General features: G+C 43.1%; 5 protein-coding genes and 1 long non-coding RNA gene across 8 annotated transcripts in view; 2 read left to right on the top strand and 4 right to left on the bottom strand.

Annotated features, from left to right (window-relative positions):
• Positions 1–15,767, bottom strand: part of Adam11 (ADAM metallopeptidase domain 11) — an 18,460-nt gene extending 2,693 nt beyond the window's left edge. For both annotated transcript variants that reach the window (XM_058578765.1, XM_058578764.1), the window contains exons 1-20: positions 15,659–15,767; positions 15,031–15,206; positions 6,500–6,576; positions 6,248–6,314; positions 5,064–5,149; positions 4,906–4,981; positions 4,443–4,509; positions 4,308–4,375; positions 3,902–3,976; positions 3,748–3,819; positions 3,429–3,595; positions 2,829–2,913; positions 2,627–2,717; positions 2,438–2,489; positions 1,891–1,990; positions 1,737–1,808; positions 1,524–1,616; positions 989–1,069; positions 319–369; positions 145–208 (exon numbers count right to left, since the gene is read on the bottom strand). In XM_058578765.1, the coding sequence (XP_058434748.1) occupies positions 145–208; positions 319–369; positions 989–1,069; positions 1,524–1,616; positions 1,737–1,808; positions 1,891–1,990; positions 2,438–2,489; positions 2,627–2,717; positions 2,829–2,913; positions 3,429–3,595; positions 3,748–3,819; positions 3,902–3,976; positions 4,308–4,375; positions 4,443–4,509; positions 4,906–4,981; positions 5,064–5,149; positions 6,248–6,314; positions 6,500–6,576; positions 15,031–15,206; positions 15,659–15,725 (1,687 nt within the window). In that variant the 5' untranslated portion in view covers positions 15,726–15,767. The remainder of the gene's footprint in view (positions 1–144; positions 209–318; positions 370–988; positions 1,070–1,523; positions 1,617–1,736; positions 1,809–1,890; positions 1,991–2,437; positions 2,490–2,626; positions 2,718–2,828; positions 2,914–3,428; positions 3,596–3,747; positions 3,820–3,901; positions 3,977–4,307; positions 4,376–4,442; positions 4,510–4,905; positions 4,982–5,063; positions 5,150–6,247; positions 6,315–6,499; positions 6,577–15,030; positions 15,207–15,658) is intronic.
• Positions 15,768–21,313: 5,546 nt separating this feature from the next.
• Positions 21,314–45,991, bottom strand: Dbf4b (DBF4 zinc finger B). Of its 2 annotated transcripts, none has more exons than XM_046442782.2 (13): positions 45,794–45,991; positions 45,228–45,290; positions 39,600–39,754; positions 34,694–34,879; positions 33,768–33,818; positions 33,028–33,115; positions 31,967–32,040; positions 30,076–30,112; positions 28,613–28,658; positions 26,231–26,347; positions 24,320–24,428; positions 24,046–24,170; positions 21,314–23,342 (listed from the first exon to the last, which is right to left on the bottom strand). In XM_046442782.2, exons 1-13 carry the CDS (start codon positions 45,852–45,854, stop codon positions 22,421–22,423), a joined length of 2,034 nt encoding a protein of 677 aa, XP_046298738.1. In that variant the 5' UTR covers positions 45,855–45,991; the 3' UTR covers positions 21,314–22,420. The 2 variants fall into 2 exon arrangements, with proteins under 2 accessions (XP_046298738.1, XP_046298737.1); XM_046442781.2 differs by having other exon boundaries at positions 45,779–45,991.
• A 15,699-nt stretch (positions 45,992–61,690) lies between these two features.
• LOC124091643 (uncharacterized) lies at positions 61,691–62,304 on the bottom strand. The gene is made up of 2 exons (XR_006851403.2): positions 62,185–62,304; positions 61,691–62,066 (listed from the first exon to the last, which is right to left on the bottom strand). It is a non-coding gene; the product is annotated as an uncharacterized LOC124091643 (long non-coding RNA).
• Positions 62,305–62,313: 9 nt separating this feature from the next.
• On the top strand, positions 62,314–77,424 carry Ccdc43 (coiled-coil domain containing 43). Its single transcript, XM_046442783.2, has 5 exons — positions 62,314–62,517; positions 70,052–70,139; positions 71,377–71,512; positions 72,634–72,692; positions 75,503–77,424. Exons 1-5 carry the CDS (start codon positions 62,314–62,316, stop codon positions 75,688–75,690), a joined length of 675 nt encoding a protein of 224 aa, XP_046298739.1. The 3' UTR covers positions 75,691–77,424.
• Positions 77,425–84,580: 7,156 nt separating this feature from the next.
• Meioc (meiosis specific with coiled-coil domain) lies at positions 84,581–97,938 on the bottom strand. Its single transcript, XM_046442882.1, has 3 exons — positions 97,933–97,938; positions 97,162–97,292; positions 84,581–86,486 (listed from the first exon to the last, which is right to left on the bottom strand). The coding sequence occupies exons 1-3, from the start codon at positions 97,936–97,938 to the stop codon at positions 84,581–84,583; spliced, it is 2,043 nt and encodes a 680-aa protein (XP_046298838.1).
• Positions 97,939–98,359: 421 nt separating this feature from the next.
• LOC124091696 (small nuclear ribonucleoprotein G-like) lies at positions 98,360–102,227 on the top strand. Its single transcript, XM_046442883.1, has 2 exons — positions 98,360–98,426; positions 102,052–102,227. Exons 1-2 carry the CDS (start codon positions 98,360–98,362, stop codon positions 102,225–102,227), a joined length of 243 nt encoding a protein of 80 aa, XP_046298839.1.
• The last annotated feature ends 40,751 nt before the right edge of the window (positions 102,228–142,978 follow it).

A 142,978-nucleotide genomic window follows, 5' to 3' on the forward strand; every position in this document is an offset into this window, starting at 1 on the left:
GGTGTCACCCCACCCACCCCAGGACCTCAGGCCCATACCTCCCGACTGTGGTTTGATTTCCAGGCCAGTTGGCTCTCTGAGATCCTGGGAGTGTCTCAATTCTGGGTCCCTCAGAGTCCCCTCTCCACACTCAGCCAGACTCACCATGGCCCCAAAGGGCCTGGCACTGTCGGTCCCGAGTTTTGCAGCGACCTCCATAGCAACGACCCTGAAGGAGCAGCAAACAAGAGTCAGGAGATGGAGAGAGATACTGGGGGATCAGGTGGAGACAAGAGATTGCATTGAGCCATGAATGGAAGGAGCCCCCTCCCCTCATACCTGCTCATGATCACAGTAGTAACCATCCAGCTTGTGCAAGTTAGGGGGACACTGTGGAGAGAGGGCTGACTGAGCAGACACCCCAGGGAGGCATACAGGCTTGCCAAATGCCTGGGGGCTGAAGATATAGCTCAACTGGTACAGTGCTTGCCTTGCATGCACAAAGCCCTGGGTTCAATCCTCAGTTTAAAAAAAAAGCCTCCCCTGGGAATAAGACTCATGTTACAGGGTTCTTGAACCTTAAGGACAAAAGGAGTGTGTCTGGTTCTGGATTTAACCATGTAGATTCAAAAGTCCTTTGGCCTCTCCAGCTTTCCTCAGTCTCCTACATCCACCCATCTCTGAGGACAGGGAGAAAAAAATGCCTAGCACATAATTACCACTTAATTGATGTTAACCAATATTATTATCCACTCTGATCCCTAGCATACACTAGGTGCTGTGCCAGGCGCTGGAAATACCAGCCAGACTGTAAATGCTGGTTTAATGATTGAAGGAACAAAGCCAGGAGGCATGAAGAACCCCTTCCTCAGATAAGGAAATGAGATGATGAGCGGCTAGTGTCGCCAGCTGCGAAGCGCAGGGGCTCAGAGAGCTGTCACAGAACCAAACCGATAGGGGTAGGGGCTGCCTTGCCCGGGGCTCCGTAGGACGACTTGGCCGGGCGGACCTGGCTTGAGTCTCCAGTGCAGGTCTCCGCGATGTCGCATTCGTTCACCGCCTCTCGGCAGGAGACACCTCGCGGCTCGTACTAAGGAAGGGATGCATTTCGGGGCTATAGATACCTTGGCGCCGTCCTCTCCGGGACAACACCCTCTTCCCCACGGGTTCTCATTTCCCTGTCCCCCCCATTTAGGGGCTGCTCACCCCTCACCCCCATCCCACCCCTCAGAGCCAGGCTTTCAACAGTCCAAGGTGGCCGAACGCCCCGCCCCAATCGCTCATTGGTGCTTCTTTCGAGCCAGGTCCCGCCCATATATGTGCTCCGCCCTTAACAGCTCCGCCTCCCGTGTGTGTGTGTGTGTGTGTGTGTGTGTGTACACGCGCACGCACGAGATCGAACCCAGAACCTCATGCTTACCAGGCAAGAGCGCTGTACCACTGAACTACACCCTGAACCACATCCCCAGCCCCTGCCGCCTCTTATCTGAAGTCGTCCCACGGTCCCTCCGTGGTCCCGGCCCCGCCCGATCGCTCTTCCTCACCTTGCAGCGGCGACAGCAGAGCCCGTCGCTGCACATAGCATCGTGAGTCAGAGTGCACTTCTTGCAGCAGTTGCCACCCGCTCGGCTGCATTCCTGAGGGTCGCCAAGAGTAGCGGAGGGAAGCGGGCAAGTCCTAATTCTCCCCACTCCGACCCTCCCCCGCGCCCACCTCCGCCTCCCCGGTCCCATCTGGCGCACGCATAGGCCGCTCACCTGCACCGAGCCGCAGTCACATTCCTCCCCCGCCTCCACGAAGCCGTTTCCGCACTCGGGGGGGTCCAGAAGCTGGACCGGGAGGGGGTGTCGGGAGTCTGGCTGGGACCTTGCCCAAGCCCGCCTCCCCTGTTCCCCGCCCCGGGGCTGGTACCTTGAGGGGCTTGTTGAAGAGGCAGCTCCCGCCGCCCTCCTGCAGAAACTGGTTGTACTCATCGATGCTGCAGCGCGAGAACTTGCGGGGCAGGTAGAACCTGGGCGATGGTGAGGGGATGGATGATCCCCCCCCAGCCCGCCCTCTCGCCCCTTGTTAACTCTGGGGAGCGGGCACACCAGTGTCTCGGTCACCATCGAAAGGCGGCTGAATGCACTACAATCCTCCCGCCTGCCCATCAAGGAATGAGCGGAGGACGTAGCTCCCGCCAGCTCTGCGGAATCTCAGGATTCCGAGCGCTCAGAAGGGACCGCGCCTCCACACGACGCTCGGGCGGCGCCCAGTGGCGAACGCGTGCACTACAGTCTGGCCAAGTTTCGTGTCCCAGCAGGGGAATCTGGGCCTTCTGAGTAGTGTTCGAAGAGAACTGGGCTTCTTGGAATCCCGTGTGGTCCCATGAGCTGGGCTTTTGGGGCGCAGATTAATCCAGTGCCTTCTCTGGGATTCCCCTCAAGACCCTCTCCCCAGTTCGTGCCCAAGAACTCACCCAGTATCCTCCATGATGCAGCCCAGCCAGATGTCTGGACACTTGCAGTCCCCTGAGAGGTGAGCCAGGAGGATATGAGGGAGGGTGGAGGACCACTCCCTCCCACTTACACCCTCTTTACTTCTAGAGTTGCTGGGTGTGGGTCGAGGCTGGCTGTGGGATCACTTGGTGTTCTCTAAGGGTTGATACCTGCTGAGCTCCTGTGTTTGTTCCACATCATGCCCAGGTTCTGCCCCAGCGTCTGGGCCAGGGTCACTGCCATGGCCCCCATGTTGCCATACTAGAGGTGGGGAAGATGGAGCACAAAGATGTCTCCATCCTCCCAACAGGCATCTTGTGCTTGGTATCCCCTCTCCCTCAGCCCCACCCCAGCCAGGCCTTCCCTACTCACCTCGTTGACACCCCCACCCCTGGACAGGGAGCAGATGCCCCCCACGTAGGCTGCACCACTGCTGGTGCTCTGGAAGGTCCTGCCCCTGGAAGGAAAGAGTTGTCAGGGTGATCTCCTGCCTTCCCTATGTGACTCCCTGGGGTGTTAGGAGGTGGGGGCAGGGGACCCTGACACTAGAGTCCTTCCTTAGGGAAGCAGGCAAGCCCCCCCACCTTGGGCCTCATTTGCCTGAAAGTCAAGTAAGAGATTCCTATTAGATCATCTCTAGTTGCAAGGCCCTGTAATTAGATCCCCCCCACTCCATCAGGGTACTGGGTCTCTGAGGAAGGGATAATGGGACAGTCTGAAGGGGAAAGAGGGGACTGTGGGGAGGTAAGGGTATATGAAGACCCCCCACCCCAGGGCTAAGGCAATGGGACCCAGCCTAAGATGCAGGGGATGCCCAGCCAGTTGCATGTGGCTGGGGCAGGTGTCAAGTGCAAGGTGAGCTTGGCCCTCAGACTCCCCAGGCTCTGAGGAGAGCACCTGCACAGGCAGGTGTTAAGAACCCTAAGCACCACAGAAGGAGCCCAGGTCAGGTGCATGGGTCAAGGGACTCACGAGAAGAGGTGGGTGGCATCACTGGGCTCAGGCAAACCCTCCCGCCGGTAGACCATGAGCCGGGCCAGGGTTTCCAGGAGGTCATCCTGCACCTGGATCTTGTCCCCATCTGCCCATGTTTCCATGGCAACCAGCACAATGCGGGTGTTGAGCTGCTCCTTGTATATCTGGTACCAGAGGGAAGAAGATGAGGAGGGTTGGACGGTGGGAGTGGTTGTGGGGGGACAGGGATGTCCCTCCAGGAAGAGGGGGTCAGAGGCTGAAAGTGACCCCTGGATGTGTGGAAGAGTGTGGAGAAGATGGAGGAAGGGCTGCTCACCACATCTGCCAGGTTCACCACGGACTTGGCAAAGTTGCTGGTGAGGACCACAGACTGTCGCATCTGCTCAAACTGCAAAAGAGAAGAGGGGGAGGGAGGGAGGCTTCTTCCTGGCCCTTCCTCCTGGTGTCACCCCCCAAGTCTGGGAACTTACCAGCTGGTGGTCATTGATTACAATCAGCTCCACGTACTTGGTCTCACTGTGTACAGTGGGGTGGCCCCTGCGGACCTGGGGGGTGGGTGGGCACTTGGAATCAGTCCCTCCATGTTTGGCCTCATGGCCAAGCCATGGAAGACTCGGTGTATGTGGGGTGGTCTGGACTGCAGCGGGGGACAGTGCCAGCCTCCACTGTAGCGTATCCCATCCCTCCCCAGCCTGGGAATGGGCACAGAGGGCCAGCAGCCTTTGCTTGCCTGAGATGGGGACCTGTGTAGACATCAGTGTTAGGGAGGAGTTGGGGGGCTCTTCCCAGAGATGGCTCCCTGGCCATAGGTGGGAGTTCCTGCCTTGGACCACAGCCTGATGTCTCTGAAGCCCGAGGTCTGAGCGGGCCCCGTACCTGCCTTTTCCTTCTCAGCCTCGGCCGGTTTGGAGGAGCAGAATGGGCGGGGTCAGCAAACAGGCAGCCTGTGGGGAGGGGCAGGTGAGGGGGGCACGGCCCACCCCCACCCCAGCCCAACCTTCCCTCCCTTACCTGGTTCCCTGCATCCGAGGGGGGCTGGGAGGAGAGGGGTCCGGTAAATGAGGTGGGGAAGGGGTCCCTGCAATGAGGGGGGATTAGTTCTTGGGGAGCCAACCAGGTCTGCTCTGGGCCCAGTTGAGGGGGTAGCTCCAGCCCTTCTCTCCATGCCAACCTAGGGTGACCCAGAACTGGCCAGAGCTCCCATGTCGGATCTGATCTCCCAGATGCTCAGATTCCGGGGTCAAGACCTGGGGGTGCCCTGAGAGACATGGGGCAAAGGACACTGGAGCCCAATTGGAGGTCACTCAGGGGACAGAGGGGACATTGGAGCTGGGGGCATAGGGCGAGGGAACCAGAGCTGGGATCACTGAGGAGGGCAGTGAGTCTGAGGTTACTGAGGGAGGGGGAGGAGGAGGCAGAGACAGCTGTTGGGACGGTCACAGCATGGCCATCAGAGGGGGTGGTGAGGGCTTACCTGGGGGGCTCCCCAAGGCCCAGCCATCTCTTGGGGCTCCACAATGTAAGTCAAGTTCCCATCAGAGAAGACCCCACTGTGGAGAGAGAGGCACAGATCCCCACCGTCCCAGACTGGGCAGGAGGCTCTCCCTGCCACCCAGCCCTGCCGATACTCACTGCAGCCCCCGGCAGGTGGAGATGGCGGCAAAGGAGTGCGGGCTGTCCCGGAGCTTCCCCTGGTAGTAGCAGTGGTCTCCAGCCCCCTGGGGAGCAGCAGAACAGTAAGCATAAGGCAACCCACCCTGGCACGGAGGCAGGAGGATGGTGGGGGAGCACAGAAAGCTGCCCTGTGTGCAGGTGACTGGAGTCCCAGGTATACCTGGGCCTCTGGAGTGTGGTTCTATGCTGCTGCTGCTCCTCATTGGCTGTTTCCTAACCCTCTCTGTGCCAAGTTTACTTCTCCTATAAAATGAGGAAGTTGGACCATGGCAGGGGTTCTTAGCCATTTGTTGGTCACAGACTTCTTTGAGAATAATAGCTAACAATTATATAGCACCTGCTGTGTGTCAGGCCCTCTTCTAAGCACTTACCATGTATTATCTCATTTAATCGGATGACTGCTATGGACTCACCCTAACCCACGCCATCTCACTTGAACATTGCCTCTTTGGCACACACCTGGACATGTGGTCTGTGGCTGAGGAACTGTAAGCAGCATGGGTCCTCCTGGCCAGGCTCATGGGTCAGGGGACCAGCAGCACCCTCCTCCCCCAACTCTGCTTCCTGCAGAATTACTTGTGCTCCAGTTACTGAACAGGCTGGGAGGGGGCAGGCTATTTATAGATACTCATTCATCTTTGTTCAGGCTCCAGGGCCTCCAGGGCTGGGACCCTGGTGTGGCAGGCAGCCGGGAATCCCAGGGCAAGAAGGGGCACTTCCTCCACTGCCTCCTCCCAGGAGATCCTAGGGAGACAGCCAGCAGGGCACAGTGAGGGCCCCTGTATGCCCCCCACAAGGCAGGAGCTGGCTTGGAGGCGGACTCCCGGGGCTGGGCAGGGGGCTTCAGGTCCCACACTGTGCGACCTGCCTACCCAAATGGCGATTCTCAGGGCTTCCAAGGTGAGGAGAGATAGAAGATCTCCAGGAGTCAGGCCCTCCTGAGTATCTCCCTGACCTCCCTTCCACCAGCCACCTGTCCCTCTATCTTTTGTTCCCCCAGTGCTGGGGATTGAACCCAGGGCCTCATGCATGCCAGGCAAGCACTTAACCTCTGAGCTCCACTGCAAGCCCTGTCCCTATACCTTTGTCCACAGAAACAGCAGCCCTATCCCACCTCCCTGTTCCCTTCCGAAGGCACTCACAGTACTGTGCTGGGTTATCCCCTCCCTGCTGAAGTGGCGCTCTACGTATTTCGAGGAGAGGAGGTGACTGAAACAGCAGACAGAGTGGCAGAAGGAAGGAGAGGGTTGTTGGTGAGGCCTGGTCAGGCTTGGGGCCTGCCCCCAGCTCCAGGATCCCCGCACCCACCCTCCACCTGGCACCAGCAGCCACGCCCAGGCACCTGCTGCCCACCCTCCCGCTGCCCTTCCTCCTGGGCTCAAGGCCACACTCACTGGTTCAGCTCCAGGTCCAAGGTGAAGTTTGAGTTGAAGGCTGGGATGACGAAACTCACCTGGGCCAGATGGACAGGCTGAGGTGGGAAAGGGCAAAGGGGAATCAGTCTGAGGCCCCTGGATGGAAGGAGCCCTAGGGAGGGTGCTGGCCCCAACATCTGAGGGGACCCCTCTTTCAGAAGATGCTTTGCACAAGGTTCCTTTCCTGGGGGGCAGGGCAGGGTGCTCACCCCTGGGCATGGCCGGCCCCACCCCCTGCCTCTGGGTTGAACTCCTGGGACCAGGTTCCTGGAGCAGCTGGGCCAGCGGGGGGAGTCCCTCAGCCTGCTCATGGCCTCATCCAGGTGCTCCCCGCTGCTGGTAGGACCACCCCAACCTCAGGTGGAGTAAAGGAAAGGTCCCCAGAAGTAACAGAGAAAGGGAGAAGAGTCCTGTCCAGGAAAAGGGAAGCAGGCCCTTTGCTTCCTGCCCAGCCCCAGTCCACACAGGAAGCCGTGGACTGTGCAGATATGGGCGGAGTGGGCAGGAGCTGATCACGGTGCCCCAGATGTTGGGCAACAGGCAGGTGCCATCCTCTGAGGAGGTAAGGACTTGGCTCCTCTACTCCCAAATCCATTGCCCTCTGCCTTGCCCAAAGCAGCTCATCTTTAATATTTCAATTCCATGGTTAATTTTTAAACACGGAAGTTTTCCTGATAAATTTTTCAGAGGGGCCTATGCAGTGGGGCTGGGAGGTTCCAGGTTGTCATGGCAACGTAACAGGCCTGAGCAAGATGGCTGCCCTCCCAGGCCTGGGCACCGGTTGCCAGGAGGGGATGGAGACTTCAGATCCTGGAGGGAGAGTCACTCCAAGAGAAGAAGGGCAGGAGAGCCCAGGCTGAGGGAGTGTCAGCTTTCTTGGGCCCTGAGTCACAGTCACCCTAGGGATACCTCTGGGGGCTCCCGCCTCCTCCTCAACTGGAGTATACGGCCTCAGGTCTTAGGAAAGATCTGGAGGCAGAAGGAAGGCTGGAGGGTTCAGGAGTTGGAGCCTCCTTTCTGCCTGTCCATTTAAGAAAACTGAGCTCCAGATACCAAGGTGAGGGTCACAGCACTCTGCCCTGAGGATGGGAAGCTTTTGTTTCCTGCCTGGCTCTCATGGTAGGGGAGCAGGTTGCAGGAAAAAACGGGAGCCTGACATCGATGTCATGAAATTCCATAGCCTGCTGCCTGGTCTAGCTGCTCAACCACCTGACCATGACTAATCCTCACTGAGCACTTCTTAGGCACCAGGCACGGGTCTGTCTTTGATGAGCATTATCATATTCGATCTTCACAACAACCCTATAGGATAGCTGCTACTGTCATTCCCACCTGACAAACAGGGAAATTGAGGCACAGACAGGCTGATAAACTGGCCCAAGGTCACACATCTGAGAAGTGGTGGAGCTGAGAGTCAAACCTAGGGAATCCGTTTCCAGGGCCTTCCCACCCCAAAGGTGAAATAAGATGGAAGTTGGCCTGGGGTCCATGAGAGACCCTGGGAGAGACAGCAAGGTGGGGCGGAGTGCCCGAGCCTGGGTAGCAGATCTTTGAGCCCCAAGGACACTGACTCTTCCCATCCCAGCTGACCAAGGCTCCAAGTCCCATTCTAAGCCCCTAGAACATCGATCAGACTCGAAATAGAAAGTCAAGGACAAGGAGTGACTGCTTTTCTCCCCGCCCCTGCCCAGGGCCTCCTCGCTCGCTCTCCCCTCCCTCCCTCCGAACCAGGACTGGCTCTATCCCTGCCCCTCCCCAGCCCTTCCTGGACCATCTCTGCCTCCCCTTGGACGGATCCTGCTTGTTCTGTCGGTCCCCCATGGACAAGCCCCTACGCCAGCCCAGAGAAGCAGCTTGCCCCACGTCACCTTGCCCTGATTCTCTGTCTCAGGATGTGCATCAGGGACCTAGCAACTTCTCTGAATTTCAGATTTTCGCGCTAAAAATGATGAAGATGAAGGCCACTTTTGAGACTGAGAGGTTGATGTTGTTGTGGGAGGTCGTCCTGGGCCTGGAGGAGTCTGGCACTTTTAGAACCTTCCCTACTTGGGAGGTCAGCAGGCTGACCTCACTGTCCCTCTCTGTCTGTGGAGGCCAGGCTGGCCCGATCTAGGGCATGCCCAAGACAGATGGGGGTGCAGTGCCAGAGACTGCAGAGTCCTTTCTGGTCCCACCTCTATAGGCTGTGAGGCTGAACTGTGGGAGCAGATCCCCGTTCCCCAGCAAGATACGGGGCTCAGGCCAGAGAAGGCAGGACAGCACATGCCCTGAGGCTGGTCCTGACAGAGGCAGATTTGGGAGCTCCCAAAAGGTGGTGGAAGAGAGAGGACAGGAGCAGACATCCACGCATGCTCGGAGGACACAGCTCTGAATGCTGTCTGAAGAAAGAGCTAGATCAGGCAGGGCCCCCTCAGTCCCAGGACCTCTGGGTCTCAGACACCAGAGTCCCCAGAGCTCCCAGCCAAGTTTTTCAGGCCAATGTTCTATCAAAGTCCAACTGTTCTCCTGGCCTACGCCTGTCTCATGCCCCTGACCTGCCCCTGGCCTCATTCCATCGCCTCCCAGGCCCTGGTGGACTTTCCAGTCTTGAGGTCACACCAGTCATCCAGCCACCGCCACCCCCAGTAACCAGCTCTGCATGGCAGGGCCAACTCTGCATCCTGCACTTGCCTCTTGCTGCCCTGGCCACCGGCGCAGTCACGTGCTCCACCTCATTTGATCTCGACCCACCCAGGCCGTCTGGACCTCATTTTACAAATGCTGGACCGAGGCTTAGCGAGGGTCACTTGGAGGTGACAGGCTCAGGGTCAAGGCTGGGGAGCCAGCTGTCGGGCCAAGTCTCACCCTTGAGCTGGAGGTTGCCTCTGCCGTTGCAGCTGGCAGGATGACGATCCACCTCTCCACCTGAGCTTTCCCTGTTCCTCGTCCCTCACTTTCCCAGACACCTGCTTCAGGGGGACCATACCTCATTCTCTCTGAGCTCTGTGTGGGGCACGACCATGTTCAGGGTGCAGAGAGAAGGAGGCAAAGATTCTGCTGGCATCCCCCCTGAATAATCACAAACACAGATGCTGGTCTCAGGCCCAGACCTGCAGGATCCTGTTCTTGAGAAAGAGGAGACCAAAGATCTTTAGGGTTCCTAAGTACCCTAGAAAATCTGAACATGCAGACCCCTGCTTCCTATGACCTGCAGGCTCTGCCCTTCATGCACCGGCCCAGGAACCCCCAACGGCACCTCTACTTCCCCACAGCCCTCCCATCCCACCCTCATCTGCACGGTTGGTGCCCACAACCTTGGCTACCCCCTTGCCCTCTGGTCCTTTAAGCAAACAGCGTATATATACACACACACTCTTTTTTCTTCAGAATCTTACTATGTTGCCCAGGCTGCCCTTGAACTCCTGGGCTCAAGTGATCCATCTTAGCCTTAGCCTCCCGAATACTGGGATTACAGGTTCATACCGCCATGCCTAGCCACACTCATTCTTGGCGTGTTTTTGTTTTGTTTTAATGACTGATTCACCATTTCACGAGGGCCACCTTTAATCCCCTGGAGCAAGGGGCTCAGTATTTAATAGAGTGAAAGCAGCAGGAGTTCTAGGTGAGTGCTTAATCCTCGGCCTCAGTTTCCCCATTGGTAAGATGGGACTGTCAGGAGGAGGAAGAGGAAGCCCTGCTCAGTGTGCTGTTATCATAAAGATGCGTGATAATAAATGAGAAAGGATGTAGAAAACAGTCCAGCTGAACGGGGCTTTGAGTACCTGGATAAAAGACCCCCTTAGGCAGGGACAGGCTCTAGATCTGGGTGACTGATTTATCTGTGAGGTGTCTCTCACCTGCGGGCTTCTTTCCGGAATCCTCTCCAGCCAGCTGGGCTTGGAGACACCACCACCTCCTGGGCTGGGTGGCTGCACATGGGGGAGGAGCTAGGGAGGCAGGGGGCTCCCCACAGGGGCGTGTCCTGGCTGGAAGACCCCTCTTTTCACCCCCCAACTGACTCGCTGCAGGGTCCCCAGCGAGGTGCTAATGCTGTATTTATCAACAGGACCAGGGGATTCCCAGACACTGAGAACAAACAGTTGGACAAATTTCTGATGATGAGATTTGACCTAAATTTTTGAAGACAGAGTCACCTCCTCACAAGGTCATCAGTCCCTCTGGGGGAAGGTGCTGGGCAGCTGGGTTCCTCTAGGCAGCCAGGAGGGTGCTTGGGAGAGGCCAAGCCCACAGGCTGGAGTCTGGCCGGGGAGGACTTGAGGCGCCCGGCCTGCCCTGTGCCTCCTGGAGCCCCACCTGGCGCCTGGCGGGTAACCCCCAAAGCCCCGACTGACTCCTGTTCCTCACGCCCATCCCTCAGGCCAGCATTCGGGTGCCCCACTCAGGGGTGCTGGGAATGGGGAACGTGGTGGCTCTGTCTGGATCCCAGGCTGGACACCTGACACACATCATCTCTAGCTCTTGCAGCAGCCCAAGGAGTGGGACTGTCATCATACCCGTTTTATGGAGGAGGAAGGGGCTTCTCAGAACATAGGAAGACACGTTGGAGCAGGATCTGCACTGAAGTTCGCTCGCCCCAAAGCCACAGCCAACAGCCTTTCAGACCACAGTCTGCGGACCCTCCCTCCTATGGGGCTCAGCACGTGGCCCTTAGGAACAAGCTGGGTCCACGGGTCCTGGCCATGGCTTTTAACCACCATGCGCCTCCCAGGAACCTCTCATTCCCCCACCCCAGGTTAGATCTGCAACTCTGGCCACAGACCACAGCTAGCCTTGGCTCGAGCTGGTGACAGCACTGGGTGATCATTCTGGGCTGCTGCCTCTGACACCCATCTTCCCAGGGCTGGAGGTTGAGCCTCCCTCAGTCGCCCCCACCTCTATGCAGCAGGGAAGCAAGAGGCTCTCTGCGCAGGGCTTCTGGGGCAGCATTTCCAGTAAATGCTGCTATGGGCAGCTCACAAAGGCCCAGCTCAGGGAGGAGGCCCCCTCTCCCTGCTGGCTCACATGAGCACTGTCTCCTGGGCCTGGGACCCCTTCACTCCAGACCCTGTTCGCGTCCCTCCATCCTGCCTCTCCTTGCTTCCCAAGGATTCTGGGTTCCCCATGGCCAGGCCTAACCCACATAGCAGCTTCTTGTGAATCAAAGAAAGGTGACCCTCAGGACACACGCAGCCTCTTGAGCCCATGGATTTCATTCAGCTCTTTTATCCCTTGCTTGGGTGACTTGCACAGTCAACAACCAGTCTGACTGTATCCTGTGGGCCTCTTATCCTCCTGCCTTACCCTTAGCTGTGGGCTGCTTGTGACCAGACATTTCTGCTCTTTCAGAAGCCCCTCACTTCTCTGGGTCACAGGCCCAACCTACTTACATACTGGACAGAAGTTGAGGGTTTGAGGGCAAAGAGAAAGCAAGGGGTCCCTCATGTCCCTCTTCTATACAACCCTGAGTGAGGTGGGCAGTCCACCAGCTAAGTGTGCCACTCTGGATTTCTTTCCCTTTCTCTCTTTCATACTAGGGATCAAACCCAGGGGTGCTCTACCACTGAACTACATCTCCAACACTATTTATTTACTTCTTGGTCCCGGGGGATTGAACCTAGGGTCACTTAACCATGTAGCCAAATCCCCAGCTCTTTTTTTTTTTAATGTTTTTATTTTGAGAGTTTATGGCTAGGTTTTTAAGGTCTTGCTAATTTGCTGAAGCTGGTCTTCAACTTGCCATCCTCATGCCTCGGCTTTGTGAGTTGCTGGGATTACAGGTGTGCACCACCAAGCCCGGCACCCTTTATATTTTTTATCTTAACAGGGTCTCACTAAGTTGCCCAGGCTTGCCTTGAACTTACCATCCTCTTGCCTGGGCCTGCAAAGTCCCTGGGATTATAGGCATGGGTCACTGCACCTGGCTGGATATCAATGTTGACTCAGCTACTGATGTGACTTGGGAGAGTTACTTCCTCTCTCTTTGCCTGTTTTCCTCATCTGTGAAATGGAAATCATGGTCCCATCTCCTGAAGTTGGGATGAGGATTAAATAGACTCATATGTGTAAAGGCACATGTGTGCCTGCCCTAATGGACTGGTAAATTATGATATCTCTCTATCATCTAATTCTTTCCTGGTCACCTTCCCTTTCCCCTGTGCTAGCCCCATGCCCACCCCCACCAAGCCAAGGATCCCCAGCAACCAAGCCCTTTCCCATAGCCACCTCCTGGAGGTAAGAGCGGCTGCTGAGATTTATGATATCTTCATCCAGATGAGGCTCGGAAAGGTGAGCAGATCAGCCCAACACCCAGGCAGGTCAGTGCCCAAGGTTCCCCGCCCCAGCCCTGCGAGGCAACACGTGCCCCAGGCTGCCCACGTGGCCGGAGACCTCAATGCCTGCTCAACTGCTCAATTGGAAGTCCTCACCAGGGAGATAACTTGGGACAGAAACCAAGCAGTGCGGGTGTAGAGAGCTTCCTGCTGGACCAGGGTGGTCAAGGCTGCCCTGACCCCACCATCAGCCCCAGAAGTGCCCCATCCTTCTTGCTCTGGGTTCAGTTGGGGAAGTGCCCCTTGACCCAAATCCAGAGAGCCCTGGAGGCAGAACAGTGCAGTGTAGGAGCCCTGGTCTTGGAGAAAATTACTCCCAGCTCCACTAATTAAGATCTGATTGATTTGGGGTAAGTTACTTAACCTCTCTGAGCCTGAGTTTGTTCATCTGCAAAACGGAGCAGACAGATGTTACCTGCCTCCCAGAGTTGCAAGACTTAAATGATGTGCTCACAAAGCTCAGCAGAATGCCTGGCCCAGAGAAGTTCAAAGGAAACTGAGGCAGGGCCCTAAGTCCCCTGAGGAGGCTACGAGAGAAGTCTCAGTCCCAGAGAGACCCCTACTGCAGATGACTACTGCCCACAGACCCACAGGACTCTCTGCTCCCACCCCTGCCCCCAGGCACCCCTTAGGTGTATTCAGATTTGGTCACTAACATATACGCCACACATGCACACAGGCCACCCACTCACCCAGCAGAACAACACTCAAAGAGACACCCCACCCATCCAGTCCCACTGCACCTCCCTGATCTCCTTCACAGCTACAGGCGCCTCCTCTCCAAAAAGGACTAGGCCCAAGAAACCACTTGGATCCCTGACTTTTCAACCCTACCAGGCTCCTGTGATTCCCCTCATCTCTGCCCCCTGACCCCAAGGTGACATCACTCCTTCCCCAACCTGTCATCCCCTAAAGCACAATCAGAGTCCCAACAGTCAGGCAGGGTCACCAAGGCCCTACCAAGGCAGCCATGGGGTGCACAATTCACAGAAAGCCAGTCTAAGAACCAAACTGCAGCTGGGATACCGCATCCCTGCTGCGAGGACCATCCTTATGCCCACCCACCTGCTCCCAGGGAGCCTGGGCAGGCGCCACCAAAGCTGGTCTCTCCCCCCTGGCTCAGCCACCAGCTCAGGACCATCAGCCCCCTCCTCTCCGGGTCCCCATCACTGCCCTGAGTGATGGTGCATCTATTATGCATGTTCCCTTCCTGCTCCACTACATTTCACAGTACTCCCCACCCCTGCACCACCCCACACCCCCTCCCCCTTAAGGGCTTTTAACCAAGTACATTAGGCAGGGCCAGATGCCAGTCTGACAGATGTCTGTAATGTTAGCCTCCGTTTCCCTCCTTCCTCCCTCTGCCCAGCCCAATTTACCTCCCACCACTCGCAGCTGCCAAAACTTCCCAGCTTTGTTGTGCCCCTCCTGAGTCTCTCCTGACACCCCCTGTTTCTGCTGGGCCTTCATCATCCAGCCCTCTGCGGCCCCCATTGGCCTGGCTAACTTTCAGCATCAAGGTCCTGGAGAACTGAGGCACGCTGAATGGATATTCCATCTGGATGATTATTATTCACATGATATTAATTAATTATTAATTGCAATTAATCTCTTTCATTCCTAACCTTCCTGTGGGAGGCAGGAAGGGCCTGGCAGCTGAAAAGGACAGGGGCAGGTAGAGCTGGTGTTGGTGGGTGAGCTTGGATCCTCCAACCATTTTCCAAGATCCCACCTTCAGCCAGGACAGGAAGGCAGATCAAGTTTGTGCACAGTGGGAAACTGAGGCAGGAGCACATACTAAAGTTGGTCTAAGAAAGCTGAGGGTGGCTTTAGCGCACCTGGAAGTCAGAGTCCCTGGTTGGGCACTGGGCAGCTTCTCCCTGGCCCGCACTGCTCTGCCCAAGCCCCATTTTAAGCAGAACCACTAGATGGGGCAGGGAGGGGGTGCTAGTGGAAGGCTGACCCATGACAGAACTGAGGCCTGGGTGAGCCAGTGTCCCTGAGGGCTGACAGCAGGGGGTCTCCACAATGATGGAAGGGACCAGAATGGGCAGGCCCAGGGCTTCCCACAGCCCATTGTACAGAAGGGGAAGCTGCCCCAGCCAGCTGCTGAGGTGGTGCCCAACCCTTGGCTACCCAGTTGCTTCCCTTGGGTTCTGAGGCCTGCTTCAGCCCCCTTCCCTCACCACCAGCCCCACTCACCGGGCCCCCAGGTGGCTCCTGGCGGACCCTGGTATCCAGCTGCTGCTTTCGGACCTCTCCCCCGGAGCTCTCCCCTACCAGACGGCTGGGCTCTGTGACCTCGGGGGCTTCTACAATACCCACCTGGGGTGAGCCCCTCCAGCGCAGAGCTCCTACAGGATCCCGGGCCCCAAGACCTGAGAAGACAAGGCCATAGCTGCAGGCAGATGCCCTCCACGGGGCAGGAGACTTGGGAAGCGGGTGGGCACACCCCAGCCCCCAATCTGGCGTGGCCCTTGGAGCCTTGGATCTTAATCGGGTGGGAGGATCTGGCTACCCTGCAGGGGAAGAACCCCAAGGGGAGGGGACCAGGAGCTTCGTCCTGCCCAACCGTCACGACTGCCCCCCCAAACCTGCAGAGACCTGCAGAGTCGGCCGGCCAGCGGCAGGGGAATGGCCGCGGTGAGGCCGGCCAGATCGGGACAGGTGGGTGGACGCACCTTGCCTCTTCTCCGGTTCCCCCACCCTCCCGCGCTCTGGATCGGCTGTCACCCGGGGCACTGCAGGAAAATGTGGCTGCAGCAGAAACCGCCGCAAAGCCCGGGGCGGGGGCCGGACGGGGGTACCCGGCAAGGCGGGGGTCACTTACCGGGCGCGGGGAGCAGCGGCAGCAGCAGCAGCAGAGCCGCGATCGCCCGGCGCCGCAGCCGCCTCATGGTTCGCTCATAATCCTCCGGGTCCGGGGGCTGCGGCTGCCAGCGGCGCGGCGGAGAGCAGGAGGCGGGCCGGGGGCGGGAGGCGCCGGCGGCCGGCGGGCGGGGGCGCGAGCGGGCGGCGGGGGTCCGCAGGGCGGGGGCGGCAGGGAGGCGCCGGCTCAGCGCGCTCCGGCCGCGGCCATCCCGGCGGGGCGGCGGGGCCGGGTTAAGAGCGGCGCGGCGAGCACGTGAGCCCAGGGCCCGCCCCCCACCCCCGCCCCCCAGCCCGCTGGCCCGGCCGCCGCGACGGGAGGACAAAAGAGGCGCCGCCCCGGGGGTCGCTTCCGACACCTCCTCTGCCCCCTCGGCAGGTGCACGGCCGGAGTGCACTCCCTCTCCTTCGGTCCCTTCCTCGGCCACCCGTTGCCTGAGGATCCGTGAGGACCCATAGATTCGTAGGGGGAAGGAGGCAGGGTGCAGAGGGGGCCCCCGGGTCTCTGACTCGATGGCCAAAGACAGCCAGTCTGGGCACCTGATGCCGGGGCGTGGCGGCCGGACCCGGTTTCACCCACTGGTGTTGCACACCTGCCATTCCAGCCCCGGATGCTCAGCAAGACTGCCCTGGCCTCAGCCCGAGTGTCCCAGCTGACCTAAGGCTGCGGGAGCCCGGAAGGTGGAGAGATGGACAGAGGTTTTGTTGTTGTTTTGGCGAACGCCCTGCTCATGCCTTCCGGATTTCTTGTCCATCTGCAGCAGAGCAGGTCACTGCAGTCCTCCCACACCTGCGGTTGGGACCCCTTCCCACTTGGCAGGCTACTTCTTCTGGTCAAAGACTCCCCTGCCTCTAGGAGGGTATCAGGGATTGCTGCCATCACAACCACCAGGAAAAGCTGGCTTTCCTCTCTGGGCTCTTAAATCTTTGGCATAGGGAACTTCCCCCTAAATAAAATATAAACCACCCAGGTGTTCCCATGCTGTTAGCATGCCCCATTTCTGCCCCTCTTGTGGTTGTCCAAATCTTTAAGGAGTAGAAGATGCTTTTGCAGACTACCACCTCCCCTCTGGTCAGAATAGGTTGTCTTAAACTTGACCGCCCAACCCACCTTTCCAGCTGCACCCTCAACCCAGTTACTGAGCTCCTGGGTAAGATGGGTTCCAGAACTAGAGGCTGGCATCCCTGACCTCTGTTAGGAGTCCCAAGAGCCCAATGCCTGTGTGCCTGAGGTGTGGTATGGCATGGCATGGGTAGATAAGCAACTGATGAGCTCTCACCTTGACTTTCCCAAGGCCAGAGCATCTTTATACACACCCTGGGGGACCACAGGCCCCTGAGGAGCAAGAGTGGAGGCAGGGAAGTCCTTCCTGGTTGTTCTGCTTCCCCAGGGCCTCTGATGGGAACCTGGGAGGTGTCTCTGGCTTGTGACAACCTCCCCTCTCCCCCAGCTCTATTTTAGGCCCAGGAGAGGTGAGAAGGCAATTTCCCAGGAGGCGCTGACATCAATGCTTGGAACGAGGTGACTATCCCCCCCCAACCACCTGCCATTCCAGCCCCAGATGCTCAGCAAGACTGAGCAAATTCTTTCTTCATTCTGGAGTTATTTTGAAAAACCTCCTCCAGGATGTAGGGAAAAGGAGGTTCTGGGAATGATGGCCTACTATGTGGTATTCCCTAGAAACTCATGACTGGTAACCCAGGATGGAAAGATGATCCTCTCCATTGTATGGATAGGGAAACTGAGGCTCTGGGACTACATGAGCTTCTTCAAGTCACAGGGTCACTCAGTGAAAGATATATTCAAAATGCTAGGGCTCCAGTCCCTTCTGGCCAGTCCAATCCCACCTCCACCTCTACCTCTATTTGGGACTAGAGGGGACTGGTACATCTGGTTCCTTACCCTCCACCTATTTGGCACTCCAGATACCAAAGTGACTGTCCTGCCACTGTGCCATGCCATGTCCCAGGGCCACATCAGTAAGCCCTGACTCTCCAGGGCTGGTGAGGCTTGTTTCATGGTGCTGGGGCTGGAAGAATCCAAGCCTTCCATTTATTCAAGACCACATAGCAAGCCTAGACCTGAGGTCCAGCTCTTTTCAACTACCACCTACCACATCTGTGGTCCTGGTGCCCTTGGCTTCCTGTTGGGGTGAACTTCCCAGCCCTGGGGTGACTTTTGAGGCACCTGGCCAAACAGGAAGCTTGCTTCAATTTCCCTTTCCCATTTTCCCTCCTAAGGTTGGGGGCTGTCTTCCAACTAGCCACCTCCATCACACAGGGACTCACAAGGGTGGGATTGCATTCCTCATCAGACCTGAACAAAAGGGCTGTTTTCGCCTTAGGTTGGGGAAGGCTTGTGACCGGTTCCTTTGGTCCCTGTGGCCATCACTTGAGAATGATGGCCTCTGTTTCTGCCATCCTGATGGCACCCTTGGGGTCACCTTTGCTGTGTGGCTCTGCTCAGGGCTTGGGCTCTGATCTCCACCTCCAGTCTTCCCTCAGGAATGACCGTCATCAGGAGGCCTGGGCCTCAGCCCTGCAGCTCTTCCTGCCCTCTGGCTAATTCTTCCCTCATAAGGTCCAAGCTGGAGTAATTTGGAACTCAGACTTTGTCACAGCAACTGCAAGGTGAGGGAGCCCACTGCAGCGGGATGACAGGGATTCCTGGAAGTGGAGGATGGTGCAGCGGGCAACAGCAGGCCCTGGGCTCCTGGTTGGAGGTCCAGCTTCCCCTAGCTAATGAATGTGACCTTGAGCAGGTCCCCCAGCCAGGTTCCTCACAGTGCTGCCCGAGAGGGAGGTCAGGCAGCTGAGCCTCACGTGCTTCAAGCAGTGCCTGGCACACGGAAGATGCCGTCAACCTGGATCTGGTGTCAAAGGTGCCCAGGAACTAGCTCCCCGACCCTTGTCCAGGACAAAAGGCCCCGTTATGGCTTGGGAGCCTCAGGACCCTTTCTATGCCGTGCACATGCAGACAGTAGGCCTGATGTGATCATGGTGAGGAGTGGGGAGCACAGGGAGTGCCACAGTGCCACCACTCCAAGAGACACCTCATGCTCTTCCTCCCTCTCCTGGAATCTATGGAGCTCTCAGGCTTTGCCCAGGCACCTGGTGCACCAGATCCAAGGCACATCTGTCTTTTCAAAGGCTTGTGGGGCACAAATGCCCCTTCCTCACACAAGAGATCCTCCAAGCTCTGGAGAGCCAGACCTTGGAAGGTGAGTCTGAGGACAGGGTGTCTTCCAGTGCTCCTTCATCCACAAATTTACCCTGGGGGTGAGGATATAGGTCACAGAGGGACATCACAAGATGGAAGATTAGTGAAGTAAGCTCAATTTAGGAGGGAAAATGCACAGGTGTGTAGGGGGTAATAAGTGGGTTTGCTAATGTGCCAAATACTTCACACAGACGCAGTTTGATTCTTTGACTTCCTAGCGAGTAGGAAGTAATGTTACCTCCACTTCACATTAAGAAAACAGTTTCAGGGGCTGGGGATGTGGCTCAAGCAGTAGCGTGCTCGCCTGGCATGCGTGCGGCCCAGGTTCGATCCTTAGCACCACATACAAAGATGTTGTGTCCGCCGAAAACTAAAAAAAATAAATATTAAAAATCTCTCTCTCTTGCTCTCTCTTTAAAAAAAAAAAAAAAAAAAAAACAGTTTCAGGAGTTTGCCAAAGGTCAGAGTTAAGTAGCAGGACCTGGACTTGGACTTAGGCCCTCATGGCTCCACACTATAGGGGAACATGGAACTTGTGCCTTGAACTGTGGGCATTTGAGGGTGGGACCAGGGCAAACTTGGAAGCTGAACTGCCTATGGCGTTCAGACAAGTGGGCTTACCAGGCTGGATGGGGGACTGGGAGGTGGCAGAGACAAAGAGTGGGTGTGTGGAGTAGGACATTCAGGAGGGAGGAAACAGGACTTGGGACTGACTGGATGTGACTTAGAGGTTGCATTTGGAAAAGCTGGGGAAATGGCACAGAGGGGGCCCTGGGTCTTGTTTTGAGTTGTTCTCAGGTCTGTGCATGTGGCGGTAGGACAGGGAAGTGATTTGGTGGGGTCCTGGCATTTTATTATTGAGAGGACCTTTGAAATCATCTCATCCATGCCCCTCATTTCAAGATGAGGAAACTGAGGCCAGAGTAGTGAGTTTGGAGAGCAGCAAGATCCTGCTTTTGCTCAGCAGAACCACCCTCCTGTGAAACTGGAATTCAGAGGGGATGAGAGGAGGGATTACCTATGCAGGTCACACTTGTAGTGAAGTGAAAGGACGGTGAGAAGAGAGAGTGAAGGTCCCGGAGCTAGTGTGGGGAAAGCAGTTAGAGCTGAGGGCTCATCCAGGTCGGGGCTGACTTGAGGGGGACACCTAAGGCCTGGGCTGAATGATGGCCAGGTGGCTGAGTGGGCAGGCAATGGTCAGCAATGGGGCGGGGGTAGACCCAGGCTAGGACTGAGGTTTCAAAAGGAGGAACTTGACTTTAGCAGGCTATCCAATGACCTTGGAATAGACAATCCCAAGGGCAATGCTTCAGTCAGAACCACCAAGGAAGTTCAGAAGGGGAAGAAAGGCAAGATGGAGGCAGCTTCAGGAAGGAGCCAGAGAACAGGAGGAGGAGCCCTCAAGCTGCCAAGTCAACTCAAGTTACCTTCCAGGATGGACAGGCATTGAGTTTTCAGGCAAAGGAGAGGTGGCGAGTTGAGGAAACCAAGGTGGCTGGAGAGCATAGGGTCAGTGTGACTTGGGGAAGGACGACAGAGTTTCCTTTGAAAGAGAAACAATGAGCAAGATAATGTTGAAGGGAATGTCAGCAAGATGACCCAGGGCCGAATGAGTCAGAGTCAAGGTCATCTTCTGAGAAGGGGTGTCTGGGGAAAGTAAACTTGAAGAGCAGCGGTCTGAACAGTCAAGGAACCACTGAAAGGCCTAACTTTGTCAAGCAGCACCCATAGGTCCTGGGTGTCTCAGGTGTTGGCCGTTCCACTCTAAGCCTGGAAGCCGGTCTGGACAAATGACTGGATACTGTAGCCTGGGGGTTATGGCCTTGGCAGAAATGTCTGAGGTCACCGTGATTGAAATGGGTCAGAGATGAGGCGGGAGAAATGGGCCCTGGTGATGGCAAGGAGGGCATCAGAACCCATGTGATAGGTGTTGAGTGAACAGCGCACAAAGGCATCACCAAAGTCTGAAAAAGAAGAGAATCGGGTGCCATGATGGGGAAGGCAGTGGGGAACGGTCATCTCTGTATGTCACAAAAGGAAAGGGACATTCCTAGTAGGGCCCAGAAGTAAGCCATTATCAGGACCCTGAGGAAGGGGAGAGGATTCAGAGCAGGAATGCCCATTGGGGCAGAGGAGTTTTCTTGGTGGCGGGTGATGGGTATGCCCTCTGCTGGGTAGCAGAGCCAAGTGAGTGCCCAGACGGGAGTAGGAAGAGGCTGAACAAGGATGGGTGCTCCTGTTGCCCTCAGCACCCAGGCTAGGCCACAGGAGGATGGTGACACTCACGTTCTCCACTTGCAGGGGGCCCCATTCTGCTATCCAGCTATTTTCTTGGTATCTGCTGGACCCTCACCTCTGCCTTGGGTCACTGAGGACCGAGTCATTGCACTCCATCTCTTTGCTATTTAACAAATTTATTTACATTTCCCAAATCAAGATGAATTGTGAAATTTAACAGGAATGGCATAAAAAGGCCAAACAGGGCCTCTAAGGAGGGCTGCACACAGTTGCTCTATTTCCAAACTAACAACTCAGGTCTTCACCCGCAGCTAGGCCCCCCTTTCTTCCTCTGAAAGGAGACACAGAATAGCACCAGGCTTCAGGGAGCTTCAACATTTAAAGAGACAAACACACAAAGGCAGAAGGGTGAGAAGAACCACAGTACAAATTGTAATAAAAAAAAAAAGTGGCCAAAGAATCGATAGCAAACCCATTTCTGTCTCCAGATTAATGGCTTGGCAGTAAGAAATGGGGGGAGGTCCTTGGGGAAGGAGGGAGGGAAGAGGGAGATGCAGAAGTTGGCAGGTGAGACACTGACCCTGGAACAGCAGAACTCCGGGTGGGCAGCTTGAGCTGAGGCTGCAGAGGAGAGCTGAAGGGTCCCCAAAGAGGGCTATGGCCACATCCTGGGCTCAGGGGAAAGGTCAGTGCTGGGCCCGACTAAGTGCATGGGGGAGGGAGCGCTGCAGTGCTGCAGCCTGGGCCCCTCCTCTGCTTCATATGTTCCTGAGGATCTGTGTGAGCGTGGGGGGCTGGGGGAGGGGACACGCACAGGCAGGAGAGACCACATGCTTGTGGGAAAGGAGGCTGGGTGGGGGTGGGGAACACCAACAACTAACCCTCTGCTCTGTAAGAGACAAGAGCCTGGAGAGAGCCTGGATGCTGGGCCAGCAGGCCTCCTGCCACCCCAGCTTCTTCATGGTTCCTTCCCTATGCCAGTCTTGCCTCCGCCTCTGGGTGTGGGACTGGCCATGGCTGGAGGTAGAGGCAGGAGAGAGCAGCCCCTAGCCTAAGGCTCTCGGTCCTTCCCCCAAACCTGCAGGCAGGAGGTCTGCTCTGTGGGCTCCACAAGACTGGGCATAGCTACTTACTTGTACCTCAAAGACCAGACCTAGGGCTCCACTCCCCTGGTCTTGGCTGGCCCTGGCCAGGTGTATAACACCAAGCAAGGTAGAACTTAGATCTGTGGCTCTGCGGGCTGGAGCTGGCTGGTTGTGTGAAAACCTAGGGACTCACAGAAGCAGCTCTGGGTGAGGGCTGGGCCTGGGAGACAGGGAGACAAGGCACTTGGAAAGATGAAGGGGCCCAGAACCATCTGGAGCAGCTGGCTCCCATGCTGACTGGCCGAGGATGGGGAAGTGAGGTGGCCTGGCTCCCTGCAGGCCCTCCCACGGGGGAGTGCAGGTGGGCCCGCAGCTGGTTGGGGCCTGTGGGACAGCTAGGGGGCTGGTCAGTCTGCTGGGGTATAGGACCAGGGGCTGTACACTCAGAATCCTCAGGTCCCAGGAGCCATTCTCTCCCAGGCCAGGGGGGTTGTGTGGTCCAAAACTCAACTGGTCTGTCTGTGGACTGCCAGGGTAAGGGGTCTGGGAGGGAGCAGCAGGCCTGTGTGTGGCAAAACGGCTGGAGGGAGGCTCGGGGCTTAGATTCACAGCTGGGAAGAGGAAGGGAGAGAAGATGCCTGCTATCAGCTGTCCTGGGGCCACAGGGGCTGGCGGCTCCAGATACAAGAAATGAGGCATTTGGCCTCTTCTCAGTGATGCTGCTGGGGAACTGAATCTTCCGCTTGTGACCAACAGATGCCAGGTCCAGGCCAGAGGAGAGGTCCATAAAATCAGAGCTGGGCAGGAGGTGCTGGTAAGTGGGGATCCTGGAAACTGGTGTTCTTGAAGGGTCCACAAGCACATCAATTGGTCCCCCTAGCTCCTGGCAACTTGCTAGTGGTCCAGGTACCTGGCCGGTCCCTGCAGGCTCAGATGATGCTTCCACGTTGTCCACCATTCCATCCTGCTCTGGGGTACCTGGGGCCTGGCAGTCATCTTCTTTCCTCATCCCAGGAGATGCTACCCTGGGAGGGGAGGGTTGGCTTGGGGACAAAGTGTCAGGATGGAGAGCGTCACATTCAGAAGCTGTGGAATCTGACTGCCTGTGGGGACAGAAATACCCAGTGAGCGCAGGTTCAGCTCCAGAACAGGCAGCAAGATGGGAACCTCTTGGGCTGGGGCTGAGGACAGGGCAAGTGGCCTCTTCTGGGTTTAGTGCTGAAGAGAGCTGCCCCTCTGGGAAAGGCCTCTCTTGGTCTGATACTGTGGAGCAGCCAATGCTGTGTGCTCCTCTTGGCTTTGTGGCCTGTGGTTGGGGCTGGCCAGGGGAACAGGGTAGAGGCTCTTCTACTGAATGACTTCATAGAGGAGGCTGTGCCCTTTGGTAGGTGCAGACAGTAGCAGAACCTGGCTGTCCAAGCTGAACCTGGGTGAGAAGTGAAGCCACAGCTCCAGGTGGGAGACGGTCTACCCTTGGTGGGTAGCTGGAGAAGCTGGGATCAATGAGTCTGGGAATCTCCACCAAACCCCAGGCAATCCTTCTTTCTGAGAGTAACTTCCACAGAGGGAGAAGGACCTTGCTCACTACCCTCCAGAGGGACTCAGGAACTATTTCCACTTCTAGCTAACCAGAACTGCTCACTCTCTACTGTGCCAATGGCCACCCCTAAAACAAATAGGATAGAGGATGGTGGAAAGGTGAGGAAAATATTATAGACTGGTCCTGCCAACCTGAGGGTTCCTTCCCAGCTGGGGAGGGCAACAGAAGAGAGAAAATGCACGTGTGTCTGCAGCTATGGCACTCACCTGGGGAGGCTGGCCTGGGAGGGGACTTCTATAAAGCTGTGGCTGAGCTGGGCGATGATCCGATCAACTTCTGCATATGAATGGGCTTCTAGGGCAAAGGCTTGGTGCTGGGCACTCTGAAGATGCTGTCCAGGGCAAGAGATGGTAGAGGGCATTAGACAAGTTTGGAATGGGACGAGAGGAACTTCCAGCCAGCCTCAGTGGAGGACATGCAAGGTGGAGACTGCAGGCTGGGCTCTCTCAGAACAATGTGGGGAATGGGGAAGCGGCTCACCACATGCAGATCCTCAAAGGCCCCCCGGCAGCACTCGCAGTAGCCCTTCCTCCTCCTGGGCATGGTGCACACAGCTGACTGAACGCTTGGCTCTTGGTCCTTCAGTTCTCTGTGAAAGATATAGGGTGGGGGAAAAGAGGTCACTCCTAGGGTCCCCAGAGGAGGAGCTGCTGCTCAGGGCCTAGAGCTCAGGCGAGGGAGGGGAAGGACCAAGATGGCCAAGGGGCCAAGCAGGCACAATGGGCAGGTTTGTCCTACCCTCGGTGCTAGTTGTCCAAGGGTGGCAGGAGAGGCAACAAGGAAGGTGAAGCCTCTGTGTGGGTAGCCTCTCTCTCTCTCTCCTTTTATTTGGGGGTACTGGGGATTGAACTCGGGCACTCAACCACTGAGCCACATCCCCAGCCCTATTTTGTATTTTATTTAGAAACAGGGTCTCACTGAGTTGCTTACTGCCTCACTTTTGCTGAGGCTGGCTTTGAATTTGCAATCTTCCTGCCTCAGTCTCCCAAGCTCCTGGGATTACAGGCATGTACCACTGCGCCCAGGTGTGCAGCCTCTCTTATCTGTCTTCTCCACACCCACATCTCTGAAACCACAGGTGAGAATAAGTAGGGACAGCAGTGGCCATCACTAGAATAGTTTGTAGGAAAAATGAAAAAAAAAAGAAATTCAAACACACACACACACTGCACCCTGATGTCCTATCTGACCCAATCCTCTGCCCAGGGAGATACCAAAGTTTCAATGCCTCACTGTCTTCCCTTTATGGCCTCCCAGCTCCTCTGCAACCCCCAGGTCATACCAAGCTTAGCTACCCTGCTTTGCCTGGGCCACCTCCTAACTGGCTCTCCTGGTATCCCTTGTACCTTCCAGGAAAAGAATAAAGACATTTGGGACTTACCCTCAGGCCATTCTCTCCCAGTTCCTGCCTCCATCTACTGCCACATCCCCTCCCATTTGCACTATGTCCTGACCCCCGACCTCTGTCTATGAGAAGCTCACAGGCTGTCTATGATCCCAGGAGCTTTTGGGCTGAGAGAGCCCATGAACTGGCCCTTGGCTCAGAAGTTAGAGAGCATCTGAGAAGACAGCTAGTCCACCACATGAGCTGAATTCTTTCTCCACTTTGGTCAGTGAAGTTCAAACTCTCTAATATCTGTGGAGTATGAACATAAACAAGGCTATAAGCCACCATGGCCATACAATGTAGAGAGTCCCTTTGGTCTCATCCCTAGTTATTCCTTGTGTTTAGCCTAACAGGACTCAAACTTTGATGTGCACTGATATCACCTAGAAACTTCTAGGAATGCAGCTTTTGGGGCTCAATGATCAGAGATTTTGATTTTATAGTTGTGGACTTGAGTCTAGAAACCATCTATCTCATATACACATACATATGTGATTAGAGATATTAAAAACACCCATGTTTTTTGTCATATTAGGGGTTAAATCCAGGGGTCATCTACCACTGGGCTACATCCCTAGGCCTTTTTATTTTAAGACAGGGTCTTATAAAATTGCCCAGGCCAATCTCAAACTTGTGATCCTCCTGCCTTAGTCTTTGGAGTCACTGGCAAGTGCCACAGGCATATGCTACCACTCCCAGAGAGAACCCGCACTTTTCAATGGCACCATAGGGGCACTCTCATAATGGTGGTCTACAGATCTGAGTTTGAGAAACCAGTCTATTGCCCTCTGGACACTTAAGTTAAATTCCTTAGTAGAGATGAAGAACACCAAATAAAATGGATGAATACTCCCAGTGCCTCTCTTCTCTGGGCTAAGTTCCCAGAATAGATTTTGCCAAAGGAGCAAACAGATGGCCATTCCCAAATCTGACCAGCAGGGCCCTGAGGGGGAGGACTTTGGCCTGTCACCAGTCCTTGGTACTCAGGAATCAAAAAGACCTACCTGGTACAGTGTGAGCTGCCCGGGGTTGTCAGGGTCTCAAAGGGACTTGCATCTTTGGGTCCCAGAAAAGAAATTTCAGGAAAGGATTTAAACTGATGGTGGAAAGGACGAAACTTCCTGAAACACAAAAAACTTCCACTTTGACTATAGTGGGGGAGGGAGACGATGAGGAAGGGGGCTAGCCTCTCTACAGAATTCTAATCCTGACATTTTCTAAGTTCTAAAATAGAACTCATACCAGCCTTTCTAGGTAAAATTAGTACCATTAACTATGCTGTCCCTGTCTTCCTTTTCTTCTCTTTGTGGTACTGAGGATTGAAATTAGGACCTTGTATATGCTAGGCAAGTGCTCTACCGCTGAGCTGCCTCCCCAGCTGCTTGTACTTTGACAGTGTCTTGCCAAGTTGTCCAGGCTGGCCTCGAACTTAACAATCCTCTTGCCTCCCTCTCTAGAGTAGCTGGGATTGTGTGCAATGCCTGGCATTCCTCTACTTTCCAAATGTGTACATACTCATGCTTGTTTGAATCTTATAAGCACCCTTTGGGCTGAATGGAATAAGTGGTCTTATCCAATTTGACAGAAGAAAGGAAACCCAAAAGGCTCTGTGACTTGCTCAAGGGCTCATGATTAGTAAGTGGCCAAGACCAGACTACAAACATCCACTACAGATTCCTGGGCTGGTTCTTCCCATTCTGCCTCTTGACCCTACAACTTTCACGGACTTTAACCTGGCAGAACCTACATGGAAGAATGTTTAAGTCACAGAAGTGATTTTTCCATTCTGTGAAGGGAAGTGTTTTTTGCACTAGGAGGGTCCTTGGCACCATTTGAGGGCTGGTGTTCTGAACAAAAAAAGAGGTGCAACTGAAGATTCTGGATGGCCAGACCTATACGGAGGGTTCTGGCAGTTTGCCTGAAGTTGAAGACATTTAGGAAACTTACAGAGCCAGAACCGATTTGTGTGTACTCTGCAAACCCTGCTGACTGAGGTCACTGCCGGGCGCGGGCGCGCTGTGCTTGGTTGGAGTAGCCCATGCTCTGGTTGTGGTGGTGGTGGGGAGAGTGCCTGGGCCTCAGAAGGGAATTAACAAATAAGTCTTTTTGGATCCTTAAGCAGAATGGGTGCTTGCAATCCTGGCACCTCTCTTTCTCCTTAACAACACTTTCTGCTTAGGAGAATCACCAGAAACTTCAGTTCTGCTTGAATTTCTTCTCTGGTCTGTGATGCTGGGAACACACAAGCTATGTAACCCCTCTGGTGACAGTGATATGACCTGTGCCTGCCATGTACAGTACCAGTACCAAGGCAGCGGCAGTATCTCAGACACTGCATCTGAGTTCCTTGTGTTTATCTTGTGGTGCAGGGGCTGGGCGCTGAAGAGCACATGCTTCACTCCACTAGAACCGGAGGGAGTGCCTTCTGTGTGCCTTTGGGCCACCAAAGCCAATCCTACTGTCTGCAGACACTAAGAAGGGAATGTAGGCCCATTGAGAAGATGGGCTTGGAGCTCTGGGGGTGCCCTGCTTGAGGCTAAAGGACCCAGAAAGTTCTGGTCTGAGTAGTCCCTGTTGTGCACAAATGGTCTTTTTTCCCTTAAATCTTTTTTAAAAAGGAAATAACTATTGATTCACGTGGACTTTTGACCTACTATCAAAGACACTGATAACCAAGGTGGCTGCCAAGGGCTCATCAGGTTAACATTATCAAGGTGATCCTCCTGCTCTAGGTAAGGAGACATCACAGTGGACAGAGGGCAAAGTAAGGGGGACCAAGTAGGGCAGTCAGGGACCCTGGCTGTACAAGTCCCTGGCTTCTCTGACCTCAGTTTTCCCTCTAGGAAAGAATGGACTTATGCTGTTTCTCACCCAGGGCTGTCATGAGATATGTGCCTGAAAAGGGCCTTTCAAAGCCAAACTGAAAGCGTTTATCATGTACGAGGTGGTCTGACAAGGGAATCCCCAGTGCCACCTCATGCATTTATACTTCAGCCAACATGTCGTGGACTGTACTAGCACTGTGACTGGACCAGAAATGAATTGACATTAAGTGTCAGCACACACCCAGCAAGGAGCAGCAATAATGAGCCAGGATGGGACACAAGGAGCTCATAAAAGGAGAGTATTAAATGAAGGTAATTCACACACAGGATCATTAACCTCTGACTCATCTCCAAGAGGAGTATCAACTGCATAATGCCACCCTCAGAGGCTCCCCTTGGTCTATGTGAGACTTCTCTTCGACAATGGAAGAAAGCAAATTGTGATGATGCAGGGTTGAGGCATTCCATGTCCACATGTCAGCTTGGGTCCCCTGAGTACCTCTCCCTCCTCCTCTCTGCAGGCCTGGGAAGGGGGAAGAGGAGAGAGGAGGTTCTACTTACATGCTCACATCTTCGATTTTGAGGAATGGTGCCTTTAGTCTGGCCACTGGAAGGGGAAGAAGCACACATTAGCTCTCTGCCTGCCTTAGAGCACAGCCCACACCACACACACAGGAAATGCTCCAAGAGGCAAGGCTCTGCCAAAGCCTAAGAGCCTGTGCCTTTCCATTTGGCAGAGGTGAGCACCCCTCCCATCTCTTCCAGCCTCTCTTGGGGAGAGTGAGTTGCACTAGCGGAGGCTGCAGAGTAACTGCAGCACTAGCTGCGTCCTCCCTCGGCAGGACTTCCTGTGTGCACATTCTGGAGGCTGTCACCCACCAAGGGTACCACGACCATTAGAAACATGGCTAGTGGAAGAGACCCAGGCCCTGGTGATTTCTGCTAAATACAGAGTTATGGTCCACAAAGTTCCTAGACCTTGGTTCTTGGCATCTCAGAATCCTAAGGGACCTGAAAACTCCCCAGGCAGCATTCTTCATGAGGATTATGGGAGGGAGAAAGGGGAAGAGGGATAAAGTGTGTTCAGTGATCTCAAGTTCCTGAAAAAAAATAGGGGGAAAGGGGTGCTGATAAGACAAATTCCGAGTCAGGTGACCCACCCCTCTCCTCTGTTATGCTAGTTATTGCACAACTTACAAAATCAGTTGGGCACTATGAACCTCTCTATCTTCCCACCGTGACTAGGAGTCCTGTCGGAGGTGTAGTCTAGGCAGGCTGGAAGCCCAGGAAGACCTAACAGCCAGATTCCCTCGGGAGGCCGGTACCTCAGAATTCCTAACCCCTCTGGAAGCCATCCTAGCACCTAAGCAAAGCAGCCTTTTCTCCTTGGGCTGCAGCTCCCATTAATTACTTTCTGGGGACAATTTCTTGTCTTTCTAATTAACAGACAATGATTAAAACCAATTCCCCCACAGACTTCCTTGATTTTCGAGCATGAGGAAGTGCCAAGTGACTTTTCTTAGCTCCTTCTTGTTCAGGAATAAATGCCACTTAAAGAGCATCTTTGGGAGAAACATCCAGGGGGAGAAACTCTCCTGCTGTCCAAGAGAAGCCAGGAGACACAGTCCATCAATCTGCCTGTTTGTCAGTTTTGGGGAGTTTGGCATTTCTGAAAACGGTAGGCAGCTGTCAAACTGCCCACCCCAAACTGCTACTAAATCAGGAGAAGGATGCTGAACTTCAGTCAATGCCCAGGAACAGCCGGAGGATATAGAAGCCAAAGGGCCTGCATGGGGTCCCAGCTCTCAAGAAGCCCTGGCCCAGTAGCTCTGCATTTGCACCTGGGCATACCTCTTTCGCCCCAGAAATCTGAGGCCCAGGCCCTGGAAACATGAGGGGGCAACACAACCTGGACTTGCTTCCTGCCACAGAGAAGTGAACAGATGCTGCCTCAGAGGGAGTCGTGGGGAAGTGTTTATAGAAGGAGGGATTGCAATTAGATGAGGAAAAGCTACCATACTGACCTTTCCGCGTTCTTGACTCCACTCCTGGACGTGTTCCCTAAACGGAAAGGGAAAATAGGTTAAGGATGTGAGGGAGCCACGGGGGTCGAGGAACTGGGACTGGTACGCTGAGTTACTCAGTCTGTCCCACTTTGCTTCCTGCTGTTGAGAGGCCTGCAGAACCAGACTCCTAGGCTGTGAGCTACAGCAGACAGGGGCACAGTGGCTCCCCCTGCCTCTCAGGGCCATGATGAATGGAGAGTCCTCTCTGTGAATCTCAATGGCGGCTGGCTCTTTGAGGAAAAGATGCAGGACTGTGTAGAGAAAAGAATTTTGGAGTCCCTCAGGCCTGGGTAGGAACTGGAGCTGCACCGCCAGTACTGTGAGGGCCATTTTCCAACCTCACAGGATGTGGCACAGATGAAACTAAAGCAAGTGAAAGAGCCAACTTAGAGGAGATGCTCACTAAAGGGCAGCTTTTATTTTCTAGGCACAGCTGCCATTTCAGGTCACCTAACAGAATGAGGACACTTGGTTTCCAGTGGCCACCTGGTGTACCCTTATTCTGTGGGCCAAAACTAACATTTAAACCGAGGTCAAATAAAACTGATATTAAAAGCTAAATGGAGGGATAGGGTTGTAGCTCACTGGTAGAACAGTGAGGTACAACCCCAGTTGTGATGCCTAGGTAAGGAGACATCACAGTGGACAGAGGGCAAAGTAAGGGGGACCAAGTAGGGCAGTCAGAGACCCTGGCTTCTACATGCCTGGCATGTATAAAGCACTGAGTTTAATCCTCAACACCACATAAAGATAAACAAATAAAGGTATTTTATCCATCTACAACTAAAAAAATTACAATAAAAACAAACAAACAAACAAAAACCCTAAATGGAATAAAATAATCAGCTAAAGAGCTGGGGAAGGGAACCAGAATGAGAGATCCAGTTGGTCCATGACTGCCTGTGCTTCTGAGCCCAGGGTGGTTCCAGATACTCCTCTAGGCCACACTTTGAGGGCAAACACAAGCCAAAGAAGTCCAGCATATTCCCTTGCATATCAGCAGATTATGTAGAAATCTTATTACAAAAAACTCCAAAATATCTACAAAATAGGTTATTAAGTCAAAGCAAAGTTAAAAAGCATTTGTATAAAGGGGGGAATTTTTGATAAACTGGCTTATATGTGCACAGAGTCCTAGAAGGACACAGAAAAACTGCTTCCACTGTTGCCAGGGAGGGAGGTCATCGGCTGGGGAGTAGAAGTAGGAGGACTTCACTGCATTATCTTTTTGAATTTTGAACAAAAATATATCTAGCAAAGGAAAGCCCCCAAATTCCAGCCACTTTGGATGTGGTTTGCTACAACTATTAGTTCTGCTCCTAGACGCCAGGCCATGCAAATAGATCTGCAGGTTTGATCCTTAGATTCAGGCTTGGGTGAAGACATGGCAGCTTTAAATGAGCCTGGGCTCTCTTGATGGGGTACCCAGAGTTCTAACCCTGATAAAGAAAGGAAAAATTAAACACAGAATTGGAAGACAGCTGCTATTTCATGATACAACTCCCTCCCCAGTCCATCCAGTTGTGGGCTCATTCCCAGGCCAAGAACTGTTCCTACAATGACAGCCTTGCCAGGAGGTCAAGAGCATTTGGGAATTTCTATTTAGGTCAGGATGACCAGGTGCAGTCCTTGGCCCAGGGTTGCAGTGAATGCCTTAGTGGTGTAAGTATGACATGGGACAGCCACAGAGAGAAAGGGCAATGTAAAGCTGTGGACATACAGAATAAGGTGACAGAGGAGCTGCACTCCTATTACATTTTTCAGAATGGCCAGGAAACAATGGCTTAGGGGGTCAGGGATTTACCAAGTTGTCAGAGTCCACTGAAAACCACCCGTGGGTTTGACCTACCTCCTGCTGCTTCGGTTCTTGTTTCTTTACACATGAAGGACCATGGGACAGCTGCTGCACGTGCATCATCATTTCTGTAGAGAAGACAAAGGGCCATAGCAGAGGTGTAAACTTCTTAGTTATCCCTCATGGTCCTTTTCTGGGCTGGAGGACTAACTTGGTCACCTGGCCTAGTCAGCTGGATCATGCCATCTTTGTCTGCCACCTTCTGGCTACAAGTTACCTCTGCACCTCCTGACAACAGAGGTAAGGGCTGGGTCCTCTATGGCAGGAACCACCTAAACTGGCTTCATGTTTTTTTGTAGCTTTGCATATAATTCAGTTTTGGACTGCAGTGCCTTATGGCTCAAAGACTGTAAAGAGAGGCATCTGTGGGGAAAACCCAGAACTTTTAGCTATGCAGGTGTATCCTCAGGTAGAAAACCCAGCAGGGGCTAAGGAGGCAGGAGCTTCCCTAGCACCACGAAAGGCAGAAAATGAGATCAAGTCAGGCAAGGATGATATTGCAGTGGGATGGAGTCCCTGCTTCCACCCCAGACCAGGAACATCCCCTGCACAGCCCTTTGATTCCCTTGAAAAATCTTGGTAGCACCTAGTTGGCACCTGGAGACTGTCCTATCTAGATCAACTCCTCTATAATGGATCAGGGAAAATCCCAGACTCAGAGTGGAGCTGAGCAGGAGATCAGACTCCATAAGCCAATTATGGAACACTATTCTATTATAGACTTACCACAAGAGCAAATCGGTCATTTATAGTGTGAGGCAACCATATGGAAAAAAGAACACAGCATTTACTGTCAGACCAAACTAGGTCAGAACATGGGCCACGCTGCTCATTTTGGTGAGACTGTGGACAGCTTGCCTAATCCCTCTGAGGTGCACACTCTGCTGTATGCTATCCTGCTTGCCCCACACCCTCCCACTTTCGTGGAGCAACATAGAAACTGAGTACATCTGGCTTCCAATACTGGAAGCTTATGCAGCCCTGATCCCTCTAAAAGCCGACTTTCCTAAAGTCATCAATGCTTCCCTCCACAGGTGCCCAGTGGGGATCAGTACCGTCCACATGCAGGACCCTTACTCCCCAGGAGCGGGCATTGGTCAGGAGGCTGCTGCTGTTCCCACTGCCTCTTCCGCTGCTGCTCCCCTGAAATGACAGAGTAGAAACACCACAAGGACAAAGCATGATGGGACAGGTTGACATTACTGTGGGAGCCCTGGGTCACCCAAGGGGGGATTTGGAGGGAGGCAGGGGAGAGAGCACAGTGCCTGGAGGGTCCATCCTACCCCCAAGGAAGATACCCTGTCCTCCATTCTGGGTGGCCAATCTAGGAGGACACACACTGAATGTGCCCACATGTTCTGCTCTAGCCACCTCGTGACCATGAAGGAGCATGTGTTTCTAAGAGCCGGAAGCTATGCTGGTTCAGTCTGGTAGCACAGTCTCCCTCATTCTGGCCAAGGTTCCCATCGTTTTTTGTCTTGAGATGAGGTCTCATTTTGTTGCCCAAGCTGGCTGGCATCAAACTGGGTTAAGCAATCCTTCAGCCTCAGTCTCCCAAGTCATTAGACTACAGTCATGTCACCATGCCTACTCGTACCCATCTTTTTTTTCTTTCTTTTCTTTTTGCTATTTGATACTAGGAATGGAACCTAGGGTTGCTTTACCAAGGAGCTATATCCCCAGTCCTATTTATTTGAAACAGAGTCTTGCTAAGTTGCTGAGGTGGAACTCAAACTTGCTATCCTCCCAAGTTGCTGGGATTAAAGGCATGGCCACCATGCCTGGCCCAACTCACCTGCTTTGTGATGGCCTTCTGCAGAAGCTCCTTCCCTCTGCTCATAGGCACCTGACAGAAAGAAAACAAAATATGTAGACCACAAAACATATACACAGATATTTACACATAAGCTGGTGGTAGTGTCTTAAATGTCCCTTGGAAAGTTTGGAGCAGTATCAGCTGAGTACAGGCAGAAATGAGAGTTTAGAGAACCTTTAGGAGGTAAAGATAAACCCATCTGTAAGTTTAGATCACGCAGAGATAGCTACACCATTGGCAGCCTGAACCATAATGGAGAAGGACATTCTGAAAATACGCAAGGTCAAACTGTCATAGATGTTCTCAGACCTTTCTTTAAGAGTCTCTGGACTCTCTAGCAGATAATGTTAGCAAGTGTTTCATTTTATAAAATCTTTTCTTTGCTTCTTGGAAGACTCGTCCCTCATCATGAACATCATGAACAGGGTATATTCATGGACATCTTAATCTTAGCCTAAATAAACAAAAACAAACATGCAAGTCCAGGGGTAAAAAGCCATGGTGCATATATCAAAGAGATGGCATGTGTATTGTCCCAACTGTTGGTGGTTCATACATGAGAACAATGGAAAAGGGAACTGCTGCATCCTGGGTGTACTCCTGCCCAAGCCAGGCCAATTCCAACATGTCTTCTCTGCTTTATAGAGGACTTTCCTCTGGTTTCTGAACTTGCAACTCTGAAGTCCTCATAAAGAATGACATAGAGCACAGAGGGATAGCATGAGGATGGAGCATTGCTGAGGTGTTTAGATTCAGAACGGTGATAAAATATTATCAGTCTCTGAATTCAAATGAAATTAAATTAAACCAGCTAACACTCAAACTAGAGCCTACCTAAAAGGGTTTACCAACGCCTACTTGCTTTGTTTATGGACCACGTCTTCCCTATCCCATGAGGTTCTTACCGAGTGCACAGGTTTCTGTGAAGGCCTGGCATGGTTGCCTTTGGGACTGGCTACAGAGGATGTTTCCACTTTGACTTCGCTGGGGCTGGGGCAGCCTCTGTGGCCTGAGTCACCACTTTCTGCCTTTGCTTCTCTGCGGCTGGACACGATGTAACTTACTTCTTTGCTCAGAAAACCCTCAATTACCTGAAACCAGATCACAGAAGTGGCTGAAAACCAAAAAGCAGATGTAGAATTGTCAATATCAAGAAGCTGGAAAAGGAAATCTTGGCTGCCAGAAGTTCCAGAATCAATGTCTTTAAATAGACTAAATGCACCTCTGCAACGAGTCCCCAAGAAAACATCATTATGAAATAAAATATATATATTATATATCCCTCCAGGAACTGCTGTTCCTGACCCAGGCCACAGGCTTTGAGTTCTTTCACTGGTCTGAGTTTGCACACACACACTGGAGGTGCTGTGCAAGAAAAGAGTAGCTTGGTTTGGCCATGATTTTTCTGTGTAAGACACACTGGGGCATCCAAATGCTGCTGTTTTCTTGACCATAATACAAAAAGGAGCATAAAAAGTGAGACAAAAAAGGGTTTGACTGACACTCAGCTATAATACAGGTGTCTGCTCACTTTAACCAGACTACAAACCTCTTGTGAGCACTGAGAAGTTCTGACTTATCTTGGTATCCCAGGAACTCAGCACAGTACCTGAAGCATACTGACACTTAACTTGCCTTTGTGGGAACACAACAGAAATAAACACTGAACGGGCAGATACTTAGACCAACACTCTGGGGAATAAAGAAACTTGCTCTGTATATTTGTTGATTTCTGGGCTAATCACTATGGCAAATTTCGAGCTATCAACAAAACACCTACAAATGAGGAGCTGGGAAGAGATAAAGTTTGGAACCACTGTGATGGTTACACAACAGTATAAGGGTAATGATGCCAATGAACTCTATACACTTGAAAATGGCTTAAATGGCGAAGAATGGTGGCATACACCTGTAATCCCAGTGTCATGAGAGGCTGCAGGATCACAAGTTCAAGGCCAATCTTGTCAACTTAAGAGATCCTTTCTCAAAATCAAAACAAGGCGGGGGTGGATGTGGGGGATGAAAGAAATGTAATAGTGGTAGAGTGCTTCTGGTTATAATCCCCAGTAAAAACAAAACAAAACCAAAACGGTTAAAAATGACATTTTTAAAAAATTTGTGGGCTGGAGTTGTGGCTCAGTGGTACAGTGCTTGCCTACCATGAGTGAGGCACTGGGTTTGATCCTCAGCACCACATAAATGTACAATAAAGATATTGTGTCCACCTAAAAAAACTTTTTAAAAAAATTGTTTTGTGGTTGTAGCTGGACTGCATGCATTTATTTTTTTAGTTTTTTATGTGGTGCTGAGGATTGACCCCAGTGCCTCACACATGCTAGGGAAGTGCTCTGCCATTGGGCTACAGCCCCAGCCCTAAAATGGCATTTTTAAAAAATACATATTCCACAATTTTAAAATCTTTATAGTTTGAAAGAGTACATCTATCTTCCTCGTTATGGCAAAAAGAAGCATTGGAGGCTAGGAGCACAGCAATGTTTATCTTCCATGAATTCCTCCTACCTCAGCATACACATTACTTTGAATGTGACTTTGTTGTTCCTTCCATTAGGAGGTGGAGGCTACTCTTTTTTTTTTTTTTTTTGGTATGGGGGAATGAGCCCAGGTGTGCTTAACCACTGAACCACATCTCTAGGCTTTTTAATTTTTTATTTACAGACATGATCTCGCCAAGTTGTTTAGGGTCTCATAAGATTGCTGAGGCTGGCTTTGAACTCATGATCCTCCTGCCTCAGCCTCCGGAGCTGCTGGGATTATAGGTATGCACCACTGTGCCCAACTGGAGCCTACTTTTTTATCTCTTAAATCTGACACATTGACCAATAGAATGTGGCTAATGTAATATATAAAAATTTTAGAATGCAGGCTTTGAGAGGCCTTGCAGCCCCCCACTTCACTTTCTGGGAAGGGTGCCATGTATCCACTGTGTAAACCAGCTAGTCTAGCTTTCTATAAATACACACAATGATATAGATGTGTTCAATGTAAGTAAGAAGGTAAGAAGTTTCTCATACATTGTACAAGAAGTTAGAGAGTGCCAGATGTGTGATGGGGGCCACTTTGGTCCTTCCAGCCCAGCTGAACCTCCAGCTGAATGCAGCTACAGGAGTGAGCCCCAATAAAACCATTAAACTACGAAGCCATCCACATAACAATGCAAATACTAACATATTGTTTTTTTGTGTGTGTGTGTGTGTTTGTTTGTTTGTTTTTGTGGTGCTGGAGATTGAACTCAGGGCCTTGTACTTATGAGGCAACTTTACCAACTGAGCTATACCTCCGGCCCCTAAAGTATTGTTTTTAAGCCCAAGTTCTGACGTGGTCTTTTATACAGCAGAAGCTAAATGACAAAAGAGACTAAAGTTCATGCCTTTTTTTTTTTTTTGGTACTGGTGATTGAACCCAGGGCACTTAACACTGAGCCACATCCCCAGCCCTTTTTTGTATTTTATTCAGAGACAGGGTCTCACCGAGTTGCTCAAGGCCTTGCTAAGTTGCCGAGGTTGGCTTTGAACTCGCGATCCTCCTGCCTCAGCCTACCAAACCACTGGGATTGTAGGTGTGTGCCACCATTCCCAGCCTAAAAGTTCAAAATATAATTATGGGCCAGTTTAGGCATAATCCTTATTCTATTATCTGCACTGAGTTTCTGTATTGCTAAGTTACTGGTTTGTTTGATAGCAAAGAGCCTCCGCATTTGAAACATATTCATGCAGTTTCCCCAGTTATCATTTTCTTTTGGGTTGAGCATTATCACACTATTTCCTAGACATAAGAGATATCTAGTGTCAATCTATTACTAAAATTACCATATGATATATACTTTTAAGATATTTTAATAGATTCAACCAAAATCATTCACCAGTGTCATTTCTAAGAGCTCAAAATTAGAAATAATCTAAATGTTTATTAGGCAGCTATTAAATAAATCAGCAATCCACTCAAAAATATTATACTGTAGGCCGTGCACAGTGGTGTAAACCTATAACCCCAATGACTCAGGAGACTGAGGCAGGAGGATTGCGAATTCAAAGCCAGTCTCAGCAATGGTGAGGTGCTAAGCAACTCAGTGAGACCCTGCTTCTAAATAAAATAGAAAATAGGGCTGGGGATGTGACTCATTGGTCAAGTGCCCTGAGTTCAATCCCTGGGAACCCCCGCAAAAAAAAACCCCAAAATTATACTGTATAACATTTCAAATAATGTGTACTTAGGCAATAAAGACAGGAAAATGCCAATGCTTTAAGGTTATGGATAAAAAGTTGGTAATTAAAAATATAATCGGGGCTGGTGTTGTGGCTTAGTGGTGAGCCTAGCACAGGTGAGGCACTGGGTTTGATCCTCAGCACCACATTATATATATATATATATAATCATAGCTGCTAGTACATGCCTATAATCCCAGCAACTTGGGAGGCTGAGGCAGAAGAATCACAAGTTTGAAGTCAGCCTCAGCATCTTAGCAAGGCCATAAGCCACTGAGTGAGACCCTGTCTCAAAAATTAAAAATAAAAAGGGCAGGGGATGTTGCTCACTGGTTAAGTGCCATGGGTTCAATCTCGGTACCCCAAAACAACCAAAACAAATCAAAATACACACACACACACACACACACACAAAATCATGATCACAGCTATATAGAAAATGAGCTTAAGAAAACAAAGGCAGAACAAGGACAGAAAGTAGACGAGTGTTTACCCAGGGCCAGGGACCAGGGGTATGCAGAGAGACTGATAATAAATGTGGGGCTTCTTTTTTATTTTACTTATTTATTTTTTAGTTATAAGTGGACACATATCTTTATTTTATTTTATGAGGATCATACCCATTCCCTTACGCATGCTAGGCGAGTGCTCTACCTCTGAGCCACAACCCCAGCCCCGGGGCTTCTCTTTTGGGGTGATGAAAATGTCCTAAAATTGACTATGGGATCACATGATTTGAACACCCCTGTGAATACAGTTGTCCCCAAGTATCTATGGGGAGTTGGTACCAAGACCCTTGATGTAAAATAGCATAGTCTTTGCATATGACTTACGCAGACACTTCCATATACTTTAAATTATCTCTAGGTTATTTGTAATACCTAATGTATTGTAAATGCCACATAGTTGTCAGTATATTGTTTAGGGAATAATGGCAAAAGAAAGGTTTGCATAGACACAATTTTTAAAAAATATCAATGTGCAGTTGGTTGAATCCATGGATGAGGAGCTCATGAATATGGAGGACTGACATACCAAAAACCACTAAACCAAAGCCGGGCGTGGTGGCACATGCTTGTAATCCCAGCAGATTACAGCCACTCAGTGAGACCCTGTCTCTAAATAAAATACAGAATAGGGCTGGGGATGTGGCTCAGGTTGAGTGCCCCTGAGTTCAATCACGGGTACCAAAAAACAAAACAAAACAAAACCCCCACTAAGCTGTGCCCATTTTTATTTTTATTTTTGGTACCCTGAGGTGCCAAAACCACTGAGCCACATCCCTAATTCTTTTTATTTTTTATTTCGAGACAGAGTTTCACTAAGTTATGTAGGGACTTGCTAAATTGTTCAGGCTGACCTTGAATTTGTAATCCTTCTGCCTCAGGCTCCCGAGTCACTGGGATTATAGGCATGCACCCAGCGAAACTGTGTACTTCAAATGAGTGAATTTTATGGTATGTGAATTATTTCTTAAGAAAGCCTTTAAGGGAGGAAGAGAGAAGGGAAGAATAAGAATCCCTTACCAGCTCCTGACTAGTCACCCACAAAAGATCACGGGATCACCGGAGAGAAATGGCTTACGTACCCCACCCAGCTGCTGGATGGCTCCCGTCAAAAGCTGGAGATTCTTGCCAGCCGGTAGATCCAAGTAAAAGGACTTTCCAGAAAATGGCTGTTTCCTAGCACCTCGTGAGCTTTTCTGGTATTTTCCCAGACAACTGGAGATGCCCAGCCGAGCCCCTAAAAAATCAACAAAGAGGAGCACAGTAAGAAGTTTGGGGTAAGAAAGAGTTCCTCAGTGACAACCCTCAGTGACAGTCCAGTCTGTGCGCTATGCCTTGTGCTGGGCTCTGGGAGCACAGAGACACCTTCAAAGCTAATGTACTTAGCTTCAAGAAACTTAGATGTGGAAAAACCAGAGCTCTTACACTCTGCTGGTGGAAATGCAAAAGAGTGCAGTCACTGTGAAAAAAAGAGTTTGACACTTTCCCAAAATGTTCAACACAGAGTTAACACGTAATGAAGCAATTCTATTCCAAGATATGTACCCAAGAGAAAAACATATCTAGATAAAACTTATGCACAAATGTTCATAACAGTATTATTTATGTGAGCCAAAAAGTGGGAACAATTCAAATATAAATGAATAAATAAACTGTAGTATATCCATACAACGGAATACTACTTAGCAATAAAAAAGAATAAAGTATTGATACATGGTACAAAATGGATGACCCTCAAAAACATGCTAAGTGAGGAAAATTAGACACAAATATTATATGTTGATTCCAATGACATGAAATGTTCAGAAAATGCAAATATATATGGAAAAGGTAGATTAGTGTTTACTCAGGTCTGGGAGTAGGAATAAGGAATGACTGCAAAAGGGCATGATGTTCTTTTGGGGATGATGAAAATGTTCTCAAATTAGATTTTAGTCTTAACTACACGACTCTGAAAATTAAAGAGCCACAGAGAGTATACACTCCATTTGTGTACAATATGAATTTTATTTATACCTCAACATAGCTTTAAAATAAAAACCCAGAGAAATACCCTTAAGAATTGTGCAGTTTGGAGGGCTGGGGATATATCTCAGTTGGTATAGTGCTTGCCTTGCATGCACAAGGCCCTGGGTTAATCCCCAGCACCCCCTGCCCCCCCCCCCAAAAAAAAAAAGAACTGTGAGACTGCAAACTGCTGCAACCACTTTGGAAAGCATTATGGATATGCCTCAGAAAACTTGGAATAGGACCACCATTTGACCCAGCTATCCCACTCCTTGGCAATATCCCCAAAGGACTCAAATCAGCATACTATAGTGACACAGCCACATCACAATGTTTATAGCAGCTCAATTCACAATAGCTAAACTATGGAACCAACCTAGATATCCTTAAACAGATGAATGGATAAAGAAAATGTGGTACACATATACAATAGAATATTACTCAGCCCTAAAGAAAAATGAAATGACGGCATTTGCAGGTAAATGGATGGACTAGAGAATATCATGCTAAATGAAATAAGCTTATCCCAAAAAAACAAAGGCCAAATGTTTTCTCTGATCAGTGGACACTGATCCATAGTTGGGGGTAGTGGATAGGGAAGAATGAAGGAACTTTGGATTGTGCAGAAGGGAGTGAGGGATGGGGTGGGGCTGTGGGGATGGAAGGATGGTAGAATGAGACAGACATTATTACCCTATATACATGTATGATTACACTACTGGTGTGACTCTGCACCATGTACAGTCAGAGGAATGAGAAGTTGTGTATAATGTGTCAAAATGCATTTTACTGTCATGTATGACTAATCAGAACAAATTTTAAAAAATAGAAGAGAGACCAATAGAACAGAAGAAGGGGATCAGGAGAGGGAGGGGAGGGAAAGGGGAGGTACTGGGGGATGAAATTGATCAAATTTTTAAAAATTAGAATTGTACATTTTATTGTATGTAAATTTTCATCAAAAGAAAAAACTATATACAAATATGGAATTCTAATCAATTAAATGCATGCTAAGCCACTTAGAGGAACATGTACTAAGGTCTAAAAGTTACTTGAAATTCATGAGAAAAAAAAAATTGGATAGGAGCTGGGGGCTTACCTCAGTGGCACAGTGCTTGCTAACATGTGTGAGGCCCTGGGTTCCATCCCCAGCCTGCCATCACCAGGTTCAATAAAGGGAAGATAAGATGAATGGGAATGTGATAAAACAAACATATTAAAATGGCAACAAGAAACTTTAAGCTGTGTGCCCACGAGAGCTCCTTTTAAAATTCATTAGATTGCTGCAGGTTTGAAAATTTTCATAATGAAATGTTAAAACTTGAAGAAATCTTAAAACATTCCCTAACTATATAATGCCTTTAATCCTAACTATACAATGCCTTTAATCCTATAGAAGCCTCACATATTAAACCAATTTCCTTAAACTGAAATATTACCCAGTTCTTTATATTCTTTTTTTTTTTTAAAGAGAGAGAGAGAGAGAGAGAGAGAGAGAGAATTTTAATATTTTTTTTTTTAGTTATCGGCGGACACAACATCTTTGTTTGTATGTGGTGCTGGGGATCGAACCCGGGCCGCATGCATGTCAGGAGAGCGCGCTACCGCTTGAGCCACATCCCCAGCCCCCAGTTCTTTATATTCTTAAAATTAACAAGTAGTTATCAACACCACCATTATTAATTCCATTAAAAATTCCAATAATAAAAAAAAATCCTAATAATAAAATCACTCAAATCATTAAACACTCAAGTCTCAGGAAAATCTTCAGTAATAAGATAGTAGTAGTAATAGGGAAATATATTTAAATATATATGGATGGATAGATAGATAGATAGATAGATAGATAGGGCTGGGAATGTAGCTCAGTGGTTAAGGGCTGGGAATGTAGCTCAGTGGTTAAGCACATCTGGGTTTAATCTTCAGTACCAAAAGACAGACAGACACACACACACACACACTTGCTCCAACACTGAGCTATATCTCCAGTACTTTTTTTTTTTAAATCAGGGCCTCACCAAGTTGCCAAAGCTGGCCTCAAACTTTCAATCCTCCCACCTCAGCCTTCTGAGTCACTGGGATTACAGGCATGCACCACTGCATCTGGCAAAAAGCCAAATCTAAAACTACATATTTTCACATACTTGAAAAACTTAACCCAGAATAGCTAACACTAATACACAGTCTAGTAAATTGGAATTTAAAGTGAGGGGTTTTGAATATTTTAAAGTTATTTTATTTATTATTACCATTTGCTGTTTTCGAGATGGGAGTCTTACTATGTTGCCTAGGCTAGTCCTAAACTCCTGGGCTCAAGTGGTCTTCCTGCCTCAGTCTCCTGAGTAGCTGGGAATATATGTGCTTGCCAACACAACCAGGCTTTGACAATTTTTAAAAAGCTACCTGGCTTGGTTTGTTTTTGATGTTATTTTACATTATAGCTTGTAAATAAACAGTATTACTCAAAATAGTCAAATACACCCATCAAGTGATGAATAAATAAAATGCAGTTATATCTGTACAATGGAATGTTATTTAACGTCAAAAGGGAATTACATGGGACTGGAAGTGTTATTTAGTGGTGGAGCACATGCTTAATATACAAATGGCCCTAGGTTGGTCTGATGCCCAGAATTTAAAGAAAAAATGATATAGTGATTCATGATACAATGGATGACTGTGAAAACATATTGCTAAGTGAAAGAAATCAGTCACAAAAGAGTACATATTATGTGATTCCATTTATATGATAATGCCCAGAAGAAGCAAACTTATAGAGACAGAAAGTAGATTAGCAGATATCTAGGCTTGGGAGATTAGGAGAAAATTGGGAATGATTTTAGTAGGTGTGGGCTCCTTTTTGGGGTGATAAAAATGTTCTAAACTTGGACTTTGGTGATGGCTGCACAACTCTATGAATATACTAAAAGCCACAGAGTTGTACACTTTATAGTGGGTAAAATGTGTGACATGTGGGCCATATCTCAATAAAACTATTATGAAAAAATTTAACCCTCCATATCTGCAAAGTCTCAAAGTAACTCTTAAAGTAGTCAACAGTAACTACAGTGGAGAAATCTGGCAGATACCACTTTGATTGTGTGATTAAAGTCATTGTGACCAAAAATGAGACTCATATGCCTCCTGACACATATATCAGAAAGGGCACAATATCAAATACCAAAATGCGTAGCCCAAACTGAGGGTTGTTCAGTTGTGCTTCAAAAGAACTGTGGTCATTAAAGACAAAGAAAGAAGGACAAATTCTTCTCAGGAGACTAAATTTTTATGACAGCCAAAACAACATATGATCTTGGATTGGATCTTAAACCAGAAAAAGGACATTGGGGGACAAGTCGTAAAATATGAATAAGGGGGGTAGAGAGCTTGATTAGAATGCTTGAGGCCCTAGGTTTGATCCTCAATGACATAAACATACAAAAAGAAATACAGAGAATAGGGAAAGAAGTGTCAAGAATAGCAGAGGCATTTGTAAAGGGGGAATAAACAATGTAGGGTGGAAAATACTTAAAGAGGAAATAATGATTCAGACTTCTGAATAAATATATAGGGTGAATAAAGAACTTCTGTTCTCGTCCCAGACCTCACCAAACACACACACAACAACAACAACAAAGAGAGAGAGAGAGAGAGAGAGAAAAGAAAAAGAAAGAAAGAAAAAATCTGTATAAAGACACTAGCAAGGGGCTGGGGTTGTGGCTCAGCGGTAGAGCGCTTGACTCACACGTGTGAGACCCTGGGTTCAATCCTCAGCATCACATAAAAAAATAAATAAATAAGTGAAGGTGTTTGTGATCAACTACAACTAAAAAAAAAAAAAAGACACTGGCAAGAAAAGATGCTATAAAATTTTGGAAATTGATGGGTGAGTAAAACCAGACAGGAAGACCAGCAGGAGCCAGATCCTAAGCCAATAGGAAACAGCTAATTAGGGATGAAAAGTCTTGAAATTAGGGGGACCAATACAGGAGAATGCTAGAATGAAACAGTAAGCTAAAAAGAGAATCATTTGAAAACCTTTAAAAGGAACAGTTACCTTCTCAAAACCTCTCTTAGGCCCAGCAGAAGGCTACAGCCATGATTCTAACAGAGTTAGGGTTAGGGCATCTAGTTTTTGCAAAATGAAAATACTGTGATTACTCAAGGATTTTAATACAAGAGTGATATAAAGATATTCTCAGGCATATAAGCCTCAGAAAGTTTATGACACAGAGTTCCCTTTTGAAAATACTCTTGGAGAAGGATCTCCAGCAAAAAGAGAACGAGATCCAAAAGTAAGTAACATGATATGAGAAGGATGAATAAAGTAACTTATTCAAGTGTATTATTACTTAAAATGTAACAATCAAGAACTAAAAGTAGGAGATGCTGAAAGAAACAGGAGAAAAGGTATGCAGGGGTAATTATGTGTTAAAAAACACTTTATCTAACTGGGTATCTATGTAAAGTTTATTGATAAAATAACCATGAATATGGGCTTAATAAATTACTCCATAAGTTTTACCATCAATTCCTAAATGATCTATGACACCATCACCCCCACCCCCTCCCCCCACACGCACACAAAACCACTAAGTAATTAGAAGACTCCAACAGGGATAAAACTTCTCGGCCTTCCAGGAGGCGCTGAGGCAGGGGTAGTAACTGTGACCCTGCATCCTCATTTTTGACTGGTTACCCACCTGGGTCAGTAACAGGGAGCCTACTCTCAGCCATGGAACTCTCCAGCCCGAGGTACCTGTCGCCTGAGAAAGGACAAAACAGCAGCAGCTCAACTCTCTTCCCCAGGCTTCCATCTTCCATCCCTCCTTCTCCCACCCCGGCCTCCGCCTCCCAAACTCCACACCCTTCGACACCGCGACTTTTTTCGGACCCACATTCCATCTCAACTCCCCCGCCTCCTTAAGGCTGTGGTCCCTCAGTCCCTCCGCCCCCTCCGTCACATTCTGCTCCCCCAATTCCCAAGACCTCTTGGCCATCCCTTGCACATCTCAATTCCCGTCCCTCCCTCTCGGCTTTTTCCCTACAGTCTCTCAGCCCCCTTTCCACCTCTGCTGCCTCAACGCCAGTACCCTGCTCTCCTCCAAACCCCTCCTGGGATCCTCTAGACTCCTCAGCTTCAGCACGGATCCATTCAATACCTAAACCCATTTCCCGATCCCGTACCTTTTCAACTCTTATGACCCCTGCCGCCTTCCTTCTTACCCCTTTCTCCCCTTCCCGGCATCCGTACCCTTTCCCCGCTCACACATCAAATCTCGGCTCCTTATCGGCCTCCGTACACGGGCCTCAAGGTCTCTGTTTTGCATTCGCAGGCCCCTCGGGCTCTTTGAGACTCCTAAATCCCGTTGTTTCAATATTCTCCAAGCGCCCTTCGCCGCGGCTTCGGTTTAAATTTCCTGCGGGCTCCGCCTCCCAGTGCAATAGCCGCAAATTTGCCCTACGGTGTCCCTGGGAGGACAATATTAATCGGGCCTATCCTTCCTTTCCCACTTCTACAACCACTTCGCCTTCTGCTCCAGGCTCTGAAGCTAGCTTTTCTTAGCTCGCGGTTTCATTGGCTGGAGGACTTTGCGCCCTAATGACCGGCAAGCTGGGATCTAATGGAAGCATTTTACTGATTCTTCACACTGCCTGGTTTGAAATTTTTAGGAGTTCGATTAATAAATAACAGAATAATCCTAAGATTTATAGACTTTTGCAGTTTGCCTAAAAGTTTCATATACAGCATTTGGTCTTCTCACCTTTGTTCCCCTTCTTTTCTCCATTCTCTACCTGACAAAAAACCTAACAGGTTATCTCCATTTGTCATTTGTTGTTCAATAATGTAGTACCCACCTCCCCCACCCCCACTCGCCGCACTTTTTGGGAAGGATACTGGGGGTTGAACCCAGGGATGTTCTACCACTAACCTATATCCCCAGCCCTTCAGCCCTCTTTTTAATTTTATTTTTTTGGATAGCATCTCACCAAGTTGCTGAACTTGAACTTGTGATCCTCCTGCCTCAGGCTCCGGAGTTGCTGGGATTATAGGTGTGCGTCACCAGCCATGATTTTTTTTCCAATTTATTTTTTAGTTTTAGGTGGACACAGTATCTTTATTTTATTTTTATGAGGTGCTGAGGATCGAACCCAGTGCCCCAGGCATGCTAGGTGAGCACTCTACCACTGAGTCACAACCCCAGTACACACACCACACCACACCCCCCCCCCCCGATTTTTTAAATTTTTAAAATTACATTTTGATCTTCACCTCTCCACTTAAGCCGTGCATGTTCTGGTCCACTAAATTCCATCTTTCAAAATGCTATGGTCACACTTCTATCTTCATTGTGTCCAACTTCTAGAACATGGACTATTCCCTCCTTGAAATACTTTCTTCTCTTTGTTTTGATGATACAGCACTCCACTGGTTTTCACCTTACTTCAATGGTTTTCACCTTACTTCAATCCTTTTCAAGCTTTCTTTGTTGGATTCAAAGCCACTGATCATCTATACTTGTTGGAGTGCTCTAAAGCTTTGTCCTTTAGTCCTCTTCCTTATCTCCCTAGGAGATCTCCAATTGTATATGCTAATGTCCCCGGAATTTATGCCTCTAACTCTGATCTCGCCTCAGCTCCTTGATATAGAAGGCTCAATTCTTCTCTCCCTTGCCAATGCAGTAACAGGGACAAGGTTTTGAGAAAAAGTAAAATATTTTATTGATTTGTTAGCAAAGAAACATGGGACTCCTGTTCCAAAAGCTCCTGGTCAGGGGGAACACAGGACTTTAGAATAATACAGGGTCCGGTCATAGTGATGCATGCCAGCAGGCTGGGAGGCTGAGGCAGGAGGATCAAAGTCAGCCTCTGCAAAAGTGAGGTACTAAGCAACTCAGTAAGACCCTGTCTCTACATAGAATACAAAATAGGGCTGGGGATGTGGCTCAGTAGTCTAGTGACCCTGAGTTCACTGGTACCCCTAAAAAAAGAATAATACAAGAGCTGGGATCCAACTATTAACAGTATATATGATTAATTTGTGTCCACTGGGTGTCCATGAGATGTTGCTACATTTCCCAGATTCGGATTCTTTATTCTTGTGGGTAGTGACAATCTTCTGTGTTGTGAAGGACACCATAGCTTATCCTGGAACAGGAAGAATGTTAAGCTTGTTTCCCCTGCTGTCAGGAAAGGGATGAAGAAGAAGAAGAAAGAAAAAGAAAAAATGTCAGTTTTAAAATAAGCCACCAGAAGTCAAGCAAAAAGCTTTGTACTCAGGGCATAAAGTGGACCCCTGATACACCAAGATATCCAGATGTACATATTCAGGAGTCTATGAAATAATTTAAAAATTTGGATGTCTAACAGGCACCTCATGCTTAACATGTTCAAAATTAAACACTTGTTTCATTCTCTTTTTCAAAAAGAAAACAAACAAAACAAAAAAAAAAAACAACTAATTTTTTCCCAGTCTTCATCTCAGTAAATGTCATTGTCATTCACCAAGTTGCTCAAACCAAACACCTAGAAGTTATCTTTCAGTACTTTCCTATAAGTTCATCCCTACTCCAGAAACAGATCCTACTAACTCTGACTCCTAAGTATATTTTGAATCAGACCAATGGTGCCACCCTAGTTTAAGGTACATTTCTTGCCTAAAGTACTGTCTAAAGTACTTCCTAACATTGCTTCTACTCTTGAGTAGCTTCCTGCTGTCTCCAGTATAATCCATTTTCCATTCAACAACCAGAATAATATTTTTCAAACATCATTGTAGTGGCAACCCCTCCTCCACAGGAAATCTTAATTAAGCTTCTCCAGAAATCTTCACCATAATTGATCTTAGGACTATCAGCAAAAGAATCTCTACAAAAGAGTTCAATGTAGTTAAAACTTCTTATTTCCTGTTACTCTCTCTTATTTAGCCACCGGTCTGAAAGAGATCAGCACTCCAGGTGCTGAATACCTCTTTATTAATTTTTTCAAAAACATTTATAAATAATATATATATATATAGATAGATAGATAGTAAATGATAGTTCATCAACATTTATATATGTAAAACAATTTGTAAAGGTTTTCAAGGGAAGTGTGTCTGTGAATGCAGAGTGTGATAAGAAAAACAGATTCTTTTAACTAGGCCTCTGGCCTTGGGCCTGAGCTTCACAGATAAGTTTACATTTCAAAGATAGAGAGGAGATTACTAATTGGGCTCCCTGGTAACAGCTGGCAGGGGGAGGAAAGAAAGGGGAGAAGAAGCTCTCCCCTTCTCAGGTGTTTTCCTTGACAGTGAAAGAAAAAGTTGCTTTTGTGTGAACTTCTGCAGACTGTGAACTTCTGGGCCCCCTCCCCTTACATGCTGGGTATAAAGTTCTGAAACAGCCTGAACTTGGGGTTGGGGGCATTAATTGATTACAGCGAAAGCTATACCCTCTGAACCTGGCTGCAGCCAAATAAAAGTGTTTCCTGCTATCTTTGGTGCCCTGCCTCCTCTGTCCCCTACTACACCATGATAAATGTGTTTATAGCACATACACATGGTAGGTATCCCTTCCAGTGGGGTTCCTCCCTTCAGGAAAAGTACACATTCTAGCCCTGACAAACGAAATTGTGGCCAAGTGAATTGCATTGACTCTTGGAAAAAGAAAAAACAAAACAAACAAATGAACAAAAAAAAACACATTTAAAAAAACACAGGTGCTGGGGTTGTGGCTCAGTGGTAGAGTGCTTGCCTAGCATGTGTGAGGCACTGGGTTTGATTCTCAGCACCACATAAAAATAAATAAATAAAACAAAGGTATTGTATAAAAAAATTAAAAACACATTATTTCCCAGTAAATGCTTTAACCAGGCGCGGTGGTGCATGCCTGTTATCCCAGCAGCTCAGGAGGCTGAGACAGAGGATCATGGGTTCAAAGCCAGCCTCAGCAAAAGTGAGGCATTAAGTAACTCAGTGAGACCCTGTCTCTAAACACAATACAAAATAGGGCTGGGGATGTGGCTCAGTGGTTGAGTGCCCCTGAGTTCAATCCCCAGTACCCCAAACAAACAAAAAACAAGTAAATGTTTTAAAAGTTTAAAAGAGCAAGGATGGTTGGCTGTGTTCCCTTTTCTACATTGACATAACTAGAAACATCCCAGCTAGAGGCTGTCAATGTCAAAACTTGTGTTCCTTAGTGAAGATGATATGGAACAGGGGCTGGGGATGTGGCTCAAGCGGTAGCGTGCTCGCCTGCCATTCGTGCGGCCCGAGTTCGATCCTCAGCACCACATACAAAGATGTTGTGTCCACCGAGAACTAAAAAATAAAAAAATATTTAAAAATTCTCTCTCTCTCTCTCTTTAAAAAAAAACAAAAACAAAAACAAAACAAAAAAACAAACTGATTACAAATCCTAGGCCCACAGAAGCCCAGAGAAAAGAAATGATGAGTCCTGTATTAACTCACTGCTATAGTTTGGATTTGGATGTCCCTCCAAAGAACCAGGCCTCAAAGGTTTGGACCTCTGTTTGGCACTATTGGGAGGTGGTGAAACCTTTAAGAGGTGGGGCTTAGCGGGAGGTCTTTAGGTGATTGAGTGCATGCTCTGAAGGGGATTATGAAACCCCAGGCCTTGAAGAGAGCAGTTTTGCTCAGCTACCCCTTCCAATCCTGCCACAACTGGCTCACTACAAGCCTAAAAGCACTGGGGTCAATTATTATGGACTATGACCTCCAAAAACTGTGAGCCAAAATAAAACTTTTCCTGGCTATCTCAGGTATTTGTTATGGTGATAAAATGGCTAACAATCACTAAACTTTGGTGCCCTTCAGCTTTTTTTTTTTTTTTTGTGTGTGTGTGTGTGTAGTGATGCTGGGGATTGAATTCAGGACCTTGTGCATGAAAGGCAAGCACTGTACCAACTAAGCTATACCTCCAGCCCCACATTAAACTTTGGGAGTGGCTTTTTTATAACAATAGAAAAATAAACAAAAAGCTGCTTAGAATCCTCACTTAATTAACATGTAAAAGGGTCTGAAACAAAAATTCTTTAAGATTGGCTAATCTAGCATGTTCTGATACAAATCAAATCAAACAAATCACCCTCCCGTTCAAAGACTCCCAATGCAAGCCTGTAATCCCAGCAGCTCACCTGTAATCCTAATAGTTTGGGAGGCTGAGACGGGAGGATTGCAAGTTCAAAGCCAGTCTCAGCAACAGTAAGGCGCTAAGCAACTCAGTGAGACCCTGTCTCTAAATAAAATACAAAATAGGTATGGGATGTGGCTCAGTGGTTGAGTGCTCCTGAGTTCAATCCCTGTACTTCCCCCATCCAAAAAAGAAAGAAAGGGGAAAAAAAAAAAAGACTCCTAATGGCTTCCTGTGCTTGCCCTTCAGTCACACCTCTCTTTTCTGCCTTGGACAAACCAAGTATCAGATCAAATCTCACTCTTTCAGATGGGCCTTTCCAGACCACCCAGCCCAATAGTAGCCCACCCATTCCATGCCAGGCACACTACCTTTGTTTTCTTTATGGTTTTTACCATTATCAGGTGTGTGAGACCAACCTTACACGTGACTGAGTCACACTCCCCTGCTGGGTGCTGAGGTGCTCAGTCGCAGAAATGTGGCAAAGCTTTCCCCACCCTTCTTGGGTGCGAGGGTGGCTGTCTTGCTGCAGCCCCATGGGTGAAGCTATGCTCACCTGTTCCTTTGTAATATAACCCCTTGCCCTGTTTAGGATAGAATCTTCCATGGAAGTGCCTTGTGTGTGTCCCCTTCTCTTACTGTGCCCTTGGGTGTGGCCTACCCAGGTGTCAGTCAACCTGCTGACAGTGGACATCATGAAGATAGACTCAGCCCCCTGAAACCTGACCCCTTGCCTCATTTGAATAGCTTCTCCTCAATAAAAGGGGTCAGCGCGTGCTCTTGCTCTCTCTCTTTCTGCGGACCCTCTCTGCAGACCCTTAAGGTCAGAGGAGCCGTCACGGCAACCCAAAAAGAAAAAGGCATTTGTGTCTTTTGTGTAGTTATTTTGCACAGCCCAGTTAGCCCAGTTTAACTGGAGTGACCCCTGAGCCTTTTAGTCATGAGAACAGACGCAATCAGGAAGTATCTTATTTTACCAACTTAACTATCTATATCTACATACCCTAGAACGTAAGCCCATAAAAAGGATCCAGTCTGTTTTAGTCACTGTAATATCCCAAAAGTAAAAATCCTGCTTGGAAGAGAGTAGATGCCTAATGAATTCATTTGTTGGATGAATGAATTTGATTTTTAGTTTTTTTTTTTTTAATAAAATGAGAGTATTATCATCTACCAGGCAGTGATATTTTAAAGAGTAAAGATGTGTTTAGTACATAGTGAGTGACTAAACACGGTGCTTTTTACTTGGTAAAAAATTTTGAGATATGTCAGTTGCTTTTTTTTGTGTGTGTGTGTGTGTGTGTGTGATACTGGTGATTGAGCACAGGGACACTCTACTACTGTAAGGCTAGCCTTAGGTCTTAGCTTACACAACTCTATTTTAAAAACCTGCAGCTTCCCCAGGCACAAGCCCACAGAGCCCTCCAATGTTATCAGGCACAGCCTGGTAAAGAAGTCATTTTCCACAAACATGTCACTTGCATTAACCCCAATAAGAGTCAAAGTGTAAAACCAAGGTGGAAGCCACCAAAGTATATGGCTTGGCTCTGAAATGTAAAACTTTACTAAGAAAGCTGGTAACAGCCCATAGGGACCCGAGGGAGCAGAAGCTCCAAAATTTAGTATAAATAATAAAGCAAAAGGACAGACATTCAGCCAGCTGATACTGATGCACACTTGCAGAGAGCCTGATGAGGACCTGGACTGACATCCCAACTCTTCTCATCATCTGCCTGATCCTCTGCATCGTCTTCACCATTCTCAAACTCCACAGCAGCCTCCTGACCCTAGTGAATACAGCAACTTCTCCTTACAACTTCTGTCCCCAACCAGCCATTAACCCACTCCAGGAGGAAGCCTCCACCGGTTGATGATCTGATCACTGTGGTCTGAGTGTGCATCTGCTGGACTTAAGGACTAAGACTTGAGACTCTAGATCTGGCATTTGAGCTTAGCATGCAGAGGGAATGTCTGTAATATGTCTGTCATGATTAAGTGTGTTTGCAGTTCTTAGAATTAACTTAGAATTGTTTGCTTTGAAGTGGTTATGTCTATGGCAGTGCTCAGCATTAAGGATTGTCATTTCTTGATTAAGAACTTATTGAATGAATTGTATTGAATGATTTGAGTGAATAAAACACTGAAAAGGGCTTAAGCACATGGTCATTCTTTATTTTTCCCCTCGACTACATATGTTGTACCTTTGCCTATCATAATAACTACTGAGCTGTGTCCTCTGTCCTTTTTATTTATTTTTATTTATTTATTTTTTGGTAGTGGGGATTGAACCCAAGGATGCTTTCCCTACTGAGCTAAATCCACAGCCCTTTGATTTTTGAGACAGGATCTCATTAAATTGCCAGGGCTAGCTTCAAACTTTGATCCTCCTGCCTCAGCCTCCTAAGCTGAGGTGCGTACCACCACACCTGGCAAAATAATCCAAAATTTTTTCTCACCATTTTCTCAATTTCTTAGAAAGGATTTAAATTTAAAAACAAATAAACATACAGAAAAAGAGAGAAAGAAAAAAAAAAACAGAAAAAACAGATCTAGCCCTACCAGTTCTAGGGTCAATCCCTAGAACTGCCAAAAAAAAAAAGCCATACTATATTGCAGTTCATATCACAGAACAAGAGCTGATTCTTAATCTCTAAAAAGCTTGTATAAGTTAGGTGGGGCGGTTCACACCTGTAATCCCAGTAGCTTGGGGGTTGAGGCAAGAGGATCACAAATTCAAAGTAGCTTCAGCAATTGAGGGAGGCCCTAAGCAATTTAGTGAGAATCTGTCTCAAATTAAAAAGGGCTGAGGATGTGGCTCGGTGGTTAAGTGCCTCTGGATTAAATCTCCAGTACCCACCCACCCCCTTAAAATAAGAGAGAGAGACAAGTAAATTTTACTAATAAACAGATGGACATTGGTGTCCTCTCTGGTCTTCTGGTTCAGACATTCTGGGTTATGTAGGGCAGGTGAGGTGTCCGGGTAAGGAGTAAGGGAGAGTTTGCTACCTGGAGGGACTGTGCTTTTTTTTTTTTTTTTTTGTATCAGAGATAAAACCCAGGAGTGCTTAACCACTTAGTCACATCCCTACTTTTTATTTTGAGAGAGGGTCTTGTCAAGTTGCTTAGGATCTTGCTAAATTGCTGAGGCTGGCCTCCAACTTGTGATCCTCCTGCCTCAGTCTCCCAAGCTGCTGGGATTACAGGCATGCACCACCATGCCCAGCTATTGTGGGTGTTTTTGTTCAGTGTCCTGTGGTATGTCTGCTTCTCAGTGTTCTACAGAGTTTACATTATGTATAGGTAAATGGATTTACATGTTGTGCTATCTATTTAATTTTCCTAATCTCCCAAAGTAGACAAGGGGTTTAAGAAGCAGCAAGATTACAATAGCAAATAATCCTAGTGAATCACGTACAGGTGAGCACTCCATTTTAAAATATTGCAAACAAGTGTTTCAGTGTGTTTTTGTCAAAAATATAAAATGTAATGAATGGATAAAGAAACTGTGGTATCAGTACACAATGGAGTTTTATTCAGCCATGAAGAAAAATGAATTGTAGAAAGATGGATGGAACTCGAGACCATCATAATAAGCAAAGTAAGTCAAACTCAGAAGGTTAAGGATCATATGTTTTCTCTCATATGTGGAAACCACAGAGGAGAAAGGAAAACAAAGGTAGGGGTGGATCTCCTAAAACTCAAAGGGAAATCAGTAGAGCAAAGGGACCAAGGGGTGGGAGGTGGGGATGGAGAGGGGAAGTGCTGGGGAATGATGTTGGCCAAATTATATTGTGTGCATGCACGAATACATAACAACAAATCCTATCAATATGTACAACTACAATGCACCAATAAAAAATGTTGAAAAATTTGCATAAAATGCGCCAGGCATACATGCCTGTAATCCCAGTGATTTGGGAGGCTGGAATAGGAGGATTGCACATTCCAGGGCAGCCTTGGCAATTTATCAAGACCCTCAGCAACTTAGTGAGAGCCTACTTCAAAATAAAAAATAAAAACTGTGGCTAGAGCTCAGTGGTAAAGTGTCCCTAGGCTCAACCCCCATCACTGCAAAAAAAAAAAAAGAAAATGAAAATGCATAAATGCATGGGCTAGGGCTGTAGCTCAGTGGCAGACCACTTGCTTCACATGTGTGAGGCACTAGGTTCGATCCTCAGCACCACATAAATACATAAAAAGATATTGTGTACATTTACATCTAAAAAATATTAAAAATGCAATACCTACTGATTAGTTTGTAACAACCATTGATAAACATCAGGGAAGACAGATTGTCTCCCAATTTCAATAAAAGCCTTGGTAGATAGGACTGAAAAATTACTATCTACTTTTATTAAGTGCAATGATGCAGATTTTGAAAATGGAGAATAAAAAATATTTATAGTAAACCCGTGTATGTCTATCATCCAACCCTATTCACATCTTCATCCACTGAACCATTTGTGGTCATGACTCAGAAACCCAATGACTTAAATAAATATAACTTGAAACCAAGGACTGAATGTTATACAAAAAGTTAAACCAAAAATGTAAAAAGTAATGAATACTTAACACTACTACACTGCATAAAAAATGGTTAGCAATGGTTTTATTGTTACCAAAATTAAAAATATAAATAAATAAACAGGAAGTAAGTAATGAACCACATTTTTTTTATGGTGAAAAAGATGTATATTTAGAATTGGCCAGCTGGGCTCTTTCGATGATCCCAATTTTGTTGGCAACATTCAATGCATCATAATCAGAAAACAGTTGAGCATGCCTCTCTCTCTCTCTCCATCAGGCCTGATTAGGGTGTTGACCTTGACCACATCCATATCACAGCTTCCTCACAGCCTGTTTGATCTGGTGCTTGTTGGCCTTGACACAATGAACACAAGCATGTTGTTGTCATCTTCTCTGTGTGTGTGTGTGTGTGTGTGTGGTACTAGGGATTGAGCACAGGTGTGCTTTACCACTGAGCTACATCCCCTGGCCTTTTAATTTTTTATTTAGAGACAGGGCCTAGCTAAATTGCTGAGACTGGCTTTGAACTTGTGATCCTCCTGTCTCAGCCTCTGGAGCTTCTGGGATTACAAGTATATGCCACCACACGGTGGCTAACACCCATTTAAAAAATTTATTTTGAGAGAGGGCCTCCCAAATGTTAGAGTCTGTAAACAAGTCAAAATAACACCTGGCATTTTGCCAGGGGAATGTTAGAGTTCGTAAACAAGTCTGGATGGTGCCTGGCAAAATGCCAGAGGGAATGGTTTGAGAAGTAACAAAAGCGAGCCATTAAGTGTGGAGATTCCTTATTGGTTGACTACTATATCTGGTTTATGTTAATTAGATAAGCTGTGTGGAATGTAGAAATACCGCTCCTGTCCTACAAACGGCTCCCACTCCTGCTGTATCAATGCACACAAGTTGTTCGTCACCCCCTGGTTATTTTGCTGCAGCCGGACTGCGGCACCCAAAATTGTCCACATTGGCCTCCATCTTGTAATCCTCCTGCCTCAACCCTACTCAAGTAGCTAGATTACAGCTGTGCACCACCATGCCCAGAGAGTCACTCTCTTACAGTTCTTTTTGTTTTGGGGGGTTTATTTTATGATGAACATATTAATTTGGTACAGCAGTTCACCTAAATAATTTCTAAGTAATTACATATTCATTCATTAGGGGTATATGCAGAAAATATTTTTACTGCTGAGGGTATATGGCAAAAATAGTTTTTTTTTTTTTTTAAGAGTGAGAGAGAGAGGAGAGAGAGGGAGAGAGAGAGAGAATTTTAATATTTATTTTTTAGTATTTGGCGGACACAACATCTTTGTCTGTATGTGGTGCTGAGGATGGAACCCGGGCGCACGAATGCCAGGCGAGCGCGCTACCGCTTGAGCCACATCCCCAGCCCCAAGCAAAAATAGTTTTGATGCTCATTCATCTAGAGAAACTTTCCATAGATGGGCAGAGACATATATAAGAATGTGAACTTAACCACTGTTTGGAAAGCTGGGAAATAACCCAAATGTTCATAAAAAGAATGGATAAACTAGGTTATATTCAAACAATAGAATACAGTGGTTTGAGTGGATAAGAGCTACATGTATCAATATGGGTAAATATTTTAAAACAATTTTAAGTGAAGACAGCCAATGCTGAATCAAAAGTACAACATATAAGACAATGTGATATATTGTTTATGGATACACACATATGTATTAATAGTGTACTATGTTTAAAACCTTTCAAGAGGAAGATAAATACCAATTTCAGGAATATTGGAGGGTTTCAAATAGGTGTTTTATTTTATTTTAGTACTGTGGATTGAAACCAGGGGATCTTAACCACTGAACCACATCCCCAGCCCTTTTACTTTTTGAGAAACATCTTGCTAAGTTGCTGAGGCTGGCCTTGAACTTATGTTCCTCCTGCCTCAGTCTCTCAGTCACTGGGATTTACAGGTGTGTGCCACTGAGCCCAGCTCAAACAGGTGTTTTTGTTGCTGGGGACTGAACCCAGGGCCTTGGGTATGCTAAGTACATGCTCTCCTATTGAGCTATATCCCCAACCCTTCAAATGTTTCCCTTAAAGAAAAAAAGAAAAAAAGGTATAACTAAATGTAACTAGTTCAAAACTAGCTCTCCTCAGTGACATCCTTATATCTCTGTGTATCTTCTTACACACTCTATGCACATGCAAGGACAGATAAAGATATGCATCCTCCTATTCCACATTTCTTTTAAACACAAATGGTGGGGCTGGGGATGTGGCTCAAGCGGTAGCGGGCTCGCCTGGCATTCGTGCGGCCCGGGTTCGATCCTCAGCACCACATACAAACAAAGATGTTGTGTCCGCCAAAAACTAAAAAATAAATATTAAAATTCTCTCTCTTAAAAAAAAAACAAAAAACACAAATGGTAGCAACACCATTACACCCTGTTTTGAGCTTCACTTTTATAACACTATATCTTGAATTTTGTTATATGTCAGTACATAAAAAGCTGTTTGTTTTTTGAGACAAGGTGTTGCTGTGCTGCCTAGGATGATCTTCAACCCCTGGATTGAATGATGATCCTCTGACATTAACCTCCACTACACATGGCTACATTAAGTAGTTTTTTGTTATTTTTCTTTTCTGTGGTGCTGGGGATTGAATCCATGACCTCACACACACTCAGCAACCCTATATTACCCAGCTACATCTCCATCCCTCCCTCATTCATCTTTTTAAATTTTATTTTTGTAGTTGTAGATGGTCAGCATGCCTTTATTTTACTTGCTTATTTTTTGTATGTGGTGCTGAGGATCAAATCCAGTGCCTCACTCGTGCTAGGCAAGTGTTCTGCCACTGGGCCACAACCCCAGCCCTCCCCCATTCATTTTATAGCTGCATAATATTTTGCATGGCTGTACCAGGCTTTTATGAACCCATCTCCTATATATAGAATATAGACTATTTTGGTCCTTTTACCACAAGGAGCTTCACTGCAATGAATACCCTTATGTCACTCTGCACATATGTATGTCTTATAATACATTCCTCAAAATAGAAATGCTGGGTCTTTAAAATAACTCCTCAAAAAGAGTACCAATTTATTTCCTGCTCCAACACTTACCAGTGTCTGTTACCCTATCACAGGTCAACACAGTTACAATCAGGCTTTTGTGTGTGTATGTGTGTGTGTGGTACATTGGACCAAAGTCATGTCTTTGTGTATAAGAGGAAAGTGCTCTACCACTGAGCTACATCTCCAGCCCTATTATCAGACTTTTTGATCTGAGCAGAAAAGGTATTTTGTTGCAATTTTAATTTTCATCTTCTTTTTTTTTTTTTTTACCTTGGTTTTGTTTATTTATTTTCATGTGATGCTGAGGATCGAACCCAGTGCCTCACACGTGCAAGGCAAGCACTCTACCCCAGCCCTAATTTTCACCTTCTTAAAAATGAATGTTATTGAGCATATTTAATTTTTCAGAGACAGATTTATTTGGAAAGCAGATACATATTCAAGGGAGAATGAGGATATATAAATGTGGGGGAGGGAATCTTTTGGATGAAGAAAGAAATGCACATTCAAGGGATAATGCTGGCCATCTTGAGGGTGAAAAGTATGGGGATAAAGAAAGGAAAAACATGTTAAAGAAAGAACGCAGGGCCATCTTCAGAGGGAGCTAGCCTGAGCCTGAGCATCTCTCTCTCTCTTTTTTTTTTTTTTTGGTTCTGGGGATTGAACCCAGAGGCTTTACTACTAAGCTATAACACCATCCCTTTTAAATTTTTATTTTGTGGCAGTCTTGCTAAATTGCCCAGGCTGGCCTCCAGCCTATGATTCTCCTGCCTCAGCCTTTTGAGTAGCTGGGATTACAGGTGTAGCTCAAACTCATCCTAGAGCCATGGGGCAGGGGGTCCCAAGTCTGTAAACTGATAAGCAACACCTGCAAGACTGGACTATCTGGAGCTGAGGCTGTAACTCAGTGGTAGAGAATGTACTTCACATGCACAAGGTCCTGGATTCCATGACCAGCCCCCAAATAAATAAATAAATAGGCACATCTGTGAACATGACAAAGAGGCAAGTGTTTGGGGGTTGCTTCTATCCTCTGACTTCATTAGTGTTCCATTCTTATTCAGAGAAACAGAGAAGCCATGGGACTAACATTCGCAACATCCTTTACTGCCAGCTGAACAACTTCATGTCAAGCTCTATCATAATTTTAAAAACTGAATTCTCTCATTCCAATACAACTAATTCTATGAAGCTAGTATCATCACCAAACATAAGTTGTTTTGTGATTTCTCCAGTACACTTTACTTTTTTGGAGGGGTAACCAGGAATTGAACTCGGGGCACTTGACCACTGAGTCACATCCCCACCCCATTTTGTATTTTTTTTTAATGATTTTTTTTTGAGAGAGAGAGAGAGAGAGAGAGAGAGAATTTTTAATATTTATTTTTTTAGTTTTTGGCGGACACAATCTTTGTATGTGGTGCTGAGGATTGAACCTGGGCCGCACGCATGCCAGGCGAGCACGCTACTGCTTGAGCCACATCCCCAGCACCCCCATTTTGTATTTTATTTAGAGTCAGGGTCTCACTGAATTGCTTAGCAACTTGCTTTTGCTGAGGTTGGCTTTGAACTCATGATGCTCCTGCCTCAGCCGCCAGGGCAGCTGCAATTAAAGGTGTGCGCATGGCTCCAGTACATTTTACTGTGTGTTCAGTTTTATAGAATGTAACTATCCTGTATTTCAACACTTGCATTTGTAACATTCATAAATATCAATCCATAAGTAACTATGGTAAAACTGTCACCTGACAGGGGTCCAAGGAAGTCCCTCCAAAGGAAAGGGGATCTCAATTGGGCCTGGGCAGGTTCTTGATGGCTTCTGGAGAAGAATTTCAGGACATTTGAGAAAGTGAAGCACAAGCAAAGATTTTTTTTTTTTAAATATTTTCTTCTTTGTATTTTTATATCTTTTATTTATTTATTTATTTTTATGTGATGCTGAGGATCGAACCCAGCGCCTCGCACGTGTTAGGTGAGTGCTGTACCGCTGAGCCACAGTCCCAGCCCCACAAGCAAAGATTTTTGTTTCTTTTTGGTGGTGCTGGGGATCCAACCAGGACCTCACAGCTACACCAGTTACCTCACAAGCAAAGATTTATTGAAGGCCACAACAAAAGAGTGCACAAAGAGTGTGGGCACTCTATTCTTCTTAGAGAAGACAAGACAGGTGACATGCTCAGGGTTAAGCTCTCTGATTATATACATAGGACTTTTCAGGGAACAAATGTGCAGGTTCTCGGACAAGCTTCTTGAAAATAAAATTCCACGACAATCATTCTGTACTTGGGGTTCAGAATAGTCCTCTTTGATCAACAGTCTACCCATAAATGATTCGTGGACACATTGTGTAAATCTTTGAATCTAATGACATTTAAATAAATACTATATTTTTGTTCTAGTTGATCTGTTACAAGTTGAAGGTTTTGTTCATCTAACTAAAAGGACAAGTCATGCTTCTAGATCTGGCTCCCCACCTACTAACCGTCTGTTTTTCTCTTTTTTTTTTTTTTAAAGAGAGAGAGGATTTTTAATATTTGATTTTTAGTTTTCAGCGGACGCAACATCTTTGTTTGTATGTGGTGCTGAGGATCCAACCTGGGCCCCACGCATGCCAGGCAAGTGCGATACGGCTTGAGCCACATCCCCAGCCCCTCTTTTTCTCTTTCTCCAAGAACCTACTCATCTCAAAACAAGGACCAAGTTGCTTGTCGTCAGAATGACAATCATATTTTTCTCATGGGCTCACACAATATATATGCCATGCTTTTTGTGTCCTAGAGATAAGCAAGTTGGGTAACCACCTACCTGGCTCCAAAAAAGAACAAACTGGAACCAGGCAAGACCAGTTTCTGCCCTCTCACCCCCCAACTCATTCCCATTCTTCTGTAATGCACTACAAAAGGTCTGTCAACACCATTTTGGTCAGAACTGCTTTCTACCCAGACCATAACCAGTCCATATAAAGGAAAAAAAAAAAAGGTGAATCCCCGTTTTCATAAAGTGCCCACCCCCTCTCCAAGAAAAAGTCATAAATAAAATAATCCTCCCTTTTGTTAACGAAGACTTCTTTTTTCACAGGTAAAACGCTAAATCAAGCCCTGACCTTAAGGGATTCATGTATGATATTGCAAACTTGTCTGCCAGCTTCAGCGACTTAGCGAGGCCCTAAGCAATTTAGTGAGACCCTGTGTCAAAACATAAAAGGTCTGGAGATGTGGCTTAGTGGTTAAGCACCCCTGGGTTTTAATCCGTTACCCCCTGCCTCCGAAAGAAATGGGGGAGGAGGGAAACAAACCAAAACCCAAAGTGCAGATAATAAAAGCATTTTCTCACAGAGTTGTAGAGAGGATTACAAGAGATAATGTATGAAAAGATCTTAGCACAATGCCTGGCGGAGGATAAAGTAGCTCTAAAGGTATTCCTGTGTAAACGTGGAACCAATGAATAAAAGAAATAAAATTAAGGTGCCTGTACATTTATTGAGCACATACTATTTGTTGGTCCTGCAATAAGTACAGCACGACGACTGTATTGAAATAAATGCAGCACACTGCAGAGTTCTTAACGCAGACAGAAAGGAATTAAGAAAGGGTTCTGGAGCTTATGTTTTCAGGGAGTGGGGCTTGGCGTGGAGAAGGTGGCAGGAGTCGGTAGCGATGGTGGATATTCCCGGTAGAAGCAGCAGGTCCCTGCTCAAAAGCCATGGGAGAGTGGGTGGCTTGACCTACGAGGGCTCGTGGAAGGGCAGCTCGGTGAGATGGGAGGAAGCGCTGGAATCGACGTTCAGGTCCAGTCCTGTTATTAGCCCCGTGACTTTGGCCAAGTTACTGAACCTCTGTGAACATTCACAGTTGAAAAAGAGTCTGTTAAAGATACTCACCTGCCGGAGTTCCTGTGCGATTGACTGACAGTGTGTAACCGAACACGCGCTTTGCTAGGAAGGTAAGAAATACCGAAGCAGGTCACAAGCCCGGCGCGCGGAGGCGTGGGCTTCCTCTCCGGGCATGCGCGCTGGGCCCGCGGCGCGGCCCGTCAGGCACTGCGGTAGGCACCCTGGGGGCTGGCAGGACCCTGACCCCAAGATGGCGGCGCCCTGCGAAGTGGCCGCGGCAACCTCCGGCGAAAGTGATGGCGGGGGTGGGGGTTTTGGATCCTGGCTGGACGGACGGTTGGAGGCGCTGGGAGTGGACCAAGCCGTTTACGGTTCCTACATCCTTGGTGTCCTGCAGGAGGAGGAGGAAGAAGAGAAGTTGGACGCTCTGCAGGGTATCCTGTCTGCTTTTCTGGTGAGTAGCCCGGACCCATCCTTCAGCCTTAGGCCGGCATCGGAGGATCCCAGTCAGTACTTCGCATCCCGCTACCCCTACCCGGCGTAACAAAGGCTTAGTGGTGTCACCTGGGAGAAGTACATTTCTAGCTCTACGCTACGGATGAAGGAGATTGCTCCTAAACCAGGTTTTGGGAAGCTTGAAGGTTGCAGGTGCTTCGAGAGGAAAGTCTTTCCCTTATTCCTGGGAAAGAGGCCCTCTCGGATGCCTGTGGGTAAGTTGCAGAATGTTCTTAGGAAGGCGCTGGGATGTCTAAAATGAGAGTTTTAGCTAAAACGTCTACAAACCAATTCCATTCCCATCCATTTAGTGTTGAGAGTGGAGAATAAAATGTTCTTGGGATGTTTGTTTACCCTGGGAGCAGTACCTAGGGCTGTCCCATGACAAAAGCCTGCAGGAAATCTCCTCTCAGGTTCTTTCGGAGTAGGAGGCCAAAAAAGGTAACCTCGTGCTAAGGATCTTTTCATGGCAGGTGGAACTGAAGCAAATGTTGTGCTTGAATCTTTACAATATTTAGAAATTAAGTAATCGGGGTGTGTGTGTGTATGTGTGTGGGGGGGGAGTGATTAGAAAAAAATTAAAAAGATAAAAGTTTGTATTTAGACTCTTAGAAGCAAATTGATTCAGAAATGTTTAAACTTTTTACCTGTAGTAAATGATTAAAATGTCCACTTTTCCAATCTGATCATTCTGCCTTATCCCCATTTCTCTCACCTCCAGCACACAATTCTTAGATGACGACTCTAGAGTAGATTGGCTACAAGTGCTGTCTGGCTGTCCATCAGATTTTTTTAAAATACAACAATCTCAAGACTGCGGTTGTAGCTCAGTGGAAGAGGGCTTGCCTAATGTGTGTTTGATCCTCAAGACCACATAAAAACAAGTAAAATTAGTGTATAAAAAGTACAATAACATTTTTTAAAAAATAAAACCGGGATGCTCAATATTCACCTCTTTTAAAAAAATAAGATAAAATACAACAATCTCAAAGATAAAATTTATTTGTGTCATCACTAAATACTATATGTAGAGACTAGAGTTGTCTCTGCATTCATGGTTTAGAAGAGATGTTGGAAATTGGACTACTACTGTGAAAGCTGCCAGTTCATCAAAAGCATTATTTTTTTCTTGGTAAGTGCTCAAGTTTGTACAGGTTTGTAGAATGAATTCATTTGTTATTCTTTTTTTTTTTTTTTTTTAAGATGTTGATGGACCTTTATTTTATTAATTTATTTATATGCGATGCTGAGAATTGAAGCCAGTGCCTCACACATGCTAGGCAAGCACTCTACCACTGAGCCACAACCCCAACCCATTATTTGCTATTCCTTTTTTTTTTTTTATTTTTAAAATATTTTTTTAGTTGTAGATGGACACAATACCTTTATTTTATTTGTTTATTTTTTTGTGGTGCTGGGGATTGAACCCTCACCCATGCTAAGCAAGCACTGTGCTCTGAGCCATAACCCTGGCCCCCCTCATTTGCAATTCTTCAAGCCAATTTTAAACAGGGACTGTTTAAAAAGTGAATAAGGATAAGCATGCTGACACACGCTTGCAATCCCAGCTGCTGAGAGGACTAGGGTGAGAAGATTGTAAAATAGAAAGAGGCCAGGCTCCACAATTTAGTAAGTCACTGTCTTAAAAACAAAAAGGGGGCTGGGTGGCTCAGCCGTAGAGTGCTCGCCTCGCATAAGTGGGACTTGGGTTCGATTCTCAGCACCACATAAAAAGTAAAGACATTGTGTTGTGTCCATCTACACCTAAAAAAAAAAAGGCTAGGAGTGTAGCTCAGTAGTAAATCCCTGGGTTCAATCCCCAGCACTACACACACAGACCAAAAAAACAAAACAAAACAACAACAACAAAAAAACAAACCAGAATCAAAAGATACTATGAAAACATAGATAGAAATATGTATATATGTATTTTATAGAGAAGTATAGAAGGCAGGAAACTTTTTTTCAAATACAAGAGTATTTTTGGAGGTGGCACATGCAAGGAAAAAATGACTTACACTTGATGGAAGTGCAGTTCATTCTTTGGCACATGGTTGAAATATAACAATAGTGTAGGTATCCCAGATCCCTCTGGCAAGAACCTCTTTGAGTCCCAGAACCTGCTCAGGCAAGATTGGCCCATAAAGGGGAAAGCTATAGATAGCATAATTTGTAAGGCAGCTTGGTAGTTCAGTGGAAATTCAATGTAGTGTTTTTTGTTTTGTTTTGTTTTGAGGGGAGGGGGTTCTGGGGATTGAACCTGGGATTGATTTACCACTGAGCTACCTTTTTATTTTTTGATACAGGGTCTCACTAAGTTGCTGATTGTTAGTAAGAACTTGACATAGACAACGCTATTTTGAAACACATCCTCCCTTTCAGAATAAGAGTCACCCCAGGCAATATTCCATCATCATAGAAAGGAACCCCAAACAATATTTCATCATCATACAAAGAAAGGAAATTGTTATCTGGGATTAATATCCTGAAAAATATCAGGTTTGACAGGAACAGTGACCACCTCAAAGATAAGAGTTGAGGACCACAAGGACCCTTCCCTGGAAACCCCCTAGCAACAGCCTAACCCCCAAAATTCCCCCACTCCCTCATACCCCTACATCTATCCAAGGCTATAAATGGAAGATGAGTCTCAGTCTCCACTGGGCCCCCCTCCACAGGTTTGTCCCAAATAAACCTGTTTTACTATTGAGCTGCCTTTCCTTTCTATTTCCTTCATTTAGTTCTTTCTTTATGCTGAGGGCCTCACTAATCTGTTGAGGCTGGTTTTGAACTTGTACTCCTCCTGTCTTCGCCTCCTGAGTCACTGGGATTATTGGTGTGTTCCACCATGCCTGGCTGAATACATTCTTATCTTATACCCTGACATTGCAGATTATAGGGGAAAAAGAACAAAGACAAGGAATTTTTGTTTTTGTGTGTGCTGGGGATTGAACCCACGGCCTTGTGCATGCAAGGAAAGCACTCTACCAACTGAGCTATATTCGCAGTCCAGAATTTTCATTTTTATTTCCAACTGAGAAATTTCTAACGACTCCATGAAAATGTTGTTAAAATAACTTGGGCTGGGCATGGTGGCATATGCCTGTAATCCCAGCAGCTCAGGAGGCAGAGGCAGGAGGATCTCAAGTTCAAAGCCAGCCTCAGCAATTTAACAAGACCCTAAGCAACTTAGTGAGACCCTGTCTCAAAATAAAAAATAAAAAGGGCTGGAGATGTGGCTCAGTGGTTGAGCGCCCCTGGGTTCAATCCCCAGTACAGCCCCCCCTTTTCCCCCAAAACAAAAAACTTTGGTACTTCTTTGCACTAGCTCCTTAACCAGCCCTTTTCATGGTGTTATTATTTGAAGCTATGGCTCTATTGGTAAAGGGAAACGTGTTTGCCTCATACTTTTTGACTTTTTTAGCAGACACTTGATAGAAAAGGCAAAGTAATTTAGAAACAGAGTTGGTTCTTTGTGTTTCTATGTTGTTGCATAAGCTGCGAAAAAAAAAATTTCCCCCCATTTCTTGTTATTGAACCAGCATTGCACACATTAGGCAAACACTCTACCACTAAGCTACATATCCAGCCCAACAAAATCATTTTTAAGGTTGACTTCATTGCCCTGTCCAATTCACATACTAGTTTAATTTTCTTCTATATAGAAACTGACTCTGGGAAGAATAGACCAGGAATCATAAAGTGAGACAAGGTTCTTGTCCATAAAACATGAGGAGCATCTTTACAGAACAAAAAGAGCCAAGAAATATGGTTTGTATTAAGCATATAATTCAAAGTGCTGCTGTCAGTCAGTCAGTCTGGCAGCATATAGTGCCAAAGGTCCCTGACTTTTGTGTTACATTTCTTTCTAGGAAAAACAAAAACCAGGGCCAAACCAAGTTGCCAAATTGGGCTAGGATTCAATATTAGAAATGATGAAATTTGTTAGCAATAATTTGAGGTAAGATTCAAGAATAGTGGGCTGGGGATAGCTCAGTTGGTAGAGTGCTTACCTTGAATGCACAAAGCCCTGGGTTTGATCCCCAGGGCCAGTAAATAAATAAGTAAAAAGTAAATAAATCCAAGAATAATGACAGAGCAAGTAACAATAAATAAAAGCTTTCTATCATCTTTTCTTTTATTCTACCCAGTAGTACTTGCACTGATTGATTGATTGGTTCATCATATTTTTATTGATGGATTACTGTATGCCAGGTACTACCATTACTACAAAAGAGAAATTTCTACCCTTCTGGGGTTATAATCTAGAAGGAAAAAGTTTCCCAGTAAATTATAGTGCAATGTTAGAAAACTGATAAGTGCTAGGGAAAAGGGGGCATTTTAAGAAGATCAGAGGTGCAATAGAGGGTAGGTTACAATTTTATGTAGGATAGTTAGGGGGTTATGTTTTATGGCAACTGTTTATATACCAGCCTCCTAAATTGTGTATGAAATCAGGCGCTATTTTTCATTCATTTCCTGGTTCACATTTTAGTGTGTTGAACAAAGCAGGCACTTTCTGAATGAATAAATTAAAGAATGGATAATTGAACTGCTTTGGTTTAGGTGAGGAAACAGGGAATAAACCAGTTTGTCCTCCAAGAATATCCTTTTTATTTGGCTCTCCACTTCTTTTCTAATCCTTTTTTCTTTCCCTGTTCCTTTGCTTTCCCTGCTAGAAGGTCTATGAATTATGGAAGCTCTGACCCAAAGAAGTTTCTGTGTGTCTAGCTCATGCAGTAATGGTATAGGAAAGAATCCTTTGTTGATACAAAACAAGGATATCACAATTAGTCTTGTTCTAACTTTTTTTCTTTAGGATAGCATAATACAGTGGTGAAGAGTATGGGCTCTTAGCCAGATTCCTTGGGTTCAAGTCCTGTTTATTATTTATATTTTTGGGGGGTGCCAGGGATTGAACTCAGGAACCCTCTACCACTGAGCCACATTCCCAGCCTTATTTTGTATTTTATTTAGAGACAGTCTCACTGAGTTGTTTAGCACCTCGCTTTTTGTTGAGGCTGGCTTCAAACCCAAGATCCTCCTGCTCAGCCTCCTGAGCTGCTGGGATTACAGGCGTGCGCCACCATGCCCAGCTTATTATTATTATTATTATTATCTTTATTTTGGTACTAGGGATTAAACCAGGGGCACTCAACCACTGAGCCACATCTCCAGCCCTTTTTTATGTTTTATTTAGAGACAGATTTTTGCCAAGTTTCTTAGGGCCTCACTAAGTTTCTGAGGCTGGTTTTGAACTTGTGATCCTCTTCCCTCATCCTCCCAAGTCACTGGGATTATAGGCATGTGCATCCACCTTAAGTCCTCTTTAATCCATTATTACTTGTATGACCTTGAGCAAGTTACTTAACCTCTGTACTTTGGTTTCCTCATATATAAATTGAATAACAGTAGTAATACTTTATGTAATTGTTTTTTTTCTTAACATTTATTTTTTACTTGTAGGTGGACACAATACCTTTATTTTATCTTTATGTGGTGCTGAGGATTGAACCCAGTGCCTCACACATGCTAGGCGAGCATTCTTCCTCTGAGCCACAACCCCAGCTCCTACGTAATTGTTTTAAAACTTGAGAATTCTTTTTTTTTTTTTTTAACTTGGAATCTAACTCAGGGGCATTTTACCACTGAGCTACATTCCCAACCTTTTTATTTTTTGAGACAGAATCTCACTAAGTTGCTTAGGTCCTTGCTAAGTTACCGAGAGGCTGTCCTTGAACTTTTGATCCTCCTGTCTCTGCCTCCTAAGCTGCTGGGATTCAGGCATGTGTCACTTTACCCAGGTGCAAATTGAGGTTTTTTGTTTTTGTTTTTGTTTTTTTTTGGGGGGAGGATACTAGAGATTGAACCCAGGGGCCCACAACCACTGAGCCACATCCCCAACCACATTTTTTTTTTCTATTTTGAGACTGTCTTGCTTAGTTGCTTAGGGCCTAAGTTACTGAGTCTGGTCTTGAGCCTGTGATCCTCCTGTTTCAAGACTCCTAAATCTCTTGGATTACAGTTGTGCGCCCCCACAACACCTGGTGAATTGAGAATTTTTATGTAAAGTTTTTAGTACAGTACCTAGCAGATGGGGTAAACACCTAATAAATGTGAACTCTGATACCTTGCCCTGTGAAGTAGAACAGGAAGATGGTGAAGGCAGACACAATGAACATGGAGAGAATGTTTATATATATAAAATTTATTTTTAGTTTTAGATGGATACAATACCTTTACTTTATTTACTTTTATGTGGTGCTAAGGATTAAACCCAGTGCCTCACACATGCTAGGCAAGTGCTTTACCACTGAGCTACAACCACAGTCCCAAGAATGCCCATATTTTTGAATGCCTATGCTTTGCCAAGTAGAGTAGGCTCTGTATGCACATTTTTATTTATCCTCACTAAAATCCTGGGAAGATGTGAAGTTCAGAAAGTTTTGCTCATAAGCCAGGCAGGGTAGTGCAGGCCTGTAATCCCAGCTACTTGGAAGGTTGCAGACAAGTGAATCACAGGTTTTAGGCCTGTGATTTAGCAAATTCGTATCTCAAAAAAAAAAAAAAAAAAAAGGTTTAGGGATGTTCCTCAGTGGTAAAGCATTCCTTAGTTCAGTTTTTTTCTGAACCAGACCTAAAGAAACTTGCTCATAGATCTGGAATTCAATCCCTGGTATCAAAAAAAAATTAATAATAAAAGATAAGGAGAGCCGGGCACGGAGGTGCACATCTGTAATCCCAGCAGCTCTGGAGGCTGAAGCAGGAGGATCTTGAGTTCAAAGCCAGCCTCAGCAACTTCGAGGTGCTAAGCAACTCAGTGAGACCCTGTCTCTAAATAAAATACAAAATAGGGCTGGGGATGTGGTTCAATAATTAAGTGCCCCTGGGTTCAATCCCTGGTACCCCGCCAAAAAAAAAAAAAAAAAAAGTAAGGAGAGAGTGGGGAAGGGAAAAGGGGAGATGCTGATGACAAGTAGAAAATTTCACTGAGACAAGAAATAAGCTTTAATGAGCTATGGCACAGAATGGTGAATAAAATAATAATGTATTTCAGAATTGCTGAGAGTAAATTTTAAATGTTTTCACTATAAGAAACTGACAAATATGTAAGATTATGAACCTGTTAGTTTCATAGTATCATGCCCAATGTAAACATATATCAAAACATCATATTGTATAACATTTTTTAAAATTAATTAATGAATTTATTGTTTTGAGGATGAGGACTGCCCTGAGCTGGTGGGAATCTTTTACCCTGGAGCTTGGCAGGATGGAGTAGGTGCTCTTGTCTAGCAGGTGTGGATTTTTGGGACAAACGCACCGAATTCCTTCTGTGCCCATAGAGACATATTCTGTGGCTCCCAAAACCTTCCCAGGATCTCTTCTCAACTCTGGCAGGGAGAGCTGTGCCCTCTGCATAGGCCTTTTTAAGATTGCTGTTGTTTTTGAGAACTCTCTCAGAAAATTAATCAATCTACTTTTGCAACTAGGAAGAAGATTCGCTCCTTAATATCTGCAAGGAGATTGTGGAACGATGGTCTGAAACTCAGAATGTTGTCACCAAAGTGGAAAAAGAAGGTAGAGTTGGCGTTTCTGTGTGGCATTTTGGTTTGTGACCTCAAGGGTCCTTTCTAAAAGCCTTACTGTACAGCTCTTTGGGAGAGAATGTTTCATTTTCTCCTTTGGATTCTCATTCTTCCTGAGATGATTTATACTGGCGAACACTTGAGAAGCCGGATTTCCTTTTCCTTTTGCATTTGTCCATTTAGCCTGACCACAGTTACCTTCATTGTGGTTTTTGCTTTCCTTTCATCCTCTCTCCACAGCACATATGGGTATATATTTTTCTCACCTCCCATCTTTTTTATGTTCTCTTTTCATAACACAAATTATGGTTGGGATTTTGGTTTATTCAGCTAAATCATTTACCCTTTAAAATGTAAAATAAATGTGCTAATATTTTAATTAGTTGCAGAAAACTCAATTTATAAAAATCAAACTTGAGAAGAATCTAAACTACATCCTTGGGGGCTGGGGTCGTGGCTCAGTAGTAGAGCGATTGCCTAACATGTATGACGCACTGGGTTCGATTCTCAGCGCCACATATAAATAAATGAACAAAATAAAGGTCCATCAATGTCTAAAAAAAAGTGTTTAATAAATAAACAGATAAATAAATAAATAAATACTTCACCCTTGGTTTTCAGTTTTTCCTATACATTAGAATCACTTGATATACTAGGGTTGGACTCCAGGTATTGGTGTTTTTAAAAAACTCCTCTAGAAGGTTCTAATGTACAGCCAGGGGTGAGAGCCCCTACTTTGCACCATTGCTTCCTTTCCTTCAGGATGGAGAACTTAGTAGTTGATCTTATTTTAAAATAAGGCAAAATATTTTTAGTTCAAGCACTGTACTTGGCACAATTATAAAATTGAAAGGGATCAGCCTTAGTTGATTCTGGAGTCTTTCTTAGGTTTCTGGAATAAGAGAAGAGAAAATTGCCTGTTTAGAAGAAGCTTGTCTATGCTTCTAATGCAGTGGTTTTCCACCTTTTTTTTTTAAGCAGCCGAATCAACGTATAAATCAAATAAAATCAGGGCTGCTGTGATTGAAGATGGATGTAAGACCTAAAGCCTGGCCTGCGTGGCCTTTCCTTTCCTGTCTCACATGCCCCTGAGGCATGTTCTTTGAACCCTAGGACCTTTGAGTCAGCAGCTGCCAGTGTCTTTTACAAGCACTGCCCTGGTGAGCTGGTGGTTGGGTGAGCTTGTTTTCTGTCATACAAATGTGTTTTCCCTCTCTTCTGCCTCCCAGATGAGGTACAGGCCATTGCCACCCTCATTGAGAAGCAGGCACAGATTGTGGTGAAGCCCAGGATGGTGTCGGAAGAGGAAAAACAGAGAAAAGCTGCCCTGCTGGCCCAGTATGCTGATGTAACAGATGAAGAGGAATATCCTTTCTGGAATCTCAGCACCATTCCCTGAGGGTGACACCAGAAGTATTGACGGTTTACAGTGCTCTTTAGGAAATTGTTAATCACCCGCCATAGTTTAATTTTCTTCTCTAAAATGGCAAAGATCTATGGCCCTTGATGGATATGAGAAATGAGTTGGAATAGTTGATACTGGAGATAAATATGTACTTTGGTGCTAAGGAATGAACCCAGGACCTCATGCATGTTAAGCATGTACTCTATCACTGAGCTACACTCTCTGCCTAGACTTTTATTTTCAGAAGTACATTTCTGAAAACTCAGTGTAAATAATGCCTTAGTGAACCAGTATGTTGTGCTTTCAGAAAAGAAGATATAGCTGTGATTCCTTATATTTGCATGTACGTGTGTACTGTCACATGTATAACCCATCTTTCTTTTCTTTGGGTTAAATCCCTGGTTCTCTCCACCAAAAAAATAAAAAGAACTTTTAAAGCATTGATTCCCCTGGAGAATGTGTTATCACATGAATTTCTGGGCTTTATACTCCCTCCCCAGAGTTTCTGATTAAGTTGGTTCAGATTGGAGCCCAAGAATTTCTAATAAGTTCCCAGGAGGCCTCTGTAAATAGCCCTTTGAGAACTATTGTTTTAGAGGTCATTTCATTGTCTCCTGGCTTTCAGATAATGTGACAGTCACCCAGATCAACTTAAGTTTCTTTTTCGCCTCCAAGAAAAAGAAGGTGCTGTGGAAGGTGCCATACGCCCGTAATCCCATTAACTCAGGAGGCTGAGACAGGAGGATCTTAAGTCCAAGGTCAGCCTCAGCAATTTGGTAAGAACCTATTTCAAAATAAAATAAAAAGGGATGGAGATGTAGTTCAGTGATTCAGTGTCCCTGGGTTAAATCCCCAGTCAAAAAAAAAAAAAGAATTGTAAGAGAAGCTTAGAACAATCTTCCTCTTCCTAAATTGAGATTTCCAAAGATGAATCTCTGGGGTTTACTATCACATTCCGGACAAAAGTCCTTTTTCCATTCAGACAGCTTTTCCTCTCCACCAATCTACAGAGTATTTTTAAATACTGAGTTGGGATGTGTGAACCTTTGTTTTCCATCCAGTTTTCCTTAACATCACTTACTGAAGCAGATGAGAAGGATGATTCAGGTGCCACCACGATGAACATTGGTTCAGATAAATGTATCCTTCTTTGTGTTTCTCCATGGAATTCTCTTGGGCATCAATTTTTATTTTGTCATTGCTAGTACTTCCCGTTACCTGCAGGAACTCATGCCAGCATTGGGAGTACAGATGGTCAATTTATCAAGCATATTCCTCAAAGAAAAAAGTTAACAAGTACTGTTTTCTTTCTTTTTTTAAAAATTTTATTTTTAGTTGTAGATGGACACAAAACCTTTTATTTTTATGTGGTGCTGAGGATCGAATCCAGTGCCTCACATGTGCTAAGCAAGTGCTTTACCACTGAGCCACAGCCCCAGCAAGAAGAATTTCTAAGGAAAAATGAACATCTGTACTCCCTGTGTGCAGCTCTGGGTTGCCTACCATTATGGAAATAATTAAAATAATATTGAAGTTTTGTGTTTATTCTCAAAAACTTTATAATTTCTTGGAAAGAGAACAGACTGAATACTAATAATATAAACATTGAAACATGTGTTGAGAAAGGTTCTGACCAACAGAATCATTTCCTAGAGAAGATGGGTTTAGAAATATACCTTAAGCCAGGTGGGTGATGCACACTTGTAATCTTAGCAACTCAGGAGGCTGAGACAGGAGGACCGAAAGTTTGAGGCTAGCCTCAGCAACTCAGATAGGCTGGGTGTGCTTATAATCAGTGGCTTGGGAGGCTAAGGCAGGAAGATCACAAGTTCAAAGCCAGCCTTAGTAACTTAGCAGGGCCCTAAGCAACTTAATGAGAGCTTATCCCAAATTATAAAACCAGCTGGGGATGTGGGAATGGTGCCTGCTTTCAATCCCCTGTACCCCCCTGCCTTCCAACCAAAAAAGATAAAAAAGGACTGGAGATGTAGCTGAGAGATAGAGTGCCCTTGGGTTCAATCCCCAATACCCGTCCTCCAAAAAAAAAAAAAAAAAAAAATCTACTTTAAGCTGGGTGTGGTGGTACTTGCCTGTAATTGCAGCTACTCTGGAGATTGAGACAGGAGGATCACAAACTTGAGGCTAGAATGGACAATTTTTAGTGAAACCCTGCCTCAAAATTTTAAAAAAGGGATGGGGAGGCTGGGGATGTAGCTTAGTGGTAGAGTGCAGAGTGGTAGGTAGCACGCAGAAGCCCTGCATTCAGTCTCTAATGCCATAAAAAAGAATGTGACCTCCCCCCCCCCAAAAAAAAAAAGGGGCAGGGGCATGTAATTGGGGATATAATTTGGTGGTAGAATACCACTGCATTCAATTTCCCAATACCACACACACACACAGAAAATTTACTTATTTCGTAGTGGGGATTGAACCCAGGAGCACTTAACCACTGAGCCCCATCCACAGCCCTTTTTTATATTTTACTTTGAGATAGGGTCTCACTGAGTTGCTTAGGGCCACGCTAAATTGCCAAGACTGGCTTTGAACTCGTGATCCTCCTGCCTCAGCCTCCCAAACTGCTGGGATTACAGGCATGCACTAGAGGGCCTGGCTGAAAATTCATGATGAAGATATGATGCCAGGTACCTTGGCGCATGCCTGTAATCCCAGTCACAGGGGAGGCTGAGATGGGAGGATCGCAAATTCTGAGCCAGCCTCGGTAAAAGTGAGGCACTAAGCAACTCAGTAAGACCCTGTCTCTAAATAAAATACAAAAATAGGGCTGGGGATGTGGTTCATTGCTTGAGTGCTGCTTAGTTCAATCTCCAGTACCTCCCCACTCCAAAAAAAATGAAGGGTTTGGTATAGATTGTCAGAGAAGGGGAAGTTAATTCAGAGAGACCCATTTATTTTTGGTGCTGGGGATTAAACCCAGTGATCTATTACTGAGCCGTACTCTCAGCTTGAGACTCATTTGTTTTAAAGCACTAAAGAAAAAAAGTCATATTTTAAGAGTGGAGAGAAGCTTGTCTAATATTAACAGGTTTTGTTTTCAAAGTTAATAAGTAGTATAGTTTTTGGCCAGTTATTTTCTGTTAAACATTTTATATTTCTTGTAATTCAGAGTTGATGGTTATTAGAATATGGATTTCACTTAAGCTTTAGTGGCCTAGGGAAAAAAATCAAATTGATAAAATTTAGTAAGGTTAAACCTTTTAACTCTTTTCAAGCATTTTAAAGTACATAAACATTTTCCAGTTAAATAATGTTCTCCTCACTAACCCTAGATACTCTGCAGTGTTCTGCTATTAAGTACCTATTCCTAGGCTGGGGTTGTGGCTGAGTGGTAAAGCACTTGCCTAGCACGTGTGAGGCACTGGGTTTGAGCCTCAGCACATAAAAATAAAGGTGTTGTGTCCATCTACAACTACCTATTCCTGAATGAGCATTCACTTTTGTGTGTGTGTGTGGTGCTGGGGATTGAACCCATGGCCTTGTGTATAGGCAAGCACTGTAACTGAACCATATCCCCAGCTCTTGAGCTCTGATAAATATTTAAAAATTCAGATACTGAATGAGATTTTTTTTCTGAGGACATTTTAATTTTAGATCTTCTATAATTAATGATAGCTTTAGGATTTCCACTAGACCAAGGATAAACACAAGGATGGTTTTGTTTTGGTACTGGGGATTGAACTCAGAGGCACTGAACCACATCCCCAGCCCTAATTTGTAATTTATTTAGTCCCTCACCATCACTGAGGCTGGCTTTGAACTCACAATCCTGCCGTCTCAGCCTCCCTAATCGATGGGACTACAGGAGTGCATCACCATACGACACACAAGGGTGGCTTTTTAAGACTAGGAATAGATAAAGGCATTCAGGACTCAGCAAGAATGAGGAAAGTTGTAGTTGTGACCTGTACCTTTATCCCTTAACTCACCTGTAGCTCTGTTTCGAAACACCAATGTAGAAGATGTCCTCAATGCTCGGAAATTGGAGAGAGACTCACTTCGGGATGAGTCCCAAAGGAAGAAGGAACAGGACAAGCTGCAGAGGGAGAGAGACAAACTAGCCAAGCAGGAGCGCAAGGAAAAGGAAAAGAAAAGGACACAGAGAGGGGAGCGAAAGCGATAACCCTGGCCTGTTCAATTCTTCCCCTGCTTCAAGAACTTGATGAAAAGGAAAACTGGCTTTGCAAATGTGTATTTAAGAGAAATGAGAAAACATTGCATAGTTCTTTCCCAAGGCATTTCCCTTTTGTTTACATGGTCAAAAGGAAAATCACAATCACTTTTAATTACAAAAATGTGCCATGTTTTGCTGATGTGGATGATCAGATAATTATAGTTAATGTCTGTACCAAAGAGCTGCAATTGGGGCAATCTTTATATTTTAATACTGAAGTTCTGTGCTCCTTTTGGCTCCTTTTTTTATAAAGTGTCTTCCCTCACCTAATTTTCCTTGAATAAATAGTAGGATTCAGAAAGCTAACAGTTAGGGTTTTCATCTGGGAGAAGAAACATGACCGTTCCTCTGAGATGAAAAGTGCAAGTATAAATTACTTCAGAGGTAATATTTACTCCTAAGTGTAGATAGTTTTATGGCTGATATATAAAGCTAATCAGGAAGCTAGGTGGTGTGGTACACACCTGTAATTCCAGCTCCTGGGGAGGCTGAGGCAGGAGGATCACAAGTTTGAGGACAGCTTGGGCAAATTAGACCAGTCTCAAAAAAAAAAAAAAAAAAAAAAAAAAAAAAGACTCACCGCTGGCTTCAATCCCCAGTGCTCTCAAAAAGAAAAACTAATGAAAAACCCTACTTGGATTGGATTTTATGTTACATGACAGAAAACTAAGAAAGTGGGAAGAAATTATTAGGAGTGTTTTTAAGATCTGAGATCTTTTTTAAAGAAAATTTTAACTGATGGGATAAAAAAGTATCTTTAAGATAGTTAAATATTTTTCTTCATATAGGCTGTGACATTAAGAAGGATGGGTCAATATTGAGTTCAACATTATCATTGTTAAGCTAGATTCATTTTTTTTATAATCATGAATTCTCTTGAATGCCAGTAGAAATTTTAACCCCAGTTTTCCCTAAAACATGAATATTAAGACCTGGTAACTCCTGATTAGAGAAACTGGAGGAATTGCCCTTTTAAAGAAACACTGGAAATCTTGCTAATATAAAAAATACTTAAAGAGTGTACATAGTAGGTGCTTAACAAATTTATTGAATGAATGAATGGGAAAATTGCCTGGGAGAGTCAAAAGTGAGCAAGAACTCTCCATTTCTACCTTTTTCACAAGCCACATTCAATTATAAATAAGGCTCTTCTCTACTTGACTTCAGGCAATAGTAGACCGTAGAGAAGCCTAAAGAGCATTTTTCTCTCATAAGACAAAGTAGATATTTTATACCACGAGTCAGCAAACTACCAACTGCAGGGCAAATTTGGCCATCTTTTTTTGTATGGTACAAACTAAAAATGGTTTTTACATTTTCAAGAGGCTATAAGATAAAGAACACATGATAAAACCTGAATTATTTACTGTCTAGCCCTTTCAAGAAAGTTTGCTGACCTTTGTTTTATATCATTAACTATGAGATTAACAAAAACTTTTATCTTTGTGCAGAAGGTTGAAAATAAAAAGCATGGTTAAGGAAAAGGAAATTATGTTACCTCTTCATAAAGTCCTGTGAAGGGTACTTGTTTTAATTTAATAGTTCTTTCTTCTGGGACTCTTATGTATGTTACAGTTAAGTGTACATTCTAATGCTTAAAACCGAAAAAAAAAAAATTAGTTCAGTAGGTTTTGAGAAATGTTATCCACTTAACTTGGGTGCTAATAAATCCTTTACATCTAAGTCTAAAATGATTGATATCACAAAGGGAAAATTTAAACAACCATATCTTTTAGGGTAAAATTGAATTTTAGGTCACATTTGGGATTTTAGTCATTACATTCCTAACCCTCCAAAATGTTATAGTAGCAAATTATTCAAGCAGGAAGAATACTGATACAATAATTGAAGGTAATTTCATATTCCTTTTTTAAAAAAATTCTTTTATATTTTTCTTTGTTGATGGACCTTTATTTTATTCATTCATTTATATGCGGTGCCAAGAATTGAACCCAGTGCCTCACACATGCTAGGCGAGCGCTCTACCACTGAGCCCAATCCCAGCCCCTAATTCCTTTATATAAACTTCTTCCATTAAAAAATAAGTATACCAAATTCCTTTGGCTTATAAATGGTGGGAATATCATCTTTACAGATCACTTCAAATTTTGTAATTGATACTTAGAAATGCAATGAATAAGAACCATCCATTAGAGGGTATACAATTGAAAGGGACAATATAAGAATTACCTACTAGGTGACTTATGATTTAGCAAAATTTCAAAGAAATACTTTTCAAGTGTTTTGTAATGGACCGGGGTATATTTCTCTGACCACTGTCATTTTTATTCTGGTTTGCCTGGATTAATGGGCAGAGTAAAAGTTTATATTTGAAGGGTCAGGTGAGATCCAACTATATGAGTGGGAGTAATCTACCAACATTATTACATACATGTTAAATGAGAACTTAAGTTCTTATCAGTTAAATGAAATTCAGTTGTTTTCTGACATGAATAACTGTGTATGTAGTATTTTAATTGAACCTGGGGCCCTTTACTACTGAGTTACATCCACAGCCCTTAAAATTTTATTTTGAGACAAGAGTCTAAATTGTTAACCTTGTTGTTTTCCTGCTTTGGCCTCCTGGACAGTTGGGATTATAGGTGTGTGCCACTGTGCTCAATTTGGCATGAGTAACTTTTTTTTTTTTTAGTACTGGTAATCGAACTCAGGGTCACTTAACCACTAAGCCACATCCCAAGCCCTTTTTTTGTTTCAAGACAGGGTCTCACTACATCTGTAGGGCCTCCGTAAGTCACTGAGGTTAGTATCAAACTTGCAATCCTCCTGTCTCAGTCTCCTGAGCTGCTGGGAATACAGGAGTGAGCCACAGGGCCTAGCAACATAAGCAACTCTTAAGGTTAATAACTAATACAAATGTAAAAAAAAAGAAACCAAATATTTTCAACAAAGTAATTTATTTCTTCCTGAGAGACTAAATTCAGTACAATATTTGTTTTCAGAACATCCAACATGTCTTAATGTCAAACTTAACCACTTTCTGTGCAGTGACTGTGGTGGGGTGATCTGTTTTATTTTACTGCCTTCAATGTAATTGATTTGGGTAGTTCTAAGGCATATCAGTGATCAAAATGTTTCTCCCTACAGTTACTCCTGCATTCTCAATCAGTTTCTTCCGCACATCATCTAAAGAAAATTTATTTTTTTTTTTAAATATCAGGATTTCTAAAACTAAGGAAAACACCAACATTTAAAACATCAGTATTTCTAGTCAAGGATATAATCAATTAAATTTCATCAGTACATTATATTATAGTTTAACTCATGTAGAAATGTTAAAACCCAAGATCTCCTGAGTCACATAATACCAACAATTCATATTAATGAATAAATTACTTGGGTTCCATATAAAGATATTAAGTGATGAGAAACAGAAAAAGCCAACCTTTCAAGTGCTCTTTTTTAAAAAAATACAGAAGCAAACTAAAGAACACAACCACACAAAATATACACTAACCAATTGCAAACTAAACTAGTTAAAGATTAACCTTAAAAAAATACATTTTAGAACTTCGTGATACCCTCATAAAAGACAGCAAACTAAGGGTATTAAAACAATAGTCATTATTTTAGTTACTGTGCATCAAGTCTAAAAGATCCAGATAAAGGAAATGTTTTGTTTTGATTCAATTTAAATACTTTAAAATTGGAAATATTTAATAATTGATAGTAAAATTAAATTTTAAAGAATATACACAGATGATTTGAACAGGTTTTATATTCAGTAACTTGCATGGTTTTTACACTGGCACTTTTATCACTAATTTAGGAGAATCAGATGCATTTCCCTCCATATAGACACTAAGATTTCAAATTTATAAATATGGTAGTTATTTTAAATTTACATGAATATTGGGTTTGTCCCTGTTTTCCTTTGTTTCCTAGGTATTATCCAGTTTTGTAAGGAAAACACTTTTATATCACAATCAAAACTTGTCTTGGTTACTAGACTGTATCCTTAATTGGGTTACAGTCATTTAAAGATTCATTATTTGGAATTATACTAAGGCAGAACTAAATGAAACTTATCTCCTAGAAGAATTTCATATTTGCATTTACCTGCACTGCAGAATGGGATTAAGCAATATTTTAGCTGTTAGGAAATATTTTACTTAAATAAACTTGTTATCTTTGACTACTCAGAACTCCTAGAGTAGTCAACTTTACCTTTGAATTTTCCTTAAACTGTATTCTCATTCATTCCAAGTAGTTTTTTAAATAGAAGTTAGACTTCATTAAGGTATTAACTTTAAATCTGAAAGAAAATTAACGTACTGAAAATTTGACAAGTTCATTAAAAATTTTAGCATGTCTTGATACATTTACTTATCAGCTTTTTAATTCTTCCTTCTGCTGGCATTTCCTTAATGTTTGTTTGTTTCACCTCTCTGGTTCATTGGATTGCTACTATTTATGCTTTCATGAACTTTTTCTTCACAGTTTACTATATCTTGGAAAGCCTTTTCCACATCTGCTTGACCAGCCATACTTGCTGTTTTTGGCAAGGTCATCTGCAGTGCGCACCATAGAGTAGTGCGTGCTTTCCGAGTAGCCACACACATCTCTTTAATTGCTGAAGCAAGGGCAAAAACATCTGTAAAAGAAAATAGTCATTTCATATTAGATAGCATTTAAATATCCCTTAACTCTTTTTTTTTTTTTTTTTAACGGTACTGGAAATTGAATCCAGGGGCACTCTACCACTGAGATACATCCCCAGCCCTTTTTATTTTTGGAGGACAGGGTCTCACTAAGTTGCTCAGGGCCTTACTAAATTGCTGAGGCTGGTCTTGAGCCTACCATTCTCCTGCCTTAGCCTCCCAGGTCCCTGGGATTACAGGTATGTGCCACTATGCCAGGCTTCAAGCATTACTTTTATAAAAAGAAGGATGGCTATTAATTGTGCTAACTAAAGCACTCCGTTTTTAAAATATTAAAAAGTATTGTTAAATTTCTTTCTGGCTTGTGCTACAATGACTATGCTCTGGGTAAAACAGATTATCTGAAGACAGGTATTACAATTCAATGGATAAAATTATACTAGAAAATACTACTTTTGGAATAAATAAGTGTGGAGGTCATTTACCACTCCCCTTTTCTTTCAGTAATGGAACCCAGGGGCGTTCCACCACTGAATTACATCCTTGGCCCTTTTCATTCCTTTTTTTTGAGATAAGGTTTCACAAAATTGCTGAGCCTGGTCTTGAACTTGCAATCCTCCTGTCTTAGCCTCCCAAGTAGCTGGAATAACAAGTGTGTGCCATTGAGCCCAGCCCCAATTTGCTCTTTAGATAAGTGTTAATTTTAGAAATCCAACCTTTTAATCCCAGAATCTGGTTTTATTAACATTGAAATTATCACATAGCCTTGTAAAAAGAATCTGCATTAATATTTGTACCTCTTTCATCTTGGCATCTAGGCACTCCTTGCCTTTGCCGATTTGAAGCATTAACAATTTCATCCTTTCTACGTGACTGTACAATGTGAATGGATTCCAAGTGTCTAACAAGAGCAGTAGAGATATTGGCATGAAGGGGAGAGCTTTGAAGACGTTCCATTTTGCCTAGTAAAGTCACAACCTGAGGGAGACATTTTAAATTTTGATAAGGCATGTAACCACTTGACCTGACCAACTTAAATAAAAACAAATCTTCATCGGGAGGCTGAGACAGGAGAATCACGAGTTCAAAGCCAGCCTCAGCAACAGCAAGGCACTAAGCAACTCAGTGAGACCCTGGTCTCTAAATAAAATACAAAACAGAGCTGGGGATGTGGCTCAGTGGTTGAGTGACCCCTGAGTTCAATCCCTGGTACCACCCCCCCAAAAAAAAAAAAAAACTTCAGTGAAGCATAATAGAGGTAAGAGCAAAAAAAGTCATTCAATAAATAAATGAATGTTTACTGTATCCTAGGACCATGCTGGGAGAAACAAAAAATGGAAAAGTTATACTTTATGTAAAGGAAAAGAATTTGAATTAGAAGTAGGTAGCAAAAAATACAAAGGGAGTACCAAAAAACAAAGCAAACTCCAGGGAATTAGTAATTATGTATTTCTAAATAAGAGTTCATGGTAAAAGAAAGAAATGGATACTCAATAATAACAGACTTTATTACATTTATTTTCCTAATCCCTAAAAAGGCATTTATTCAGTTATAGTTATGGCATGTTTTTCCCCACAGGTACCTTTTGTCAAATTTTATTTTTAAAAAGAACAAGGTGGAAAAAGGAAAAAAGGATAGCTACTCTAAGTTGCTTAGAAAATTCTGAAATTAAAAATAATAGGAACATTGCTCATTAAATTACAATGTGACTTAACATCAGGATTCTTTTTTTAATATTTAGTATTTTTTTATTTGTAGATGGACACAATATCTTTATTTTATTTATTTATTTTTATGTGGTACTGAGGATCAAACCTAGTACCTCATGTGTGCTAAGCAAGCACTCTGCACAACCCCAGCCCAGGATTCTTTATATTTGTTTGAAGTGACAGTACTCTTCCAAAACAAAGGTACTTTGTAAAATTATCTATACCTACTTATCTAGCTTATCAGTATTTAATACATTGATGGATATACTTTAAAAAATTTTTAAGTTATAGATGGACACAATACCTGTATTTTATTTGTTAGTGATGCCGAGGGTTGAACCCAGTGCCCCACACATACTAAGCAAGCACTCCACCACTGAGCCACAACCCCTACCCCTTAATGGATACAGTTAATGTTTGTTGAATAACTCAAGAATGCAGGATTAAGAAAATGGAATAAAAATTAAAAATTGAAAATGAAAATCAAATATGGTAATTCCCTCTTAACTTATTATCATCACTAAATTAGAAAACAAATATATATGTACATATATATTTATTTTTTTTATTTTTGTGATACCAGGAATTGAACTACTATGCTATATCCCCAGCCCTTTTTATTTTTCATTTTGAGATAGAGTCTTGCTAAGTTGCTTAGGGCCTCCATAAGTTGCTAAGGCTATCCTACAAACCTATAATCCTCCTGCCTCAGTTTCCCAAGATGTTGGGATTACAGGCACGTATCACCATACCAAGCTGGATTTTACTTTTAAAAACATACTTTCTGCTAGTTATGGGGGCACAAGCCTATAATCCCAGCTTCTCTGGAGGCTGAGGCAGGATGATCATAAATTCAAGGCCAGCTTGGAAAATTTAGTGAGACCCTGCCTCAAAATGGAAAATAAGAAGGGCTGGGGATGTAGCTCAGTGGTCGAGTGTCTCTGAGTTCAGTCCCTGGTACCTTGAAAAAATAAAAAATAAAAATTCTGTGAGAGTTAGTTTCATTGCCAAAATAAGGAAAAAAGTGAGTTTGAAGAGGAACCAATTAAATTACTCAAATTACTTTAAAATTTTCCTTTTCCTGAATATTAATCAGAGTTCTTTCTAGAACCAAACAGAAAAGAATATTTCAGAGTTAACATACTAATGTTAATTTAAAATGCTTCAGGGGCTGGGGTTGTAGTTCAGTGGTAGAGTGCTTGCCTAGGATGGGTGAGGCCCTGGGTTTGATCCTCAGTACCACATTAAAATAAATAAATAAATAAACAACAAACAAAAATTAAATTCTAAAAAAAAAATCCTTCAGAACTTTACGTGCTGAAAAGTTTTAAAATTTTAACAAGCAATTTAAAACTCCACTATTGTAAGTTTTTATAGCTTACTCTGGCTTGTTCTCGAAGTTCATTCACAATTAAGCGATCAACTCTAGATGGGTTGGAGGTCAGCCTTGGAAATGGAGTATTGTTAGTACTGGATACTTTTTTCCCTGGATAATTCTTGGCAAGAGCTAATTCAGTCTGTAAAAAAATGTATATAATCATTAGATGCTGAATTTCCTAAATATAATTCAACTGTGAATAATATTTTTCATAGTCCTAAGAAATAAATGGAAAATTACTCCTTTAAATAAAAATTCTGATTTGGTATTAAAAGGCAATAAACATAAACCACAGTACCACAGTATCTTTCTGTTCCAATACATATGAAATAATTGAATACTCCAACAATTTAATATTGATAGAATTCATACAGGCGTGGTAGTACACGCCCGTAATCCCAGCAATTTGGAAGGCTGAAGCACAAGGATCACAAGTTCAAAACCAGCCTCAGCAACTTAGTGAGGCCCTAAATAAAAAACAAAAAGGGCTGGGGATATGGCTCAATAGTTAAGCACCCATGGATTCAACCCCGGTACCAAAAAAAAAAAAAAGAAATAGAATTCAAAGAAACTTAACCCAATAAGAGAAACAAATATACTTCAGAGACAAATTTTTTTTACATATGTACTTTTTAGTTTTAGATGGACACAATACCTTTATTTTATTTATTTTTATGTGGTGCTGAGGATGAACCCGTGCTTCACACATTCCAGGCAAGCACTCTACCACTGAGCCACAACCCCAGCCCCCAGAGACAAATTTTTAAAATTAGAATATGGATAACAGTTATTTTTAAAACTCAATCTTTAGTCTTTAAATAACCTAGATAATTCTTTATAGTTGTGAACCTAAATACTATACATTATAGAAGAATTCAGCTTAAAAAAAAAAGTACTTTTTTCTTGTTACTAGAAAATGAACCCAGGTACTTAACTACTGAGCCATATCCCCAGCTCTTTTTTATTTTGAAACTGGTTCTCACCAAGTTGCTGAGACTGGCCTCATTGAGATCCTCCTGTCTCAACCTTCAGAGTCACTACGATTATAAACATGTGCCATCACACCTGGCAAGGCAAATATTTTTGAACTACACACCAAGGTAAAGTAAAAATTGGCAGAGGAAATATACTAAATTACTCCTAAATGGATAACTGTTACCTTTTTTCTCTCCTTTTCTAATGCTCTCCATTGTTCATAGCACTCTTCTAGACGAATACGAAGTTCACTGGCTGGTCCACTTCGAGTTTTAATTGGTCTTTGAAATCCAAAAGTTGGCACGAAACCAGAAAAGGAATTATCACCATACATCATATCATTAAAATAAGGGTATAAATGGCTTAAGTCATCATAAGAAAACAAATCATAGGAATCCAACAGTGGAACAACTGAATGGCCAAATGGGTGGGTGGATCTTAGGGGAAACCCATTTGAACCAAGTTGTTGAAAACCCTGATTATGCCTTAAATCTCCCATCATATAATTATTAGAAAAGCATGATGCCTGTGTGCGATTCACACGGCTATTAATATTGCTGTCTCCACTTCCTTGTCGGTGGCTATTAAAATGACCCTGTGACTCCAACAGATCTTGATATTTGTTTTGAGATAAGCCATCTAAATGCTTCGGACCTTCCTCAGGATCATAATGTCCACTCTGGGGCTTGGCTTGAAAATTATGTTTGTTTACATTTTCAATGATCCCATACTGCTGAGCTGAATAATTATCACAAAATCCATTTGGCTGCTTTATTTTTTTATCTGTAACCGATTCAAAGAGATTTTCTTCTCCAGTCTTTGTCAGTCCTTCCATGTGATTGACAGATTGAATTCTTTCTGCACCATTGTAACTGAAATCAAAACTAGAAAATGCTGAAGGGTTTTCTTGGCAATACTTCTGAAATAAATTGCTATTTGGGGTTAAATTTGTGGATGATAGTTGGGGGAAATCTGAAGAATGGTTAGAACCTTTTGAAGCTGCACTTAAATGACTATTTAATTTCATCAAGTTACCTTGATTTCTATAAGGAACAGGAGTGTTATTTTTTGTTTGAATATTCATCCAAGTTGGTCTGTTTAAATTGATACCTCCTGAAGATGTTGCTGAGTTTGATAATAAATTCACTGATTTAAAATACTCAGAATTTGGGGGATCAGGCTTATCGAATTGTTGCTTTTCTGTGACATTAGCAAAATCATTATTAGCTGGACAAGCTGTGTGAGGTTTTAGTCCATACTCTGATTTTAAGCCAAAATCAGCTGTGAATGCTGCTGCTTCCTTTGCAAACTGTTTTTCAGTTAAATGTGGTGTGGTTTTTGGAAATGTGAAATTCTGCTGGTCAGGCATTGTCTCCTCCATTTTTTTCTGATTTGCTGGTTTAACCTGAAATAACTTTGTATAGGCATCTGCTTCTACAGTTGGTGTTTCGGGTGTGCCACTGGCTAATTTTTTACCATCCTGGACACTAAAATTTGAACATTTATTAAGCTTAGCCTTGTTAGGATGAGCATATTCTGGGTATCTACAATAATCTGCATTTTCATTGTATCTATTAAATTGGGAAAGAAATATCTCTGCTCTTTTTTGTTGTAATGGTGCTTCAAGACCTTTAGCACATATTTTCTCTCTTCCATAAGGGTAAGTATCAATTCCTGATTCTTTCATGATATCAGACAGACCAGTTTGTGGTGTAAAACAGTTTTTGATAAATGGATATTCTTGGAATGTTGCCTTAGCTGTATCATTTGTCTGAATATTGTAACAGTTAGAATGATCACTTCTTGAGGGGTATATCCATTGTTCTTCAAGGTCTAATCCAGTAAATCCATGATAAAGTTTATCTATTTTTTGTTGTGGTGTGAGATTACTATTATGCAAGTATTGCTTTTCCACTGCTGACACAGATTCACCACTATAAAAGGCTTGCTGAGAGATAGCTATATCTATTGGCCTTTTGGTTTCTGTCAAGAGATCATGGTGATCTACAAATCTGCTTGTGTTCATTGGCCAAACTGACTTTAAATTGGTCGAGCAGGTCCTAGAACAAGTAAATATATTTAATTACAATTTAAGTTTTAAAGACTATTTTCTCAGGGAAAAAGGCAGGAAAAACTCTCATAAACATTTATCTTCCCCCTACCCTCACCATTTTCAAATATTTTCCAACCCTGCCTTAAAAGCTGCCATTAACTCCAAATAATTAACATGTGAAATACGCTATATGCTCTGTAAATATTCGTGCTCCAAATAAAGTTATATCTATCAATGACAGACCACATATGTCAGAGATTAAGATTATAATAGAGCTAAAAAGGTCCTTCTGCTTAGTGACATGTCAGAACCATTATAACATCCCCACAGCACAAGACATTGCTCACATATTTGTGGCATTGCTATAAACAAACCAACTGTACCACCACCAGTCACATAAAAGCACAGTGCATTTAATCATGCACATTATAAAACAAGACAGTGATAGTGTCTTTAACTGGTTTGTGTGTTCATTCTTCTATGCCTTTTATTGTTATTTAGAGTGTTATACCACAAGCAGCCTCTATATCTTGTGGTTACAATGTCTATTGATTGCATAGGCCATGTTGAGTGAGTAACCTATACCATCTAGAGGGTGTGTAGGCACACTCTATGTTTATTTACATGAAGGTGATATAGCAACATATTTCTCAGAACCTGTCCTCATCCTTAAGCAACATGTGACTGTATGCATTTTAATCTTTTGTTGTTGTTGTTTTGGTACTGAGGATTGAATCCAGGGATGCTCAACCACTGAGCCACATCCCCAGCCCTTTTTTCTTATATTTAGAGACAGGGTTTTGCTGAGTTACTAAATGCTTCACTAAGTTGCTAAGGCTGGCTTCAAACTTGCAATCCTCCTGCTTCAGCCTCCTGAGCTGCTCGGATGCATTTTAATCTTTTTTTTTTTTTTGGTACCAGGGATTGAACTCAGGGGGGCAACTCAACTCCTAAGCCACCGCTCCACTCCTATTTTGTATTTTATTTAGAGATAGGGTCTCACTGAGTTGCATAGCACCTCACTTTTTCTGAGGCTGGCTTTGAACTCTCGATTCTCCTATCTCTGCCTCCCAAGTCACTGGGATTACAGATGTGCGCCACCATGCTCAGCACATTTTAACCTTTTTTTCTGGTGCTGGGGATTGAACCCAGGGCCTTGTGCATGCGAGGTAAGCACTCTACCAACTGAGCTATATCCCCAGCCCCACATTTTAATCTTAGTATGTCTTCACTGTACTTTCCCAAGAGGCCTACTGCTGGCAACTTCAATGTCTTAGATGAACTGTTTATCTATGGTAATCTAGTATTTTGTAATGAAAACAGATGTGTTTTGCTGTAATTATTTTGAAATTAAAACAATTTAGTTGGCTGGGATTGTAGCTCAGTGGTAAGAGTGCTTGCCTAGCATGCATGATGCACTGGGTTCGACCCTCAGCACCACATAAAAATAAATAAAGATATTGTGTCCAACTAAAAAAAAAATTAGTTGACCTTGCATGCACAAGGTCCTGGGTTCAATCCCCAGCACCACACAAAAAAATTTTTTTTAGTTGATTACATGTGTGTAGCATATTTCCCTATTTATGAATAAATTGGATAATATGGCTTCCACACTCAAATAAAACAATTATAACATACTTAAAAGGCTTCTACCACATGAATAAAACTCATGTATTTCTTCAATGAGTAATGAGTTTTATTCTTTGTGATATATACATATATTATACACACACACACAAGCAACATGTGACTGTATACATTTTAATCTTAGTATGTCTTCACTGTACACACACACACACACACACACACACACGTCTTTTTTTGGTACTAGGGTTGAGATTGAGGGGCACTTGTTTAACCACTGAGCCACATCCCTAGCCTTTTTGTTACTTTGTTTTTAAAATTTTTTTTCTTTTAATATTTTTTTAATTGTCAATAGACCTTTATTTATTTATATGTGGTGCTGAGAATCGAACCCAGGGCCTCACACATGCTATGCAAGCACTCTACGTCCTAGCTACAACTCCAGCCCTTAATTTGTTATTTTGAGACAAGGTCTCACTAAGTTGCTTAGGGCCTTGCTAAATTGCTGAGACTGGACTTGTGATTCTTCTGCCTCAGACTCCCAAGCCCACTGGGATTACATACCCAGCGGGAATTTATATTCTTTAAGCCAAACTTTTGCTCATGAATTCAAGGGAAATAGCTCTGAATTATATAAGAATAATTTTTTCAAGTGAAAGTTCTTAAGCAAATTGAACCTAAGGCTGAATTTTCAATTGTATGGCAAGTACTTTAGCAAAATCAAGGCTTCTAGAAACAAATATTTGAATTAAGAAGTCAGGGGCTGGAGTTATAGCTCAGTGGTAGAGGGCTTGTCTAGCATGTGTGAGGCACTGGGTTCAATCTCAGCACCACATAAAAATGAATAAATAAAGGCACTGTGTCCATATACAAATTAAAAAATATTTTTAAAAAAGAAGTCTACAGTCAGAGGATTATTAAATAAACATTAAAGTTAATAATAGAGTAACCTAGTATATGTGAATTTTAAAATTATTGTACAATACAAAGGTATATAACATACTAACCCTTCAGCAAAATATGGCTGTGACTTATCTTGTTCTTCCAGAATGTTAGACACAAGTCCATATAAGTCTGTTTCACTGCCATAGTCATTTCTTTCGGTTTGAATCCTAAAAATAAATATCATATATAAACTATTTTATTCATGTTAAAATACAGCATGTTGATTTCTCCTTCCAGACATATTCTATCATAATTTTTATAAGATATTTGGTCTGACTCTATGTATCATTATTTCAAATAAGGGGGAAACAAGAGCTCAAGAATATATTCTACTTTGGCATGGTGTCTATCCTACATAAATATTTCTCCTTCATTTCAAATTCTACATCTAGTTCACAATGTATGCTTACCTCTTATTTCTCCATAAACATACAATTCTCTGACTTACAGTATTGTAGACATAGTACCACAGCTGCTCCTGAAAGCATGTCTAGTCCTCTTATACATCATTCCATCAACATTTGCTTAGTTTCTTAATTTGTGATTTGAAAAATCATATTAACCTGCTGCTCTATTTTTGTGATTCTTTATATTGGACAAAAAAGTGAGATGTGATATGGTCATCCTAGATTCCAGGGTGATTTTGCAGCTGACCCTTATGTATAACAGATTTTAGGATTATCCTTAAATCTTTGCCAAAGTAGTTGGAGTCCTATGTCCTTGAAATCCCACCAGTAATCAATATTCTAATTCAAAATATAAAAACCATAAGGTCATAGAAAACTGGTATATTTAACTTCTTATGGTTTTTGGATAATTCCTTCCTTGAAATAATACTTTGTTTTAAAAGTTACTTCTTGCTTTTTGTGATTTATTTCCAACATTTCAAAGTATTAGGATATTTTAGAAATAAAAACACCTTATTTTTGCCTAACACTCAAATATTTAATTGATCTTCATAACATCAGAAGGGTAGGTAATAGGGCTGGGGCTGTAGGTCAGTGGCAGAGTGCTTGTCTAACGTGTGAGGCACTGGGTTTGATCCTCAGCACCACATTTAAAAAAATAATAATAAAGGCATTCTGTCCATCTACAACTACAAAAAAAAATTTAAAAATAAGAAATGTAGGCATTAGTAATCATTCAATTATTACTGGTTGAATGGATGATCATTAGAAGATATTAGGAAACCTGATTTTTGCAAGGCTCTATTACTTGCCAAACTATACACTTGCTAAACAAACTGCCTGCCATCAAGTCTAATACTTTTTTCCTAGTAAACTGTTATTTCACAAAAATTCAACATAAAAGCTTTTTTGAATAATAATGTATTAGGACATATCTAGGAAAATATTCAATGCTATACGTATCAAACTGTTTAAAAAGTGTTATTGGGGTGAGGATAGGGTTAAGGTGAACTTTCACTTTTCCTGATATATATTTCTGTAAAGTTTGAATTCCTCAATAGCATGTATCAACCTAAAAATATTTTTGGAGCTGGGCATTGTGATGCATACCTGTAATCCCAGCAACTTGGGAGATGAGGCAGAAGTATTACAAGTTCGAGGCCAGCCTCAGCAATTTAGCAAAGCCCTAAGCAAAAATATTTTTGGAGCTGGGCATTGTGATGCACACTTGTAATCCCAGCAACTTGGGAGAATGAGGCAGAAGGATTATAAGAGACACTAAGCAATTTAGCGAGACCCTGTCTCAAAATAAAAAATAAAAAGGGGCACTGGGGTTGTGGCTCAATGGTAGAACGCTTGCCTGGCATGTGTGAGGCCCTGGGTTAGATCCTCAACACCACATAAAAATAAACAAAGTAAAAAATTCATTGGCTGGGCTGGAGATGTGGCTCAAGCGGTAGCGCGCTTGTCTGGCATGCGTGCGGCCCGGGTTCGATCCTCAGCACAACATACAAACAAAGATGTTGTGTCTGCCGAAAACTAAAAAATAAATATTAAAATATTTTAAAAAATTCATTGGCAACAACAAAAAAATTTAAATAGATAAAAATAAAAAGGACTGGGGATGTGGTTCAGAGGTAAAGTATCCCTGGGTTAAAGCCTCAGTACCAAAAAAAAAAAAAGTATATATTATATATCTGTATACATATGGAGAATTAATTATTATATATTATATATGCTTTCTAATAAAATCATTAGAGAATTTACCATAAATTTTAAATTTTTAACATTTTTTAATTAATAAGATTCAAAAGTAACTCTTATTTGTTAAATTATAACAGCTGCCTTATAATTAAATAAAGTTGAATGTCATTCCCTTAAATTTCTCTTTTCAACAGGCTCCCATCCACCCTCTTTTTTTAACCCTCACTATACTAGCAGTGACTAGTATGTCACGTCATTATCATTATGATTGTAATATTATAAACTCAGGTAAAATACTTGCCATATTAATTCTAGTATCCCCAGTAGAAGACTCTGTCACATAGAGTAGTTCCTTATTATTTATACAATATAATCAAAAAACAATCTTAAAATTTTGTTTGGTAAAACCCTGTTTGTTGTACATTAGTGAAGGAGAAAATTACTGAAAATGTAGAAGTGAATAACAAAAATCTAAAAATTTTAACTCTTTATTTTTTTTGGTACTGGGGATTGAACTCAGGGGCACTCAACCACTGAGCCATATCCCTAGCCCTATTTTGTATTTTATTTAGAGTCAGGGTCTCATGAGTTGCTTAGCATCTTGCCATTGCTGAATTTGGTTTAACTCATCTTTAGAAAAAGGAGTTTAAAATTTATTTACTAAAGATTCTCTCTAATAAACTTTACAAGTGATAAACTAAAACATAAATAAATACAAGGCATTTAGACTTTCCTAAAGGTTTGATAAACATAAAAGTATTATGTCTCAACATTAAAATGCTTATTATGTATGGATCAGAAAGCTAATTAGACCTTTGTTCCTGTGTAATAAAAAGAAACAACACATTTAGCTTGAGAAATCTAACTTATTAATTTACCTGTTCTTTACATTGATCTGGGAATTAGAAGATTGTTTAATATCATCTCCATAAGTAGACCATGGTACATAGAAAAGTGAAGAATCTATAGAACTTGCATATTCTGTGGATGAAGAAAGTGGAGTGTAGGTCTGCCTTAGGTCTATATTGTCTTCATTCTGAAATTTTAAAGAAAAGTTTGTATATTAGACACATCAAAACTTTGTTTATAGCATTGTATGATGGTGCATTCTCAGCTACCTGGGATGAGGCAGGATGATTTCAAGTTGGAGATTGGCCTGGGCAATTTAGCAAGACCCCGTCTCAAAAAAAAAAAACGGGTAAAAGGACTGGGAATGTGCTCAGTAGTACAGCATTTGCCTAGCATATATGAGACTATGGGTTTAATCCCTAATCCCAAGTACTACAACAATAACCAAAAAAAAAAAAAAAAAAAGGGAAAGAAAGAAAGAAAAAGCCCAAACATTGTTTATTATAGAATATTATAGAAGAATTTATAATAACACAGGTTAAGAGTCTGGAGAATTACTTTCAAATCTAGACCTAGCTACTTAACCTTACTTTAAAAGTATTTTTTAAAATATTTTAAAATATTTTTTTAGGTGTAGATGGACACAATACAATGCCTTTATTTTTATATTTTTTAATGTGGTGTTGAGGATCGAACCTGGGTCCCACCTGCGCTAGGTGAGCGCTCTACCGCTGAGCCACAATCCCAGCCCTTAACCTTACTTTATACCAGACATTGGTGAACTTTTTCTGTAAAAGGCCAAAAGAGTAATAATTCTGGATTTGCTGGTCAGTAAGATTTCAGTTGAAATTCATTAACTTTGTTATTCTAGCACAGACTATATATTAGCAAATATATAGTTGCAATAAAACTTTATAGAAATGTGTACTGGTCAGATCTGTAGATGATACTGTATTATTTTAAATAAACCATACAAATTTTATCTCAATGCTTCCAATCTGTGAAAGATGTACATTTATAGAGAATTTTTTGAGTTTCAAAGAAATTATACATACACTATTATATTTAGTCAACCTTGTGTATTAGTATTATTTCTATTTCAAAAACAAGGAAACTATGGCAACAAGTTATTCAACCAATATAGGATAAAATTAAACCAAAACTCTAATTCTTCTTACTTTCAGTCAAGGATCTTTTATATAGCTATCTTTACTTTTTTGCTTACTTTTTATATCCAAGAGATATTATAAAAATGAAGTCATAAATAAAATGTCATGATCTCTACAGAAATTTTAATGCTCAATTAGAAGAAAAATTCTCTACAAACTCATTTTTCTTTTTCCAGTCAACTGAGTAAGAAGATAAAAAGTTTGGATTTTAAAAGTTTAATAAATTATTTAAAATTCTGCCTCCTTCCAAAAGGTATTAAGTGCTGTGAAAATAATTTAAAATTCAATGAATTTAACAAGCAACAAGCAAAAAAAAAAAAAAAATGCTTCATTACAAAAGTTTGGCTGGGCAGGCACAGTGGCACATGCCTATAACTCAGTGATTTAAGAGGCTGAGGCAAAAGGATCTTAAGTTTGAGGCCAGCCTCAGCAACTTAGTGAGGCCCTAAAACTTAGACCCTATCCCAAAAATTAAAAAGAAAAAAAAGAATAAAAAAAATTAAAAAGGTCTAAGGATATGGGGCTCAGTGGTTCAATCCCTAGTACAGGGGAGGAAAAGTCTGAAAGTGGACTGGGGATGCAGCCCAGTGTACAGCACTTGCCTACCTACCTAGCATGGGCAAGGTATTGGGTTTAATCTCCAGTGCTGCAAAAAAGGAAAGGAGGAAAAAAAAAAGTCTGAAAGAACAGATTCACAATTTTTTTAAATATTTTTTTTTAGTTGTAGATTGACACAATACTTTTATTTTATGTGGTGCCAGGGATCTAACCCAGTGCCTCACGCATCCTAGGCAAGTGCTTTACTACTGAGCCACAACCTGGCCCCAGATTTACAATTTTTAACTCCTTAAATAAGGGAATAGTAAACCTTGAGATGTAATATCTACATCCTGACATAAACAAAATGGAAACAGTATTTTCTTATACAGAAGTAATATAATTCTGGCTAAAAATGTGTTGATGTGATGCAGGGGTGTTTTGGGTACTAGGGACTGAGGGTGAGCCCTTTGTACACACTTTGCCACTGAGTTCCCAGCCACTAAAAATGTGTATATGTTGCTTTCTTTTTTCTAAGAGGTGTTGTCCAGGTTGGCCTTGAACTCCAGGGCTCATGTGAGCCTCCTTCTCTACCTCTTGAATAGCTAGGATTACAAGAACATACCACTGCATGTGGTTAAAAATATTTTAAGTTGTTTTTAGTCTAATCAAAATTTATACAAGGAGAAAAGACACATTTATTAATCAAGGTATTTTAAATTTTGCGGGGCTGGGGTTCTGGCACAGCAGTAGAGTGCTCACCTATAGCCTGTGCAATGACCTGGGTTTGATTGTCAGCACCACATAAAAAATAAATAAATAAAATACAAAAGGTATTGTAGGGGGCTGGGGATGCGGCTCAAGCATAGCACGCTCGCCTGGCATGTGTGCAGCCCAGGTTCGATCCTCAGCACCACATACAAAGATGTTGTATCCGCCGAAAACTAAAAAAAATAAATAAATATTAAAATTCTCTCTCTCTTTAAAAAAAAAGGTATTGTGGGACTGGGGTTGTGGCTCAGTGGTAAAGCAATTGCCTTGCACATTCGAGACCCTGGGTTCGATCCTCAGCACCATATTAAAAATAAATAAGTGAAATAAAGGTATTGTGTCCAACTACAACTAAAAAATAAATATTTTTTAAAAAAGGTACCGTGTCCAACTACAACTAAGAAATAAATATTAAAAATAAATAAATAAAACTAAAGATATTGTGTCCATCTACAACTAAACTCCTTTATCTCTTTATCATAGGCCTATTTGGAATCTTTTTTAGTGGTTATTTGTCAAAAGTGACAAATACTTGCTTATCATTTTGAAACAGTTACTTAAGTGTTAGGGAAGTAGCTCCCTGGTAGAGTGCTTGCTTAGCCTAGCATGAGCAAGGCCTTGGGTTCTTCTTACATACATCTTTTTAAAAAATGCTTTTTAACTTAAAAATGGGTCAGGTACAGGTGCACACTTGTAATCCCTAGTGATGCTGAGGCAGGAGCCAAAAGTAAGATGCGAGTCTCACCAAGTGAGCAAGAACCTGCATCAAAAAAAAGCGGGGAGGGCCAAGAAGTGGTAGAGTGCTCCCCTGGGTTCAACCTGCAGTTCTGCAAATGAATGAATGAATGAACAACAAAAAAAAGATAAACAAGTAAATATGAATAGTTGTTTAAACAAATGGAGCATCTTCAGTTTGTGTAATAACAAATATATATATTATATATTAGCAGAAATGAAGTTTTGTTAAAGTGGGCTTATAAATATGGCAATGATAACAATAATAATGATAGCTACACTTATGTGTGTTTATCTTGTGATTGGCCTTGAGTTAATTCCTTAACATATTTTAGCTGTATGGAATTAAATATATTTTGTATTATCCTTCAAGTATATTTTATATTGTGAAACATTCTGGGGCTGGGGATTTAGTTCAGTGGTAAAGCGTGTGCTTAACACACACAAGGCTCTAGGTTCGAGCCCAACACCTCCAAAAAAGCAGGGAGGGGAGAGGAGTATATAAGTTCTGAAAGTTAGAAAAGTTAAATCCTTGGGGCTGGGGATGTGGCTCAAGCGGTAGCGCGCTTGCCTGGCATGCGTGCGGCCCCGGTTCGATCCTCAGCACCACATACAAACAAAGATATTGTGTCCGCCGAAAACTAAAATATTAAAAAAAAAAAAAAGAAAGAAAAGTTAAATCCTTTTAAAAGAATATTTAACTTTTGTATTCTTGGATAAAACAAGCAAATAAGATAATGTGGATTTAAACATAATTTTATTTGAAATATCTGAATCCTTTTCAGTTAAAATATTTACTGAAAATATGCAAATATTTGGGGTGGACATATTAGGGTAACTGTAAAATGTATCACTTTATATCACTGATATACTTAAAATAATTCATTGAAATTAAGTCCTAGTAAATTTTAATAGAATTGTAAACTTTACAGAGAGCAGCAGAAGTCTGGAGCTAGGTTCCACTTGGGGTTTGTCATTTAGGACAAAAATCTCTGTGCCTCAGTTTCTCAATCTGTATAGTGGGCATAATACTATATAAGGTTGTAATGTGGGTTAAATAATTTTGATATAGTGTTATAATTCAAAGTATAATACCAACACCAACATTGATGTCCCAGTTAAATAATTTCAAATGAACATGACTTATATTACCCTAAGCCTTATTTAATACATTAACAAAAATAAATGTCATAGGTAGTAGCATGTAACTAAGGACACTGTCAAAACAAAAGAATAAAGAAAAATTCGCCTTTAAATGATTAAAACTATGTTTGAAATGAGAAATATATTTGCAATACATTATTTTTTATTGTTGGTGGACACACAATATCTTTATTTCCTTTTTATATGGTGCTGAGGCTCGAACATAATGCTTGACGCGTGCTAGGCGAGCATTCTATTATAGAGCCACAACCCTAGCCCTGCAATAAATTCTTTGAAATGAAAAATGTATACTTTGGTCTTAATAAGTATTAACTCATTTCTGATGTCATGTTATACTGAAGACAAGATGGAAACAAGAGTCAATAAAAAATCTTATTCCTGACCTTATTTTCAAAGTTAAGTAGGAACTGAGCACGGTGGTGCCTGCCTGAAACCCCAACAGCTTGGGAGGCTGAGGCAGGAGATCGCAAAATCAAAGCCAGCTCAGAGGCCCTAAGCAATTTATTTATTTATTTATTTATTTATTTTTTTTTTTTTGGCCCTAAGCAATTTAGCGAGAAAAAATAAAACTGGCTAGGATGTGTCTCTGTGGCAAAATGCCCTTGGGTTCAATCCCTGCTTAAAAAAGAAAAAAAAAAAAAGAAAGAAAGAAAAAAAAAAAGACACCTAAGTATGTATTCTGCATATTTAAAATGTTGTAACCGGCTTTCTGGTCCTAACTGTGGAGCCATTTAAACACCAATGAATCAGCCTGGGTGCATGAATTTGATTTAGAATGAATTGTCTAACCAAGGGTTGGGGTTATTAATGGACCTGCGATTTGTAGCAATCATAGAAGGAAGTGGAGCCAGTCAACATCACGCTGTTGAATACATCGGATAATCTGCTGCTGGTGTCGACAGTGGGGTTCCAGCAGCGATTCGCACCTCCACGGAACGCTACTTTAGGCTGCAGAAAACAAGGACATGGGAGAAAGTCATCACGCAGCGCAAAGCCAGGACCTAAACGGCCAGATGACTGTTCCATCTGGATTCTTCAACTAACTCAATTCCAAACGCTCTCAAGGGACACGAATTCGGTGCCCCAGCTCTGTCCCCGGGATTCCCCCTCACCCTCCCGCCCCCTGTGTGCCAGCCCCGCTGCGCCGCACCAATAACCCTCACAGGCCCACGACGCCAGCCTGCCCCAGCGTCTGTGCCACCCGACGGGTTCAAGGCGTCAGCGCTAGGTCACCACCAGGGCCCCGCCAGGGCATCCCAGCGACCCCGGACCCAGTCTGCCAATCTACTCAGCCCACGCAGGCACTCCTCGCCCCGGCCAACCCTGTCGCCCGGACCCCCCACCCCGCTAGGCGGCACAGACCCGGCGTCCCGTCGGTGCTCCTCACAAGCGACCCACCCTCTCCCGGTGGTCCCAGCCTCCTTAAAGAACCACACTTGGGGACGCGCCAGCCCGTCAGTTTCTCCTGCCGTCGCCATCCTCCAAGCCTGGCCGCCCCCACGTCCCCGGGAGCCCCGCCCGTCACCACCTCAAATCCCTCCCTCAGGCCTTGGGGGTGAGGGGGAGGGCAGGTGTCTCCGTCTCTCACCTCCATGGGGACCCCCAGCCCCTCCAGGACTAGGTACGGCTCCTGGGGTACCGGGTGAGGGAGGGCGTCGAGGCCCAGCTCCCTCAGCCTGCACCCCACCACTGCCGCCCCGGGCGCTGCCTGGAGCCGGTCTGTGGGGGGTCCGGAGCCGGGAGGGTGGGGCGGGGAAGAGGCCGTTACATTGTCTGCCCCTGGCTCGCGACCCGGCACGCGACCCCGCACCGGCCGGCCGCGCCCCGCCTCCTCCTGTGAGGCCCACTTCTCACCCTGCACCCCTCATTGGCCCGCTGCCCAGCCAATGGGCACCCGCCTCCGGGGGCTGTTACCCGCCGGAGACAGGGCTAAGAAGGGGCGGTTAGCCGACCTCGCTTTCCTTCAGCTTCTGAGCTTTTCCCGCTCAAAGTAAACGTGTTCCGGATTGGCCGGTATGGACAAGCACCAGCCCGATGATTGGCTGACAAGGCAGAGCCGGGCGCGGGCCTACTGTTGGAGAAGTGGTGGTGGTGCTCGGAAGATTTGAGAAGGTGCACAGCAACTGGCTGATAATCCTACAGCTATCCGCTGCACGCCCTATGCCAGCATTTTCGTTTGTGCTCCTTGGTCCCTCCCCTAGTTCCCAGAATCCTTTGGAGCGGCCCAGAGACTTAACAGACCTTGTATCCGTTTCAGAGGTTGAGGAACCCTACTTGTGGAGTTGGGTGTTGGGAGACCTGCTTCTGAGAGCCGCCCTCTGTCCTAGGCCCAGGTTTTAGTGGCGGTGATGATATTTGGGCGTTAATGTGACTTGTGAACAAAATTCACCCTGACCTTTACTTCACCCGAAACAAGAAGCCATTCCTGGCACCGACGAGCGGGTTCACATCGGCAGTGCGATTGGGGGTGTGATGTCTCAGAAATGTGAGGGGTGTTTTTGTTTCTTTTTGGTCCCCCGACAGTGCTGGGGACAGAAAGTTGAAATATTAAAGATGATAGAAGTAAATACAATGAGCACCTTTAGAATATATTTAAAAGCAAAACTTGAGAAACTCTCAAGGGAAAGATATTCTTGGTCACAAACGGAAATAGGGTAGGTCGGCAACTTATTAGCTCTTGATATTTCAAATTGACGCAGCTTTGAATTCAGAAAGCTGGCCGGCTGACCTGGTTGAACAAACTACCCGTCTCTGCCGCACCCTTACATCACCGGTGCATTGCATTGAGAGTGTGTTTTTTGTCCTCTCCCATGCACGCCAGAATTTCTAAAAATTGTGACTCCCTGTATGTATTTTTCTTGGCAAAAATACACATCAGATTCGCCCTTTTAGCCATTTTGAAGTATACGATTCAAAGGCCTTCTGTAAATTCATAAGGTTGTGCAACCATCGCCACTGTTTCTAGAACTTTCTAATTAATCTCCAACAGAAACTACTCAATAAACAATCACTCCATTCCTCACACCTCCAGTCCTTGGCAACCACCATTCTATTTTCTGACTTTGAATTTGACTACTCTAGCTACCTCATATAAGTGGAATCATACAATATTTGTCCTTTAGTGACTGGCTTACTTTACTAAGCAGAATGCTGGCAAAGTTCGTCTACGTTGTGCAGCAGTATGGGAACTTCATTCCTTTTTATAGATGAATAATATTCCATTATATGGCTATACCACATTGTATTTATCCATTCATATGTTACTGTACACTTGGGTTGTTTTCCAACTTTTTACTTTTCAGTGAACATTAGTGTACAAGTATCTGATTAATTTTTTCCAATTTTGTGGGGAATATATAGGCAGGAGTGGAATAGCTGGGTCATTTGGTAATTCTGTTTAATGTTCTGAGCCACTCTATTTTCTGCAGAAACTGCACAATTTTACATTCCCACAAGCAATGCTCAAGGGTTCCAATATCTATATTCTTACCAACATTTATATTCTTTTTTTAAAAGTAGCCATATCCTAGAGAGTATGAAGTGATCTCATTGTGACTTTGATTTATGTTTTTCTAAGACTAATGATGTTGAGCATTATTAGTCATTTGTATTGCATCTTTGAGGACTGTCAATTGAAGTCCTTTGATCATTTCTTTGTGATGATACTACCTTGCTCAGTATTAGTATGTTATGTTTTAGGAATAAAAATCATAGGAAATTTTAACATTCCTTTGAACTCAAGTGAATACATTAGTGAAGGAAACATTTTGGTTATGTAGCAGAGCAAGTATTTAATATGTAGTTTTTTCTTTCAGCTCTTATATTCTTTTTTTTGGAAGGTCTCATTTTGAACATGTGTATTTAGGGGTGAGGTAGGATTGATTCCACAATCAAACCCAGAGATATACACAAAGTTTAGGTTAAAATGAAAGAAATACTCAAAACACTTGTTTTGTATTTTTTTCTGCCTTCATCTGAATTTTAAGTTTTTTGGGCTTTTTTGCGGGGGTGGGGGTGGGGGATGATGACTTCTCTCCATCTATTAAATGTATCTACAAAGGAGCAACAATGAAAGACATTTTATGTAATAAAATTAATTACATTTTAGTAACTTTGATCCAATTCAGAAAGATAGTGCCCCAAGTAACAAACTCATTGTTTACCACTTACTATTTGGGGATACTTAAGGGAATCAGAATTTACAACTGAAAAAAAAAATTTCAAGTACTGGGGATTGGTGCTCTACCAATGAGCTACATCCCCAGCCTTCTTTACTTTTTTCTGAGACAGGGTCTGGCCAAGTTCCAAACCTGATCTCAAATTTGCAGTTCTACTGCCTCAGTCTCCCAAGTTGCAGGGATTACATTGTGCCCTGGTACAATTGAAATTTAAAAAAAAAAATTTAAGTTTATGGACATTTATTTTTATTTATTCATTGATATGCTGTGCTGAGAATCAAACCAGTGCCTCATGCATGCTAGGCAAGTGCTCAACCACTGAGCTACAAACCCAGCCCCCAATTGAATTTTTCAAAAGATATTTAAGAGCATTTTTTGATAGAACTGAGAACAACTTAAACCCATTCCATCTGAAAAGTTAGTGTAGAATGTATATTTCCCCCCTACCTCTGGAAGACAGTGTACAATGTGGTATTCTTTAGATACATTAATGAGACCCATTTAATATTTTTACTAATACTTAAACATTTCCTTTTGTAACAAAATAAATCTGGGGTTTAATTTTTTAAAGAAGTCATTCTACCTCCTAGTAATGTTTTAAATAACATTTCATTAATAAGGTTTTCATTAATAAGTTTTCATTGATAAGTATAACTTTGAGTTCATATATTTAGTTTTGAAAATTAAAGGTGCGTTAGGGTCTGTAAACAAGTCAAGATGGTGCCTGGCATTTTGCCAGAGGGAGTGGTTTGTGAAGTAACGCCAGCAAGCCATTAAGTGTGGAGATTCCTTATTGGTTGACTGCTGTATCTAGTTTATGTTAATTAAGATAAGCTGTGTGGAATGTATATATACCCCTCCTGTCCTACAATAAATGGCTCCCACTCCTGCTGTATCAATCTACACAAGTTGCTCGTCAGCCCCCGGTTAGTTTGCTGCAGCCGGACTGCGGCAAAGGTGTACAGGGGCTGGGGTTGTAGCTCAGTGGTAGAGCACTTGCCTAGCATATGTGAGGCCCTGGGTTCGATCCTCAATACCACATAAAAATTAATTAATTAAATAAAGTTATTTTTTAAAAAAAGAAAATTAAAGGTGTATGTAGGGGCCCAACCTAAATGCCAGGGAGAGGATACTTAATTAATCATCCATGGAAAGAAATCATAGAATTCCAAGTCAGAATATAATTGAATCACTGTGAACATGAAGGAGGCTGCCAATTCAATTTCAAAGTATCTCTGAGCCTCTGAGCCTGCCGGATAGACAACATGAGCTAGGCTTACCCTCCCAAGCTGAAAAAAAATTATGGATGAGAAGTTATCATTGAAATTAAATAGTAATCCAGGCACCATGGCACACACCTGTAATCCCAGTAGCTTGGGAGGCTGAGGCAGGAGGATCACCAAAGCCAGCCTCAGCAAAAGTGAGGCGCTAAGTAACTCAGTGAGACCCTATTTCTAAATAAAATACTAAATAGGGCTGGGGACGTGGCTCAGGGGTCAAGCATCCCTGGTACCAAGAAAATAAAAAAGAAAAGAAATTAAATGGTGGCAGACATGTCCAAGAAATATTGCTGGGATTTGATCCCTTTATGAATCTTGTGATAGATGCATTGTGGAAATGGCAATCAGTGGAACAGAACAATATTGAAATGATGGCAACACAAGGAAATAGTATTGTTGTGTTAGAAGGCTTGGAACAAGTATAAATAATGGCTGTTCAGCAGAGAAATCCATGCCCTCTCTCCTAGGGGCCTGTTTAACTATGACATTAAAATCAGGTCATGTACATTTTCATATTAAACTTTTTGTTAAACTTGTTTTTTTTTTGGGGGGGGGGTACCAGGGATTGAACTCGGGAGCACTTGAACACTGAGCCACACCCCCAGTAACCCCCTTCTTCTTTTTTTTTTTTTTTTTTGTATTTTATGTAGAGACAGGATCTCACTGAGTTGCTTAGCACCTCGCTATTGCTGAGGCTGGCTATGAACTCTGGATCCTCCTGCCTTAGCCTCCAGAGCCAGGTGTGTGCCACCGTGCCCAGCTTGTTTTATTTTATTTTTTATTTTTATTATTATTATTTTTTTAGATATAGTTGGACACAACACTTTTGACTAATCCATTGAACTTCTTCTTCTTTTTTAAAAACTATTTTTAGTTGTAGATGAACACAATACCTTTATTTTATTTTATTTATTTTTATGTGATGCTGAGGATCAAACCCAGCACCTCACATGTGCTAGGCAAGCTCTACCACTGAGCTACATCCCCAGCCTCTAATCAACTGTACTTCATCCCCTCCCCACCCCTTGCTGTGGGTGAGCATCTGCATATCAGAATATTTGACCTTTTTTGGGATTGGCTTGTTTCACTTAGCATGATAGTCTCCAGATCTACCTATTTACTGGTGAATGTCATAAGGTTGTTCTTTATGGCTGATTAATATTAGGTCACTTTTTTTTAGTCTGGAAACTTGCAGTTTTCAACTCAGCTCAGGATGAGACCCTGAAAAACTCATGCATTTACTTTTTTGGGGGTGAGGGGTACTGGAGATTGAACTTAGGGGCACTCAACCACTGAGTTTTATACTTTATTTTATACCCTATTTTATACTTTATTTAGGGACAGGGTCTCACTGAGTTGCTTAGTGCCTCACAGTTGCTGAGGCTGGCTGAGATCCTGCCTCAGGCTCCCAAGCCGCTGGGATTACAGGTCTGCACCACTTTGCTTGGCATGCATTCACTTTGTAAATGTGTCTGCTTGACTTGGGGAGGCAAGGAGATGAGGGGGATACTTAAAGTGATTGGCTTTATCAAAGATAACAATATACTTTTTCCTCAGCAAGCTCTTTTCCTATCCCTTCCTCATCTTTTTTATATTTTGATATTTCTAAATTTAACTTAATAGGAGGTTTTAATGGGAATATGGTAATTTAAACTGATGAATTAGACATTCAACTAGGGTTTCATTACAAAATGAAAAGTTTTGAATATCCCTGTTTCATTAACCTCCAAATCTGAGTTGTTATTTCTCGGTGTAACTGCAGAACAGAAATTAGAACAGGTTCATAAAAGAGCACAACCAAAAAAAGATACCCTAAAAAGATGTTTTTAAATAAAATTTTCCCTACTGACTTTACACCTTTAAATTTCTCCTGAATTTGGGGAACCTCAAGACTTAACATTTGAAGAGTTTTTGACAGAAATGGACTAAAAAACAGCTTCTTTTGAAAAACCATAAAGATCCCAAATTTTAGCCAGGCATGATGACACATGCTGGTAATCCCAATCTGAGGAGGATGAAACAGGAAAATTGCAAATTCAAAGACAGCCTGGGCAATTTAGCAAGATCCTGTCTCAGGGGGAAAAAAAAAGGTGGGGGATGGTATAGCTCAGTAGTAAAGCACCCCTTGTTTCAATCCCTAGTACTGAAAAAAAAAATCCAGAACTTTAACTTTGTCCACACAAAATTGGAGAATTTATGAAGGAACCAATTTTTAAAGGTCTATTAAAGCTTCATATGTCATGACATATGGCTGCTAACAAGCTTCTTTCCAAAGGGTAATCAAATTACAAGGACATACACCAAAGATGGTTTCCAATTTGGATGATTATATAAAACTATAAGGTGAAAAATAGAATCTGGATTTGTAGAATCTTTCTGAAAACACAGATCCCACATAACTGCTATAATCTTTAAATAGCCCAGATTTCTAAATTATTTTTCCTATCTCACTTTCTGTTTGTGCATTCTAGGATCCACCATGCGACCAGCATGCTGGCTTCATACTAGAGGTTCGAAGCATAGAAGTTAACTAGTGAGATCAAAATAAACACACAAAACTCAATTTACCTTTTTCTTTGACCAGGTCTGAGATGGCTCTCCCTCGGGCTCCTGCCTCGAGCCACCCGGTGGGACAGCGAGGTTACACAAAAGGCTATCAGGAGAGAGAGAGAGAGCATGCCAGGGAGTGGCCTTTTATTGGGGAACAAGAAATTCAGGGGAAAATTCCATCCAATGAAGGTCGAGGGGGACAGCATTCCAAGGTCAGGGTCAGTGATTGGTCTCAGGGTCAATAGTCAGTCACACCCCCACACGGATGGGCTCTCGCACCTAGAGAGGGTGGGGATTAGTTCTGACACAGTTTAGCCAGAACGCCTCACACCCAATCAGGGAGGTGCCCAATCACCTGCGAGAATGGCTTCCCACATATTTCCCCTTTTTTTTTCTTAAAAATCAGGCTATGGTTCACTCTTTCGAGTTTCTGCATTCTTGTTCCGAAGACTCGCCATCCTATAATTACAACACAAAAGAGAATTAACAGCAAAGAGAACAATCTAATAATGTACCAGGCCGAGTGTTTAAGAATATTTCCAGGGTTAAATCCATTTAACTCCTTTAATATTTGGTTAGCCAAAGAAGGATCCGAAAAATCAGCTCTATTATTTTGAATGTCTTGGATATGGTGATGAAGTTCCAAAAGATCCAAGATATTATTATTATTTTGCCAAATACCTAACAAATGGTTTTTAACCTTCTCCCAATCCCAGAGAGAATCATTGCACTTGGCAGCTGTTAACACACACATATTTATAATTTGCATGGCATTAAACCTTTCTTTAAACTTTAAAGCTGAAAGTTCATTACCTATGTCTATGACAGTCACCTCTAAGGCATTTAATTTAGTCTCAATCCTTTCATCAATACTGATTACGCAGAGCCTTGGAAGTATTTTGAGCTAAATTATTAAGAAATTTTGCATGTTGAATATTTTGAGACAATGTCAGAGAGGCAGAAACACTGGATGCAATAGAAGAAACTAACGCCAAAACACCAACAATTATAATTCCAATAGCACGTTTAGGTCTTGCTAGCTGGGCATGAACTTGCTGTAAGACTTGTAAACCAGCATCAGCATACCATGGCTCTGAAATATTAGCAGGTAATAAAACAAAAGAGGGCTGATGAAGTATCAGCACTCCTTTTTCCTCCATTATACCTAGTAATACAATTGGTTAGGTTACATTTGTTACATGTAACAACATATCTGTCATCTATCCATTTAACTTTTACATTTCCAATAATTAAAACGTAAGGAGATTGGACACAGGCTTGTAAGCCATAGCAAGATCCCTCCTTACAGTTCTTGCCAACAAATTTTGGTAAAGGCTTGTCTGTAAAATGTAAGAATTCTGAGGCAGCAATTAAGCGCCAAACATCTTTTTGTATACCACCCTCACTGTAAGTCAAAATATTACTAACAAATCCTGCAGGTGTCATAGCAGAATTTTTTCGTAATTGTCTCATCAATTTTTGGAGACCAGTCTAAAATATGCCCACTATCTTTAGACACCTTATGTTGTACGGGAAGGGTATTTACACAATCCATCTAGGAAAGGTGCCAATCTCAATTGTAGAACTATTTGGACAGAGGGGTATTCGTGGAGGTTTTGCAGAAATGACTGGTTTGTTATGGGAAAGTCCCATCTTAATTACTGATCTAGTATAATGTTTTAAGTCTCCATAAATAGAATAATTAGTCAGTCTAGGTCTACCAATCACTGTCTTTTCCTCAAATGATACTTTCAGACAGCCAGCATCGTGGGACCAACACAAAGGTAATTGGGCACTGTAGCCAGAATAATTAAGTCTAGTCACATGATTGGGAGTAATATGAGTATCTGTAAATCTTCCCATCATGAATGAGTCATTAGTAAACACTGGAATAGAGTCTCCAGTCCACACAGCTGGGTATACCAGGGGTGGATCTGGGAAATATGTCCAGTAAATGTCTGTCTGGTTCCCCTTTACCTGACAGCCCAGCAGGGCAATTACTGTCGCTACCATCAAGACTGGGGTCCTGTTTTTTCCTAGGAGTCAAATTATTCGGGAAGCCTGTGTTGTTAGCTTCTTCACGTCTTCCCATGAAATTAGCATTTCGGCTGGGTCAATCTGGTTTCTCTTCGTCTTTTCTGGTTATCTCTTCCTTTTGAATGGGGGCTTCTCCAGGTCAATCTTCAGTCGCTTGAATCTCGGTTCTATCTCTTCCATGTCTGATTGTGCATTCAGGCACCCAGATAGGACGAAAAGCACCTTCTGGAAAAATACAAGCATGACCTCTGCCCCACATAATCACTGGGTCTGGGCCTTTTGTAAATCTTTCCACAAAACTTCTGCCTAAAGGGCCTGTTACTGTGGGAGACATTTGTCTCTCAGCTGCAGTGTGACCTTCTACGTCACAGTTTAAAAAATTTAAAACGAACAAAGCATGATTGAGGCTCTTTTGGGGAGTCATGAACTTATTCTGCCCCTTTAATTTTTGTAATTGAAGCTTAATAGATAAATGAGCTCGTTCTACAATGGCTTGACCTTGGGGATTATAAGGAATTCCTGTTTTATGATTAATTTGAAACTCTTGGCAAAATTGTTGAAAAGAAGAGCTTACATAAGCTGGTGCATTATCTGTTTTGATCTGTATAGGGCACCCTAACACAGCAAAGGCTGCTAGGCAATGAGAAATTACATGTTGAGTATTTTCTTTTGTACGTGCTGTGGCAAAAATAAATCTGGAATATGTATCAACTATTACATGTACATAACATTGCTTACCAAATTGAGGAATATGAGTTACATCCATTTGCCATATTTGATTTGGTTTTAACACATGGGGATTTACCCCTGATGGTGGAGATGGAGTGTGAATAACACACTTAGGGCATTGACTTACAATTTGACGAAATTGTTCTCTGGTAATATTAATTTTTTTACGTAAGCTAGAAGCATTTTGATGATGCAAGGAATGGGAAGCTTGTGCACAGTCATATGAAGACATCTGTTGACAAATAGCTACTAATTTATCAATCTTGTCATTACCTGAAACTAAAGGTCCTGGAAGATTAGTGTGAGCCCGTATGTGTCCTATGAAACATGGGTATTTTTGCATTTGCACTGCCTTTTGTAAATTATGAAATAATTCAAATAACTCTTGTGATGAAGTATACCCAATAACTGAAGTTTCAATATTTTTGGTAACTCCAACTGCATATAAGCTGTCAGAATAAATATTAATAGGCTCATTTGCAAAGTAATTTAAGGCACAAATCAGAGCTTGAAGCGCTGCTCTTTGGGCAGAAGTATATGAAGTTTGCATTACCTCTGTGTGAACACGACTATAAAAACCTGCTTTACCTGAGCTTGAACCATTAGTGAACACTGATAAAGCTTCATCTATAGGGCGTGCATGTACAATCTTTGGAAAAATAAGTGATGTTAATGATGCAAATTGAAAAATTTTATCACGAGGGTAATGACTATCTGGCCAGGAAAATCAGCAAAAGCTATCTGCCATAAGCTAGAAGTTTGAAAAAGCCAATTATTCTGTTGAACAGAAAATGGAATAATTATGATATCAGGCTCAGATCCAATTAATTGTAAAATTCTTGTTCTACCTTTAATGACTAATTGAGCAATAGAGTCATGAAAAGGAATCAATGTTTTTTGAGGGGAGTGGGCTAAATAAATCCACTCAATAATTACCAATCTTTGCCATATGGCTTCTGTTGGGGTATGCTCAGTTGGAAATATTAATAAATACACTATTTCTTTAGGATCAACTCTAGTAAGTTGTGCATTTTTAATCGCACTTTCAACCCTTTTTAAAGCTGCTCTAGGGAGGGGAGGGGGGATAGTAGAGGATAGGAAAGGCAGCAGAACACAACAGACACTAGTATGGCAATATGTAAATCAATGGATGTGTAACTGATGTGATTCTGCAATCTGTATATGGGGTAAAAATGGGAGCTCATAACCCACTTGAATCAAAGTGTGAAATATGATATATCAAGAACTATGTAATGTTTTGAACAGCCAACAATAAAAAATTAAAAAAAAATAAAATAAAGCTGCTCTAGCCTTTAAGGTCAGCTGACGTGGAGAGGTTGGAGAAGGATTTCCTTGTAATATCTGAAATAAAGGACTTAATTCAGAAGTAGTTAGTTTTAAGGATGGTCTCAGCCAATTAACATCTCCTAAAAGTTTTTGAAAATTATTAGGGGTTTGTACGGAAACTGTTCCGCTCCGGTAAAATAAAAAATGACGGCTCCCATGGTCGTCGCAATGACGTCAATTTGCGCCACCATCATCTACTTCCTCATTCTCCACCCGGGGGAGGGCCGACTGGAAGTTTGTGTTCTGGCCAGGCAGAAATGATGACAAGAAGGCGGGCTGATCCGCGCCATGTTGATCAGCCATGCGGGGTTGAGTCCTGCAATATCTATTATCAATAGTAGATGGAGCCTTGAAAATTACGAGTGCGACATTATTTATTTTTAGCTGTAGTTGGACACAGTACCTTTATTTTACTTATTCATTTCCTTTATTTTACTTATTCATTTTTATATGGTGCTGAGGATCGAACCCAGGGCCTTGCACATTGCTAAGCGAGCAATCTACCACTGAGCCACAACCCCAGCCCCTCCCCATCACTTTTTAAAAATTTTGAGTCATGGTCTTGCTAAGTTGCCAGTCTGCCCTCAAACTTGTGATCCTTTTGCCTCAGCCTCCAAAGTAGCTAGGATTACAGACGTGTGCCATCACTCCCAACTAATAGATTTTATTTTTTTAGAGCATTCTGGGTATGTCAATGAGCATGTTTCTAGGAATGATTGACATGTGGGACAGCAAACTGAGGGGGAAACCCACCCTAAAAGTTAACAGCATAGTCCAATAGATTGGAGGCCCTGATGGTGGAGATGGAGTGTGAATAACACACTTAGGGCATTGACTTACACTTTGACGAGATTGTTCTCTGATAATATTAATTTTTTTATGTAAGCTAGAAGCATTTTGATGATGCAAGGAATGGGAAGCTTGGAGGCCTGGATAGAACAAAAACTTGGAACAACAAGGAAGCAGGAGCAGACACAAGTTCAATTCTTGAGCAGGTGCTTATGATTGCTGCTGCCATTGCCTGAGGACATAAGACTCCAGCCCCTTCACTCTTATGAATCAGACTGATCAGCTATTTTCAAGGGAGTTTCCTGGCCTTCTGTCCCAGATTGGAGCTACATCATTGATCCCTCTTGTTCTGCTACTAGTTCTTCCAACTCTCTAGCCTGAAGACCTCTGTGGGACTATCTAGTTTTTGGTATTGTAAATCAATCTAATAAACCCTCTTTTATAATCATATCTGCATATATATCCTGTTGGATCTGTTCTTCTAGAGAACCCTAATAACCCCTGATCCTACACTTATACAGCTTCCCCAATATCCGCATCCTGTGCCAAAGTGGTACATTTGTTACAATTAGTGACGCTACATTGACATATCATCAACCAAAGTCCACAGCTTACATTAGGGTTCACTCTTGGTGTTGTACATTCTACAGTTTTGGATAAATGTATAATGATAGGTGTCCTTCATTAAAGTGTACAGAATAGCTTTACCACCCTAAATGTTAGTTGGGGAGCAGACTGAACAAATGTTAGCTGCAGGGTAGGCTGAACACTTGACCCTCACCCTCACCCATCTGGTTCCTTATTGTTTGTTTGCCTCAAGGCTGAACACTCAACCCCACTCAAGACTGAACACTCAACCCCACTCAAGGATGAACACTCAACTCCACTCAAGGATGAACACTCAACCCCTACCAGACTGGTGCGACGAAAACCCACATCTAGCCCCTGCCCGGTCTGCCTGAAGGCAGAAAATGCCACCTTTAGCAACTACTGTATGATCCAATCACTGTACGCGAACAAGGCAGCTTGCAGACACAGAGACTCCATTAGATTTTGGCTATAAAAACTCTCTCCTACATCCCAATTGTTTCACCTCTTACACTGTCTCTCACATGAGCTTTTGAGGGACACCACATCTAAACCACAACAGCCCCTCACTGGCACTCACCACACCTCCGGTGCTCCGAAGTCCCATGTGGCAGGAGGCCCTGACAGTACAGCATCAGAATGATCTGTCACCTGAGGGGTTGCAGCCACCATGCTCAGGGGATGAAGATTCTTGGCTTACTGAGCTTATTTCCAATAGGACGTGACAGAAAACAACTTCAGAACGTTGGATGGGGATGATGAAGTGGTTCTGCAGTGTACCACAACCATCCACAAAGAACAACAGAAACTATGTTTGGCAGCAGAAGGATTTGGCAACAGACTTTGTTTCCACTTCCAATTCCAAGAATGTGCCCCCGAACCTGTCCATCAGCATCTTTGTGCTGGAGCAGTCCCTCTCAGTGTGGGCCCTGCAGGAGATGCTGGCTAACACAGTGGAGAATTCGGAAGGGAAATTCATGATGAAGAACATCATTTAGGAAAGATATAAGCTTGGAGAAACTCTGGACATGTGCTGGAAAGGTGGCTTTGAAGAAAGAGAAGCAGAGCTCTCCTGTTGGCTGTGGAGTTTCGTAGAAGTCTGTCATTCAGGTTTCTCAGATATCTGGACCTGGTGCATCATGGACTACCCCAAATGGACCTGCTCATCAACAGGGAATTTGAGAGTTGGGGTGAAATGACAGAAGCCTCCTATAGACAAAGACATGGAACATCTTCTAGGATTTCCAATAACCTCTGCTCTTATTTTTCAGTGGAGAATATTATCATTACCTTATAAGGAGGGGGTGTTACCTGCTAAACTAGGTGCATCAAGACCAAGGAATTTGGATGGAAAAAGTATTATAAGCAGCAGCAAATGTGGATAGATCCTCTCCTTGTAAATATTAATCATGAAATCGGGTCTGAAAAAAAAAGGGGGGGGGGCTGGGGATGTGGCTCAAGCGGTAGCACGCTCGCCTGGCATGCGTGTGGCCCGGGTTCGATCCTCAGCACCACATACAAACAAATGTTGTGTCCGCCAAAAAACTAAAAAATAAATATTAAAATTCTCTCTCTCTCTCTCTCTCTCTCTCTCTCTTAAAAAAACAAACAAACAAAAACCTATTTTGCTTGCTAAATCTGTATCTACTGTGTTCATCTTATTATCTCACCTCTGCCCCAGACTCGCTCCAGTGCCCTCTCAGCCTCCCGTTGGCCACAGGTAAAGGAAGGGTTGTCTTGGAATAGTTAGTTATCTTTGACAAAATCAGAAAGATGAGGTAGACTCCACTAAAAACAGGTATTATTCCTAAAGTAATTTATTGAGGCTTTAGCGGCTGTTAACTCTGGGCCCAGGAGTGAATGGCTTGTTTTCATACCTGACTTGGATGACCTGGAAAGGTCAGGAATTGACCAGGAGAGGCATCTGCATACAACTGGAGTGATTGGAGCCACTTGGCAAGAGAGGGCGCCAAGTGCTTGCACCGCACCACTCGCGCTTTGAGACCCACACCTGGAAGGAATGGTTGAGCTGCTCAGAACCAGCTGGATGCTTTCTTGTCAGAGCCCCTTCCTGATTGTTGGTGCTGAGCAGAGAGGTATCGGTCCTGCCCTAAGCCTGATCTCCTCCCTTGGAGACCCAAATGAAAGACACCAGCGCAAGAAAAGTTCTTGAGTGCCACGTGGCCCTCCTGCTTGTGGTCACTTGGCCTCATCGGCAGATCGGTTTTGTCGTGAAGCCCCATTTCTCATTGATTGTTATAATTGATTGACTGCTTAAGGGCGGCAGGATTGTTTGAGAGTCTCCTGCAGCTGGGGAACCCACCCTCCTCTGAGATATATTTTTCTATTATTCTCCCTAGAACCACTAACTTTTCTATTTTCCAAGCATTACTATTTGTATTTAAAGGTACACTTAAAAGCACCTCCACTTGAGATCTAAGCACTCTGAAAGGGCTTCTAATACTATACATTTCTTTTATTGTTGTCTATAATTTCTAATATTGGGGTTATGTCTCCTTGTTGCTTGAGGTAAATAAACTCCTTTTTAGATTCCAGTGTTGAACTTCTAAAATGGCAGGTGATGTCATAGATGTAAAGGCCATGGGAAAGTTCTCCTGCAGACTCTGACTTATTTTCTAAAAGTTCATATAGTAATGACCCGGAATTTTGACAAATGTCCTTCATTGATTAGCATAGCATTTTTTTTTTTTAGAGAGAGAGAGAGAGAGAGAGAGAGAGAATTTTTAAATATTTTTTATTTTTCGGTGGACACAACTTCTTTATTTTATTTTTTTTAAATGTGGTGCTGAGGATCGAACCCAGTGCCTCATGCATGCCAGGCAAGGGCGCTACCGCTTGAGCCACATCCCCAGCCCCAAGCATAGCATTTTTGTACAAGCAAGATGGTCCAAAAACAGAAAACTTTAAAATGCTGACATGTTATATTGTTAATGAATACACTCCCCCACTTTCTCTCTCTCTCTTTTCTTTTCCTTCCCTGTCAATCAACACCACTGTAATAAAGATCTCTTGGTAGCTCGAGTGTCATGGTCACTTTCCTTTCACTAAAAGTCCTGTGTGCTCCACCTACTCATCCCTTCCCTCTCCCAGCCCTGGTAATCACTAATCTTTTCACTATATCCATATCCATAGTTCTACTTTTTCTAGAATGTCATATAGTTGGAATCATACAGTATATACCTTTTCATACTGGCTTTTTTCCCTAAGTAATATGCATTTAAATTTGTTCCATGGCTTTTCATGGCTTTATAGCTCATTTCTTCTTCTTTTTTTTTAACATTTATTTTTTAATTGTGGGTGGACACAATACTTTTATTTTTATGTGGTGCTGAGGATTGAACCCAGTGCTAGGCAAGCGCTCTGTCTCTGAGCCACAACCCCAGCCCGTAGCTCATTTCTTTTTAGCACTGAATAATAATTCTAGATGTACCACTACTTATTTACCAATTCATCTATTAAAGGACATGTTGATTGCTTCTAAGTTTTGTAACTATGAATAAAGCTACTATAAACATCTGTGTGCACGTTTTTGTGTGAACTTAAGTATTCAACTCATTTGGGTAAATACAAGAAACTCAACTGCTGGATTAAGATGAGAAACTTATGGGTTTTTTAAAAATATATTTTTAGTTGTATTTAGACTCGATATCTTTATTTATTTATTTTTATGTGGTGCTGAGGATCGAACTCAGGGCCTTGCATGTGCTAGGAGAGTGCTTTACCTCTGAGCCACAACCTCAGCCCAACTTATGGGTTTTTTTTGGTAAGAAATTATTAAACTGTCTTCCAAAGTGGCTGTACACATGTTTTGCATTCTCTCCAGCAATGAATGAGAATTCATGTTCTATATCCTCACCAGCATTTGACACTGGATTTTGTGTTTTAGCTATTCCATTAGATGTGTAGTCATATCTTGTTGCTTAGTGTTCATTTTTGTTTTGTTTTTTTTTTTTCACCTTTTGCTTTGACATACTGCTGACTCCCTAATTGCTGCTCTTGTTTTTCCTACTGCTCCAATTTCTCCACAAGTGGTTCTCAAAGTGTGATGCTTAGATCAACAGCATTGGCAGCATTTGGGAACTTGGTAGAACTACAGGGACTTTATCTGCACTAACAGCTAATGAATGAGAAACTCTGAGGATGGGGCCCAGCAATGTGTACTTTAAACAGTTTTCTGGGTATTCTGATGTATGCTAAAGTTTGATAACACTATTCTAGATCTGCAGTGTCTAGCATGATAACCTCTAGCCATGCATGGCTATTGAGCTCATATATATATATATATATATATATATATATATATATATATATGAATTGACATGTGCTATAAGTGTGAAATATACCCCAGATACCAAAGAATTAGTGTGAAAGAAAACCACCTCATTAATAACTTTGATATTGGTAACATACTGAAATGATAATATTTTTGATATATTGAGTTAAATAAAATGAATTGTTAAAATTAATTTTACCTATATGGGTGTGGTTACACACACGCCTGAAATTCCAGCTACTCAGGAGATTGAGATAAGAGGATTGCAAAGTTGAGACCAGCCTGAGCAACTTAGCAAGACCCTGTCTCAAAAAAATTTAAAAAGGGCCAGGGGGTTGAGTAATCCAAGTGACTTGGTAAGGTTGAGGCAGAAGGATCACGGTCAAGGTCAGTCTCTGCAATTTAGAGAGATGCCCTAAACAAATTAGCAAGTCCCTGTCTCAAAATTGATTTTAAGAGGTTGGGGGTGTAGCTCAGTGTTAGAGCACTTACCTAGCATGTGGGAGGCCCTGGGTTTCATTCCTGGCACCACCCATCCCAAAATTAATTTTACCTGTTTCTTTTTAATTTTTTACTAGTTTCAGTTTTACTATAAATTTTTGAATTATATATGTAATCTTCATGGTTCTATTAGACAGCAATGTTCTAGATCATAGGTCTGCAAACTATAGCCAGTGAGGTAAATCTGGGCAGCTGTCTGTTTTTTTTACAGCCCATGAACCAAGAATAGTTTTTTTTTCCTGTGTGTGTGTGTGTGTGTGTATGTGTGTGTATTACTAGGGATTGAACCTAAAGGTGCTCCATCACTGAGTTCTATCTCCAGGTCTTATTTTTCTTTTTGAGACAGGTCTCACTAAGTTACTTAATTTACCCTTGAACTGTGATCCTTCTGCCTCAAGTTTCCTGAGTCAATGGGATTACGGGCATACACCACTATGCCTAGCTTATTTTTGACTGGTTACAAATGAAACTTTAGAAAAAATGATAAAAGCCAGGTGTGTGTGCTTGTTGTCCCTGTTACTTGAAAGGCTGAGGTAGAAGGGTAGCTTGAACCTAGAAGTTCAAGGTTAGCCTGGAAACAGAGAGACACTGTCTCAAAATGTAATTAATTAATTCCCTGACATGTGAAAATTACATGAAATTCAAGTTTCATTGCCCATGAAGTTTACTGGAGGGAGCATAGCCACACTCATTTATTCGTATATTGTCTATGGCTGTGTTTGCTCTACAGTGGCAGAGTTGAATACCTGTGACAGGAATCCTGTGTCCATAAATCTAAAATATTTACTATCTGACTCTACAGAAAATGTTTGCCAACTTCTGTTTCAGACCATCAGTTTCCACATGCTTACTGGGAGGGACCCTGCCATAAACTTGCCCCTCTTCTTCGTTTCCAACCTTTTCTTAGCTTTTAGGCTCCACTCCCTAATTTAATACTGCCCCAATCTCACTGATAAATTGAAAAGAGCTGGGGGTGTGGCTCAGTGGTAGAATGTCCATGGGTCAATCTCTAGTACCACCAAACAAACAAAAACCATGAAGTGGGTATAAAATGTTCTTGTTTTCCTAGAATTACAGAAAGATCCAATGGACCCAGAAAAAAGGGAACAGAGGGCTGCTCCATAGCTTCTTTCTCCAAAACTGCAGACTTCCTTTTCAAAGGACAAGAGAACCCAGGATGGACATTACATCAGATGGAGAGGTGAATCTGACTTAGGGCTGGTACATTTCTTTTCACAGCTCACCAACACCTCTTGAATTAAAACTCTCTTTCTCTCTCTGTGCAGTTTATGCCTATTCTCAGCCAGTTTAGTTGGCTTCTGTAGCAACTTGTCCTGCCAGATATATTGTGGAAATCACTATGACAGTTTTTTCCACTCCAGTGAAGCAGACGTCTGGATCCCTTTGCAAGCCCCTTGATCCTTGTTCCCTACCAACCACACTAGTGTGCAACCAAAGCCTTTTTGGCTCAGTGAATCTTTATGTTCTCATTTATAGGATCCCCAAAGAAGGGAAGTAAGGCTCTGGTTCCCAGAATGTTAATTAATAACAGTTCTTGGCAACAGGGCTCCTTCTGACTTTCCCTTCTTAACCTGTTCCTTCCACCCACATCATAACATCATTTCTTATAGATTGGCACCAGTCTGGAATTCTCTCTGTGTGTCTCTGTCTCTTTTTCTTTTGTTTTGTTTCTCAGTACTAGGGATTGACCTCAGGAACACTCTACCAGTGAGGTACATCCCCAACCTTTTTTATTGAATCTGGAGACAGGCTCTTCTTGCCAAGTTGCTGAGGCTAGCCTCTACCTTGTTATCCTCCTGTTTTAGCCTCTCAAGTAGCCAGGATTATAGATGTGTGCCACTGTACATGGTGGCTGACTCTGTCTCTTTAACACACACACACACACACACACACACACACACTTCCTTTGATTTACTGATTATTCATAGGTCATTTAACTTAAGAGATATTTTGTAAGCAAACTCTCTGTTGGTAGTTAAAATTGAAATTGTCAAAGTTAGGAAGGGGTCTTGTTTCTCTTCATTTAAAAAAAAAAAATCTCCCGCTGGGCATGGTGGCACATGCCTGTAATTCCAGTGGCTCGGAAGGCTGAGGCAGGAGGATCTTGAGTTCAAAGCCAGCCTCAGCAGAAGCCAGGTGCTAAGCAATTCAGTGAGACCCTGCCTCTAAATAAAATACAAAATAGGGCTGGGGATGTGGCTCAGTGGTAGAGTGCCCCTGAGTTCAATCCCCAGTACACCACAAAATAAATAAATAAACTCTCCTTTAGACAATTGTCCTTACATTTTATTACATAGGTAAATTAACCTGACTTTCCTCTCTAGCTTGTCCTAAATATTGGGCACCAAAAGGTAAATCTATTGAAGGCTTCTATTGGAAAATAAGCCAGGGAAAGCGTGGTGAGAGATTAGCTGGTCTTGTATTTTATTCCAACTTTGGGCCTGATGATCTCAATATTTTGGGCTCATACCATCTCTTGCTCTCGCTCTTCTTTTTTCTTTCTTTCTTTTTTGGTACCAGAGATTGAACTTAGGGGCTGTTGACCACTGAGCCACATCCCCAGCCCTATTTTGTATTTTATTTAGAGACAGGGTCTCACTGAGTTAGTTGCTCAGTGCCTGGCCGAATTGCTAAGACTGGTTTTGAACTCACAATCCTCCTGTATCAACCTCCAGAACCGCTGGAATTTCAGGTGTGTGCCACTGTGCCTGGCTTTCTCTCACTTTTCTAGTGTATAAAACAAAGGGTCTGATTAGTCAACCTTTAAAGTTCCTTCCAATTCTAAATTGTTCTGATTTCACATCCCCATTTATAACCTAGAGACAATAATCTCTATCTTCACATTCAAAGATTGAATAATGTTAATGAAATGCCAGAAATAAAAGTGTGTGGAATTCCCTAGAAGAGAAAGAGATAATTAAACTCCCTCTTATTTAGAACGAGCAAAAAAAAATGGAGTTTTCCATTTTATTCCATTGGTTGGTTAAATGGAGGTTATTATGCAATGCTTATTCTTTGGTAAATATTTAAATTATTAGAACAGAATAAAATGCACAACAGTAAGAATTATGATAACCAGGAGCTGGGGTTGTGGCTCAGTGGTAGAGTGCTTGCCTAGCATGCATGAGGCACTGGGCTCAATCCTCAGCACCACATAAATGTAAAATAAAGATATTGTGTCCACCTAAAACTAAAAAATAAATATTAAAAAAAGAATTATGATAACTACAATATAAACCTTTTGATTCAGTCTCTGACAGTGCCCTCAGAATAGAATTCCAAATTCCTGTAGTTATTGTACAGCATTGGAACTACATACATATAATATTGGGCTTAGTTAATGATACATAATTATAATTGCTGTTTTTTTTTTGTGGGGGGGAGCCAGGAATTGAACCCAGATGCACTTAACTACTGAGCTTTGTCCCCAACCCTTTTTCTAATTTTTATTTTGTGACAGAGTCTCACTAAGTTGCATAGGGCCTCACTAATTTCCTGAGGCTCGTCTAGAACTTGCAATCCTATCTCAGCCTCCCGAGTTGCTAGAATTACTGTGTGAGCAACTGAGTCTGGCTAAAACAATACTTTCTTAAACTGAAAATCTAAGTATGTTATTTGTATTACATAGACTAGACCAAAACACTGGTATAAATTTTTTCTAATTTTAATAGGTTGTGTCTATATTTTATTGACACACCAAAGTACCCTTATTTTTGTCAGTCAAGTGAATTCCTCCAGTTGTGGAACTGGCTTGGTATACAGATAAAACCCCACAATAAACAGGTAGCTGGATATGGCTTGTCCCTATGTGATGTGATATTATCTGGTGTGAGTAGTGACTGCACTCTTTTTATTTAGGAAAAAGAAGGACTCCATCTGATTAGGCCTAACGGGAAGCCATATTCTGTATCCCAGTTGGAGCTACTAAATTATCTCCAAAGAGTCCAGGAGATTGTGTTGATGTGGTTTACAGGTCACCATTAAGATCAAACCATGTCTGGAGACATGATTTGTTTATCCAGTGCTCCCAGGCTTACATTCCCCTGCTGTCTTAGTTATTATTTTTGTTTGAGTTTTCTTTTGGGTTTTAGGAAAATATTTAACATTTGTTGGCAGAGGAGGTGCAAGAATACATCATGACTTTGATTTTTATTTATTGGTTTGTTTGATCTGGTACTGGGGATTGAACCCAGAGGTACCCTACCACTGAGATACATCCCCAGCCCTTTTTATTTTTTGTTTTGAGATAGGGTCTCACTAAGTTGCTAAGGGTGGCCTCAAACTTGTGATCCTCCTGTCTCAGCCTTTTGAGTTGCTTGGATTACAGGTGTGCAACACTGTGGTCTAGCCAACTTTGATGTATTCTTGGACCAATGCACTGTTAGAAAACATTTTCAGGCATTTCCCATGCTGGGAGCAGTTACTGACAGACTGAACTTTAAGAAGAAAAAAAAAAAAGATGAGTGTGTATGTGTGTGTTTGTGTTCTTTCATTTCCACTAATTTCCCAAATATGTTTTTTTTCAGTTTACAAAGATAACATTGCTTGTTGTAGAGAAATCAAGCAATAAACAATGGATTAAAGGAAAAATTCCTAGAAATAGCACAATGTTGTCAATAAAAGAGCCTCTCATCTGTCTTATACACATATGTGTACACACACAAGCACACACACACGAAGATGCATAATGGAAAGCACATCCCAAACTAATCTCCCTCCCCACATCACAAATAGAAACACAGGGGCATAATGTAACATGGTAGTGGTCAATATCTCCATGAGATGGTGCTCAAAGATTATTATTTTTTTAGTTTCTATCCTATAGTTGTGAAATTATAATTTATAACTTATATAAGTGAGCTCATGCTCTATTATATTCATGCACATATATGTATATGTGTTTTATAACTACTAGGGTGATTATGAAATGTTGCCCTTTGGGGGTTTCTGGTTATTATATTGTTTCTTTGAAAAAAATGTAGTAACAGAGATGAGAGAATTTGTGACGTATGCTTTATTTTCAATAGATAATATTTTATGTAGATCTTTCTAAAATCATTATATGCATACACATGTATGTCAAATACATGTTTATCATCCTTTCAAATCCCTTTGAAGTATTTCCTTTTTGGGCATCTTATAATTTATAATTAATTTCTTCAAATTTAATTGTTTTGTTTAATTATAAAAATAATATATGTTTGCTGTAAAACGTTCTAAGGGAGTCCAGAAATGTACAAAGTAAAATATAAATTTCTTCCTCACCCCTTTCCATATCCACTATTGATAGTATGGTAATCTTTCCAAGCCTTTTAAAATGTGATACAAGCAGAACTAAGCACTATACAGTTTTTTTTAAAATTTCAGAATTATTTATTATTATTATTTTACAAAAATAGGGTTAGAATGCAGTGTACTATGATACTGCAACTTACTTTTTCAAACAGTACTGTATCCTGGTACATATATCAAGGTATCAAGGTTTATGAATATATGAACATGTGTGATGATTACACAACATTATAGTAGTGTAGACCAATCCTCTACAACTTCACCTTCAGGATTTTTTTCCCCTGGTTTTCACCTGTTAGATTTGTTTACTTACCTTATTAATTTTTTAAATATTTATTTTTTAGTTTTAGATGGACACAATATCTTTATTTTATTTTTATGTCGTGCTGAGAATCAAACCCAGTGCCTCACGCATGCCAGGAGAGCGCACTACCACTTGAGCCACATCCCGAGTCCCACCTTATTAATTAAAAAAAAAAAAAATATATATATATATATATATATATTTAGTTGTAAATGGATCTTTTATTTTATTTATTTATTTATATGCAGTACTGAGGATCGAACCCTCACACATGTCAGACAAGTGCTCTACCACTGAGCCACAACTCCAGCCCCTGCCGTATTCATTTTTAATGATAAAGTTATAATAGTGACATTTCTGGGTCAAAGGGTAAACTTCTTTAAAAGTTTATATGTGAGACAAAATTGGAAAGTCATACAATTTTATAACTTCAGCAGAAATGCAGAGAGGATCCACTGTCTGGGCATCAAATTTTTCTTTATCAATTTGGTAAGTGCTAAATACAATCTCGTTGCTGGTTTTATTTGTAGTTTTTTGATTACTAATGAAGATAAACACATTTTCATATTTCTATTGACCAGAGGTCTTTTATAAATTATTCATTCTTTTGTTTATTTTCAAAGCGATGATTGGGCTTTTCTTATTAACTTGTAAAAAATATTTTGTATTAGAGAAATTAGTTATCTATCAAAAAGTCTGAAATATTTTCCTAATTTGTCATTTGTCTTTCAACCTTGATTATAATAATTTTTACCATATAGAATGTATAGAAGTTGTTTTTGTCTGCGTTCTTGTCAAATCTATCAATATTTTCTTTTTTGACTTTAGGACTTCATGTCAAGCTTATTAAAAAAATCCCCCATCATCCCAGAATTTATAAAATGCTGCCATACTTCTTTGTAGACTCTTGTGGTTCCATTTCTTCTACATTTAATTATCTAATCCATCTGGAATTTATTTTGACATAAACTCTGAGATATGAGCCTCACTTTTTCTCCTCAAATAGTCAGCTAGTTGTTCTAACAGCATTTATTAAACAAGCCATCTTTACCTCCCTAATTTTCACTGTCTCATTTAGTGTATATTAAATTTTTATAAATACTTGACTCTACTCTGAGCTCCATTCTGTTCCTTGGTTTATTGTCTATTTCTGTGCCAATAGCCTATTTTGTTAATTTCTACAGATTAAGAATATTACTTGGGTATGGTGGTTTATGCCTGTGATCTTAGTGCTTTCAGAGCCTGGAGCAAGAACAAGTTCAAGAACTTAGTGAGACCCTGTCTCAAAATAAAAATAAGTGCTAGGTATGTAGCTGAATGGTAAAGTGCCTCTGGGTTCAATTCCCAGTACCAAAAAATACACACACACACACGACCATATGTGTATGTGTGTATATATAGTCATATATGTTTGTGTGTGTGTATATATACATGTGAGTGGCCATATATATATATATATATATATATATATACACACACACACACGCATTTTTGGCTATAATAAAATTACTCTTTTTAAAATGTTTTTTAACTTCCACAAAATTTTAATTTTAATACAGGATCTCACTAAATTGCCCAAGTTGCCCTTGAACTTACCATCCTACTTACTGCCTCAGCCTCCCAGGTAGCTGGGATTACAGACATGTATCACAGTGCCTGACTCCACAAATTTTTTAATCAAAGTGAAAGTGATGTAGCATAAATTAACTATTCTAAAGTGGACAATTCGGTGGCATCTAGTGTATTCACGATGTCATCACCCTAAAAGGAAATTCCACTCACTAAACGTTTTTTCTCCATTTCACCTTCTCCACAAGTTTTTAACACACACGCACACACACATACACATGCAAACATGTACATACACACACACATAAAACAAATTTATAAAATTCAAGGCTTTGAGTTCACCATGTATAAAGAAAGCTTACAATTCAAGTCCTAGTTCAGAATCATAGAGAAATCTGTCATGGTTAAGGTCATCCCCTAGCACAGCTTCTGCAACCCCAAGCCTGTTTCTGTATCCCCAGAACCAAGACTCAGCTTGGATTCTGTTAATCTGCTACTAAATTGCTTTGTGATTTTTTTCCCTCAAACTTCTGAGACTTGTATTATGTCTTTTCAACCTGCCTTTTTATTTTATTTTTTTCTTTTCCCCAGTCCACCCTCATCACATCTGGTACTGGCTTTATACTAGCACATGCTCATTAAATTATTGTTGATTGTTATCAAAACTTACCTCTTAGACTTAGCAGGGTGTCAGGAGACTGTCTAGCACATGATTTAAATGAAAATTGAGAGGAAATTCAACATACAATACTGTACTTTCATGTTATACGATACTACTGGCTGCCATTTAAATGCTATTAATGGTCATGCCACACACATTGTCTTTGAGTGTGTGTGGTAATGGGGATTGAACCCGGGGCCTTGCACGTGCTAGGCAAGCCCTCCACTGAGCTATGGCTTTAGTCCTTTGTATTTATTCATTTATTTTTCTTTTCTGAGACAGGGTTTTACTAAGTTGCTGAGGTTGGCCTCAAACTCCCTACTTCAGCTTCCCCTCCCATGTCTTTGGGATTACAGGAATATGCCACTGACATTGTGACATTGTCTTATTAATTCTAATTCTTGTTTTGTTTTCTTTCTTTCTTTTTTTTTTTTTTTTTTTTTGGTACCAGGGATTGAACCCAGGAGCACTTAGCCACTGATTCACATCCCTGGCCCTTTTTATTTTTTTATTTTGACACAGGACCTCATTAAGTTGCTGAGTCTGGCTTTGAACTTGCTATTCTCCTGCCTCAGCTTCCCAAGTCATTGAGATTACAGGCAGGCACCATGGTGACCAACTTCTCATCTAATTCTTACAACAATCTTTGGGGTGGAAGTTTACCAATGATATTCACAGAGATAAAGCAAGATGCCTAAATTCCTTGAGCTTAATTGTCCAGTCCAAGCTTTTAATTTGGGTTGCCTGACTTCACAGCACTTACAGACTATATTTTTTTCTATATATTTCTCCCTCAAGAACCCCCAGTCATGTTATTCCAATTTATGTTTTTATTTCATTGTTACGGTCAGGTGTGTCTAGAGGGACCATCGAAAGCCCTCCTGCTAAGGTATATGATTGGAATAGCCAGGAAGCACCAAAGAATCATTGCTTCTTTCACATACAACCTTACTGCATGCCCGGGCCAAGATTTCGGGGATTGAGTTAATTCTTTGCTCTATTATATTCTTGGTGCTGGTTGGAGTCCCGTACTGGCTGGCCCAGGTGTTATAACTATCACTTTGGCTAGAGCTGGAGCTGGAATACAGAACTGGCTCAGTCTCCATTGTGATGATGGGTGACTCCATTTCCTCAGGGGGAGAATCCCAGTGAGTATCTGAGGTTCATCTCTTCCCAATCTGTTTAGAAAATGTGTGAATCTCAGGGATGTCAGAGAGCCCTATTTGGAAAAATGAAGTTTAATTTAAATGAATCAGAAACACATGGATTGACTTTTTCCTCAGAAGAGACATTTTCAAATGGAAAGGAAACTACATGGGACAAAGACCATATGGGTTTTTAAGTATGGAAGCAGGGTTGGAATGTTTTGGCAAATATTAATCAATTGGGAACACTCAGCCCCAATTCCCCCTCATAACTGCAGAAAGACAGGCTATCTCTGGGATGGGTGGTCCTGGATCTGTGTGGACAGAGGAATGAAGAATCAGAAGGCGTGGGTTCGTTATATAGCAATGGGATTTAGTAGTTCTTGTGGCTTCTGTAGCCAGACAAGATACTGGGTCCTTGTAAATTTCCCTATTAAAAGGTGGGGGGCATCTTTCCTACTTGCTTATAAAACTTTAGTGGCGTCATGATTATATGATAAGCCATTGTCATCATTTAGTTACATAATTAACATTTTGGCAAGAGAATAAGTGATGATAATGACCAAATTAGGGCAAATGGACTGACAATTTGTAAAATGGCTAAGATTTTTCCTCAAGGAGATGTTAGATAAGACATCAATAACTGTTTTTATTAAATAGTCCTTTATCAAAGAACCTCCTAGGTCACACAGTCATTCAGTCAATAATACCACTTTCAGAACACATGTATGCAGGAATCTAGTCCCTGATATTATACATGAGCCTGCTTATCAGTGAGCTAGAAAAGTGAATGCTGGGAGAAAGCTAAGGCATCATTAGATCAAATTCTCTCATTTTTTACATTACAAAAATGAAACCCAGAGAGACAGTAATTTGCCTGAGGCCACACAGCTAATAGCAAAACTAGATTTCAAACTCAGCTTTTAGTCCATGTAGCTTATCAAAAATAAATAAATAAATAAATAAAAATTAAAAGGCAATTATTTTAGAGTTGTTTTAGGTTCACAGCAAAATTGGGAGGAAAGTACAAAGTTCCCATATACCCCTGGCTTCCCATACATGCATAGCCTTCCCCATTATCAACTTCCCTGAGTGTTATAATTGTTAGTCAGTGAACCTATATTGACACATCATTTTCACTCTTGGTGTTATCCTTTCTACAGGTTTGGACAAATGCATAATGACATGTATCTACCATTAAAGTATCATACTTTAATGGATTTTCACTACCCTAAAAATCACCTATGTTCCACCTATTCATCCCTCCTGGTACCACCCCTAACTCTTGGAAACATCTGGTCTTTTTACTATATTCATAGCACTTTTGCCTTTTCGAAAATATCATATGGTTGGAATCACACAATATAACACCTTTTCACTTTGGCTTCTTTTACTTAGTAATAATATACACTAAAGCTTCCTCTATAGCTAATTTTTTCTTTTTTTGAGATGTCTCGCTATGTTACCCAGGCAGGCCCCAAACTCCTGAGCTCAAACAATCTTCCTGTTTCAATGATATCTCACTTCTTTTTTAACATTGAATAATATTCCATTATCTGGATGTACAATAGCTTATTTATCCATTCACTCACTAAAGGACATGCTTCTAAGTTTTGGCAATTGTGAATGAAGCTCCTATAACCGTCTGTGAGTAGGTTTTTGTGTGGACCTAAGTTTCTAACAGTTTTGAGTAAATGCCAAATACAGCAATTGCTGAATGGTATGGTGAGAGTATGTTTAGTTTTGTAAGAAACTATCAAACTGTCTTCCATAGTGGCTATACCGTTTTGCATTCCCACAAGCAATGAATGAGAGTTCCTGTTACTCTACAACCTCACCAGTGTTCTGGATTTTGGCCATTCTAATTCCCTGGTGACATATGACATGAAGCATCTTTCATATGCATAGGTCCCTCTCTACATCTTCTTTCATGAGATATGTGTTCTTTGGCCATTTTTTTCTTTATTAAATTATCGATTTATTCTAATTTGCAATACATGATGGCAGAATGCAATTCATTTCATATTATACATATAGAGCACAATTTTTCAAGTCACTGTTTGTATTTGGCCCATTTTTTAATGGTGCTTTTTCTTATTGTTGAGTTTTAAGTTTCTCATATATTTTGGATCACAATCCTTTATCAGATGTGTCTTTTGCAAATATTTTCTCCCGGTCTGTGCTTCTTTTCTTTTGACATTGTTTCTCCAAATGCCTTTTCACACACTCATTAGCAGAGTTTTTCAAAATGCAATTTACAATCCATTAGTGAGTTGCAAAATCAATTAGTAAAATGTAAGCAGCATTAAAAAGAAGAAAAAGAGACTGGATTAGAAAAGATCAGAGGGCTTCAATGGTAGGAAGTGTAAGTAATGCCTCAAGAAACATTTTTTCCATTTATATAATCTACATTAGCTCATATGATCTGGGACATGTGAAATTTATTTATTACTATGGCTTATGTTTTTTTTTTTAATATGTGCTCTCTGTATTTATTTTTTTAGTTTTCAGCGGATACAACATCTTTGTTTGTATGTGGTGCTGAGGCATGCATGCCAGGCGAGTGCGCTACCGCTTGAGCCACATCCCCAGGCCAGCTTATGATTTTTTTTTTTTTTTTAAATATTTATTTATTTATTTATTTTAGTTCTCGGCGGACACAACATCTTTGTCTGTATGTGGTGCTGAGGATCGAACCCGGGCCGCACGCATGCCAGGCGAGCGCGCTACTGCTTGAGCCACATCCCCAGCCCAGCTTATGATTTTTAAAGTCTAAAAATTGCTGCTCTGAAGGGACATCATCAACTCTGCCCTCAGGTTCTTAAAAATTAATGAGTCAATGAAAGAATAAATGTATATGAACTAATTGAAGAACACTTTGAAAACATTATAGAATAGGTCCATTTGTTCCAGTTTTCTTTTGTTGTAGGGAATACAAAGATAGCTAGATACCTGATTGGTAAGTTAAGGAAGACTTGCCTTATAAGCCTCCTTTAGAGACCCTAATTTTCCTGCTTGGATTGAACCATCTCTCAGATGTCTCAGATGTTTGTTGGTTTGTTGGTTGGTTTGTGATACTGAGGATTCAACCAAGAGGGATTCTACCATTGGGCCACACCCTTTTTATTTTTTGAGACAGGTCTCACTAAATTGCTGAGACTGGCTTTGAATTCACAATCCTCCTGCCTCAACCTCCCGAGTCACTGGGATTACAGGAGTGCACCACCATGCCCAACCAATGGCAGGTTTTTGATAATAGGGAGTACATACTTTTGTATCAGTCATGTAGAACATCTTCCAGCAAGTACATGGGCCGAGACAACTCTGCATGCTATCTTTTCCTGATCCTCCACCGTCTCCTCACCCTAGATGATATGCTGAATAATCTGTTTCCAAAGTAATGACCAAATGATTCTTGGATTTAGACCAGCTTAAGGATAAATGCAAGGAACATGTTCTTCATAGTTATTTCTGTAAACTTTGGAAACATCCCTGGCCAGGTGGAAGATACAATGATATTAGTAAAACCATTTTCAAGTTATAAGGAACTCAAACCCTGAGACAGATATGGCTCTAATTAGGAAATCATGATTTCTTATTTTCTAAAGCTTTTGGCTCCATTCTTGCTGCTCATATCTGTTCTGGGGACTTGGCCTGAGTTATTCAGCCCTGACGTTTAACCCTCTACTTGGTGCCTCACTTACTCCTTTCCAAGTTCACAGGCTGGATTCCTGCTCCCTGGCACTTGATTTCCAGGCTGTACCTTGACTGACTGCCCACACTAAGCTGCCTGCTTTCCCATTTCTGTCTTAGTAGATCCCTGGATTTGACCTCTTGCTGGCCCAACCCATGGTTCATTCATGTTGCTCCTTCCACCTTTTACTTTCTTCTCAGGATCTGACCTCTTTCCCTTTCAACTTACTACCTGCTTTATCTGCTTGCCCTCAACTCAAACTCCTTCTACCACCATGTTCTGGGCATTACTCACCATCCAAGATAATTTTTCCCTGCCTCACCCTCATCCTACCTTCCAATACTTAGCTCCAAACTGACAGGTTAGGAAAGTGAGATAAACATTTGCCGGGTATCCTGCCTGTTCATCACTTCCAAGAGCCACTTGATGAACTTAGTGGGCTGTGGCTTTAGGATATTGCCCATCTCTCATGATCTGTTTTCTCTACAACAGTGAATCAACATTGGGAAGAGTTTCAGACCAGTTGTCTTGAGTACAAAAAAGCTCCTCAGTCTCCTCAAGTTCCCTGTCCCCAATGCTTGGCAAAGGAGGAAATTTGAACCAAGATGATCCTTCTCTCTGCACATCCACAATGGCCCCCAAAGAGCAAAGGTATCCCAAGCTATTTTGTGCATTTGGAAAAATTACTTCAACTGACTAGAAACATTTTAACATGTTTCAATGTTAAAATGCCTGTGAGCAGGCCCCAGATAGAAGGTTATTGTAATAATGTGAAATGTGAGGGCAAGAACCTGAACTAGAGAGATGGCAGTGATAAGAGAAAGCAAAAGACAGACAAGACATTTAATAAAAATTGAAATAAAATTTAAAAGAGCAATAGGACTTAGAGACTAAGTGGATGTGGGGAATGAAGAGAAAGATCAATCAGTTGAAATCATTGTTGAAAGTAATGCAGTTTAAGCAGAGCATGGTGGTACATGCCTATAGATCTAGCAACTTGGGAAGCATAGACAGGAGGATTGAAAGTTCAAGGCCAACGTGGGCAACCTGGTGAGACCTTGTCTTATAATGAAAGATGAAACAAACAAATCTTTTTGTTTGTTAGGGCAATATCCTAAAGCCACAGTCCACTAAGCACCCCTAGTTTAGCCACAGTACCAAAAAACCATGAGGAGTTAGGGATATAGTTCAGTGATATTGCACTAACCTAGCGCATGAGGCCCAGGGTTAGAGCCTCAAAATAAACAAAAATAAAAAACAACCCCCCCCCCAAAAAAAAACCCCTGGGTTCAATTTCCAGTACTACAAAAATTAAATAAATAAATATAAATAAATAAAAGCTCATGAATATTGAGCTTTTACATATTTACTGTAGCCTGAATATTAATGTCTTTGGTATATTTAATGACTTGCTTGTCTTGTGCATATTTAAAATATTATTAATATTTAGAGCCTTTTGTGTGTTTAGCACACCATTGTTTTTCAGTACTGATGTGCCTCATGAATATTAAGTTTCTCTTGATCCTTCCTATGTTTAACACACACATACTCTACTTGCCATTTAATACTACCTGTCTAACAAACAAAACATTTTGCTTAAACATCTTAAAATATTTCAGCTGGGTGTAGTGGCACACACTGAATCCCAGTGTCTCAGGAGGTTGAGGCAGTGCGTTCAGAGTCAGCCTCAGCAATTTAGCGAGGCTTAAGCAACTCAAGGAGGCCCTCTCTCTAAATAAAATAGAAATATAAAAAAGGGCTGGGAATGTGGCTCAGTGGTTAAGTGCCCTGGGTTCAATCCCCAGTACCAAAAAGAAAAAAAAATTTTTTTAACCTATACCTTTCAAACTACAAACCTATTTATCTTTTATAATAGATTGAATAATCTCAAGGCAAATTTACTTACAACCTTTTCTTTGTCCACCTTTCCTAAACTCCTGACCTGCCCTCTATTCCCCAAATCCACGAAATGGCATTTCCCCACCTCAGAGTCAATCCCCACCCCAGTACCAAGTTTTTCATCAACATCTCTTGCTTTTTTTTTTTTTGTGATTGGTGGGGATTGAACCCGGGGTCTTGTGCATTTGAGGCAAGCACTCTACCAACTGAGCTAAATCCCCAGCCCTTTAATTTTTTTTTTTTAGTTATAGATGGATACAATGCCTTTATTTTGTTTATATATTTTTATGTGGTGCTGAGGATTGAACCCAGGGCCTCATGTGCTAGGCAAGCGCTCTACCACTGAGCCACAACCCCAGCCCTCTTCATCAACATCCCTTACTTCTACTCCTAACATACATATCCATGTGCTCCTGCCTGTCTCATTGCCACTCCAGTCCAAGCCTTCATCACTTTGCTGAGCTGACTGCTTCCACTCTTGGCCACTTCAATCCTATTACACACAGATGCTCTGATATTTTTCATAGACATGAGTCCTATCAGGTGACTTCCGTGGTTTCTCACTGCACTTACCATCAAGTACAAAGTTCGTGGCATGGGGCTAGGGATGTGGCTCAAGCGGTGGCGCGCTCACCTGGCATGTGTGCGGCCCGGGTTCGATCCTCAGCACCACATACAAACAAAGATGTTGTGTCCGCTGAAAACTAAAAAAAAAAAAAATATTAAAATTCTCTCTCTCTTTAAAAAAAAACAAAACACAAAGTTCGTGGCATGGTTTACAAGGGTCTTTTGGTGAGGCCTATGTTACTTCTTTAGCTGCATTTTCTCCTTCACAATGCTCCTTGGCATGATCCTCCTTCATTTCTTCATTGTGGCCTTTGTGCATTCTCTTTCTGTCATTTGGAAGGCCCCCCGCCCTTGCTCAGAAAACCCCATGCCCCCAAAACACACACCAATCCTACTCAGTCTTCACTTTCAGGGGAATGTGACTTCCTTGGAGGCCTTTGCTGACTCTCCAATCTAAATAGGTCCTACGTTGTTCTCTCTCACAGCACCCTCTCATTTGTTTTCTTCATAGCATTTATTTGGATGTGGATTTATTTAAAATCTGCCCAATCTTCCAAGACATAACGCTTCATCAGAGCAGAGATCATATCTGTTTTATTCACCACCGTCCAGCCAATGCCTAGAATCTAGTAAAAACTCAAAAATACTAGTTGAATAATGGAATGAGATGGTAACCTGCTATCGGGTCCCCTCTTGCCCCTGTAAGAGTTCTGCTTCTGTTCTTCACATTTGAATAAATACTCCTCCTTTCACTCTGGAAAAAAAAATAGAGGAAAATGCAAATTTTCTTAGATTAATATATCTAACATTAGTTCCTTTATGTGGATTTTATGGTAAGTTCTGTGTTTGAATTTCAATTTTCAATTCTTCCATTCATTCATTAAGCATGACCTTTAGTGAGTTCTTTATCTTCTTTGATCCTCATTTGTAAAGCTGAGCTAGAGATAAGTGCATCATGAATTGCTGTGAGGATCCAGTAAGATTAAGTCCCAGGAAGTTGATCCTATGCTGACTGACAAGGAACTGGCGCTCTGTAGACACTTGTTCCTGCTCAATGCTTTCTTGGCCTACACATTCCCTCTGCTTTTCTCCACTTGGGCTGCCCCTCAATCTTCTCCATTTGACTTGGTCCCTCAAGGACATGACTTCAGGGACCCTCTTCAGCAGTTCAGCCCTTAATTCATTTCTAGTCCTTGGAATGTACTATGGTGACTCTTTTATATTGGGTTTTGCTGTTGTTGTTTATTTGTTTAAATGTATTATACTTCTGCCATTGTTCTTTGGCAACAGAATTTCCTTCTCAGAATCTCTCATATTCCTCCCAATACCTGGCTCAGTGCCTACAAAGAGATGCTCAGCTTAAATTCAGGTACATTTATGAGTGCCCACAGGATGCCAGGCACTTCATTTGGCTTTCACATTCATTGTCACCTAACTTCATGATAATCCTGCTGTGTGAGTATTACTAAATCTGTTGTGAAAACCAGGCTCAGAACATTCAGTCATCTGCCAAAGGGTACCATTTAACAAAAGCAGTCTTAACCCACTGGTTTAATTCTCTTCTCTCTTTGATTTATAGCCTGGCATATAGTAGGTTACAAACATTTGTAAGTGCTCTTTTCACTATACTATGTTGCTTTTCTCCAGAAATATTTATTCATAGTGAGGATGATAACTATCATGAGTACCTACCTAAGAATGATGACTGCCTTAGTTCCTACCCACCAAGAGGTTGGCTGAAAATCTCCCATACTTGATCCTCTCCCCTGAAGTTCTTTCAGGATCCTGTACCCATAATTCTCACTCACTTTCCTATTAGTGCCACATTTCTTTGTCAAGTTCTCATAGACTCTGATACAGCTTGCTCTTCCCCACGTACCTTGTCCTACTCTATTTCATCTTCTCACTAAAGCTCTTTTTCCTTATGTACACCTTCCTACATCCTTCCTCTTTCCCTTCTTTAATTCACATTTTAGCAGTTAAGAAATATGCCCTAAAGTGGGTACAGTGATGCACACTCGCAATCCCAGGGACTCAGGAGGCTGAACTGGTACGATGGCAGGTTAGAGGCCAGCCTGGGCAACTTGGCCAAACCTTGTCTCAAAATTAAAGTAAGAAGGGCTGGGGCTGGGGCTCCGTAGTAAAGTGTCCCTGGGTTCAATCCCTAGTATAAATAAATAAATAAACAAACTATAATTGCTTCATATATTATGAGAAATCAGTAATAGCAAAGACTTACATAGCACTTACTGTATACCAGACACTGTACCAAATGCTTTATATATCTTTATTCACTTAATCCTCACAATAACCTATGAAAATGTTATTATTAACCTAATTTCACAGATGAAAAACAGAGGTCTCCAAATTAAGTAATTTACCCTAGATCACTCCAGACAGTGGGTGGTGGAGTGGGACTTCAAACTCGGGCAGTTCTGGCTCCAGAATCATAGTCTTAACCACTGCCCTATACTACCTCTTATTACCTCATAAAATGAGGGGGACTAGCTAAAAATAATCCCTTAGCATTTTATGGCACTTTTCTAATTCTAAAGCACTGTTCATGTTCTATATCCTATTTGATCTTCACAACAACCCTAAGGGTAGGTATTATTAGTCCAATTTATGGGGCAAGAACAGAGACTTATTATGGGGGTCATGTGTCCCAGGGCACATGGTTGGCTAGGGAAGTCTGTATTTAACTCCAGCACGGTCCATTCTCAGTGCCACACAGAGCATTGTCCACTACTGTTTCCTGCTTTGCTTTTTTTTTTTTTTTTTTGTATTGGGGATTAAACCCAGGACCTCCCTCATGCTAGGCAAATGCTCTACCACTGAGCTGCATCCCCTGACCTTTTTATTTTATTTTGAGACAGGGCCCAGCTTTTATTTATTTCCTTCTTTAAAAAGGCCCCTATATTCCCTGAGAATCACCTACCCTGTCACCCTGGGCCCCTGCTCTGCACAGGACCTGCTCACAAGGAGCAGCAGAGGGTGCTGTGGACTAACACACAGGACCTGGTGCTTTGGGAGCTTCTACTGGAGGAAGCAGAAATGAGTCTCATATTCTCTTCTTTTTAATTTGTTGTATGTTAAAAATGTTTTTTAAATAAGTAGTAATTTTACAAGTATAAAATATAAAAGGTACTAATGAGTATACAATGTACCTGCTCCCCAGCTCCCCAGCTCCCCTACTTGGAGCAAACCCAGGAAAGTTCGGGTGTTTCATTCTAGAGATAGTCTATGCTTACACAAGCAAATATGTATTTTTTCTCCACACAGATGGTAGCATGCAAATATGCACACAGTGTTTTTTGTGCTTCAAACAAATGGTATCAGATTATACACACTATTCTTCCCCTAGCTTTTTCAAGATAATTTATCTTGCAGATCAGTTCATGTCATAATTCATATTTAATCCAATGGAAAAACCAGCTCCCTATTGTTTCCTGTCTAGTGCTGTCACAAGTGAAGCTGCTGTAAATATATTTGTACCTAGGTCACCTTGCACATGCACATTTCTTCAGGAGAAATTCCCAGAAGTGAAATTGCTTGCCTGCAAACTTCATGCATTTGTAATGTTGATCGATATTGCTAAATAGCTGTATACAGAGCTATGCACCCAGATATGTCAGTAGTTCAGTAGTCTCTGTTTCCCACAACCTCACCATTGCAGTCTTATGAAGCTGTCTGATCTTTTCCTATATCATGAAAGATGGCTTCTCACTGCACTTTTTTCTCACTTTTTTTTTTTTTGAGGGGTAGAGTGGAGCAGGACTGGGGATTGAACGCAGGGGTGTTCTACCATTGAGCTACACAGCTCCAGTCCTTTTTATTCTCTGTTGTGAGGCAGGGTCTGGCTAAATTGCCCAGGCTGGCCTTGAATATGAAAAAACTTCCTGCCTCAGCCTCCTACACAGCTAGGATTACAGGAACGCAGTACCACACCAGGCTTCTCATTTCTTCTTCTTCTTCTTCTTTTTTTTTTTTTTTTTTTTTTTGGTGCTGGGGATTGAACCCAGGGCCTTGTGCAAGGGAGGCAAGCACTCTGCCAACTGAGCTATATCCCCAGCCCTCATTTTACTTTTAATTGCATCTCTCTAACAATGAATGCTCTGTAATCTCTGAAATTCATTTGTAAGATCCATAAGCAGTTAGCAGGTAAACCAGACTCCATGCTGGGACATCCTCCTCCAGCTATCCCTAGCCCAACTTTCACTGGCATTTCCTGCCTGCCCTGCTTTATTGTGTCCTTCAAGAAACCATTTTCATTGCTTGGCCATCCTCCACTGGTCAAGCAGGGATGACCTCACTTGACCTCTCCTTTGAGAGAATGTGGTTTCTTGCCTTTTCTCTGTATCTCAAGACTAATTCCTGTAACCCAATTAAGCAAAGCTGAGTCAGAGGACATGTATTATGTGGTCAGAGTTGACCTTGACCTTGAATCCTTCCTTGGGCTTCCTGGACCCACTCAGTGCTGCAGTGTTCACATCCAAACTCGCCTGAGGTGTTAGAAAGGTGGACAAAGAGCAGGTACCTGGACACTCTTCTATGTTCAATGGATGTTGTTTGCTTCATGACTGGCTGGTAGAAACCTTCAGATTAGGTGCCAGCTGAATAGAAAATGCATTTACATAACAGAGCTATTTAAAGTGGGGATGAGTCCATCAGTGGTGCACATCTCTAATCCCAGTGACTCAGAAGGCTGAGGCAGGAGGATCAAAAGTTCAAAGCCAGACTCAGCCATTTAGCTAGGTCCTCAGCAACTCAGCAAGACCCTATCTCTAAATAAAATATTTTAAAAAGGGCTGAGGATGTGGTTCAGTTGTTAAGTACTCCTGGGTTCAATCCCTACTACATTTTAAAAAAAGAAGAATAATAAATAAGTAAAGTGGGGCTGAGAAAAAGTTGGGATCTGTACTCTCTTCTCCACAGGAACATTCTGAACCATTTCTAAAATCCCCCTTTCTTTGCAGTCCCAGAGCACTTTACCTAGACACAGTGAGTCCTGACGCACCATTACTGGGTAACTGCTCTTTGACCTGCCTTCTCCACAGTCCTGTGTGTCCACAAGGATCTTTCCTCTTGTTCATCTCTCAGTACAAGTGCAGGATCAACACACAGGCGTTTTAAAAGACTCTCCTAATGCCTTCCAGTTCCCATCCTTTCAGAAGCCTGCCTCACTTTCTAGTAGCGTAACCAGCAGGACCTCCATCCAGCTCATCCTGCCCAGAGCCGCCCTGCCAGGGTTTCCCTCCTAAAGCACACTTCTAATCCAGCCATTTGTGGAAGCTCCCTGTGGCCTACTAAATGAAGTGCAAATTCCTTAGCTTGGAATTTAAGGGCCTCTGTGATATGGCTCTGGTCTACCTTTCCAGTTCTTTCTTTCCACTACTTCACATTCCGACCAAACTGAATTACTCAACCTTTCAAGTGTGCCCACATTCCCACTGCCACACTGTGCTTCCTCTGCCCAGAATACACCTCTCTTCACTAGTTTTTCACTTTTTGCACTCACCCTTGTTTAGAAAGGAAGAGTAAGTTTTTTTTTTTCTTTTGTGATACTGGTCCCAGTGATGCTCTACCACTAAGCTACATCCCCAGTTTCTTTTTCTTTTTTTACCTTATTTTGAGACAGGATCTCACTAAATTGCTGAGACTGGCCTTGAACTTGAACAGCTTCCGGAGTTGCTGGGATTACAGTTGTGTGCCACTGAGCCCAGCAGTTTGTTTTTTTTTTTTTTTTTTTTTAACATAAGTTGTACATATCTTTCAGGTTTTTCTCAAATGCCTGTTCAGATCTCCAGCAGGATCTAATCTTTGTCCTGCTTCAGACTATTTATGCTTCTCCTATATTACAATCTACTACTGTGTCTTGCACCCTTATTCCTGCCCCCAGCTCAGCATGAGCACTACAGGATGGAGGGGCTTGCTTCGTCTGTGTATTGTTGAATAACCAGTGGTCCTGGAGTTAGAGAAGCCTCCCTGGGCAAAACTACCTCTCTCCTTTCCACCCCCTGCCTTTTTTTTTTTTTTTTTTGGTAGTGCTGAGAATGGAATTCAGAGCCTTACACATGCCAGGCAAGTGCTCTACCACTGAGCTACCCCTTTCCTGCTTTGAGTACTTTGAGAATCAGAAATGGGAAGCATTTGGGACCTATCATCACCACTGCTGCAGCCACCCTTCAGGTCCTTCTCTAAGAGGGGTCTTTTCAACTTGAAGAGAGCCTCACTCTCAAGTCCAGCGATAATGTAGCCCAGAGCCCCACTCATATTCCCCTACATGAACCCTAAGGGCAATAGTAGGAACCTGTGCCTGAGGCATGGGAGAAACAGGCCCATGAGCCCTCTTTCTGATGGGAAACTTAAGATAGCATGGTTGCCTATCTAACTGACTAGGAGGAGGAGGATTTGTCTCCTTAGAGAAAAAGGGAGAAATGGAAAGCCATTCTTCTTTCTCTGCAGTTATGCTTTCCCCCAAGTGAGTGGACGAAGACGGATACTTCTTTGCTGAAGGCCTCCTGCATTATGAGGTGATGGGAGTGTGCTGGCAGGACCAGAGGAAGACAACCTGTTCCATCTCCAAGGCTTTCTTCTGGAGTCTTCTGCAAAGGAAAGAGAATATTTGAGTCTTACTTCTCACTCCACATGACCAAGCCCCTTAATCTTCCTAAGTCTAGAAACGAAATAGCTTCACCTTCCCTACCTGCTACGTGGATCTTCCTCAGCATTAAAAGAGAACACATTTGCGTTTTGCAAATTATATTTTAAAAATGTTATTTATATCCTGCCTTTCCTGGAGTGAATTTATAAAAGATACATAAGATACAAAAATAGTAAAAATTGAAAGTGGGAGTAAAAGAAGAAAAAAATAAGAGCAAGGATATAATGCACAGAAACAAGGTTAGATATGTATCTTGTTTGCTGTGGATGGATTTCAATGTTGGCAACTGGAGAGTGTTTTCTGAATCAGTGGGTCACTTGAGGCGGTGGTGTTTCAGGGTATTTGGTATGGAGAGTGAAGGCCTATAGCAGGGCTGACAAATTCTGGATTCCTCCTGCCCAGCCTCCTGAGCTGCTGGGATTACAGGTGTAATCTGGCCAATCAGATGCTTTTTAAAAAATAGAGGCTGAAGCCAGGCGCAGTGGCACAAGCCTCTAATCCCAGGGGCTCAGGAGGCTGAGACAGGAGGATCATGAGTTCAAAGCCAGCCTCAGGGGCTGGGGCTGGGGCTCAGCAGTAGAGCGCTTGTCTAGCACATGCAAGGTGCTGGGTTCGATCCTCAGCACTACCTAAAAATAAATAAATAAAACAAAGGGAAAAAGAAAAGCCAGCCTCAGCAAAAAGCAAGGTGCTAAGCAACTCAGAGAGACACTGCCTCTAAATAAAATATGAAATAAGGCTGGGATGTGGCTCAGTGGTTGACTGCCCCTGAGTTCAATCCCTGGTACAAAAAAAGGGGGGACTAGAGGGCTGGGATGTAGCTCAATGGGAAAGCATCTGCCTCACATTCACAAAGCCCTGAGTTCAACCCCCAGTTCCAAAAAAAAGACAAAGAGGTGGGAGGGGGGCATTGGGATACAAGATGCCCTGGGTTCAAACAATCCCCAGCATGGCAAAAAAAAAAAAAAAAAGTTATACATTGCAGGTGTATGTACACACATACACACACACACACATATATATATACATACATACATGTGTGTATATATTTTATATATAACATATTATATATACTTAACATATATATATAAGTATATATAAAAATTTGTATATGTATATATACTTTATATATACATACAACTCTAGAATAAATAAATATATATATATATATATATATATATATACACACACACATACATACATATATATATATATTTTTTTAACTCGTTTTTCAGTACTGATGATTGAATCCTGAGTGTTGTGCCACTGAGCTACATCTCCAAACTTTCTTATTTCTTATTTTGGGAAAGGGTCTTGCAGAGGCTGGACTCAAACTTGCCATCCCCCTACCTCAGCCTCCTAAGTAGATGGGATTCATTAGCATGTACCACCACACCCAGCTTACTTAGAGACAGGGTCTTGCTGTGTTTCCAACTTGGCCTCGAGCTCCTGGACTCAAGTGATCCCTTGGTTTTAGCCTCCTAAGTAGCTAGCTCTCCAGGTGCATGCCACTACAACCCATAAATTCATCCTTTTAAAGTATCCAGGTTGATGGTTTCTAAGGGCATAGGGTCACTCTCAGCCTCTTGTGATGTGCCGTTCCAGTCCAGCCTCCTTTGCCACATAGACCTCTTGGGTTCATTTCCTTTGCTCCCTCTGCTCTAATTCTTAACCCCCTATCAGCTCTAGACTCAAATTTTGGACAAGTTTCCCTATGCTTCCAGCATTTTCCACCTGTCTCATCTCTTTGACCGGGTTCTCCTTAGATCTACTATACTGAAAGTAATGATCAGAGCTGGGGCCTGGAAAGTGCACGGAAAAGCTACCAGGGTAATCTCCAAAGGCTGTAAGGCCCTATGGGAATCCAGGCCACAAGAGGCTGTGGGCATGAGCAGCCCAGGGAGCTGCAGCACTTGACAGATAACATTGTTAGACTGTGACTCACTCTGCCTCAGTCTGGAAAGCCAAAAGAATCTCTCAGCTCGGCCTTCAAAGGAGGGCCGCTTGGACCTTGTGTGACCCACTGAGGTACCAGGCGGCAGAGTTGGGGCCTCCTAATTCCTAAGCCGGACTGTTTCACACCCCTTTACTCCACAGCGAGACCCCATATGTGAAAAGGTTATGCACTGGGAGTCTGAAGGGAGGAAGAAATGTGTCCTCTTTGTGTTTTCCAAGACAGAAGAGGGAGCCCTCTAAGTTCCTGACTGGCCCAGAGATTTTGGTCCCTGGGGCTCTGCTGGTGCCACTGTGGGGACCCAACCCAAGCTCTGGAGTTAGTAAAAATCAAGCAGACACCCCCCCCACACACACACACACACACTTATTATTTGCTTCCTCCCTGAAGACTGTTGTGTGAGTGACTAACGGTATTCACATGCCCCTTTCTTCTCACCCCTTTCTCTCCATGATTCTACTGTTTCCATCAACCACATCAGCCCACTGGATCTTTTCAGGCACAGTAGCACATATCTTTAATCCCAGCTATTTTGGAGGCTGAGGCAGGAGGATTTCAGTTCAAGTTGAGAATGGACAACTTAGGGAGGCCCTGTCTCAAAACAGAAAAGAAAAAGGGCCAGCCCTTTTTACAGTTCACATGTAACTCAGTGGTAAAGTACCCTGGGTTCAATCCCCAGTATTGAAGGAAAAAAATAAAAAGATGTCTCACAATAAAATGGGTGGGGGGGTCCTCCTTTTCCATCTTTGTATGTTGGCCTTTGTGCTTCCTCTATTTCCAAGTGCAGAAGTCTGGATCTCAAATAGGATTTTCCCACTCCAAAGACACAAAGAGAGGCTGATGAATTATTGCTGTCTCTGATTCCAGCATGTCATAGAGTCTTGCTGTCCTTACATACTTGAGCAGCATTTGGCCTCTCAGAACTCACAGTCTGGTGAAGGAAATTAAGCTAAAACAATGAGAGACCATTTTACAGAGCAATATTGTTCATAGTTGGAAATCCTACAAAATGCTGAAGCTACCAAAAGTATTGGCATTATGGCAAGACTTTCCAGAAGCAAGCTTTGAGGCACTCTGAATCAAAGAGCATCCCCACTGCTGTGATCTGATCGACTTGGGAGTCTGAGGCAGTAGGATCACATGTTTGAGGGCAGCCCAGCAATTTAGTGAGGACCTAAGTAACTTAGCAAGACCCTGTCTCAAAACTTTAAAAAAAAGGGCTGGGGATGTAGCTCAGTGGTAAAGCATCTCTGGGTTTAATGCCCAGTACCAAAAAAGAAAAGTAAAAATTCCTTCCTACAGCTCAGGTATAGTTAGTGGTACAGCACTTGCCTTGCATGCACAGGTGCTGAGTTTGATCCACAGCACCACCAAAATAAAAGTTCCATCCTTAAAGCCTTAGTGAGAACCATCACAGGTATGTGGTCACAATTTCTAACTCTCCCCTAAACAAAGCCAGGCTGAGAATGTGTTCACTGTCCAGGGAAATTGTCCAGAGAAGTCAATGCTGGGCTGAATTAGGGGAAGCTGCCCCTGGGTAAGGTGTCTTTAAAAACAGGAAATGAGGGCCTGGGGGTGTAGCTCAGTGGTAGAGCACTTGCCTAGTACATGTGAGGCACTGGGTTCGATCCTCAGTACCCGCCTCAGCAACTTAGCAAGGCCCTAAGTAATTTTGTGAGGCCCTGTCTCAAAATTAAAAAATAAAAAGAGGGCTGGGTTGTGGCTCAGTGACAGAGCACTTACCGAGCACATGTGACCCTGGATTTGATCCTCAGCACCACATAAAAATAAATAAATAAAATAAAGGTATTGTGTCCATTTACAACTAAAATAAATAAATAAATAAATAAATAACAAAAGGGGTTGGGATGTGGCTCAATGGATAAGCACCCCTTGGTTCAATTCCTAATACCAAAAAAGGAACCCCCCAAATCCAGTGTTCTTCTACTCCCCCAAGCCACAATCCCTGACTTCAGATAACCTAAGGAATATTGAAAGTGGGCAGGGCGGCTGGTGATTGTGCAGACCAAGGAGAAAGCCTCAGATTTGATGAGACCTGCTCCATGTAATAAGGAAAGGAGACGAAAGAGCCAAGTGCATCTGGAGGAGCAGAGAGAGAACTCCCTACTCACAGGAGCTGGAGGGGTGGGGTGTAGAAATCAGGCACTCAGGTTGAGACACCATCTCAGAGCCAAGAGTGATGTTGATGCGGTCATTTTCCCCAGATACATAAACTCCAGTCCCCAGTGACCACTCACAATGCTGCTGCCATCCCTCATTTTCTGAACGGGCTGCTTAGGGGTGAGGTCACTGGCAGCTGGCTCACTGCAGATAGGAGACAGGAGTCCAAGCCTTCTGAGGTAGGTTTGGTAGTTGTTTTGCTATGCTGCCTTGTCACCGCTTGAGGCTGGTGTCCAGGGTCATCACTGATTCCCAGGTCCCCACCTTATGCCCCTCTCCTTGACCAGAGTGACATTCTGCTCAGTGATTTGAGGGAAGGTGAGATGGCTCATGCTCAGGGCTCAAGCTTCTTAGGCGGAGTTTGACACCTCCCTTCCCTACCCGCACCACCACCCCCCAACCTTCCTAGCCCCCCCCCCCCCCCCCCCCCCCCCCCCCCCCCGCTGATGTGGAGGCAGAGAGAGGGAGGTGAGGCCTTTTGTTTTCCAGCAATGGAGAAATGGCTGAAATCCTGGCATCTCCCGCAGAAGACAGAGGCGGCTCTGGATTTCCTGTTGCTCCCAACATGGGCCAGATAATTGGAGACAGATTTTTGGGCTTGAATTGGGAGGTGAAGCTTGAAATACAGTCATCAGGCCTCCTGTGAGTCTGTGTGTGTGCATGTGTGTGCGCGCGCGCACGCACGCACGTCTGCTGCTTTGTTGGGGGTTTCTTTGTTAGCACATGTATGTGTCTGCATGCATCTGTATGTGTAGACACTTATGGTTGAGACCGCAGGTGTATGCATATCTAGTGTGCACACGTGTGTTTGTGTGGCATGCTGTGTTCCTTGTACTTTGTTGGCATAGAGAACTCTGTGCACGATGTGAATAAAATATATAAGCATGTGTCTGGGCCCCTGTGAGGGGATCCCTTGGTTTGTTTTGTTTCCCTTTGTGAGATTCATTCCAGCTTGGATAGACCTCATCAGCCCTTTTCGGATCTTATTACTCAGGACTTGAGGGTGATTACACGTAAAGCAATAATTAAGATATTAAAAAAAAAAACAAGAAGGCAAGTGGAATTCAGGAAGAGGATGTGAGGGAAAGATCCAGAATAAAGTCAGAGAAGATAGCGAAAGGGGACGTGCGCACAGGACAGAGGGACACTTCTAGGGGGTAAAACTCCAGTTTCCCCACCTCTCTCATGAAAGGCAACATACCCTTCCAGACTGATTCAGCTGTCTCCACACTCCCCAGGCTGGGGAGAGAAGGAGGCTCCTATTGCCTTTCTGCCTGGATTTCTGCCCTGGAAGGAGAATCAAGCGCCTTTTCTCTAAGATCCTCTGTGCACATTCACAAGTGTAAATTTGGCTGCTAAAAGGATGCAGACTAGCTAGGAAGCAGCCAAAATCATAACAACAATTATAGCTAGCTATTGTGTACTTGCTGCATTTTAGATCCCAGGCTGGGTACTTTACATACAGTTTTGTTGTTGCCAGTTTTATTTTTGTGGTGCTGGGCATGGAACCCAGAGTCTTCCACTTGTTGGGTGAACACTCTACCAATGAATTATGTCCCCAATCCCACTTTGCGTACGGTTTGGTATCAAAGCGGGTGTAGATGTGTGTGTGTGTGTGTGAAGCATCCATGAACTATCACCTTTTTTGCAGAGGAAACTGAGGCTATGATAGAGAGAGGACTCTAACCCTTCAGCATTCCCCCAAGTGACGACTCATTTCTTCATCTGACAAACATGCATTGAATACCTGTCTGCCTCAGGTGTGATGCTAGGTGCAGGGACCCAGGGAAGAGCAAAACAGGTCCTGTCCACACAGACTCCACCCTCTAGGGAGAGAATCAGTAATCTCCAAGGCTGACTTTCATCTCAATTTTAGTTGGGCTGACCATTCTGAATGCCAGCACAGAGGTCACTGTTATGAGACCAGTGACCTCAAACTGGGGAAAGAATTATTCCCAAAAGAAATTTGTGAGGACTGGGTGTGGAGGAGAAGACACAGTGGGAGTGGAGGGTCAGGGACGTGTATTCTGGGTATCTGAGGATGAAGAAGGGGAGAGAACATAGACACAGCAGTAGCCTGACTGCCCACCCCATCTGCTTCCTAGCCCAGCATTCAGTGGATGAACAGTGTCCTTAGATGGTCCAGTTTCCTCTGGCAGGAGGCAGGAGGGAAACAGGGAAGATGCAACATTTCAGCCTCTTTGGACTGATTTCTGAGGTCCCAAGGTGGCTGTTTGGGTGGGATTGGAATGAGAGTCCCCTCCTCATTGTGGTAGTTTGACTGAATTCCCCAGAGTGGCCACCACAGCCTTCCCCAGCCTAAATCGCTTCCAGTTTGTTTAGTCAAAACCCTTGGCCCCAACATCAAAGCTCCTTTGGAGTTTCTGGGA

This window comes from Marmota monax, unplaced genomic scaffold, assembly GCF_021218885.2.
Source record: "Marmota monax isolate L192 unplaced genomic scaffold, Marmota_monax_Labrador192_F-V1.1 WCK01_AAM20220418_F8-fsc00205, whole genome shotgun sequence".
In the NCBI taxonomy this organism is placed as follows: Eukaryota; Metazoa; Chordata; class Mammalia; order Rodentia; family Sciuridae; genus Marmota; species Marmota monax.

What these genes read in the sequence shown, in the direction of transcription:
- Dbf4b (XM_046442781.2), bottom strand. Translation starts at nt 45,854, where the DNA reads ATGCAAAACAGAGACCTTGAGGCCCGTGTACGGAGGCCGATAAGGAGC. An exon ending in GGAGTCAAGAACGCGGAAAG is followed by an intron (nt 28,659 to 30,075) that starts GTCAGTATGGTA and finishes TTCCCCTTCCAG; the next exon opens with TGGCCAGACTAAAGGCACCA. An exon ending in GGCAGCTCACACTGTACCAG is followed by an intron (nt 24,429 to 26,230) that starts GTAGGTCTTTTT and finishes TATCTTTCACAG; the next exon opens with AGAACTGAAGGACCAAGAGC.
- Ccdc43 (XM_046442783.2), top strand. Translation starts at nt 62,314, where the DNA reads ATGGCGGCGCCCTGCGAAGTGGCCGCGGCAACCTCCGGCGAAAGTGAT. An exon ending in GATGTAACAGATGAAGAGGA is followed by an intron (nt 71,513 to 72,633) that starts ATATCCTTTCTG and finishes AACATCACTTAC; the next exon opens with TGAAGCAGATGAGAAGGATG. An exon ending in GAACATTGGTTCAGATAAAT is followed by an intron (nt 72,693 to 75,502) that starts GTATCCTTCTTT and finishes ACTCACCTGTAG; the next exon opens with CTCTGTTTCGAAACACCAAT.
- Meioc (XM_046442882.1), bottom strand. An exon ending in TTCTATGATTGCTACAAATC is followed by an intron (nt 86,487 to 97,161) that starts GCAGGTCCATTA and finishes TACTTGTTCTAG; the next exon opens with GACCTGCTCGACCAATTTAA.
- LOC124091696 (XM_046442883.1), top strand. Translation starts at nt 98,360, where the DNA reads ATGGACAAGCACCAGCCCGATGATTGGCTGACAAGGCAGAGCCGGGCG. An exon ending in GCGGGCCTACTGTTGGAGAA is followed by an intron (nt 98,427 to 102,051) that starts GTGGTGGTGGTG and finishes AAAATAAAAAAG; the next exon opens with AAAAGAAATTAAATGGTGGC.